We start from the raw sequence: 144,179 nt of genomic DNA, 5'->3' as shown, positions 1-144,179 counted from the left end.
TATACACATCTATCCCGCTCACAATTATCAGCTGCTCTCAGGCCACTAGGGACAGTTTAGCAACTCCAATCAGGAACATTTTCTCACTGCTGTTCAACTGTAAAGAAAAGGGCATCGCTGCTGTACCAGTGGTCTGTTTGAGCTGTCCTATAGCTATAATGTCCAAAACCAGTAAGAAAATAGAGTCAAACATTACTAGATGAGCATAATTATGGATGTGCAAAAAATGAGACAAATGTGAAGAACAGGATTAGGGGAAGGACTGTTTTTAGGCAGATGAGGTTAGATGGAATTTCACAGTCCAGATGTTTGACATCACCACAAATGAAGCCGTACAACAAGCAGCTAATGCTGAGTGCTATTTTAATAACCATTAGAAAAACAAATCAGTGGCCTTAACGTGAGTACGAGTATTAACACTCTGTGGCAAATAAAAATGCTGCAGTGACTACGTTACCTAATTAAAAGTATGAGATTAATACAACGTTTTGGCAGTCATATTCTAACATTTAAGAAGTTACAGTCGTGATGCTGTCAGTTAAAAATAGTGCAGTGAAAAGCATAATATTTGACCATGAAATGTAAAGTGGCATGGAAATACAGTACAGCACTGATGTTAACATACATAGTTACAGTCCACCACTGCCAATAAGTAACTGATTGTCAGTGCTCACTTTAGCCAGTCAGGCAGACAGACTCCTAACAAAATTTGTTTAACAACAGATAAATGCAGTCTAGGCTCCTTGACAAACAGAGAAAAGTATTGGTGTTTGTTGGCTGTACTGCTAGAATGAGCGGCAAAGCTCATCAAAGAGATTTCAAATGCAAGCCAAGCGTGACCACAAGAAATCCCCTCCCTGAGCTTCAAATCTTACACTGGGTTGGAAAAAAAATGATTACAAAAAACCCCCCAAACAGTTACAATGTAAAGTGCAACTTTAATAAACTCCTGTTTTTAACTTTCAGGAAAAAAAGCATAAACATTATTGTTGATATTCTTCAGAAAACTGACATTTTTATTTTCCTTATACACACATTCTGTAAATAAACACAACAGAAATTAACCACTTAGCTTTAAATTCAACTGAATCAAATGTTAACGTCATTACAGCTAAATTACACAATTACAGCTAAATGGAAAATGTGAAGAAACGTGAAGATGATTAAAACATACATTTCATTATAGTTCAAAAGTAGAACGTGATACTCCTGTCTTGCAAAATTACAAAATAGCAATGTGGTGTAAAACAATAACAGACGTGAGTGAATGCCTAAAACGTCTTTAAACACTTTTTTTGGTTGTTGTTTTTCTTTATGACTGTTTGGACATGTGCTTCAAACTCGTAATTGCTTTGTCTCCGAACTCCAGAACCTTTGAGTTTTAGTTGTTGAGTGCTTAACTTCCTCACAAGGGTCAAAATAATTGTCAATGTCACTATCAGATTTAGTAACTGAATCACTGGAGGATAAACCACTAGAGGGGACACAGCTATATTCTCTGGCTGGGAGGATTTACACTGTACTGCAAGCAAGGATAAGCCCATCATTAAATCATTATGATTGCAACCCTTGACTGCTAGGGTTCTTTTTTCCCCCCCTTTTTTTTTTATGTAACTCACCACAGCATGTGAAAAGAGTATACTGAACTTTAAAAATTGGATGTTGTCTAACAAGCCTCTTTCATTTGATGGGTTTAATTTAAACTATTATCTTGTGGTTTCCTGATCCTATTATAAATATTTGAAGGGAAGTATTTATCATTGAGATACTGTATATCAGCACAAATGGATTTCCTGTGCAAGCAAAGGTCAGTGATTTAGATGCATAAACATGCAAATGGGAAACCCTCAGTGCCTTGACCTGTGAATCAAAGCAGTAATAACAAACTGGTGATGTGGCAATATTAGTGGTAAAAAAAAAAAAAACCTTGTTAGATATACTTGCCCGTATGTTGTACAAATACGCTCTCAGCTGTACTCTTAACAGCAGCTGAGCGTATACAGGTATACACTCAGGTGCTGTTCTTGGAGATTTGTGAAAAGGCACATCATACTTCAGTCAAGCCCTTGCATGTTGCCTTGCCTTTTTTTTTCCTTTCCTTTTCTGCCAGCTCTCTACCCCACCAGCTCTGGGGAGGCCTAAACAGGCGTTGTGGTTCTGGAGCTGTTCAATGGTAACACCAAGTGTTTATCGCCCCGTGCAATGTGCAGGTGACAGTAATTATCAGCAGATGACAGTGGCAGTCCCCAATGTGGACCAGATGGTGATACAAGGGTCACGCAAGTATAGCCACAGGGGTGAGGGCGGGCAAGAAAAAAGGATAGAAAAGGCCAAGATAAAGGTGGAAGAATGCAAAAGCAAAGGCACATTAGGCAACATGCTCCCTGCGTGTCGGGATAATACCACGAAACGGAAGCCTGATTTTGAAGCTGTTGAAAGCAAAAGAACCTACAGGTGACTCTTGGATCAGTGTGACGCACTGAGAGAGGTTGCATTATAAAATAGCCAGCTTCCTGTTGAGGACATTTGCCCTGCATGCCACGTTAGCTTTCAAAGCCTGTGCATGCAGTGTGTAAACTTTATTCTTTGGGTAAACGCTTGCATATACAAACATATATCAAAGCCCAGTGCAGCCATAATCATAGACACTTAGGCAGATGTGTGATCAAAACTACAAAAAGCAGTGGTTGCTGTTTGAAGTCGGTGAGGGGTGCATGTAAAATGGAAGGAACATTAACAGATGCTGATAATATACTACCGCAGGTAGCTGAATGCGGACTGACTCTGCTTTTTGTGTGGAGATTGTCTGTTTGCTCTTGGCTGCGGGTTGACTCTTAATCTTCATAAATATAAACTTGAATGTTTGGTACATATTTGTTGGCATGGTGAACAACACTGTATTTTACTGAGCTAAAAGGTGCTGAAGCACGTTAAAGAATATTTGTACCCATACAGAGTAATAAAAGAAATATTTTTTTTTAGTGGAGATGCATCGATTGACTGGCCAGGGATTGGATTTTCCAGCATTCTTGACCCTGAGCGGTGACCGGTGACTTATGTACATGAGTGTTACTGTCCTATTACATGTCCGATTACATTACAGTTCTTCAATGTCCAGTTACAAGCCAGTTCACTTTATGCATGTACACTAACATACAGGCAAACAGACACGCTACCTTGTTGCTAGCAATGGAATGCTTCACTATAAGTAAAGACACAAAGTTCGTCAAAGTAAAACCATAGGCGGGACTACCACAAAGAAATGTGCATAACGACAAACCCAGTCAGACACTTGGGTCACACTTCCATCCAGCTGGATGCTTTAAAGAAGCTAACAAATACGAAGTGGCTAAAGCTAGCCATAGCCACAAGCTAGCCACCTAAATATGAGCAAAGGATCAAAGCAGGTACGAAGAAAGTTACAGAGATTGCTGAAAAAGAGAAAATGTTTGATGTTAACTGTTTAATTCATAAGCATAATAGAAAATGATGTAAGCACCTCACATTTGTTTCTTCTATAAATCTGCAAATGCATGTGTTTGGTAAGCTAACATACATTAGGTAAAGGTTGGTTTGTAGCAACTCATTTTTAGTTATATATTTGTATTTCATTCCAGTAGTAGAGCACTTTATTTTAAGTCGTATCATTGAGGGAAAACGTACTGCACTTTGTGAGAAAAATTTGACGTATCAGAATTTATTTTATTATGTATATAAAATTTTACATTTTGCAAGGTTAGGCATATGATATAAGATGATGAGATATCATATATCACAACACCAGTAACATAGTTGTGCTTGTTGGTCTCCTTCCCCAACATAAGTTAGTTAAACACCTAGCAACCATATAAATTAGAGCACCTGTAGATAGAGTGGAAGTCGTCACGTGTCTTAAGTGAAAATTGGTTATTTAACCAAGGCACTCAGGGCATATACCAAGCCCTAACTGAATGCCTAAAGCCAACCAAACAGTGAAGCAAAGTGAAAGCCTTGTAGGATCACTTGATAAAATAATAAAAATAGCAATTTTGTTATAGGGCTTCTTCACGTATCATGTTCTACTTTTCAAGAGTGTCAGTTTACCAAGGATAGGAGGCATAACAACACTCTGACCAAGTCTCACTTCGAACTAACCACACCACTGCTCACACCTTAACTTTGTGTCACACAGTGAAACTGATCAGATGGCACAACCTAGGCACTAATGACCAAGATATAATCTAGTGCCCGTTCTATACCATGAGTCGAACCCAGGACGCAATAGAGCTATTGTTATAACACTGGAGTGTTAATATTATTATACTGCCTAAAATTTTACCATCACAAATGTTCAACACCTGCATGTCTGCCATCACTGTGCATGAGAACTGTACACCAAATAAAAAATGTGATACTGTCCCTGTTCTTTCCAAGAGATTAGGTGTCTCGTTAAATGCCACTCGAAAACCCCCATTAGTTCATTTCCCTCTTGGTTAATTAACATCTACTCCTGACCTTTCCAATGGATAGGTGCAACTTTATCTTGAAAGTCAAGGTTACAAAACTATGTATCAAAGCAGATTGATTACTGATCACCAGTCTGAAGGAGAGAGACTTTGGCTAACTGCTCAGGCTCCAGTGACCCAGCTGAGGGTCAGATGTATATGACATAACTAATCAGGAAGATACAAAACAGAAATAACTATACTTGGCAAATATTTATGTCCATTTGAAAATGGAGTTTTTAAAAACCAAAAGACAAAATGTTCAAAATCAAACTGCGTGGATAAAAATTTCTGTGTTAGTCTCAATCTGGATTATATGCAGTTTTATTCACAGTATACAGAGGTACAAAATGGGCACATCATGAGGGAACACTGGTTGCACCCTGGGGTACTCTTTGTCGTGTAGAATGGACTTCTACTTTTGTGCCATTATACAACCATTACAATGTAGAAGGGCACTCATCAGACTTAATGAACACCAGCACATTACATTACATATCCATTTCCATGCTGAACGCTGACCAACATTTGGTTGCTCAAAGACGCACTCTACTGATTTTAGACACAGAGATCAGATTACTTGTTACGACAAGTGCCAGTGACATAATGCCTTCTGTAGCACTCCAAGAGCCTTTTTTCTCAAGTCTGCGAGGTTACCTCAGATCAGACGTGAAGCTTCATAGTTTTTGATAAAATCAGTGATATAGAAAGGTGTTTTAAGACAACATTAGCTATCCACACCCCACATTAATTTTCTGATCACAGATTTGGAGCAACTCCTTTAAATTTAAACAGTAAAAGAGGCCTCGCAGACATTTTATTAACATTTTGACAATATTTCAAGTTGTTCTTTTCACAAAGTGGAAAAAAAGTCAGAGCATGGATGACTCTCATGCTTGTAATTACAGTGTCATTCATTTAATGGGAATATGGTCAGCTAAAACATCCAATCAAATTGGAATAATAGAAAGTGTAGCATGGGAGAGCCATGGCCCATTCTGGGGATTAAGTTACAATATCTTTGCTTTTACTGGACAAGTTTTTGTTTACTTATTTCCAGCCATCATTTCTAGGAATTTCTAGAGTAACCCATTATTGTTGTTTCAGAAACTTACTTACTTTAAAAAGACTAAACTGTCTTTTTAAAGACTCACTTATATTGATTTAAACATATATATATATATATATATAATTTACCTCAGTAACAGGTTTTCTACCAGATGCCATGGTTCTCAGCAGTGTCGGAAATTTGCCCGTTCTATTTATTGTTTTGCCATGTTTCCCCCCCTTTAAAATTATGTTCATTTTATTTCATTTCACTACTATAGCAGTCAGCAAAACAGCTTCCTACATCTTTCTCTGTCCTGGACTAGCCCTCCCCACCGCACCCTCGACATGAGAATAACCAGTGATGTATGAAGCATGCCGTGTCTCCATCATCCACACAAGTCGTCCTTAAACCAAGACTCTGATCCCTATTCATTACGTCAAAGTGTGGAAGAGACATTTCTATTACCACACCAGATGTCCAAATCAACCATGTTGTTTCAGCGCTTACTGTGCTCAGCCTCCCTCGTCCCACCGTTTATTTACGTAGGGGAGCTCTGGCCGCCGGGGGGGAGTCCTGGCTAATTGTGAGCAGCTGTAATATCACAGGGCCATCATTAAGAGGGCAACGGCTTTGCACATGCATTCATAATCCACACTGAAATGGAATAGCAGCAGCGTCCGCCGACCGCTACTGAATTACCAGATTGTTCGTGTGGTCCAATTTTTACGCTGTGTTTATGAAGACTAAACCACTCGACATGATTAGCACCCACAACCGTGTGATATTTCTCTGGAGACGCAGTCGTGGGCAGGTTAGAGGCCCGATCTGCAACATACGAGGGATGCGCGAGCCATTTGTGTGCGGAGTGAAGAAGGGTTTGCAGCACTCAATCTGTGTAGAGACTGAATGTAATCGCTCGGTAGTGTTGATGGAGGTTTCAACAGGTGGATCTAAAAACAAACTTAATGACTATTTAATCTTCTTCCAAAATCCTGAAATCTTGCTCAATCCTAAAATGTCCATGTAGTAAAAAAGTAGAAATGTGATTCTGCTGCTGTGGGTGGTGTACTGTGCAGGATCACGAAGAGACTAGAATAACCCGAAATCCCCCACCTAGACTCACTCCCTGGAATTCCAGCTGTTTATAGAGCAAACCTGAAAATAGAATGATGAAATATAGACAGAAAGTGTCACAATAACCTTCAATTAATTTACTAATGCTGTTTACACGAACATTGGCAGAGTGCTTTTGGGTGCCCTTTTTTGTCATATCTCCTTGTTGATGTTTGAATTTGTCAGTGCATGTCAGGACTCCAAAATGTTTTCATAATCTGGTTTTATTATAAGCAACACTGGCCAATGTTGAAAAATGAAGTCAAAAAGACAACAACGCGGCCACCGTGGCCATCCGCTCGGCAGATCGGACCGAAGTGGACCACACACAGTGCTTCAGTAAAGCTTTGCATAAAAGAGTTATTAGAATGCAAGCAAACTGCAAACAAGCCCCGTCCCACCACTCGGTGCACTCTCTGTGCACGTTTTGATTTTTCTAAACAACGGCGTCATTGCAATAGCATGATTGCAAATGCTTCTTCTGATTTTTTTTTGTAACTTTTTGGTATTGCATGTAGACAAAAACAAACTTTGGCTATTAGAACATCAGAAGATTCACATCCTGTATTTCAGAGTGTGTTTTGTCAGTGCTGGCTGTTTGCTGCATCTATGTGTATGCGTGAGAGACAGAGGGAAAGAGAGAGTGAAGCAGGGACATAAAAGGGTTCAAATTCATATGATAAATATTTACAGACATCTATTTAAATTTGTTTGATACCTGGTAAACATTATATCAGTGCAGTTAATTCACTCTATTTTACTTTTAAATACATGCGAAAATCTGGGATGTTTTTTCGTATCCATATTTCCAGCAATGCCAAATCACCCTTGAGTTGGTGCGATACTGAAGAATCAACTCACCAGTGACATTTAAGATATCTGGCTGTTTCTGTTTAAGCGACCAGACATACAGGGTTATTTCAAGTGGGCCCTTCTCCATTTTCACGAGAGAGCGTATGCAGATTATCGTCTCTATCAGCATCCTGATCTCAAATCAGCCCTTTCATTACCCGAGCTTAGCTAAGAAGAGACAGCATCAATATTAGATGTCAATGATGGGAAGAGGTGGCAGGCAACTCATAAGGTTATAGGCACGTTGTTCACAACAGGGCCAAGATCCCCGCAACATGAGAACATATGAGTCGTGATGGATGACCTGTCATAGCAATACAGGGACGGATGTGTGTTCATTTCCCTTTATAATACGTTCAACCATGTCTCCTAACAACATAATGAGGCAACATTTATATTGAAGGTATTTGATAATATTCACTGGCACACAAAACATTCATAATGAAGTTCTTGGCAAAATATCTCCAAGACAGTGGTCTTGAGGGAACACAACAGTAACAGCTTGTACCTATCATTCATTTACACTTAGTTAAATGAATGATAGGTACAAGCTGTTTTTTAAAACTTTCTTCAGTAAGAAATCATTGAGTTTTTCCTCATATTTGCAATCATTTACCTTCTTTTATTTCCACTGAGCATCAGAGTGTTTTTTGTTCCTCCTATAGCCATCCACAGAATACATACAGGCATGTTTATGACTTTGACATCAATTTGTCCCCCTTCTTACTCTCATTTCATGAGAGTTGTTACGCTTCTGTCCGTGTGCTCGGAATGCAACTGCAAAGTGTTCCAGCTGGGCTCTCCAGAGGCAAAGCAAGGTCACGACAGGAGTTGCAGGGGCAGTGGGACAGTGCTATGTGTGTGTTTGTGTGTGCGCGAGTCGGGGCTGGGAGAGGTAGACGGTGAGAGGGATGCCTCAGGACCCTGACGGCTCCGGTTGCCTGAGCCATGACCGCCGGGGTGGAGGAGGCCAGCCGCAGATCGATCGTCGCGGAGCTGGATCCCTGCAATAGGGGAGCGATTGGATGCAGCGCGCTGGGACTGAATGACATAAACCCAGACGTCTAAGTGTCCCATTAGCAAGACAGCCGCCCATGTCATGGTCCCTCCCGCCCTCATGCTGCTGGCATCACATGGAAAACAGCTCAGGTGTTCCCCTCAATTGCTTGAGGACAACTGCAACACAGAGGACAGCGGTTGACACGGCTCTCTGCATGTGGCACTTCTCATCCTCCATATATAACCAAAGCAATTATATCTTTATGGCTTAAAAAGAAAAAAAAAATCAGCGGAGGAAGCGGCAAACCACAGTGCATGCGTGTGTGTGTGTGTTTACACACATGTGTATCTTTGTATTTGCGTGTTTGCATATGTTCAAATCTAAATGGAGCAGGAGGAACCTGGGTCACAAGTGTACTTTCTCCACATTCAGCTCACAAGATGACACACTGTGGTCAGATTGTTGTGGACAATTCCTAAACACATAAGAAATGATGACAAAACAAGGAGGCCACACACAGAGATGCTGCTGCGACACACCGCCTGCCGGGCCCAAACACAGAGGCACAGCCAAGCTTAACGAGGCTCTGGTGAAGGAACAGCCCGCATGTTTTATTACTCTTTCACCCTCGACAAATGAGCATATTTAGATGTCCTCAAAATGAGCTTCAGCTCTGGGATCGCCTACCCACAGTGTCCATCAAACTCTTTGGCAGACACTGATTATAACATAGTCAACAATACTGTGTCAAGTAAGGGATTTGTAAGTAGTAATATTCTCTGTCATAAACATAAAAAGCTGTGTAGCTTCATGAAAATAGAAGGATTTTAGCTGAGGAGCCCACGAAAACATAAGTTGCATGAAATGACTCTGAGCAGACCATGTAGGTGCTAAAATATAATCTTTTTTTGTGTGTACATTTCCACAGAATTATTAGAAAATTATAAATTAACAGCCTTTGACTTTTTTTGCTACTTTGATCACTTTTACAATTAATTTCATCTAGTTTTAAAATGCTTTACTTACAAGTACACATTATGAGTTCATCCCCCACACACAAACAGACACACACGTACACCCTCAAATAGGAGACCACACATTCAAAGTGTGGTCTAAAGTTCAACTTGTGCTGAATATTGAAAAATACTTCCAAACACAGTGAGATTTATAAATGGGTGCTATCTGATTTCACTGTAAACTAAGATAAGCTAAATGACTCAAATCTACATTTTGACGCAGGGCTCTTTTACAAGACGGAGCCCCAGCGTGATTTAGGTGATACTGTTGTTATGGGTATGTGTCACTGCTGCTCTTGGTGTACTGGTTTACAGGTCCATGATGATGCAAAGGTCTGCCTTAAGTTTTTTTTTCATAAGAGGGTGAATGTGAGGTTTTCTGCAGACCATTCACATGCTTTATAATTTTCTGTTTCCCTTGACTACAATAATATTAACTTTGCATGAGTCCTTAAGGTGGACTCCAAGTGGTTATGACAAAAGTGGTACAACTACTTATCCATGGTGCACATAGATGCCCACATCCACCTCCTCAAATAAGTACAATCCCAACAAAATTGTTACATTATATAGTGCATTTTATATTCTATAAGTGTATATAATAAGTGGTCCCTAAATGACATTAACCACCAAGCTCTCATCCTAATGATTGTGTCTTGAAATTTGCTCAAAATATGCTCTTCAGTTAAGAAGAAGCAATTGTTCAAATATGCTATACACTGATTATGTAACTAAGATGTCAGTCGTGTGTATTGCCGTTTGTATTTTAACTTGCCTGGGTCCAGGCCTTTCATTCTGTTCACTTGTTTGTCTGGCCTCTTTATAATGAAACAGCCATTTATTGATTAAAAAAATAATCGGTCCAATGAGCACAGTAGTAGGACTAGCGATTAGCCAGCGCTTATGGTTGGGAATAATTCCACAGACAAAAATGCTGACAAACCTTCATTATGCTAGAGATACAGTGCATCTGGAAAATATTCACAGCGCTTCACTTGTTCCACTTTTAACCTAAAATTTTCCACCATAATACCCCCAAAATGACAAAGTTAAAAAAGTTTGCTTAAAATGTTTTGCAAATTTATGAAAAATTTAAATACAAGAATACAACATTGTGAAGATTTGTGGGCTGCAGCTCGTGTGGAGCTGAGTGTGGATCCAAATGCAGATGACACGGAAAGACAGGAACAAGTTAACATAAAATGATTTAGGCTGAACATGAGAGTACAAAAAGAAATACCAAAATGGAACAATTAACTTAAACTGGGAAACATGGAACTAGCGAGAGATGAGGACAGATGAGAAGAGACTCTGACAAGGGACAAGGAGAGACTGTGACAATATATACACTAAGGAGTGATTAGGGAATTGGAAACACATGGGAAGACAGCAGGAACAGACATAACGAGACAAAAACTAAACACAATGCACACGAGACAAGGCCTAACAAAATAAAACAGGAAGTAGCATGGACACACCACACAGAGGGAGAGAGACAAACGGGCGAACGTTAAGGAACGAAACACAGAAGACTACGACTGGCGGGACATGACAACGAGACTGACTTAGTAAGAAAGATAATGAAACAAAGAAAGGGCTGAGGGACAAGAGGAAAACACAAGAGTAAACTAAACAACCTGAAGTAATCAGAATTACCCAAGAGGCAAATAAGAGAAAATTCCTAAACACAAGGAAACTAAACGATACCAACAGAGACTAGGAACCTAAATCACTTTGCAAAATCACAACAATGATAAGTAAACAAGGATTCAAAAGTCCAAAAACACAAAACACTGGGTGAAAGACAAAGAATCATGACAAACATGTACAAACACACAGCCTTTGCTCAATAGTTTGTTGAAGCACCTCTAGCAGCAATTACAGCCTCAAGTCTGTGCTATTCAAGGATATCCACAGAGTGGTCCTGAAGCCCCTCTCTTGGCTGTGTGTTTAGGATTGTTGCTTTGTTGGATGACGAACCTCCAGTTTGAAATCCAGAGCACTCAGGAGCAAGTTATCATCAAGAATGTCTCTGGGCATTCATCTTCATTCATTCATTCATCTTTCCCTCTACTCTGACTAATCTTCCAGTTACTGCGCCCAAAAACATCCCCCAGCATGATGATACCACCACCATGCTTTACTGTAGTGATGGTATTGGGTATGTGATGAGCCCTGCCTGATTTCTGACCATAGAGTTGAAACTTTGTTCCATCAGATTTTATTTCTCATGCTCTGAAAGTCCTTCACGTGACTTTTGGTAAACTCCAGGTGCCTTTTAATGAGAAGTGGCTTTCCTCTGGCAACTCTACCATAGAGACCTAATTAGTGGAGTGCTGCAGAAATGGTTGTCTTTCTGGAAGGTTGTTCTCTCTCTACAGAGCAACGCTGGAGCTCTGTCACACTGACCATCAAGTTCTCAGGGAGGTCACCTCCTTGACTGACGCCCTTCTACGCCAATCACTTAGTGACTTGGTGGCCAGCTCTAGGAAGAGTCCTGGTGGTTCCAAACTCTTCCATGTATGGGAGCTCACTGAGGGACATTCAGTGCTCTAAAATGTTTTGCTGTATCCTTTCCCAGATCTGTACTTTAATACAATCCTGTCTTTGAGGTCTTTGACTTAATGCCTTGCTTTGAAATCTGACATGAATGATCAAATATGGAACCTTATATACATACAGCTGTGTGCCTTTCTAAATCATGTCCAATCAAATTAATTTACCACAAGTGGATTTTAATCAAGCTGTAGGAACAACTGACAAATGATCAGTGGAAACAGGATATACCTGAGCTCAGTTGTGAGTCTCATTGCAAAGGCTGTGAATACTTATGTGCATGTTATATATTAGTTGCTGTTGTTGTTGTTTTTATTTAATATATTGGGAAGGATTTCAGACTTTTTTCACTTTATCATTATGGAATATTGTGAGTATTTTGGTGAGAAAAGTTAATCCATGTAATCTATTTTGGAATATGGCTGTAAAACGTTGAACAAGTGAACCACTCTGTGAATACTTTCCACATGCACTGTATTTCAAATTTCTATCGATTGCTTGTTTTAAACAATTTCAAGACACAGCTACTGAACGATAAATAGAGGAATGTGGTGAACTCTTTAAACTTCACTCGACTCCACTTTAAAATCCCTGGGAAAACCAGTGTGTTACCATGGCTACACATTGGTGTTGACTTTAAGCTCTCTAGTGATCAAATTCTCTCCCCCACAGAGGCAGTGTCAGCCTTCAGATGGAAACAAATTGTAACAGGTTGACAATACCGTCTAATATCAGGATACTTGGGGACAGGACCAGGTTTAGTTTTCAGAAAGTGTTCCGTGCTGCTTGGTACTCGTGATTAATACAGTAACTGGTGTGACTACATTAATGTGTGAACATGAGAATGCCGGTAAAAAATAATGGAAGCATGCAGCCACAGGCGTATTTGATTTCTTTTGTTAACAGAGATGTGACTTACACAAATGATGGAGTGGAGAATGAATCAGTACAGGAAATGCTCTCTTGCTAAGCCCTGCGTGTGGCCAAGAGAGACGACCATAAACAAAGCTCCTCTTTGTTTCTCCCCTCTACTCGCTCACTCTCTACTGCTCTCTCTCTCTCAAACACACGGACACATACATGCACATCTGACATCTGTCTGCTCTTAGAAGTTCCCTCACGTATCCTAACCATTTTACACCACTAAAATGTATAATTAATTTCATTAAAATAACTTGGGCAAAAAGTCCCCAAAAAGCCAATGGCATCAAGCAGTCACATTGAAGGGAACCACGTGCCTGCATAGATATGTGGGACATTTGAGAAAGCAAAGTGAAAATAAATACTGTCTGTATCTGAATTATGTAAATAATAAATACACCAAGGAGCATGAACTCCAAAATCTCTGAGCAACTGCAAACACCAAAATAGTCTGAGAGAGCTCTGATCTTGGGAGCAGATGTTCAGGAAGTTACTCTTTTAGCCTTTTGGAAATTACCTATTACTATACAGACAAATAGTTTTTGCAAAGCTGCATACAGTAGGGCCGACTGTATGCAGGCACATGAAAATCAAATGCATTTGAAAGTAAAATAAGAGACGTGTGCGTCCAAATAAAAGCAGCAATTCTGAAAGTAAAGCTGCAATAATTTGCTTGAAGAAAAATACATTTAATAAAAGTGAATGTATCCATAAAAGTATATAGTGAGGTTATGCGGTTATCCCACTATGAAACTGGGTTATAGGTAAAGTCATGTTTGAGCATTAGTTTAATTTCAACCTTGTAAAGGCTGGTGTCAGATAAATGCATCAGAATAGATATTAGTTAGTTAGGCAGTTAGGATATACAGCTCTACAGTATTTTTTAGAAAACTTTAATAGACTGATATTTTGCAGTTATTTCTTTATTTTGTTTGGCCCTATCATTTGCTTTCTTTCTAGTTTAATTTTGCATCTCAAGGAACTGCAGTGATCTTATCATGTTTTCTGCCCTGAATTTATTGATAAAAGGCTATGGAGCGTTGATTTAATGCAGGTATTCCTAAAAATCAAGGGCACGAGGAGAGAAAAAAGCAGTAAGTTGAGAGACAAATAGATAATATTGTCTTGATCCTCTTCCTCTAACACTGGCATAATGCATTCTCCCCCTCACTCACTGTAATTGCAATGCAGTGATGTCAGCATGACAGGTGAGACTGAACGCGAGACAGCGTTGAATAAGCTGCCACCACAGTATCAAGAGCACAAAACGTATCTGAGACACTCTATGGGGTGTCAATTTAATCATGCTTAAACCAGGTATCACCTTCCTCCATGAATCTGCCATTGACAAAGAATCCAGCATACTGCGTTGCACTGAGCAGAACTAGGGCCTCAAGCTTGATAAGGTATCTGTGACTGACACTCACACGAACACACAACACTTCCCAGCAAGCAATTGACAGATGGTGACATGGTGGATGCAGCCAAGCTCTACGTCAGCAAAATCATCCCATGAAAATACAAGAATAATTCATCCCAAAAAGTTGATTGTGTTACGTCCAGATCAAGAGAATCAAGTTTTTGGATTTTTCTTACTTGGATGGTTGAACATGCATAATTACAAGAATAATTAATGTTAAAAATCCTCTAAATTGTTAATCAGATGCAACTAAACAAATAAATAAATTAATAAAACCAACCAATACAGCTTTTAAATAATTCAGTGATGAGTGTAAAGTCACCAATGTGACTCATAAAAGTAATCTTAGCTATGCTTTGCGCTCCGCTGGCTCTATAATACCTGTAAAGTCACCTGAGTCATAGTCATAGCACCACCAATACACAAGTTACCTTCGACCCATCCCCAGCCCCCATAGACAGTAGACCAGGCAAACAAGAAATAATTCATACAGCTTCCCACACAGGAGTGGGTGTCCTGTATCTGCCTGTTCGCTCCACTGCCTGTCTGTTATCACCTGCAATTGAAGTAATCCACAGGACTATTATACTCCAGCTTATTGTACAGGGGAATATAGCTGCTGCACTACCTCCAGTGTCACCACCTCCCAAGTCACAGCTGAATCATACCTGTGGAAAGCTGACACCTACAAGACCAATACACTGCTGGCATGCATTGGCTCCGGGCTATTGCACATGTATTGTGTGCTTTATGCATATACAGATATATTTATAAGTATTAAAGAACCCATCACATAGCAGTGTGATTATTATTATTATTTCAGAGTCAGTCCTCCATTATTTCACATGTGCAAATAGGCACATGAAAAAGGAAAATACTATCAATAATTATAATTGTGATTAATTATGACATAAATATTATATTTATCCATCCATCCATCCATCTTCATCCGCTTTATCCGAGGCCAGGTGGCGGGGGCAGCAGCCTACGCAGAGAAGCCCAGACCTCCCTCTCCCCAGCCACCTCCTCCAGCTTATCCGGGGGAACACCAAGGCGTTCCCAGGCCAGCCGAGAGATATAATCTCTCCAGCGTGTCCTGGGCCTGCCCCGGGGCCTCCTCCCGGTGGGACATGCCCGGAACACCTCACCCAGGAGGCGCCCAGGAGGCATCCTTGTCAGATGCCCGAACCACCTCAACTGGCTCCTTTCGATGTGGAGGAGCAGCGGCTCTACTCTGAGCCCCTCCCGGATGGCCGAACTTCTCACCCTATCTCTAAGGGAGAGGCCAGCCACCCTTCGCAGGAAGCTCATTTCTGCCGCTTGTATCCGCGATCTCGTTCTTTCGGTCACTACCCACAGCTCGTGGCCATAGGTGAGGGTAGGGACGTAGATCGACCGGTAAATTGAGAGCTTCGCTTTTACACTCAGCTCCCTCTTCACCACGACGGACCGGTGCAGCGTCTGCATCACTGCAGCCGCAGCACCAATACGTCTGTCGATTATATTTATTATTATTATTATTATTATTATTATTATCAAACCTGGAAGTATTTTGGTATAAGGTGTCAAAAAACAACAACATATAGAACTTTTTTCCTTGCAAAACTTTGGTGTTGTAGAGACCCGTAAAAATGACAAATTAAAGTCAAAGAAGTTATGCTTTAACATTTTAACATTTGAGATTCAATACAGCACAAATTTACACAGTTTTTATTGCACTAGTACTTTTGACCATCCTGCAGTATTATTTTGTCTGTGATTTTAGTCCATCCTTAGGTGGTTGCTAGGCAACGCGATGTTAGATTATATCATGCATGACAAAAGTTTGGTGGATATAATTTACATGTTATTGCTGGGACGTTAAAATGTTTTTTTTATAAGGTGTTACAGGTGAATAAACACAACAAATGGGTCATTTGCTAGACAACGTGATAACATCACAATATCTGATATAGATAAGAAACTTCAGGTGCCTAAGATGTATCAGAATAAAAACAAACGTTTATAAGATATTATATATCCCATAAACTACAGACCTGACTGTGAAAAATATATTATTATCTCATGATCTCGTTAAGTTTTGTAGCTTTATGTAAAGTGTTAGAAATCACAAGGTTGTCATTTGAAATATAACCAGTACAGACAACAAGGTCCTAGAATATGTAGCACAGCATGTGACTCTGAGAGACTATGTAAAGTATGAGGATGTAATGTACAGATGTTATGTGTTATGTGTAAACAGCAGTCTAGTAAGGATGCATTTCTCTGTTACAATATAGAGTTAGATGAGTTAGATAACTATTTTTCTAATAGTTTCCTGTACATTCAGTCCCTTTAGCCTGGACACACAAAAAAATGACATGTTCTCACTCTCCAATAAAACAGCATTTGAGGAGTTTAATTATTCAACACACTAAGTTGCAAACTCACACATATCCATGCTCACACAGCCTCTCATGTTGCCACAGGGCCAGAAATGCATTGTACTGGGAATTGTCAACATTCCCATGATGAGCCTGTAGGCCCTGTGGTCCGGGGAGGTGTAGAGATGAGGTGGGGCCAGAATTGATTGTAAATGCTGAATTATTCAACCGAGCCCTTCGCCATTTGAGGGAGTTTCTTCGGTTACGTTCAGAAGAGCTTTCATAGCAAAACAGGAGAATATTATCTTCCCCAGGCCTCCGCGGAGGCCCTGAACGCCTCTCATTAATGAGACAAAGCATCTAGAGTCCAGACACTGACACAAATTTACAAACGCACACAGGGAGAAATTCTGACACACGCATGCTAACATGCATGCCGAAAGTGCTGCTGACACTGATACCTCACGGCTGTACTTCTATATTGGCCAACTTCCAAAGTATGCAAACCGACTGCATAGGATTATAATGGAGAGGGGAAAATAAATGAGCGTGAAACCGCTAAATTATCCAATTTTTTGAGCTGTTTATGAGCATTACAAGTCTCTCTACACTAATCCCTTGAAATACATAAAAAGCTCATCAAAGTGTCGCTACTTTGATATGCTCCATTCATTCAAGTGTAACTGAGAAGCCTCTTGCTCACTTGAACAGCAGATAAATTTTCAAAGAACAAAAAAAAAGAAGAAGAAAAAGGAAAAGCAGAGATGCCAGCTAATCCTTGGCCTTAAGCTGTTAAAATATCCTCAAAAACGTTGCTGTAATGTCTGTATTTACATATTTACAAGACTCCTGGAGCACTCTCGCCATCTCTTTTAATACAAAGATGTGAAAAAGAGATATCACAAACCCAATCTGTCAGTTCAAGGACAGCGTTTGTGGCTTTTATTTGAATACCATTATAATGTGCACTCAGTGACAGGAGTGTTTTATTACAAGTAAAATGAAGAGGGGCTCAATAAAAGTAATTAAATGTAAATGTTTCTGCTTTACAGTGTTGTAGGACCTGACTCCAGTTACAGAAAATCCCGTTGACCTCATGGCCCATAATAAATCTATCTGATCACATTAAATAGTGAAGCTTGCGAAGCATTCACGGGCGCTGTAATGTACTCGGCAAACAAAATGAGAGGGCTTTGGGTGCCAGAGATATGACTGCAGAACAGGAAACTCTAGCTTGGCTTTGCTTGCCTTTGGCCTGGGCTGTCATTAAATGACTCGCTGAAATTTTAATTCTCTGATCACATTAAGTGCTTGGGGAAGACAACAAACTCTGCGACACAGATCTTAGTGGTGTCATCTGTTCGCGAAGTGGAATATAAAGGTCCTTTGGTATATGGGCAGTCATTCTGGGGGTTTTTTTTCTTTTCTTTTTTTAGTGCTGGTGTCTTATGAAGGTTTTGGTTACACCTTTGCATAAGATGATGGGTGCGTCTGACAGCTTATTTCACCACCCAGACATCCTCACCGTCCTTGCCATCTTTCAGCAGCATGAAATCAAACAGACGACAGGTTACACACACACACACACACACACACACACACACACACACACACCCTTTTAGACACACATTATTCTACTTCTGAATCTGATTTTAAACCCAACCCAACATTAAATGTTATTGTGACCTGAAGGCAGATTCCTACAGTCTTGTACAGCAGCGGTCACCAACCCCCGGGTCACGGACCAGTACCAGTCTGTGAGCTGTTTGCTACCGGACCACGAGAGTTGAGGCTCAGGCGTGGAATTCACGGACATAAACCGGTCCGTGATGCAAAAAAGGTTGGGGACAGCTGTTGTAGTGTCTTTATGGTAGCAGACTGCTGCCCCTCTCTGAGCCTTCCTGAAAAAAGAGGGTTCATTGTTCCCACAGTTGCCAAGTACTGCTCATAGAGGATCATGCGACGGTGCATACAATTTAATAAATGTAAGTAATCTGTAGACTAATTCAAAGACATCATCATGTTTTATTGTAATTATAGGCTCTATTGTGCCACTTCATAAAACTTTGATGCTAACTCAGCTCTCAAGATGCAGCACTTTGTGATTGTAATAAACATATAAGCACAAAAAATATGAAGATCAGAAGAAAATTCCCAAATATAAGATTTATGAAGTACTTTAGTGATTTCTTTTTTGTTTGTTTGTTTTTGCTAAGTGTTTTAGTTTTACAACCCTCATCTTTTCAGTCTCACCTCTCCCATCAAATCAGCTTGCAGCTGCTTCAGGCACCAACAAGTGCATTTAAACCCACTTCAGTGAACTAGAAAAAACTGGATCCACACTCACCAGGTAGCTAGAAACCAGAAGCTGCTAGTGTGTGGTAGTGTTGTTGTAACTGGCATTTATTTGCTTACATATTTGGCATACAACTTTAGGAAATTATGTTAAGAGGTGTTGTTTCTTTTTTTTATAGCTTGTCCGAGTGATCCCCAAAAGTCAAACACATTAGTTCACATTGTTGTTATTCTTTGCGATACACTGAATTACTGGTCAGGGCACACTTTCCTTTTGCCGTCCGCACTGACCCCATCAGTAATTACAGGTCAAGCATTATTGAAACTGGTTTTGTGTGTGTTCGAAAAGGTCAATGTATCTGTCAATATTTTGTACGTTTTATCATTCAAGGTCTTTCAGTAGCTCTCCATCCTCATTCCAGCAAACTAGTTTAATAAAAAGGGAAGATAACTCGTCATTGTCCCCATATTCTCCTCACAACAAATGATGCTTGGCAACTGCTGCCAATTCAAACATAAACAAAGTAGAGACCTCTGTACCCTCTGGCAACCTGATGAAAGCGAGACCCACTGAGGTCTCAAGTTTTTTGGATACATCGCTTGTAGGGGGAGTTTTTTTTTGCTTTTAGTTTTATCCTGTTTCAACCCACTGGGAAGCCAAAGGTGATGTTTCCATAAGAAGATCATGTAAATAAAGCCTACACAAGGAGAGGACCCCTACCAGCAGAGCATCATGGGAAGGGGCTACAAGCAGAGCCCACACAAGATGCTGATCGTGCCACTAAAAGGTTAAATATGGACATTATGCTTCTGCTTGACTTCCCCCTGACCATCTTACTGTTTGTTAATTATGGAAAGCATGGTGCGCTAATGTCTTCTGACAAGCAATCAAATGAATTTGATATTACAGTATAAATGATCTATATATATTATTTTTGAATTTTCTTTGGTTACTCATTACATACTCTTTTGTATAGTGAGATAAAAGATGATTACATATTTTCAGAGCAGATGGAGAAAGAAGGCAGTCAGATGCAGGAATGGCATCGAGAATCCAATCAGTTTCCAATAAAAGACCTATTTCTGAAATACTCCAAGTGTGATCTGAAGCTGTGTAATGGACAAAACAAAACTGCATCAGAGACACACATGCAGTAGTCCTGGGGTTAGACAACACAACAGTGATTTAGGCTATAGGTTGTGTTCACCAAATTGAGTTTGCCAGTAGGTAACGTATTACAAATTAATAGATAAATAAATAAAAACAGGATGATGGGAGTGTGAAATCGGTGAAATACGAATGTCATCCATCCATCCTTCCCAGCTGTCATAATTCCTTCGAGAGGGTAACATCATGAGCAAACTAACTGAGAAAAACAGCCTTTCTGTCCAATCATCCATGCTTGTATTTAGAAAAAAGATAATAATAAGAAAAAGCATCTTCCAAGATTATAACACTCTATAAATGTGTGACAATGCACAATTTAAAACAAACTTTCTATTTTCAAAGTTGGAAAAGAAAATTTCAAAGTACACTTATGACTCTTTTGGTTGTTTTTTGTAAAAGGTGACAGAAATCTGAAGCTAAAGCTTGCAGTGCTTTTGACCTCTCAGTGGTATTATCTGATTACATTGCTGGCAGCCGAACAATACTACACCACAGAGGAGCCAGGACAGAAGCTAGACATACTGTACACACATTCACTAAGTTCAGCTGGTGAATGCCTCTCAGCTCAGTGGAAAACAGTATGGGCGGTAGAATACAAACTGGAAAACCCTGTGTGCAGAAACTGGTATACAAGTACTGTATAAAGAAACGATATGTGCTCTTAATTTATAATTACTTTCGAGGAGTGCAGTACATGACGCTCTAAATACATTTGCATGTTTACTTTGCTAGTTATTTCGTCAGTTCTTGGCAAGTCTGGCAGGTCTCATTGATTTGGAATGCGATGGCCCTCAGCACCTGGCTTCTGTTGTTTGAACTGTGACAAAATAGATTTTATTTGTTCATATATGAGGACATAATTAGCTTTTTTACAATTAATTTATTTCTTTCCAGGTCAAGTTTAGTTTCAAGTTTATTCATTTATATAGCACTTTTAAAAACAACAGTTGTTGACCAAAGTACTGTACAATAACAGTCAAAGCAGAAGACATACCAAATAAAATAGAATATAGATTAAGAGAAAATAGAATCATGGAAAGAACAAGAAACAGACTCATCTTGACTTTAAAGCTGAGTCTGAGCTGAGTCATATTCAAATGGGACTCAGGTGATGAGCAACATAGGAAACTGAGCTTTAATCTCTCAGCCTGTAGTCGTTTGACTTCTACCACATGCTTGCCTCCTGATGTAGACTGTGTTGTAAAGTGAAAGCATTACAATTTGTGTCCATATAACTAAGCAAAATATAGAGTTTTATAACCGTTTCATGACCTGCTGTCAGATGCTACTGCTTCTATTGTATGGATGCACCAACCAATAGAACAAAAATGAATGTCCATGAACAGATGTAGATATAATACTGAGACATTTCAACTACATAAAAGCAGTGGCTTTGGTTAACTTAAACAACTATCAGATGTTTTCCGAAATAACAAATTTCAGATGACTAAACGATGCACTCATAAACTTGATATGTGGGATTAGCTGAGCTTTTTTTCTAAACTGTTTGCACACTGGACTGCACATGCACTTAACTTTGTAGAAACAACTGAGTAATAGTTTTAAACTTTTTAACATGCAGTTACATTTGTGTAGTCACATGACTGATTCTCTTTTCAGCCATGAATAATTTAAATATACCTTATAGGACAAAAAAATTGTATTTCCCTCCATGTATTTCACTTTTTTTTCCCAAATCCCCCTTCATTCAAACATATAGTGTCGCTGGAATATTTGCTCACTTGAAAATAAGTAAATTTACATGCAAAATGCATATTCTTCTTTAGTTTTACCAACTCTGTATTACATTATTCTTAGAAATTTTCCCTGAACTGTGCTTGTACTTGTTCAGCACTACCAAAGCAACATATGATATTTAATGAACAATAAAAAATTTTGGGGGGAAATATAATTATTCAGATGTTTTTTGATTTATAGTTGTTATTGAGGGTCAACCTCAGTATGATATGTGCCTGCATCACCTGTCATAACTGTAATGATGACATTGCTCTGAAAAGAATACTGCTTTTGTCTCTCCTTTGCATCTTGCGAATAAGCTAATTGTCTCTGTTGGCAGCTGAATAACACCACTGAGTTCAATCGGACCACAGCGAGATGTTAGATTTGTCAGAACTCCACTGGGTGGGGGATAGCCCTCTCTTGTGGCATTGGAGAACAAACATAAATCTTCTTCAACAATCTATTTTCCATCATACTTATTCACAGGGGACATCTCAAAGTGGTCTTTACCCTTTCTGTCAATGGCTGCCCTCATCCATCAATTTCATAGAGAATTATACCTCAGATCGATGTAGTTCATGACCGCTGAGCATTTGTCGAGGGGTAGTGGGGGCGGCTGGGGCGGGGGATGGCCGTGTGCAGAGGGCCAGGCGTTTGCGCTGCAGCTTGCTCTCAGAGCTCTGATGGCTACTTCATGTCGGACGTATGCTCATGCCCAGATAATTCACACAGCGGAGTGCGAACAAAACAGTGTTTAAGCGCCTATTTTTCTCACAATTGAGAATTAGAAGTGATGCAAAGAGACCAAGCAAACGCAGAAACACTCTCAAATAAATGAAAATGACTGACTGAATGAATAGAGCCATTCTAGCAAAAATGTTTTAATTTTCGTCACAAGGAATTATGTGCAGGAGTTTATTTTTAATTAGATTAAAAACACTTTGGCTGCCATTATTCCATTATGTGCAAATTAAAACTCTATGTGAAATGGATGCATTCGCACTACAGCTCATACACCAGCAAACAGAAGCCACATCAAACAAGGCTTTTAGTTTGGCAAATGGCTTTTTTTTCTTAATATGAAACAACAGATCAGAAAAAAATACAAATTCAAGCTTTAAAAAAAAAAACCATCCCAGCTTTGGAGTGGAGACTAACCCCTGAAACTTTCCATGTTATCTGCTATTGTCATAAGCTATTATTCAAAAAAGCAGTTAAATTTGAGGAGAAGGACTCACTAATAATAGGTGTGAGGGACAAGGCCCCGTCTGGCTATTATGGAATATTTAGCAATACCATTACACACCCTCTGACAAAGATATTGAGGCTGGATAATGGAGCTATGAAGAGCTGTAGCACAATGCATAATTGCTCCTTCTGAAACATTGATGAATTAAATTAGAGGGTGGGTGGGATCAAATTCATAAATCAAATTACAGTACCTTTGCTTCTGCATGCTTAAACAGTTGAGGACTCTTCAGAACTCACTTTCAAATTTCAGGGGGGGAGGGCTAAAGTAAATCAAGTAGGCGTAATTATGTCCATCTTCTCACTCCGGCATTGTCTTCAATTAATTTTTTACAAAGGCAACCATTAGCTACAAACTAATACCAGTTAAGCCTGAACAAAGCTGAATTATTAAATCTGTCAGCCTATATCCTGTTACGGCCTACTTATGAATAGTTGATTTAATTGACAAGGCTTATCGTACAGTGAGGCCTTCTGTGGCAGCTTGGGTTTTGAGATGCAGCGATATGTATAGTCCTGTGGTACAAAAGACCTGCTCACATCAGGTTCATTTAATGCGGGTCGCTGATTTGCTTAAATGAGGGATCTCATGACTGTCATAACTACTTTATGGAAGAGTAGAATATCAGCCATCATGGGTGCATACTATGCTGCTGATCAGGATTGAATGCCCAAAAGAACAAATTAATCAAAATTCTTATGTGGAAAATATAAAATCAAAGAGTTCACAAATGTAGCAGAGCTGGAATATCAAAAACGTTTAACTTTAGTTGTTTACGCAGTTTTGGCAGATACGAACTATAAGCTTAGCTAAACGCAATAAAGTAAATAAGTTCACACAAATATGCAGCCCTATTTTAATTCCTTACATTCCTTTCCATTATGCAAATTCCTCTCTCTCGCTCTCTTACACACACACACACACACACACACACACACACACACACACACACACACTTAAGACATTAAGTCCTCAACCTGGACCAGGCTTGTGAAGGATATTGGCATGTACACGAGATTGATGAAAATTACTTCCAGAGCATTTATTTCTTCTAATACCACTGAAAGAAGAGTGTGCACTCAGGAGATATTTGATCTGAATTAGGGAAACTGATGAAGCAATTGATTAATTGGAATTTAAGCCATCAGTCACTGGAGCCATCAGCAGCATCATTTACATTCCAAACAATCAGCTGATGGCCCAATAGGACACTAAGTATTAATACGCAGCAGTCAATGTGATACTGCCACGCTGCCACCGGCCCTTATTGACAAGCACAATGACACTTTTAATCCCCACTTGATCAAGTTGCATACATTTTGGGATTTTCGCTCCAATTCAATATATTGTATTAATTTTTAATCTGGTAGGAGGAGAAGGGGTTTTAGGCAATCTTATCCATTCTGTGTGGCCAAAACCACTGAGACAGGGGAAGAGAGGAAGCATCTGTCTTCCTTTTATTTGATGTCAGATATTTTGCATCATTGACTGTTTTGACTTGCTTATGAAACGCAGCCAGGCCACATGAAGTACAAGTACAGCTTCAGACATTCTGACTTGAACTGAGCTGATATGCAGCACTAAAGCAACAATATTTTCATACAGATAGAATGTATTCATGTCAGTTTGTACATGGCAGTTAAATTCTTTTTCACTACAATACATTGCAATATCTGTAATGGCAGAAACTGGATATTTGAACCACGTACTGTGTCTACATAAAATCACTGCCATTTTCCATGACCTCTTTAACGGTTCACCTAAACAATTTTACTGTTTTGTGTGTTCCTATTTCAAATATTTATCTGTTACTTTTGGTCACAACTCCAACTGGTTAGTATGGCTGGCTATTTATGCTATTGGTAATCTCAAGAGTTTCACTTCCTGGTAAAATAAATGCTGTACCGCTGAGAGGTCAAACGCTGCAAAACACCAGCAAATAGGAAAATACTGCAAAAGCAGGGGAAACAATAACGTGACGGAAGTGACAAGCTAACAGTAAACAGCTAATAGCAAGAATGTATCTACAGTATTATATGAACCATGTGATTTAAAGCGCACACGTGAATCCTCCGCTTCCTATAAGCATGTCTCAGTGCAATCGTTTGCATGTTTTTGTTTCTGTCACTTCCGCAGCTGTTCTGTCAGATTAGCATCTCCTTAAAACGCTTCCGTTGTGTTTTGTGAGATTTGTGTTTTATTCAATTTCCTTTGTGTTTTGCATGCCTTTGCAGCATTTTCCTATTTGCTGGTGTTTTCTTAAGTTGCATTGCAATTGACCTCTCAGGGCGACCATAAAGAAAGGATTAAAAGAAATAAATCAATCAATAAACACCTACAATCTGCCAACAGCTGAAGCAGTTTTGTTGTTTATTTCCAAAATATGAACTTTTACCACAGAAAGAGTAAGATTAACACTTCATGTAACCTATGATGTTAGATCAGCACTGACCTATCATTATTTCCAGGCAAGCCTACAGGTGGTTATTTTTAATAGCCACCAGGACAGGCTCAAAATGTTCCCAATATAATATATTACAATACTGTAAATACACATGAAGTGCTTCCCAGGGTGGGCCTGCAACAACATATTTGACAGTAAAACAACAAAGTCATGTAACAGGAAATTCTTTGCATAAAAATAGAGAGTCTGAAAGGAAGCCAAAAAAAATGAAACATTAGTACCACAATACATGGAGATCTGCTGTGAGTCATGCTATGAGCCACGATGCTGCGACTCATAAAAGGACGTGCATAACCTTTAGCTTAGTTTCCTCAGACTACAAATAGTTTTTGTTCTCATGCTTTGGCACAAATTCACAGACGCAAACATGAATTACATGCCGGGCTATATGATTCACAGAAGGCACTGATTGTTCTTTCAAAGTGCCCATTACAGAGGCCTATCATTGCAACATCAAGCCCTCCTTCCCATTGACAGTGCTGACGTTTTCCCACTTGGCCTGAGCCCCCTACTGACAGCAACACCAGCAATGCTCCCTCCCTCCCTCACTTCTTTCTCCTTCCCTCTCTCCTTCCCTCTCTCTGCTGCTTCCACATCGTTAGATTTTGCTGAAGAAGTTAGTCATTAGTTGAAACAGCAGAGTGTTGTAATGAAATCTGCCGGCCACATCAATAGTGTTTACTGTTGCCAGTTTGCTTTGCTCCATGCTTTTTTTTTAATTTATTTGTTTGCTGTGCAGCAGTACAGCATCACTGTAATGACATCTACCCCCGTGGACGTGTGGGGCTGAGCGCGCTGCAGTATCTGGCTGCACGTGGATCACATGTAGGTAATATTTAATAAGGCACTTATCATGTACCCTTTTGGTTAATCATTTATCATCACTTCATCAGATCTCACTGATAGATTGTTTTCAATAAAAGCACCTCTCTGTGGTTGGTTAGCCACATGGCTGACTGACTAGCTGAAACACTCTTCTCTGACTGGATACTCTTTTTTTTTTTCTCCCCCTAACCTAAAGCGCTAATTAAGTAGCCAGGGTGCTAAGTTACAGGGAAACAGCCAGCGGGAACCACAGTAGACAGACTGCACTGCTACAGCAGCGGCAGCAGCAGGCCCACTCACTGCAATCGTTTCCTCAGACGGGTGTCAAAACACCCCCAGTCTGCCTCCCGTCAAGTCCCCTGCGCAGAAATAGGAAGTGAGCTTCTGAAAGGAGAGATTAAAGTTTTCTGGAAGCACTGCTGGCAGCTGCACATGCCCTAAAGATAAACTTTATCCGACCACATGTGCAAAACTTTGCCGGAGCCATTTGTCATCTTCCAAAGTAATACATTTCCAAGTGGCTTGGATTTTACACAAGAACATGAGACTGGCCACCGCAAAGTGGTCTGCTAGTGGTCCACTGTTTTGATACGGAGGGGAGAAATCTAAATTCTACCACATGTTTTCAAGAAATGAAATTGCCCTTCTGCACCTTGTTATGCTTTTCTGATTTTTAAGCTTTCTATCCCATCATTTCATTTTTAAATCGTAAACACGTCTTTTAATAAGAGTCTTGTTAATAAGAGTGCTCCACGATGGATTTATGAAACACGTTTTAACTCAGTTAACATCACAGGCACATAAGTTGGTGTGTGTTATAGCAAGTAGCTATTTAATGTTTCTCAATGTTAAAAAAATTAGTGAAGCTGAAATAACTGCCTTAATAAATATTAAGGCAATGAAAATAATGATTTGTCACAGAGCATCAGTATTCAGCGTGTCAATAATATCTGAAAATGTAAAAAAATTATACTGATGACAATTTTTTAACAATAAAAATCTGAGTAAATAAAAGGTAAACTTTATAAAACAATCTGTCTAGAACTGATAACTTGATTTGAGAACATAAATTGGGCCTGCTGTACCACTGCATAGCAGAGATCTATGGCTCTCCGTTACAACTGCCATCTGAAAATGCTTAGGAGACAGAGAAATAAAAAACTCACAAAAGTTCACTAATTCACTAATGAAATGCAGACTTACATTTTGAAGTTTGCAAAAAGGCTTTTCTTATTTTATTAAAATATATAAAGTTTTTATTTTCAAGTATTTTCTGTACACGAATGACAGATGCTGGTCCTGATTTTGGTTCCAGTGAATCTGCATTAGCAGAGAAATAGGCCTTGTTGATCCACCAGCTGTGGAAATCTGTCCAGTTTTAAAAGAGTGGCAGTGCCTACATTAGAGGCTGGATGGGTGACACTAGCAGTCACAAGTTTTCAGCCAGGACATCGTGACAATGTCCTCTTTAGAAGCTTTGTGTTTGTATATTCACTTGATTCTTTTTTCTTTTTTTCATTTCAATTATTTTCCTTTTTCGCTCCCTTTTTATTTTTACTTTTACTTGCCAGATGGGTTTGGGCACCAAAAACTACTTGGTTAAGTGAAAGAAAAATTGTGGCTTGGGATAAAATGCACTGCTGCAAACATTAAACCCGCATGTTAAAAAATGATGCCTACAGCACCCTACTGTGTTTACTTATACACCAAGAGGTCCTTAAGAAGTGCCCGTATGTGTTGAGTTGGAGGTTTTACTAATTTCATAAACTGGTACGCTACAGCATTACTGCCAAAGGACAGTCTGTCAGATTTCTTGTGTCAAATACTGAAAGCGTGGCAGCGTTTGACACAAAAACAGGCCGGTTCAGACTGAAAACTAAATTTTAGTTCAGAAAAACTGATGGAGTCGCCAAAATCTTAGAATCTGTTTTTAGGTGTTGCTTAAGAAAAAAAAAATCTTCATCCAACCTACTCTTGTGAGGCCTGGTGTGCGTGGCTTTATATAAGTAAAATTTAAAGATATGTATCAAAATGAGCAAACGCAATGATTTGCTGTTTTCACCCACTAAACCTTCCCCGGCACACACACACACAAATGAACGTACATATACACATCCTTCCAGTCTAAGCCCTTGTGCCAGCTAGCCATCTGGTCAGAACATGATCATCATATGCAATCTGCCCACCCAGGCTGGCACTGATTCACCAGACCAACACTCCAATTACCCTCATCATGCCAACAGTACAGCAGAAAACCAAACAGCACACACATGCCACAATGGGACCCACCTGTGCAGGGGTGGAGCGGTTGCCAGATAGACTTGTAAAGGAAGGTCAGTGTCAGAGAAATCGAAACGCTAAACTCTACAATTATATAGTGTAATATATTATATGGTACATGGCGCAATTAGCATTTGTATTGTGAAACTGAAAACTCAAATTATACTGTATGTCATAAAGATGGATTCACCTCGCTTTAAATCATTTGTCTATATCATCACAATGAATTAGAGCTGTAAGGTCGTGACCTTTCAGCGATCAATAGCAAAAACGTAGCCTGTGCCCACCCATGATGCATATGTGGTTGCTGATGCAAACATAAATGAAGAGAAAGCTCATTCATGCAGCCAAGCATAAGAAGCTGAGGAAGCTTTTAGTGCGAAATTGAGAGCAGAAGTTTCTAAACGATGGATTTTGCCTCATCGGTGAAGCCTGACCATTACCTCTGTGGCCGACATCAGCTGATAAGCCCAGTGGCTCAACAGTGATCCATCTCTCGGAGCGTCTCCCTTTTCTTAATTTTAATTTTCTCATTTCTAACCAATGCTAATTCACCCCCTCTGCTGTATGATCCATAGACCAGGGGCCTCAGCAGTGCAGAGTGCCAGGAAGGGTCACTGTCAATTATATCCATTTAATACCCACTTATGTCTCCAACGACGTCTTCTTCCCGAGGTCACGCAGACTTCGCCCTGCACTTTATCCAATAATCTCACAGAATATAGGCTTGGATATTCCAAAAGATCAATGTCATTAACAAGGAGCCACAGAACGCATTTGATTATGGATGTAATTAGTACAGGCTTGAGGGGGCTTGCTCCCATGCACAAAGAGGCAAAATCCATTTAGTATCAAAATTGCCTTAAAAATGGACACCACTCTGAGATCATTTTTGCAACTGATGACCACTATAATGCAATTAGTATCACTAATGACAGGGAATTAGGGCTCATATACATAATACTGAAATCTAACTTTGACAGATAGAACAGAGTATTAAGAGTGGCTGGGCGCAAGTCGTGTTCCTAGTTGCAGTGAGAGGCTTCGGTTTACAATCACTAGTCTCTGCCGGTAATGCTGAATTGGGTGCTTGTTTATTCAGTGCTATTTTACATGTGGAAAAAAAAAGGGCAGTCCTGTTGTGCGAGTGTCTCGGACCTGTGAAAGGTGACACTGTGGATGCTGCATTAAGAGGATGAGCTTTTAATAATTCTGTCACAGGGCCGGGAAATATCAGACCTGGATCACTTTACAGCCCCACTGAAGAGAACATCTAGCCTTTACTCCATTGAGAGGCAGGCTTCATTAAAACTCTGTCCCCTGCTGACTTTATCTCTGCGCATCAGATCACTCTCCTCCACTCCTTTTCTTTCTTTCTTTCTGTCTTTTTTTTGGCTCCAGCATGATCTCAGTCAGCTTTTTGACATCACAGACACACCTAGAGGTGTTGCTGTCCATCAGCAATGCACTGGTGTCAAGCAACTAGGTCAGCTGCAAACAAAGCAACCATCACTTATTGGTACCATATCATTTATAAAACATCCTTATTCTGTTTTTGAATTAACTCCAAAGTTAAGTTTCCCTTTAAAATACACATCCAGTTTAATATTTGAGTTCCTTTCAGTAACAATAATGGCTGCAGCTTTCTGCTAATGTAGGTAAAGCAGCAACACATACCTCTTTACTGAGAGCAATCTTGGCCTTCGGTGGAAACCTGTTGCAAGGGATGTGAAAGGGAACAGACAAAATGACAGCACTGAGGAGAGTTACCGTGGCATGTATAGGATTGCATTGCCCTGAAACTCAAGCCTGTGTGGTAACAGGGTCAGCCACTTAAGATGGCAAGATAACCATGATGATGGACAGTTTAATTTTTTATATAATATCATCAACGGGTCATACTTCTCAGAGGGAGAGAGGGGAGCGAGAGGAGAGACAGAGTTTGCGCTCTTATGTGTCAAACATTCTATAAAATGGAAAATAAATATACTCATTGATGTATTTTCTTTTTCTAGTTGAATTTAATGTCAGTCGCTAGGTAACTAACGATCTCTCCAGCACGCCGGGTATAAATGCCCGATGTAGTAACACACTGTAAAATGTTAATTATAGGCATTAACAACCGATAACATGTGTAAATGCCGTGCACACGTGTGCTTTGTATGTTAACAAAACCTCCCATACTTCATCAAACATTTCATGATGCTCAATTATAGGTCTGTATATTTTTTTCCTGGATTAGAGGACCTCTTCAAACAATGGTAAAGGCAGGAGGAAGACAGCTGTATAATGTCTAGCTGAATTTTCTTTATAGCCGACTACCGAACCACCGTAAACGCACACATGCTAAAACCCTTCTCTGTTTTCCATCAAGCTGCTGTGTAGTGGTTATGTTAAATGTAGGTGGTAAGCTCATATATCTAATTATACAATAGCCAAACATTTTTTGTTAATGAAATGGAAGGAGTGTAATTGAAAACTTCAGCATAATTATTGCTTGGCAAGTGGCTGGCTTCGGAAAATTGCACGTGTAGGAAGAGGTCTCAGCAGGGGTACTTATGAATCAAGCCATTTCAAAAATCCTTACAGAGGGCCACGTGCACACTCGCATGCACACGGCCTCACACTTTATTATCATTATTATAACTGTAAAAATTGCAGCCAAAAACAGCAACGTTACTTACAGCGTGCAAGAAAGAAAGAGACTATACAAACATTCATGCTTTTATAATATGTTAGTTGCACCTTACTTACTTAAAAAGACAAAAGTAATTCTCACAATTATATTTAAATGGTCCTTTAAACTGTAACTATTACGGGTTAAAGAGTGTAAGGATGTGAGTAGCTCAGGACATCACCTCATAGGTCCAGGGGAGCCAAGACATATATAGCCAGGTCTGGATGGTTTGGCAGTCGTGCTAACAATGTTTGTCACAACTGCCCTCTTTCCAGCTCAACCTCAAATGAGAGAAGTCAGAGAAATATGGGATTACCATGAGTTATTTATGATGCTGAAACCCAAGAGCCCTCTTTATGAAATCATCTCCGTTGATTGGGCTGCTCTGTCGGAGGGCAGCATCTGATATGATTTCAAATGGTTTAACATCAAAGTGGCTTGTGTAAAGTATGAGTAGTTTTGCACACGTTCAATCAAAATACAGATCTTTATCGGCATCACGCTGATTGACACGAGCGGACTGTTGTGAAACAGATACCGCGGCTGTCATAGTCATTATGGATTTTTCTGTCTAAAGATACAGCTAGTGGGGAAAAAAGCAAGCGGCCTCCAAACTAAAACGCTCGTCAGCCAGCCAACATGCGCTGGACTCCGAAACCTAAGTCAAACTTTAGTGAAGTCGTATCCTAGATCAAGGTCTAACTGGTGCAGTTTAATTTCAAGAAGGTATTTTAAATTTACATGTTATAGTAAAATATAAATAACAAATATAATAACAGAGAATATATATGTTAGAACTAACAGGCTATAGATGAGGAGAGTGGAAGTCTGTCCGTAAGTTGTGCCTACTCAGTGAAGGGGATAGAAAACCAAGAAGAGAAACACACAATGATACAATCAATGGCAGTCCATAGTTAATGAACTTTGTGACCTTTAGGAAAATGTACACTGCTCAACCAGATTCTGAGTATTTAATAATTCAGTTAGAGAGTAAGAGCCAAATAGAGGAGCATCTCTCACCCCATATAGTCAAGAATATCACTTTGTCCAGAGACAAAGCTTGACGTTTTATTGCTCTGACCAAGAGAACAAAAAAAATCATTATGGAGACATTTGTGGTGGTTTTAATAAAAAGGCAGAATGAATGGACTAATGGGATAATCTATGCTAAAAACTAAACCCCCAAATGAGAGTCCATGACATTTGAAGCCATTAGTGTGCAGATTGTGGTCAGTGGCATGAATTTACATGTATGGGCATTAAAGAAAGTATGTGCTAGAAGTGGAGAGTGAGGAGGAGGAGATACAAGAGTAGCTTGATCTGCCATTGAGATCTTCTGAATGGGAGATCATAGGTGCATTATTGATGAGTCTCAGTTTGAGTTTCAGCTCCAGAGGAAATGATAAGATGTAATGCAATGGTCTACTGTGATCATGGATGGCTTTGTCCTGCAGACTCCATTGCAGGCTGCTAAGTTTCCAACCTGCTGCCACAGCATATCTCGTTTTACTCAACACAGCCTAGCTTTTATCATGCACATGCGCTTCCCAAAGTGCTCCACGGAAAAAAAATAGATATTCATGCATATAATTTTGCAAAACATACCTCTTTTAAATTACTTTTAAAGTACTTGCTTAGGCCACTATATCTTTTACTACCTGGGTCTTGGCTGCGTGGATCTTTCACAAAAAGAGAAGCGTTATCTCTTCACTTAATTTGAGATACAGTAAACTAAAAGTGAACTTAAAGGATTAAATTTGCTATTTAGTCTACTAATCCTCTTGTCCAGGAGTTAAAAGTTTCTAAGTAACTCTGGTCAATAGTTTACATTCAACACATAGGCTAACTTCTTAGAATTAAATTGTCAGAACTACATGTTTTTTGGGGACAATGAACTAATGTTAATTTGACGTCAAATTTTGATTTAGTTTTAGTCACAGTCTTTTGACTAAAAAGTCATTTCGTTATCATTTAGGCATCTAAATTCTTTTATTTTAAGTTGACTAACTATCAAAAGGTTATACTGGACTAAATCTATAAGTTGACTAAAATATAAAGTGTATAAGTTTGATGTGATTTTATTGATGAGAGTTGCTCCACATGGTTTACAAAGAGTCTTATTTTCGTTGACATCAAATGTGAAATGTGTCCATATGTCTGCTCCACTATTCCTCCCAAGCGTTGACATTTTGTTGTGTTTTCATGAGTAACATGGAACTAGTTGTACTGTTTCCTGGTGCAGATCAAAAGTGTGTGTCTAACGTTACAGCACAAGGAGATTACTTCTAATTGGATAATCTATTGGAAAATCGATGTTAAAGTACATTTCATTAAAGTTTCATCATAGTTTTTGTCCTTGGGTGTTAGTTTTTATTTAGTTATTGTCTTGTTTTTGTCAGAAAAAAAAATGTTGACAAAAACTATGATAAAAAATTATTGGTCAACAAATTTAACACTGCATTGAACACCATCACTATCGTATGTTTTGGGACGGCTTTGAGACTATCTGTAAACATGACCGCAGTAACACATAAGTACTTATTTAAAATAATCTTGGATGCAAGCAAAAAGCTATGACAATATTATAGCCTGAACCTGATTTATTGAAAATATGAAGGGCATCTATGTAACACAGATTTTTTTAATGATAACTCATGGTTAGCACTGTCACCTCACACCAAGTATGTCCTGAGTTCGTATCCACTGGCCACCTGGGGTCTTTCTGTATGGTGTTTGCAAGTTTTTCCATGCATGCATGGAAAAACATGCAACCTATGCATGCATGGGTTTTCACCAGGTGTTTCGGCTTCCTTCCACAATCCAAAGACAGGTATACTGGCCACTTGCAGATTGCTACAGTTTGCATGGTAAACATTGACTTGTCTGCAAACATCCACAAACTACTCTGGTTTTTCACTTACAAGTTTTGCATCTTCCATTAAAGAGTACAATCTGCTAACAACCAAAATAATCTCACCAATTTTACCTAGCCACTGTCAGCAATCTCCTGGAATACTACAAATAATAATACCAACTGGTTGCTGCACACATTTTTTCCTTCACAACCTGTGGCTGTGTGACTGAGAACTAAAATAGTGTGAATGTGAGGATGAATAGTTGTCTGTTTCTATGATTTAGCCCTTTGATAGACCTCCAACCTGTCCAGGTTGTACCTCAGCTTTCCCCCTGTGAGAGCTGAGACTGTGTTCAATCTCCCGTTGACCTTGAATTGGATAAGTGTGCAAACATAGATGGATGGATTGTTATAAAATAGAAAATGAACTATGTTTTTGAGCAGAGCTTAGGTTTTTCTTATACTTCTTAGTGCACCATCGATTTCTTTTGCAAATGTCCTTACAATAATGCAAGATTACATTTTTTAAAAATTCCACTAAACTTACATCACTGTTATAGTTTCATAAGGTTGGTAGTTCTTCAAATTTAAAAGCATTCTGGATGCTAAAGTGGTACTAATTTGGTCAAGTGACTAACTATGGACTGTAAATGCAATGGAAATTTAAAACAAATGCCAAAGACAAAAACAAGGGGAAGAAATCTGACCCCTCAGCTAACTTGATTATTATTGCAGTGCTTACAGTGTTTTCTGTGCCTGCACATATAATCAATACCACTAGGCAATTTTAAGCGTGATCAGTTTGGATGGATTATTGCTTGGCAGGAAGGCTTTAACATTGATCCTCTCATCATGTCAATCACCAACAGAGACAACTCTGAAATCTTCAAGTTCCATACATCAGCAAGAACTGTTCACGATCAGGATACATCAAAAACACTCTGAGTCATGACGGTTTTAAAGGATCTGCTGAGGCTGGGATTTTTATTGCCCATATTGTAAGGTATTTTAGGGACTTGTGCAGTTTCAATGCTCTGCATCAATTTGTTTTCTGTATAGATCCACTATCACTTTTTTAGGAGACAATTTCCAGCAAAGGTGTGAAAAGACAGACTATGCAGCAATGTACTACCAAGAGAAAATGCAGTTAAATTGGAAATGGTCGAGTAACCTGTAAAGAGAATGTTCTGTAATTCTGTGAAGTCAGGATGTGTTTATTGCATCCTTAAAGGGTTAGCAGTGTCATGAGCTGTTGACTAACATGCATGTCCCCCTTTTGGTAGTGACAGTAATTACACAAAGGATGTTGACTGGTACTTAGTATTAGCCTTGCAATGAAAACAAGTGCTATCATTTCAGTTTTGTAATTCAGATTTATTTATTTTTATCTTTATTCTCAATATAGGACTTTTTTGTGTCCCAGAAACTTTTTTTTTTTGGCTACATTGTTGTTGTTGTTGTTGTTGTTGTTGCTTCCTTAGTCTGAGCAGATGTAGCTTTCGGTTGCTCTCTTTAGCTCTAGCCAACCAATTGGGCCCAGTTGACCTAGAACACATCACTACAGGTGGGCCAGCCTGGAAATGTTGGAACTGACATCAGATTTATAACACAGATTTACCCAGCGCTGATAGTTGTAAGGGCTAGAATGTGATTGTTGTTTGATTTCAGTTGGAATCAAACAAGTGCCCTCTCTTCTATATTTGTCCAACTGCTGGAGCTAGTTCCTTCATTCATTCCTGCTGCTACGGGGGCTGAAATCCCATCTAATGAACAGCAGATAGCAGAGACTGGCTCAAATCAGTGTTGGGAAACTGGGACTGGCTGGTGAAACACAGAGTGAGTTGTAATATCCTAATTTTCTCCCAGCTGGAGCAGGCTTGAAGCATGTAACTGATAGTGTCTGCATGCATATTTTACACTACAGCTCAGGTGTAGTGTTTCAGCACTTGCAAAGAACTGAACAGATTTGATAAATTTAGACTACAAGACCCATAAGAAAATAAACATATATGGACCAAGCCTGCTACTGTTTTTGCTTCATCATTTAAGGAAACAGTATGATTGCGTTATACTGTACTTGCCAGTTATTCTTTTAATGGATCATACTTTTGCCATTCATAACCCTAATGCTACAACACAGTATGTCCTGCAGCTATCACAGGTCGCCCTATAAAAGCCCTTATTTCCACAAATTTACCTTTTCTTACTTTCTGTTTGATTCCCTTTTACATCTTTAGCGGGTTTTTTGCAGGTAAAAGCTGAAACACTCAGTACTACACTTTTGCAAGTGGGATTGTCAGCTGTGTATATACTGCATAACAGGCAATAAACATAAGATGTCAACTCTATATACACACTACATCAAAATCTTACCCAACATTTTCTGTTTTAAAAAGCAATAATTCATATGTCAAACATTACATCAGAGTTTGTGTATGCCTCATTTGGCTTCACAAAAGAATGAGCGATTAGGTCAGAGGAGTGGATCACGATGCACATACTAACAACATTACTGTGGCGGGGTGTGGTTTGTGGCTCAGCTGCAGGGTAGGTGAGAAGCAGCGGGTTCAGGGTGTGGTGTCAGGGGAGGCTGACCCACTCAGCTGTCCTCCATCACCTGGTCATGCCTTCCCTATTTCAGTAGGATGCCGGGACCTGACGGGAGAGTGGTGTTCTGTAAGGGGACAAGGCAACTGGAAAGCTGCACAAGAAAAGAAAATATTGTAAATGAAAGCATCCACATGCCTACAGCGCTGTGGGTCTTGAGTCCTTCATACCACAACTACAATTACTGGCAACTCTATAGGCCCCATACACCAATAACACAGTTAAACCAGCCGATTAAAGCCGAAATAAGTCAATATTTATCATTGCATAACTCAATTGCAAAACTCCATTTTCTCATAATGGCCTCTGATAATGAGGAAGCTCTTCTTTGTCATGTGACTGAAATGGAGCCGAATCATTGGATTGTTACAGTAAGTCATGACAGTTTATTGGCATGGAATTCCATAATGGCACAAATCAATAGGAACCCTGGAGGCTTTCCCCTCAGCCGGATTTGACACATTTGAATAAGTGCCGCTGAGGGGGAGCAGGCTTGTATTGAGAGGATTCAATCGCTCAGCAAACAGTGTCATGTTAACCAGAGTGATCTTCATCTTCCAAGGAATAATCCCCAGATGAGGCAAACTGCGGCAGCAGGTACAAAAACAAAAACCTAACAGAAACCATCAAAACTTTCCCGCTGGAGGACAAAGCTGGTCATCAAAAGCCATGAAAATCGTTTGAACAAATAATGCTTATGCGTTCTGAGAATAAAAGATACAATCAGGCCCGCGCCCTTCTCACCCCTCCTCCTCCTTTGAGATCTCTGTGTTGGGAATAATATAAGGCTTGAGGGAGCGGGTTGTGAGATAAAAGGCCACATCACAATGATGATCTCTATCGATCGGCAACCTTGGGCACACAGAGGAGGTCCGGCATTTGTCACGTCGAAGCTGAGCCCAATAGCTGATCCACACCGCACTCTGATGAATTGGCCCTGTTCACCAAGTTTGTTTAATTGATGACGTGTTCTCTTTCAGGTGCACCACCACTATGTTCCGCGCACTCATTGATTTTCCAAAAAACACCCCCACCGTTCCTCGTACTTCTTTTCCTTGTTTTCTGTAAGCACCTTACTGCACACTATAATCGCACCTTGGCTAGCCCTCAATAGCATTACAAGGGGGATATCCTTTAGCCTGCATTTCACCGCTCACGTAGTTTTTAAGAAATGGATATGTAAAAGTGAAGTTTGCCCACTCTGGAGCCGTTTTGCAAAATTACACCCACACAAAGATCCACAAAACCGTTTTTTGGGGGTTTACACGCTTGACCGTGAATGTCGAACCTATTAGTGCAATAATTCCCATTAAAAGTCCTTTTTTTAAACTGAAATTAATCGTGATGTTTCTGACTTTTCTGAAACTTTCTGTTGCACTCTGTGGTAGGTGAAGCTAAATGGAGGGTATAATAACCACTGACTACAGTCAGTAGAGTGCATTAAAAATAATTCTGATGTTAATTTAGGACTACAAGCATCTATGTTGGTGAAATAGCCAATCCTTCATTGCAGCAAACTGTTAATGTTACAAATGCCCACCAGGCTAAAGTGCACCATGCTTCATCAGCTCTTAACAATCCATACAGGAAAGAATTTGAAGTAACCACAAAGTCCTATTCCGGGGGATCTGGGCTGCGTAACTTTGTCATCTTGAGAGCCTGCATGAAAACTAACACTTGCTGGAGCAGCCAAGCAACCAGTCAAGCGCTTGGTAGGCAGCTTTTGGCCATCAAAGGGAAATTCCAGCCTAATGGGGGTTTCTGAGTTTCCAGTGTGTCCCTCTGCCATCCACAGAAAACACTGATTACCTGAGGTGTGCTATCACACACACACACCACACACACACACACATGCATGCACACACACCACACACACACACATGCACGCATACACACGCACACACACACACACACAGCTTTCACACTCTCTTAACTTTGGAGTTTTTACTTCAGGTGGATACACATGCTTTAGACGAGCAAAACCAGGAGGAGAAGTGTGGGCGTGAATTTGACACTGAAATGAGCACAAAGCTAAATTTGTGGCATCATTATAGGACTTGGAACTTAAGCAAATATAAAGGATAGGAGATGAAGCGCCTCAGCAGGTCACCGACCGACTCTCGAGCTGAGATATGGAAGTTTAAAAAAAAAACACAAAAGACACAGCATCAACACAGGCAGAGAAATTGTGCAAAAAGGCACACTTTTGGATTTAAAGCACCTATCTCAGATCCCAGAGCCTTGAGAATGGGATTGGATTACTGTCGGCTAGATTTACTCCTGTGGCTCTTCGCCACTACATCATCGTAGGGCCCCCTGCCTCTGGATCAATGGGGATATTTACTGCGCCTGTTTCAGGGAGACTTTCACAGTAGGCAGGGCATTAAACAAACAGCCGACAGCCCCGTCCCAATGATGGCCTGTCTGTTCACACTGTGCCATGCCCAAATGTCACACATTTTCACTTCAAACAGGTAGCACACAAACATGAGTCAAGTGTAGATGAAACAAAAGGGGCCAAGCAATTTGCTCTGTGTGCTGAACAAAGAGGGGAAAGTGCCACATTTCACGAAAAGAAAACAAACTAAAGAAATAGAAAGGCAAGTCATGTTTACTTAGATAATTAGCCTTGTAACCCGCTCTAAAATTATACTTGTTAAAAATCTCTTAAATGGACACACCTCAAATAATGCCTTGTCTGCATTCCCCTGGTTTCTCATAAATGTTCTCTTTTTAACAGTAAAATAAAATTGCACTTCACATGTTGAGCATTCCATTGTATTGTATTGCTTAATGGAAAAAAAAGGACAGAACTGCAACAAAATATCTAATTCTCAGGGGGGGTGGGAAAGCAATCCTACAGTGTGGTAATTTATAACCTCATATAACCCTCTAACTGCCCTCCTTTACAGCGCATCACTGTGAGCAGCAGCAGCCTGTTGAGCTATACACTTGAGAAGAAGAATCCCCGTTCAGGGCCTGAAACAAGCGTCTTTACATGCATCTATTCTGGTTCTTCGCAAAACGCGAGCGCATGATTGCAGGCACGAGCGGAATGTCATTCGTTTTCATTCAGATATGGGCAAAATGAGCGCGTTCACAGAGGGAAACAGTCAGTATGAAATTTTTTTCATTACTCCACAATTCCACTGACTAAGCCTGTGCGATCAGCTGACACTGAAATGTCAAACAATGGGCTCGCAAACGGCAGCACGCATTACCGAAACGTAGCTAGAGAGCCCCCCGAGGGCGGCCTCTGCTCACGTCCATCAACGTGAAAAGTAATATGCGTGTAAAAGTCAAGGAGGAAAAAATAACAGAAAAATAAACACTTATGGCTCAGCGGTGAAAGCTCACCAGATGAGTTGTCACTTAGCCGCAGTGGATAATGTGTTGGCTCCCTTACTGATTTTGCTAAAGGACCAAAATAATACAATTCTCTGCATATCTGTTATTAAATATTAACTGTTTTGAGTTTCCAGGCATAATAATTATATCTATGAGATCTATGGTTGTAGCTTAAATGTATCTGCTGCTCATTTGGTAGAAACTTTTCATGTAGCCTTTCAGTCTAAGTGAATGTGTCCACACAGCAAATTGTAAAGTCTTTAGATTTGCTGATTTTGAGTGACTTTATTTGTTTTTTGTTTTGTTTTTTTCCCTTCGAGAATGATTTATTGTCCTGCTCTCCAGACCGATATGAGAGTGCCTTTAAAGCTATGGTTATCTTACTTTATATAGGGAGGAATTCAAGATCAAGGTTATAGTCACATCTGCCAGCCAAGTTGCCACAGATAAGCATTAAGAAAAAAGTCTTTTGTTCCAAGTGATTAAAGTTAGCCTTAACTTTCATCTTGCACCTGATGCGGCTTCATGTTGTTCACAGCAGGAATATTTTCTTTTCTCCCCCATCGCTAAGAATATTTGGTGTAATTCCGTCTTGTCTTTTTTATGTTGGAGAAAGTGAGAACATAGGTTTTTATGTGGGAGTGTGAAGCTGTGTGAAGCTTGGTGTGTGTGTGGGTTCGCACACATGTGGACCATGTGTCAAATGTCCTGCAGCAAGGAGGCTGCCATCGTTTTACGGCTCTCACACAAACACACACGCGCACACACACACACACACACACACACACACACACACACACACACAATAAGTTCGCTGATTCCCTCTCAGACGCAGCACTGTCTCCTGGCAGACTGCAGCAGGAAGAGAAGAGGTTTTTAGGTATAAAGTGAACATTGTTTTACACATTAACACGTGATTCTTTCATTTATATTACACAACAGTTATGGTTTGTTTATCTCTATTATGTTATGGTTCATCATGGGTTTTTGCATGTGCTTAGCTAAAGTCTTGACCCATAGTCACAAATTATTTGTAGTGTTCTGATATAACAATTCAAACTGAGATGATCTAAAATATACAAATACTAATACAAGGACATTTGCTTAACTGTGTGTGCGTGCGTGCGTGCGTGCGTGTTTACATTCAAAAGACAAAGGAAAACAAGGATTGCAGCTTTAAAAACCTTCTCTTTGCATTACAGACAACTATGCACATGAGATCATTTTAAAATTGTGTGTATTATTACAAATTGCTGCATCTTTTTTCCTTATTGTGTTTATAAATAATTATAAATGTGCCTTTTTCTGCACGTGCAGAATAGTGGATCTCCATCAGCTGCATGCGTGTGTTTAAACTGGACAGAAGAGCATGCACATGCACACACATAAGTAATGTAAAAATATGCAGACAATTCAGTAATATTTTTTCTTGTAAATTGAAAAGCTCATTGCTAAGTAAAAACATAAACAAAATATTAATGAATGAATTTTTTTCTTGAAGAGCCTCTTTGAAGAAAATGCTTCCCAGACCATTATAAAGCATCTGGAAATGATTCCTTGTTTTTTTTTTCCACCCATTTTTTTATGACCTAAAAGAGGAAACATTTCTTTGCTGAAGATCATTTTGGGCTCATCCAAAAAGCACCAGTTTGTTTTGGCAGATAAGATAATAAGTCATTTCTTACTAATATATCTGCTATATGTGTGGTGGAATTTCAAAAGCAAAGTTGTTGTTTTTGCAGATGTTTAAATAGGAATGGATTTAAAAGCTGTTTTCAAATTTTCCACACTCACGTGGTGGCTCACACTGCAAGACCAAATTTCAATGGTAATAATTAGGATGACTAAAAAAAAAAAACAAAGAGAAGGAGAAAATGTATTAAAGATAAGGAGACCACTGCAACACACACACCTGTTTTCTTTTTATTTTATTTAAGAAGGTTGATTGAGTGATGAGTTTGTACTCTGACGAGTAGCACAGATGCAATAACAGAGAACTGACTCTGCCAATTGTAGGAGTGGTATGCTGAAAACAATGAAAACAGCACGTGATAGATAGCTCAGTCAAAAGGTTAACGGTAACTCACAGACAAAACGTCTTGTTTTTAAAAAGTGCATTCACAAACATGACAAATACTCTCAACTCATGATGTCTATTTTTTTTTAAGTGATACAAAATATGCATACCTGTTTTAGATTTGTCTGTATTTCTATACATAGATATTTATTCAAAAGGATCACTTTTTTTTTCTTTTTTACAAAGGTTAAAAGCAGGGTTGTGGTCATAGCAGCTTCGGATATCTCTAGCTTCTTCACTGTGTAATGAGATAATCATAGTCTCAACCGATATCCAAATAAAACCTACTGTTTTTCTCTGTTGTTCAACTCAAATGACATATTGTCTTCATTGAAAGAGATTTTCATGAGTGAAGCCTGCAGTTTAGAAAAAAAGATCAATAAAATGCTTGGGCCATTAAATATATTTTTGTATACCCGCTTTTTTTTGTCAATATCATAAATACTAAAGACACACGACAATAATATAAGACAATGCTGGGAGACTAAATGTAAAGATTAAAATAGTTCAAACATTATTTTTTTCAAGTTTTCTAGATCATGAAAAAAAAAATCAGGCGAACACAGAACGCTATACTTCAGTCTTTTCTTCAGTCTATCCATGGCCCTTTATATTTAAAATAGCAACCATAAACGAGGTTGGCAGACAACGTTCAGACTGACTTTGAGCAAAAACGCTGCCCTTTTTGTGTTTTAGTCCTGTCCAGATAAGATGCTTGCCAATCATAACTGAGGCAGGATCCTGGTTTTCAAAGGAATTCATAAAAGCAGTCAAACGTACTGATAAAAACCAATAAGTACCATGCAAATCTTGCAAGACGACATATTCTCAAACAAGAGACAAAGTATTCTTCGTATAGGCGAAATATCAAGTGAGCAGGGAATGGGTGAAAGGCAAAAACCTCTAATCAATACTAAATACTATGTTTCCAAAAACAAACAAAAAATATTTAATCTGTACATAATATAGTACGCATGAGTTCAGACTGGATCAGCAGTTTCCTCATAAACAGCCTTGTAGTCTTTGCCTACCTGGAATTATACAGAAAAGTCTCTTTAATTGATCCCAATTTCTTTGTTCTCCTCCATAAATCTGGAGAAGGGACGGTTAGCTGTGACCTCCAGACCAGTCTTTTCCATACCCGTCATGGGAGGGCTGCTGCCGGTGTGAACGCGGTCCATCCCTCCAGGCATTGCTCCCAATGAAGTGATTCCTGCGCCACCAAGGCTGACGGGCAGCTGGGGGATGCCTCCATTCTGGATCACAGAGATTTCATTGTTCTTCATGGCCAGGCCATTGGTGATGGCGGCTGCGTACTGGTTCCAAAAGCCCGGGTCAACGTTCATGGCCCGAGCCGCAAGATCTTTCTGAAACATCTCGCTGAACTTCATGGCGTCCCCACCCAGCAGGGCCATGGGATTCTCCACAGACAGTCGTCGACCCCTTCGGGCCGGGGCATTGTTCCACATGTGCGTTCCCATGTGAACCTAAAATTATCGACAAAATGACAAACAAATGAAAAAAATAATGACCCTGTAATTGTAAATGGAAAATACTCAAAATAGAAATTGTGTGGGATGTACTGGAAAGGAAAACTAAATGTAAAAACATATAAGGCCACATTTTTGGAAGGCTCTCTTTTTTGTGCTTCTTTTTCCTTTTTTTAATTGATACATAATTTTAAGTAAATAAAATGTATTAATGTGGTACTTTGCAAGAGCAAAAAGCTGTTTGTTGGCGAAATCTGTAAATATTACAGAGCTATGAAGATAGTAACTACTTTAAATTTCTAAATTTCATGTGATGTTTAAATAATGCAAAGCAACATTGCACTCACAACTAATTTTTTTATATAAATTGCCATAACTTTTAAAATCAGAAATCTTTGTGGTATAAATCTGAAGTTGTCACTTTGTGGAGCAAATATTTAGAAGTGACAATATGAGTGGTTTGAGGGCTACTTGCACTTCAAATGCCGTGCATCTTTGATAGCAGAATGAACCTATGTAAAACTCAACTGATGCAATGTACTTTTATACTGGCTCATACCTTGAGATTGCCCTTTGTGGTGAAAGCCCTTCCACAAATAGAGCAGGCGAAAGGTTTCTCCCCAGTGTGTGTACGCTCATGGATTTGCAGAGCACTGGCTGAGGAAAAATTCTTCCCACACGACTGGCAGTTGTGCTGCTTAGGAGTGCGTCGTGGAGGCGGGGGAGCCAACATGGGGTTGATGCTAGGGCTCATGGTGGTTGGGGGCACTGCAGCTGGAACCTGAATGCCCACGGGCAGGTGAGGGTTGTCGCTCAGAGACATTGACTTCCCATGGCCGTTCATTTCCATTTTAATCATGTTTGATGCGGTGCTGGCCAAATTGGGAGTGCTCAGCCCTGAACAAACAAAAGTAAAAAAACCAGAACAATTCGATTTATATTCTATTAGTAAAACACCAAAAGCCTTTGAACAGTCAGAATTTGACTTGAAAATCTACAAATCACTGCTGAAAACTTATAGTTATTTGGTCAAGGTCCTTATTATTCATAAACAACTCTTTTCTATTTGTTCATTCTCTTACTGTCAACAATTTTTCATCTTTAAATTATCATGATATTGAGATGTAGTTATTAATTCATTATTATGAACTCCCAAATGTGCCCAGATAATGAATTCACTTTAGATTTGTGTTTTTGCACATACACACCTCGATCTCTGTTTAGAAACAGCACGTTGAAGTGGCTCTCCTCTTTGATAAAGTGCCTGCCTGGCTGAGTGGCAGTCAGGTCAAGGGCCCCAGTGCCTTCAGTTGCAGGAAGCGGAGATGGCGTCTCGGATTTTTCCGACTTTACTGTTGCCAGGCCAGCTGTATTGTTGTCTTGGACCTCCTCTGCTGTCATGGCACTGCTGATGTTATTATTGTTGAGTGCAGCAGGGGACTTGGATCGCTGGCTCTCAGAATGACTGTGTGCTGGGGACAAATGCTGGATAGAGCCAGAGGACTCAGACAAAGCGGGGCTCCCCAAGCTTTGACCCTCAACATCCCCAACTGCAGACAGAGAATCAGTGGTAAAGCAATCAGTCTCCCCTCCAAAGCTACTGCCATTCTGCGAAGGCTTCAGACCAAATGTACGAGTCATGTTGACGGTCGAGTCAATCATCTTCATCTGGTTCTCCATTGCAGCAATGCTGGAGATTACGGAAGTTGGTGGAGAGCTCCCAGGTGAAAAAGGTTTGGATGAGTCCATATCTCCCTCTTTTAAATCAGCTTCATCATCTATGGCCTGCTCCATTTCATCTAGAAGGTCATCATCATAATTGCTCATGGCATCTAAGCTCTTGTCATCAAAGGAGGGGTCAGTTTCCATTTCTTGCAGGCTTTCGGGGATGGGTGTGTTGGGAATTTGCCCGCCCATGTGCATACGGATGTGCTGCTGCAGTACAACTGCATTGGTGAATTTCTTTTGACATATAGGACAAGAGTGCTGAACCCGAAGTGGAGGTTTGGACCTGTGGACACCAAAGTGTGTTTTCAGGTTTCCCTTGGTTGTGAATGCCCGCCCACATATCTTACATTTAAAAGGCCTTTCACCAGTGTGGATGCGATAGTGCATCTTCAGAGCACTCTGGCAACTCAGAACACGGTGACAGATGACACACTGGTTGGGGTCAGTCATCTTCTTGTCAATATTCTCAACAAGCTGCTGCAACTTGGATGTCTCTGATGTTTGCATAGAGTCTAAGAGGCCTCCAAAGGGAAACTTGGCCTTAAAATGGTCTGAGAGCATGGGAAGGACAGGATGGGAGACAGAATTAGAGGCCGAGTTGGGGCTACTGATGGGTTCAGAGACCTGTCCACTGCTGGACGATGATGTGGAGGTGACAGTAGTGGAAAGAAGCACTTGAGTTATGGTGGTTGTGCTAGTCGTGTTCTCTCCTGGTCTAGTAGAGCAGCTTGCGGGCAAAAGAATGCCTTCGGGTTTCAGTAAAGGAGGTGCCTCACACCCTAGGCTTGGTTTTGGGGATGGTGAAGTAGTGGTCATGCATGAGTCAGTGATGATATTTGGGGACAAAGATGCACAGTCACTTGAGGGTGGGGATGGCCTCTGAGGAGACCTGTTGAGAGGAGTGAGGCTTGGAGACTCACCAAATCCCCCCATCATACTCGGTAATGTTGGAGGCAGCTGGAGTCCGACAGAGGTGGGAACTGTGGGAAGAACTGGCTTACTGTCTAGCCATGTGGTAACAGGTTTTTCTGGGGGCAATGACATGCCATATGGGATGCCTGAGCTTGTGGGAACATTGTCCAGGTACTCTGGCACAGGGTAGGGGTTCATCTGTATATGTGGGTATTTCTCTTTGTGCCTCTGGAAGTGGACTTTCAGATTCCCCTTGGTGGAGAAGCGGTTGCCACATATGTTGCATTTGTAGGGCCTTTCTCCAGTGTGGGAACGCAGGTGGATCTGTAGGGCACTGTCACTGCCAAACACCTTGGCACAGAACCGACACTTATGCTTGAAGAAGGGGTCCTCAGAGCTGGGCTTAGTGTCAAATACAGACACGTTTGGGGGCTTCCCCTTGCGGTGCTTCATTAGAGCAGAGAGAGGATCGAGTGCATTGGCTGTGGCTGCTATACTGGCCAGTGGATTAGGGAAGATAACACTGCTCGAAGAGCTGTGAGGTATCAGCGGTAGACTGGAAGCAGAGCTCAGGAGGGTGCTGTGAGTGAGGGAAGGAGGGGTGGTAGAGTTCCTGGAAAGAGTTGAGCTGCTGCTAATGCCACTACCTCCTGTTACACTACTACTAGTGCTAATGCTGTTGTTTGTGACAGAGGATGAGCAGGGGGGAAGTAGAGATGACAATCCAGTACCACTCGGTGGAGGAAAAGCTGAGTTATTTGAGGATGTGATCGGAGCTGAAGAGTTAGATTGCTGACTGCTGCTTTGTGGTGTTTGAGAGAGAGGCCCTTCTATTGCTGAGGTCAGAGGTGAAGGTCCTTGACCATTGAGAGTGGCCGGCAGTCTAACAGGCAGCTGATGGACTGGGGGAGTGATAAAGTTATGTAGCTGAAGCTGACTTGCAACAGGGGGGACACAGGAGGAGACGGGCCCCTGGCTTCCAGTAGCGGTACTGTGATGGTGGTTAAGAGCAGGCTGTGGGGCAGACTGTCTGTTCATGAGAGCCACTTGACTGCGAATTTGTTCTATTAGCTGCAGCTGATGAATTTGCTGCTGTTGGAGGGCCATCAGCTGGTCCAAGATCATGGGAATAGCCATGGTGGAAACCCCACTGCCCGCTGCTGCCCTTACACTCTGTGAAAACTGGGCAACTGCAACACGGGTGCCATGAAGGGTCTCTAAGGTAACATTGGTGCTTGGCATGGCGTAACTTGTAACAGCAGAGGGAACGACATCATTGAGCTGAGGTAGGGAGCCATCTGGCTCAGGGGATGTCACATCTCTTTCTTCAGGATCCACATTTTTTTCGGGAGAAAGCTCCAGCTCCATCTGCTCGTCCTCCTTTTCCAGGACACTGACCCCATTTAAGGTTGCTGTCTCTGGGATGTCATCCCCCTCACCAGCAGGGCTGTGGCTGCCCTCCCTGGGGTCCTCACTGTCAGCCTGCTCACTAGCGCAGCTGGGTGCAGGGGAGGGCTCTGTAGGGTACTCCTGTGAGGGGTTAGGTGTGTCCTCATTGTCATTCACTATAAGCACCAGGGGGTTCTTAGTGCAGCTCTGTAAATGTTCACAGAAGTCTGACCATTTGAAGAACTCAGCACAACACTTCTCACATACATGGGTCTCCTCACTGCCGCTGCGGCTCTCATTCCCGCTGTCGGCATCATCCAGCACATCACCTCGGGCTACAAAAAGCGCAGGGAGGGGGGTCAGAGGAGTGAAAAGGGACAGAAAGAAACCAAAGGGAGGAGGGAGGGAAGAAAGAAGAATTAATGAATAAATAATCAATAAAGAATCCACACATATTTTCCAGTGCAGTGCTGCAAAGATTTAACCTTTGATTTTTTTTCTCTCTTTTAACATAACCAAAATCAATATTCTTTTTTTTTTCACTCTGAACAAATTGCCCTAGTTCACCAATTCTCAAGACCCAGATTTGTGCATTCACACACTCTCCATAGGGCCAGGTAATAATTTTCTTTGTGCAATCCATCAAATTATGAGGGCCTATCAGTTGTGGATACTGCCACTTAATGAAATTCCATAGAACATATTGATTTCCAATATTTCATACAATTCACAGCTGCCTCATCTGTTGGGTACAAATCAGGACTTTGATGGCCCCATTAGGATTCCCCTCTGCTATCAAGCTCAGTCATTTCCACTTGAATTTCAAATGCCTGGCTTTCCATTTAGCATCGCAAAGGTAATGTTAGAGCCCTGGATCTAAGCAAACAACTATACTGAACTTTTGCCACATTGTCACAAAAATGTATTATCATATGTAAGTGATGATATCTGTTGACTTTTTTTTGTACACTATCTACAAATAGAAAAAAAAACATAAATCTTGACCTTTTAAAATGTGCGTAACAAATTACTATAATTTAAAAGTTTTCACAATTTCGTGTCTTTTTCAAAATGTTCCAAATAGAAAACATTCCCTCTAAGTTAGGCAACACTCGGCGTGTTACTCCTCTCTCTCCACCGGCCATGCTCTCTGACATAAGACTCAACAAATTACATGCTAGTGCCATGGCAGCAAAGTCACTGATTAGTTACACATGTTTAATCACAGTTGTAGGAAGCCACTTCCTCTTCGACATGCAACCATCAACAGTCAAACAAACCCGTGCGAGCTCTGAGCGTGGACCAAATTCACACCTGTAAAAATGGCCTCCTCTTATTAATTTTCCCCCCCTTAGTTATAGTGTGCGGGTCTCTCTGTCGGGGGACGTCTGCATAAATAAAAATGTCTGAGTAGGAAGCACACTCAGTCACCACAAGACATCTAGCACGTACTTTATTTCAGAGTCGTCTCCTGTTCAGTTTACATTTGACGACCAGCGAATATCTGGTAAACTATTTATCCACAAATTAAACCACTGTGTATACACATTTAAAATGTTAAGACAATTTCATGGGCAATTGCTGGAAATAAAACAGATTTACTTCATGCGAAGGCTGCTATAAAACAAGGTTATGTTCTTCAGTGATCCTATATTCTTTAAAAGTAGTTAATAACTAAGAAAAAAGTTAAATTCAGGTTAATTATTACTGTATGTGTATGACAAAAAAAATCCCAAAGCATAAAAGTTGCATGTCTGAATTTAGCTGCTTTCACTTGTGCATATTTTCTGTGCACCCAGTGGGCTAAACCAGCTTGTTCACTAAATTTTAAAAAAAGAAATCAGAATAAGAAAATTTCTTGGAACATATAGTGCACATTTCCTTATCATTAAAAGACCCGTTATGCTTTTCAAGTGAGTAATAGAGAGATTCATACATTGCTTGTGCTAACTTCAAAGGTTAAAGTGGAGTAAGCCATAGCAAAGCAGAAATGAAGCATTTTTGCCAATTACAGTGACTCATTAGGAAAGAAATTCATCACTCCTCCTGTAATTTGTGGCCAAAGGGGCCAATGCGCCATCGTGGTCTGGTGTCTGTGACTTAATTAATTATCAGCAGAACGGTTTTGGACAGACTCCGTGCTCTCATCCTCATTGGGTTTAGAGCTAACAAAGTAAGATATTATTTTACTAAATCATGGGTGCTGCCAGTTCAAAAAAACCAAAAAAACAATTAAGGAATTAAAGGAAAAGAAAATGTAAAATCCTTATGGTTTTATCCCAAGACATACATTGTACGTTGAGACCTCGGTATTAAAAAAAAATCCATTGAAAAACAAATTAGTCATTTAAGCTCAAATACAAAACAGAAATTGACAAGTGAAAAGGAGCAAGTGACTGGAAACGTCAGCGACACGTGACGGCAGGCTAAAAAGCTCCTTAGCCCAGCAGCGGACAGCAGAACTCATTTCCATAATTGAGGGTTGAAAGGTCAACACAAATGAGTAGGCATTGTGTTGAGCTGATTAGTTATTAGAATGGTATTACTGTCAATCTCTTTTATTCATTCATACAATTACAAGTGGGGGTCTTTGTATGCCTCTGACCTCTCTCGCTCTCTCACACACACACACACACACACACACACACACTGACACGTTTCCTAAGACGGACAAAGAGAATTCACAGATTATGTGCATATGTACGAGGACAAACACCTAAAAAAATTACGACACGTAGACCTGCAAAAATATGCTTTTTTGCCATTAGTAGAGTGTACCAATCACTTCTACACATACACAGACCTCTCCTCCTAAATTTACTCATTTTCAAAAAAAACCCCCCCAAAAAACCAAAAAGGAAAGAAAAGACTCTATAAATTACATTTTGTCCATCAAAACAATCCTTCCTGTCTGATAACTTTAGTAACTTTAGAGCGCTAATTATTATTATAAAATAAAAAAATCTTATGTCTGATGCTTTTTTTAAATTCAAATCTAAACGCTGTGTAGTTGTGTAAAATACACTGTCTCTTTAAAAATGTGCACGCCACTAAAAAACAAGGAAAACACACGAAATTGCCGTTTTCAGGTTTACTTTGACTAATGCTACAGTTAGTCAGCATTAATCATAGAAACACAAATTACAGCTGCGTACATTACAGATTATTGTCATACTTCCCGAGGAAAAAACAAACAAACAAACAAACAAACGAGCATTAGGAAAGCTCATAATCTCAAAACAACTGTGTTGCTTTAACCTGTACAGTGCTATTGTGCTGTGGAGCTAAGAGGCGACATTTTGTGGCTGCTTTGGGTTTGCAATGCAACACAGTGGAAAGGGATGCATGCGTACGTGTGTGTGTTTCTATATGATTTTATGCGTGTGTTTGTGTTGGGGACGGGGCTAATATTGATTTTCCTACAGTATGAAAAAGAAGGGGATGGAAAAAAAAATCCAGTCCTTTTTTCATTGCTTTAAGAGTCTTCATTTACCCGGATACAAATATTAAGTTGAAGGTAGTCAATAGGGGGATTGTAGACATTGAATCTGTGTGTCCGCTATCTTGCTCAGCAATCTCTGGCATGCCAACTGAAACTGCTAATCTGACATATTATATCAGATGAGGTATTCGTGCTTACCACGGATTCTGTGAAAGTCACAGAGCCGGGCATTGAGAGAAGCACCGAAGCCTTGGCCAATTACAAATTTTCCCATTCTTAACAATTTCCAGATTCACATAATGAAAACAAACAGCAATGACAGTGGGAGCATTTAGCCTACGTTGAGGTATTTCAATCTCAGTAAGTGCAGGGTATTGTAATTTAAATGCCCAATTAAAAAGTCTTCATCATACGCCGAGAACTTAGATGTCATTTACACCAACACCAGTCTGTGAGAGCAGTATATCGTGACCAGCCTCTGTGATTGCGCTCTTCCTAAAAAGGCCCCTCCTTCTGCCCCCTTAAAATGCATTCTTCTCAAGAATGTGAGGATAGCTTAGGACCCTTAAAGAGAGATGCATCCCTGTTGGTCCTGCTCAAGCTGCAAGTTGAGGGGGGAAAAAAACAGAAAGAGGCCTGCTGCGTCCAACAATGTTGGAATTTGTGGCCTGATTAAATTTTTCCATTACACTTTTTGACACACTTCCGCAACTCTAATCGTGAGTACAAAAAAAATAAATAAATAAAAAATAAAGACGTTTCAAGTTATTTGAAGTTGTTTGACGAGACATTTTAACTGAGATACAGCGTGCACTCTGCTTCGTTCTACATGGGACATTATCTGCACCGGACAAAGACAAATGTCACTTAAATTCTGAACATTTGTAGTTCATTTTCGTTTAAAAGAATGACTCTTTATCATACTGGTCAAGCCTCATAGCAAAGTTAATAATAATTGCATGTTTGCATGATTTTTAAAAAATAATCAAGATTCAATAAAAAAAAGGAAATCTAAATAACTATGCTGTCCTTTTGTACCCATGAAGCATATCCACGAATGACCCAGTGCATCCTCGGAGTTGCAGAGGCTCAGTCGTCCTCAGCACAGCGCTGTGAGTGTGTGTCATCGGCCTGGTCAGCCCTACTGCAGAGTGGTACAGTCATATCTGCCCCAACAGAGAGGCCTTTGTCATTGCCTGCAGATGTGGAGCAGCCAAAACATTAACGATTTGTTTGTGTAAGCATTTGCAATACAGTATTCAATGACGGCACTCTGTCCAGATGACACTTGCCAAGATGCCTCTCTGTCTCCGGATTTACAAAAAGAGTCCGAGACGAGGCTACAGGATCTAATGCGCTCTCGTTCTCTACCGTCAAAAAAGATTTTTAATTCATCTTTGCGTGGGGTTTGTTTCAATCAAATTGTACTCAAAGCTATATGTTTCCTGTTTTACACAGAAAGCAAAGCTGCACATCTCTGCTCACACGTTGCTCCTCCGCGTCCCCACTTTCTGGACAAACTAGTGTTTAAAATCATCTGAATAAACCAAAACTAAACCATCAAAACCAAACCATTTAAAGGGGAAATTTACCCCTTCAGCTGACTACATGTTAGCTTTTTTCCTAAATCCTCCAAATCTGCTGTCTTGTCTAACGTTAAATAGTCCTTCCCTTCCCTGTCTAGTCCTTCCTCTCAATCAGGATCTCACTTGTTCGTGTGCTGAGTGGTAATTAAGACACAGCCATATTTGAGTGCCTTCTTGAAGACATCTTTGGCACAACTATGTGGGTGGTCCACAGGCCTGCACCCAATGGTGAGAGTGGATTAAAACAAAAGGCAAACAAAGCCCCGCTGCAGGGGAAGTGGTAACAACCATGTTGTCACTACCAGCAGGGATTTTCTCACTTTATTACATTTTTTTGGATTCATAACCATACACGCCCGTGCCTCTGCTGCTATGACGAAAAGAAAGGAAAAGGGCTCAGCCTGAACATTTGAACTGTGAGAAGATTTTGACTTCAAATAATTGCGACTGTGACCTGAGTCAGTGTTGTTACCTGTTCCTCAAGTGTCTCATGTTTTTCCAGAGTAATAATTTTAGAAAAAGAAATCTTTCTTGCTTAAATGATGCTGTGCGTGTCCACTGACAACTGAGGAAATTTACCTTTGAAAATTCTTCTAAATCTTCGTGTGACAGCGCAGAGTTTGGCCACCATCGCTGCACATTCACACCTTGAAAGACACTGGATGCCGAGAAAGCGGTGGCGTGGTGAAAAGCCCGCTGCTGCTAACGCTTTCTAGGACACGAGGAAGCTGCGCTGCCAAGGTCAACGGCACACATGTTCTAATTGTACAAGGAGCTTGACATCTAGCGGCAGGATCTGGCTGCCCGGGGCTACACAAAGGTTAAGTCAGCAAGCTTTATAAAAGCACTCCTAAGCAGACCACCCCCTCCTCTTGCCTTTCCCCATCGTAGCACACACACACACACACACACACACACACACACACACACACACACACACACACACACACACAAACACACACACACACACACACACAAACACACACACACACAAAAAAAACCCTCCCATGCCCCCAAGAGGAAAGTGTCCGGAAAGCCTGAGGGGGAGATGATATGCCAGACAAGGGCTTGTTGGCACTTGATTTTAGTTTTTCATGTTTTCATGGATGCGGCACATTAAAGAGTACTCAGTAAGCTGCAGAGGGACAGCAGTCATAAATACCACATACAAAGGAGACAAAATAATATTGGGAATATTTAGGGAAAATGAAGGTGTAAGCTGAAGCTTCCCAGGCACAGGGTTCGATTTGGCTGATTCTTTCCTTGTTTTCTTATTTGTAAGAAAGGGTGAAGATCCCTGAGCACAATTTGAACACCACATTCTTCTTGATGTTCTCTTCAGCACTGAGCTGAGCAAAAATGGATTTTAAGTCTCAGTCGAGCAGCGGCTGACGACTGGAACTTTTGAATCCCGTCGACGTTAATACGCGGTGGTTATGTCAAGGCCGACAATCGATAGTGTTCGTCGCAAGCTGCACCACACAGCAATAGGGAGAGGAGAATCCGATCATGCTGCAACGACACACTGACAGGGTGACATTCGTAGCTCATCATGTAAGGTAGTGTTGGTTGAGGCATGGTATTATTAGGTTTATTTAAGTATGTATGGGCTCACTGTGCTCTGCCAAAGGCTTGAGATTGTTTCACTGCTACGTCTTTCCTGAAAACAAGCGAGCCAGTATAGTTGCTTCAGCAAGGAAAGAACATTCCACGGACACTTCCAGTCTTGAGCACAATGGCACTGACAGCATACAGTATGTTACCGATAACGCTGTCTGAGTCTGTGTGTATTTTAATTATGCCAGGAGGTGTGTGTTAATCTGTGGAATAAAATTCAGAATAAGTGTGTAGAGATTTTTTTCTTTTTAAATTCCACTCTTCTTTTTTTCCCCCTCTCTCTGTGGATCTGACTGTTTTCTGTTTTATAAATTGCAATCAACATTTCGAATCAAATATTTGTAACCTAACCTCGAAATCATCCAAACGTGAGATTTGACAGGAGCAAAAACAAGTTTGATTTTCATTCCACAATCCTACAGGAGTGCAACCTGATGGATGATTATCTCTGTACAGAATCTGAGCAGGGTCATCCGAAACACCGAAACAGGAAAAGTGTCTGTGTTTGTCAATTAGTCAGAAATTATATTTTTAAAAAAGGAGAGATCCAAAGAGTAAACTGAACAAAAGAGTCAGGAATCATCAGTGTGATCCCCCACCCACCCACCCCTCACACCAGCATTTCCCCATGCAAAGAGAGCTTCTCCCCAGAGATTACATCACACATTTCTATTCTAAAGAAACCCTGGAAAATGTGTGTGTGTGTGTGTGTTCGCGTGTGTAAGTGTGTGTGTGCATGTGTGGGTGTCTGCGTCTGGGTGTGAGTGTTGGCCAACATGGGCCAAGATAGAAAGGTATAAATAATAGCAGTGATTTGTTGAGAGCTCTGAGCTTCACTGATACCCAAAACACACACACAAACATAAACACGCACACACACAGCTTTCGAAGTTTAAATAAGAGAAATGAAATTGACATCAGCTGAAGTAGGGAGACAAATTGTGATTTTTTTTTTTAAGTTTTCAAGTAAATTACAGTATTGTTGTTAAGATATGCTGCAGTAAATTTACATATTTTGTCTTATCCTCATATTTCCAATACATAAAATGATTTTTTAAATGTTAGATTTGCCACAATTTCAATAATAATCTGCCAAATAATGGAGGATTTGTGCTCTTTACAATTATTTTTTAATAGAAATTCAGTCATATTATTCCTGCAGCACTTCAACTGGCTTCGGACCTGACTTTAGCCCTATAATGATAGTGTTGCTGCGCAAAAGCGCAGTATAAAGGACAAATAATCCCTTTTTTCCCCACATGGCGAAGACGAGCTTTGTCAACCGATCTTGTCGATACTGTGCGCAAAAAGGAACAAATCAAGTGTGCTAAATTTATGTGTGGTGGGGGGGTGGGGGTAAACAAAAAGCATTTCCATAACAAAACAAGCCTTCGACCTGCAACAGATTCCGCAGGCGCTCAGGGACAAGAGACACACATGCAAAAAAAAACCAACAAAAAAACAAGATAAAAAATAAAAAATAGAAACGTATAAATTAAACGTTTTTTTAAATGAATTTTTTTTTAAAAACTATTACGACCTATTGCTTTCACATCTGCGGAATAAATAATTCTAAACCTCTGGGAGAAAAAAAAACCCAAATAATTTTCCAACTTGTTTCGTGTGTTTGTTACAGTTGTGCTTGCATTTCGGCGTGTGCGCGTGCACGTCCAAAACCAACTGCAAAAGTGTTGAAATACAGTATTTGAGAAGAACACAGCTCCGAGATTTTTGTTTTTTAAACAGGCCTTTAAAATGGGCCTCCGGCACCTAATGTAGACGCTGTAACCAAAGTGTAAACTCTTAACTATTATTAAAATTAACCTGCCTGACAAAAGACGATCATATGATGCAGGTTTAACAGTTTTTTGGGGGAAGGGAGGGAAGGAGGATAAAACAGACACAAAACTTCTAAATCGTCAGACTTCCTCTTCGACTAAGATGACACCTTTGACTTAATATTCGCATCGTTTTTTGATTTATTGCAAATGATTCCCCCTGTGCCTATGAAATAAATCCACTGCACTCCACTACAAAAAACATAAGAACAATAATAATAATAATAATCCAAATGACTTTAAACCTCTTTAATTTAAAAGAATGGGTTAAAACGTTTGTCAAACAAAGTAAAGAAACAAAAGTAAATTGAAGAGCAGAGCTGTGAGGGGGAGCTCTGAAAGCAGATCAGGCTAAAGGAACTTCAGCTGATCAAATCCACTCACCGTGCTCGGAAATCACCCCGGCTAGTGCGGGATCCTCGTCCGACTTGAGGTGCTGCGGTTTGGCTTGCTTGCGTCGGGACATGCTGCTGGCTTTAGTGGTGGCGATGCTGCTGCGTTTGCGCTCCGAGATGTGTCTGCGTTTTGCAGATACATCAGCGAAGAGCGAATGAATCAACACACAAAAAGTTCGCAAACAGTCTGGTGGCGGAGAGAGAGAGAGGGGGAGAGAAAAAAAATATAAATCTGAAATTAGCCGGTGTTGCTGCTGCCGCTGCTGTTGCTGTGCGTTGGATTGCGCATGTCGGTATAATAATTATGATAGTGAATAATGCCTCGCGATTAATGGCAGTGTGTGAAGGTGGGGAGGATTGGCTGGAGGCCAATGGACGCGCATTGGATATGGTAATGAGGGACGGACTAAGCAATTAGCCGCTTCACTCTCAGACTTTATCCGTCTCTTTTGTCTTTACTATGCAACCTCCACCTCCCCAACAACACAACACAACACAACACACCAAAATCTCTTGTTATACCCAGTTCACATGGGGTCTCCAACAAGGGGAACGCCGGGCTCCTTTGCCCCCTACTCCTTTGAGTAAGCGCACTGACTCACAAGTACTAAGGATTCACCAGCGCGTTCTTCTTTTTTTCTTCTTTTCTTTGACGAAGTGTCTCTCCCTGGCCTCAACGATCCCTCGTTTACCGCAGAACTTCAGAAAACGTTTTCTCGTTAAGTCTGTCCCGAGATACTGGCTCAGTTCTCGCAGCGCCTCTCTCTCTAACTTCTTTTATTTATTTATTTATTTTTCTTGTTCTGTGCGTGTGGCGAGGTGAACACGCAACTCCTTGAATCGGACTCAAAGGAAGCGACGTTTAGAGTCGAGATGTGTCAGATTTCTCTCGGTGGATATCTTCCCGGTGAAGCAGCCGCAGTTTGAGTTGCTACACGGGCACCGGCAGCAAGGAGAAGTGGACGGGACGAGTTAAGTTATTTGCAATAGAGCGATAAACTGCCACCAGCTTTTGCTTTTCTAAAGGCGCAGCTCCGCTCTCCAAACTTTGACGCGCGTCTTCCGAGAGAGCGGCGCCAAGATTAGCAACAGTGCTCCTCTCAGTAACAACAAGAACGTCTGTGTGATCAAACACTCGTGTGTCCGACAAAGAGAAGTCGCTTCGGTGCGTGTCTGACCGCGACGAAGTTCCTCCTGTGTACCTCCTCTCGCCGTGTATGCGCCCTCGGCTCGGTGCGCTCTCCAAAAGCGTCTTTTCTGGATATTTGCTGATCAAAAAAAAAAACCCAAGCACCACTTGATTTCCGAAAAAAAAGAAAAGCCCAAAACAAAACAAACAAACAAAAAGAAAAAAACTAAAGCTTTACTCGGTGTCTTTCCTTCGCTCGGCTCTCGGGTTCATATCGAAACCAACTTTGAAGTTATCTTCTGGCAGCCCTCTAGCAGCGTCGGTCGGTCTCTCGCTGTTGGGCATGGCTCTGTGTGTGGGGGACTGCGCTGTGTGTGAGAGTCAACCCCCAAGCAGGGGTTCAGCCCATTGCTTTCAGCCACCACTAGGATGTACCACCACGTTACTGTTCAATGGATCGTCCTCAGACTTCTGTGTGAACACCCAGATTTGACCTCCCATCATATAATATCTCACCCGTCACCGCCCGTATCCGCCAGAAGGCTGGGTCATCATATTAATCCGGCAGAGTATTTTTAATTTATGACATCGGCGATATTCTGATTACACGGTAGGCTTTCAATCACAACACCCCGGCTTTATTCCAACTTTAATTCTGGAATGTGGACATTTTACGCACGGTGGCGGTTTTTGAACATGTGGGCTGCTTTGTTTTATGTATCGACACTAATATTGGGAAATTATTGCAAAACAACACAATAATAATAATAATATGAATATGAATAAGTAAAGTGTGTCAGAGTACACATCATACAGCATATAATTAAAACCTCTTTTCCTCAACACACGGTTAAAATAAATACATAAATGAATAATCATTTTGCACTAAAATGTACGCATGCACGGTGGGGAGAAAGGAACCAAATGAGCTCGTGCTTGAGTGTCATGCGAACACTGCGTTTTATTTATTTATTTATTTATTTGACAGAAGTAACGGTTTCATGTTTATTTCTGTATTGCTAACTTTAGGAAAATGTATTTTCATATTGCATCGTTAAAAGTGGATGTGGAAAATGGGCACATCATAATCGCGCTTGTTTCCGACTTCAGGCGCACAAATGCTGCCAATTCCTGACTAAATTAGAAACCTTTTTACTGTAATGATAGATCTTCAGCTTTTTTCAGTTCAGGGGTGAGCTCAGTTAGAGCTTCCCCGCTCCCTCCCCCTCCCTCTCCCTCCCTCTTCTCTGTTTGACTTGTCTATTCCCCCGCGTCCACCTCATATGAGAGACAAATCTGTTGACAACAAGGTCGTCCTGTGAGCAAACTTTCGGTGCCCCCCTCCCCCCCCCTTTTTTTTCTTCCTCTCCATCTCTTTCCATCATCCCCTTTGAAGTTATGTCCAAAAGGCTGTTATTATCTGGTATTAATAGATGCAGCCCCAGGAAGACAAAATCAGCTATTGATAATTGCAAGGAGTATACGGCAGCTACTGTATCGATCGGCGTGTCCTCCACTCCCCTGGTACTGAGAGATAAGGAGACACACTCTTTAGAGCAATATAATTTCTTTTGACCTATCTGCTTGCTACAGACTTATGATGAATAGCCAGAGTGGCTGAAGTCCTTTATCACCAAAGTTACCCCCTTGATATAATATTGATTCTTTATAACTAGCTCGCCACACAAAAATCAAACTGTCCACTTGGCCATCATCATCATCAATATCATCACAAAGGCGGAGGAATGAAGATCCCCCGCGCGTCTAAAGGCGAGCCGTTACAATCTCCTCTGTAGGCCTAATCTTTATTTTGCTGATGATGAAAGGAGAGGGGAAACGAGGCAAGGTGCCATTTAAGACGCGGTGCCATTTAATCCGGTATAGACTACACATACACACACGCGCGCGCACACTTATAGAGAGAGAGGGAAAGAGAGGGGGTGTCCAGACAGGGCTGCCGAACAGCTTTGGAATTCACATGAAAAGTTTGATTTCCTCTAAGCTTCACGTAACCCCAAGAGCCCCTGTGATTTTATATAGCCTGATATGACTTCATAAAAAAATAAATTACCAAGTCAAATATTATTGTTCTCCAATTTACTGCAGTGGACGAGCAAATAAATAAATAAATACGTTTTTAAAAAGCCATTTTTTTTGTTTTATGGCACTGCGGATACCGGATGCGCCTCGGAGGTATCCTTTAACCTCAAAGGCTGCTTCGCTGCAGAGCTGGAGCCCCACCGAGGCTATTACAACGGGGGCCACTCTCTCTATTCTCCGAGAGAGGAGTGAGAGTGCTGCTGGTGCTGCTGGTGGAAGAGGAGGAGGAGGAGGGGGGCATGGTGGCGGAGGAGGGTGGGAGAGGAGGGAGAGCAGAAACGTGTAATCACCCAAACAACCGTTTTTACCCGTTTCACCCCCTCTGGATCTGTGTCGCAAGGTGAGAAAAGGGCTGCTTGGGCTTCCACGCTGGCCCTCGCTGCATCACAAAGTGCACAGGCAGACTTCGGTAACAACTCCTCTCCTCTATTCTTACACCCTGCAGTCCGCCGTGAGCCTGTCTGCCTTTCACTGCGGATATCGTGGAGGGAGGCCGGAGCGTGAAGAAGACACCAGAGAGGTAAAAAAAAAAGAAGAAAATAAGACTCCCAGAGTTTGAATTTACTGCTTCGCTTTGGTCGCTGTGCATCACTGTATAATAATAGCTTTAAAGTTATCCGTTACATATCTTTAAATAGGAGGATCTAAGAAATTGAATTTTTATATGTGTGGTTCAGGTTGTAAAGCATGTGATTAGACCGCTAAAGTGGCGCAGTATGAAAAAAAAAATATGCGTGCGTTGCGTCGGTGTCCAATCAGACGTCTTTGCGCCGCCGCAACTGGTGCCAAGACGCATTTACACACACCGCAGGCTACTGTAGCAGCCTATAGCAGCCTATGGCATAATCCCAGGGCTTCATCTGCACCAATCAGAGATGAGATGGAACTTTTTCTGCCACTCAATTACAGCGTCTCTGAAGGCAAACCCAAACAATATTTATATTGTTTCATTGTCTGCGTACGCTTTTGAAACAATCTATACTTACATTCTGTCTGTTGCTAAACTTGTACTTTATTCCTTGTAATTAGTCCACGAATAATTTACAATTTAGCAATGATTTCTTTCCAGTCTTACAGCTAATAAATACAATTATTACGTTTTGGCAAATGCATTATTAATAGTAGAATTTAGCGTATTTGAAGTATAATAATACTACACATATACAGCATCATTATGATGATTGTATTTTTTGGAGTATGGTCACTATAGAGGTTTTAATAATCTTGTGTCCTAGAGTTAATTTCTGCAAATATACTTGTAAATGTATAAAGTAAACACATGGTTATCCCCACCACCCTTTATCCTTATACTACTTATACTGCATTTAAAAATTAATTATTTTAAAATGAAAAAATAGGAGCACAAGTTGTGTTCTAAAGTTTATTGTGGCATGCAGAGCTGTTTGTATGGGGTTTTTTTAAATTAAGTTTTTTTTGAGGGGGGGGGTGTTCAGAGAGAGACACTTCATGTGCAGCTTTAGCAGACATAGTTTTTGCTATGTGCTACACATCTTTTAGTCGGATATGTAAACGCACACATACTTGCACACGATTTGATACATAATTGTGGACATCATGCATAAGTAATGGCTGTTGTAGCCGGGACTCTAACTAAGTGGTAACTGTCTGTGATCCTGCTCTGAAAATTGAGTCTTGTGCTCTCACACTGATCGCACAATCAGAGATCAGGCGGCACATGAGTCTGCTTGATAGAACCCAACCATATATTTCCAGTTATCATCAGGACCTGCTCATCGTGCTTCATTTGAGCCAAGCTGAGATAAAATGTGACAGGCAGCTTGTACCTGAGATGAGTAAAATTTGATCTGACTGGTCCAATCAGGTTTAATTGAAATGAATTGAATCAGCCCATTTCTTCTGCTACTGTAATTAAATTAGTAGCTGGGCCGCAATTGGACGTCGAGTTGGCACTTGAGAGGAGATGACAAAATGCTCATTGCTGCCGCCAAAGGACTATGTGTCAAATTTGGTGTGAAAATGCTGTTTGACACACTGGCATAAGCTGTCGCTTTGCTCGAAGTGTGTACAAACAAACACGCTGGGATTATCTCCCGGACTGAGCCACTTCCTCGTGTGAATGAAAAAGTGTGGAGATATGCATGCAAGTCATCAGAACAAATTAAGTGTGAAAGCACATTTACTGCATATAGAGTGCAGCAACATTTCTGTTATTGCTTTATAGCCCCCAAAACACCTACATGAATGCCAAAAACACTGACACTGGCTTGCCACTGCAGGTCTTACAAGGTCTGAAATGAAAAAGGAGTCACAGACTCAGAGTCTGAAACCTATGGATCTCTTGAAAATTAAAAATTAAGAATTAACACGAGAAAAAGTTGAATAAAATTCTGCAGCATGCAGAAATAATAACACTGTCGGCGTGCAATAAAACTGCAGTGCTCGTAGATCGGTTTATATTGGTGTAAGCTTCCTCAATAAAGATACATGTGAGAACATTATTGCACTTTGATGTTTGAATTGGAGGCCTTGTGTCAAATATCTCCTGTATCAACCGGGCCCACCACTCAGGAGGGGAAGAGGTTTTACTGCTCCAAGGCCTTGGTCATCTGTGGCTCTAATGCCATTTCCAAGAACAATGAGCAGAAAAAGGCTAAAGCCGCACTGATGACACTTAATCTCATTGGAATTCCTTGTCAGGTTTGACCTTGGAAAGATATTAGCCACTCGACAAGTGACTGTGGGCGAGGGGAGGGGCTGCGTGTGTGTCTGTCTGCAGTTACTGTGCGATTGTAAGTTTCTATTTAAGTATACAAATATCCTTCCCTGTGCTTTATCGCATATCATAGTGGCAAAATCATTTTCACTGAACTTGAAATCCATTTCAGGTTTACAAGTGCAGCGTGAGCTTTTCTACCGAGTGTGTCTGCGCAGCGGTGTAGCGGTCGTGATGCGACTGTGGGGTTGTTTAGAAAGAGATTATCCATATGCATGTGAGCAGCCAGAAACCAGACCATTGGGCTGCAGGGATCTGTGGTCCAGTGATGTGTGTGCCACATTGTCTGTTCAATACAGGCCTCTAAATTTTTAAACAGCATCAGTTACTTCATACTGCCATTGTTTTGGCACCATTTGCCTTGCTTAATCCTGGCACATATCTGTGCTATCTTACAGTGCAGAGGTATGTGTCTGTGAGAGTGCGTGTCGGTGTGGGACGCTGAGAGATTTTGTGTCATTATGAGTAGTTTGCGATTAGAAGTGTGTGTGTGTGTGTGTGTGTGTGTGTGTGTGTGTGTGTGTGTGTGTGTGTGTGTGTGTAAATATCTGTACAAATTTGTGGAGCGAGATAAAACTTAAACGCACTCATTTTTACACTGTGCCTCTGATATTCCACATTCTCACAAGTGTGTGTTTCTGTATTTTACTCCCAAAGTGACTGCTTTCATTCAGTCCACAGTGTTGCATCAGTTTGTTTCAGCTGTTCCCACTACAAAGATGCATACAAGGTGAGGTTGCTTGCAAACAGCCTGCAAGCATTAAAAGCAGCATTTAGAATCAAAATGATATCCATCACCAGAAAGCAGAGGTAAAGCTGAAGAGGTCCCGTGTTGCCACTTTTTGCAAAAAAAACCAACCATTCCTGACTTTTTCCTTTTAAGTACTGGTATCTAAATAGATGCGCATTTGTGCATGAATGTGTTTCACAGACTGTTTTCAACTTAAGACGTAGAATAAATTGGAAGTAAATATGTTGCAGCGTTTGTCTCAGTGATATCAGACTCCAACACACGCACGTCCCAGAGACATAAAAAAAGCAAAGCGCTGGTAGAACATTACTGCTGTAAAGGAGTTGCATGTTGTGGGGAAGATTCCTCAGTTTACCGTTCTGGATGCACCGTTATGTCAACAGACCTTCAGTCTTTCTCTTTCTGTCTCCAGGGAGAAATATTTGCACAGGGAACCCTTCTCTGTATAGTGTCTATAGTATTCACTTCTTTGTCCCCAACGCTGACTTATTTATGGCAACCCGCTAATGAGCTATACGGTCTTTTGTAGTGAGAGACAGCATGTGTAAACATTTAGATTTTTTTTTCTCCCTCTTCAAGTACAAGGCGAGATCCACCAAATTAAAAGGCACAAAGTGAAATGAAATCGCGGAGCAACCTAACACCTGATCAAATACAAGGTTACCCATGCAGTGTTTTGTGTTTTGCCGTGTTAATGCCCTATGTTGCTATCAGTCTGGCGTGTGTTTTGGAGGACTGCCAGCCAGAGGAGGAAGAGCACCTATTTTGTGGAGAGGTAATTGCTACACAGTAGCCTCTGATTGCCAGGAACTTTCACTGGGAACGGCCCCGGCTCCCTTTTCACTCGCACCGACAGCCTGATTACAAATCATCTTATTGATTTGATGAGTGCAAGATGTTTGCTAATAACTGTTCTCATACCATCTGTTAATCTTTGTTGTGATTAAAGAGGTAATCCCAATACCCATTATTCCCAATGACAAGAGCGGGGGGATCGTTCTCTTACACAAGCTTTAGTCCCTGGCAGGCCAGGCTGGGCTGAAAGGGAAGCTCGGGAGAGGGGGATGGGGGTGCAGTACCTAGGATATCAGCGATCTCCGAATGCAACTGAGAAGTCTGCGCCACCTTCCACATAACAAACACGATACGAAAATAAAAGGGGGGGAAAGAATTACATCCCTGCTAAAAATCCATTACCTCGTGTAATCACGCAAAATGATTTTTCTTAAATATGATAATAAATCACAGGCTGGATCAATAGCCTGCAGACCAACTGCTATGCCCTGATAACGTATCAATCAATATTTAGTATTTAGTATTTAGATTTTAATTAATACCTTGGTGGGGCTCGGAGCCCGTTAGCACACGAGAGAAATATAATCTGTGATAAAAATAGACCAGAATAAATACATTTCCAAAAGCAAATGTGCTCCTGTTAGCATTTGCACAGTAGCCCCTCGTATCTGTCATCGATCAGTCAGTTTCTCGGTTGTGATTAAGGACCCTTCAAAATCAAGCTTTGTGTGTGTGGAGGTGTGCGTGTGTGCATGCATTGCATAGAGGAGGGATGGACGTGTGCGTGGGTTCACGTGGAAACATTTTCATCGATCGTTCTTGGTAAGGCTGAGCTTCTGAAGCACCTGATCCAAACTGTTCATACACAGAAGATCAAGCGTGAATGATGTGTTGTGTTACATGTGAAAACATAAGCAGAAATCTGAATGTGAATATGCTACCAGAGGCCTTCTGGTTTATCAGTAGTCTGAGATATGTTATATATTGACCAATCATGTTTATGTATGCTACGTTTACATTGTTTGGATTTGCTAACATGCATATCTCAAAGAGTTTGCTATTGCCTGATGATTAAAATATATATTTGTTTGCTTTTCACAAAAAATGACCAGCAGACAGAGAAGTAAGTTTACAGCTAGTTGATTAGGGCAAATACTTGAGTTAAAAAAAAGTTATCATTCTTGGAAAAGACTCCAAAGATAATTGCGATTTCATTGGGAGCCTGAGCTGTTAAAACGTGTCTGTGTGGGAACGATGTCTGCAAAGAAAAAGCTCCTCAAAAACTTCTGCTAGAAAAACCGCGGTTAGTCTGTGTAACTCACAATCTATTAGTATGTGTGAAGTTCCCGTTTGAGTTCACCAGTGTTGTTGTGGGGTGCAGTGATGGACAAACTTTAGTTTGCGATGGCTGCGGGTTTGCTCACCCATACCTTGGCTCTGTCCATTCCCAAACCGTGATCTTTTCCTGAAATCTACAAAGGAATTTTGTTGCATAAAGAGAACAAAACAGCCAATGATTAGGAAAGCAGTTAACAATAAGAAAGAAAAAACCCACACTGATTTAAAATAAAGCAGCACTAAGAGAGACAGAAAAAACCCCACATTTCCCACATAACATGAGACACAATCTTTGGTCTCCTGGTTGGCAGTTTTATAATTTATTCCACTTCCACTCATCCTGCCTCCTTGTGTGGCCTTTGGCACTCTTTAGGGAGATCTTTGTTTCTCTTTTAGCAGAGTTTGCTCTGGATGTTGAGTGTCGCCATGCTAGTGAATCACAGCACCTAAAGACACTTTGGTGTGTACAACACAGACACACCAGCAGCTTCAGCAGAATGGCAATATTTAAATGGGGATAAGAACAGGTGGAAATACCATGCAGACTATTTTTTCCCCAGCACTAAAACTAGTAATCCTAATCTTAATACTCCTGCATCCTTACAGATATCCTGCATGCAGTAGCTTTAAACACTTTAATTGATGCTTCCTTGAATTACTCTGGAGCATACAGTAAGGAAGTGCAATTAATCAAACGATGTCCTGTTCTTACAGAAACACTTAAGCAAATAGTTTCAAACTGATGCATTTAAGTCATTGCTTCTCGAATTTGCACGCGGCGGCCCTTTTGTAATCTTTCCTTAAGGTTTTAAGTGTTGAACACAGGACTGCCAACCGTTTTTCAATTGGATTGACTCTTGTGGCATTTGTAATTGGAATCCTTTTGCTTTATAAAGAGATTAAAATAGTTAAATATAGAAGCAGAAGGGCAGAGTTTGACCATCAGGATGTGCATGGCTAACACAAGATTAATAAGACACATAGATAAACAGGATTCAGCGCTAATCCTCCTTCGAACTAGTGCATTTAACTTGACTGGTTTGACTTGTAATCTGATGACGCGTGTCTTTCCTTACTATGTATTTTCTTAGTTAAAAATGCACAAATTATGATTCATGTATCAGGTATGTATTTACAACTAACTAACTATATGATGTCAAATTGAGTTTATCAGCATGACATTTTGTCTTGTTTGAAGATCAGCATTTAGTTGTGCCTTACAGATCATATGAAGAGGAGACTGAAGGGCTCTACAGATTTTTGGCTGGAGGCTGTGGTAGTTCTCAGGTCCCTGGAAAGTCAGTCGGGGATGTGAGCTAACAGGACATGTGCGTGTTGCTCTGGGCTACGGCTGGATTTAAGTGTCTCAAGGCTGTCTGCTGTCTAACCCAGGTTAACAGGATATTAGGCCACAGCAAGTGATGGCCCAAGTGGCTGGTCTCTCATTTAAGCTGATCCCTGACACACACGTCCAGTGTCACTTTGGCACATACTGTAGGACACGCGCATAAGTCAAGGTCACACCTTTGCCTGAATCTTTTTCATGTTTTAATATCTATTCAATGATCATTTCTTATCAAAATGATGAACCCCCAGACACAGATAAGTTCCTCTGACGTGATAAGTCTGATTCAGTATTTTCCCACACTCCACAGCCATCAAACTGCAGTTATCACTGTTGAGCTTGAATATCAGATCAGCTCCGTGCTAAAGCTCACACACCATGAGACTGGACTGCATGGGCCAATCCCCATTAATCCCTTCTTACTGTTAGGTGGACAAGGTGCCAAGGAGGCCCTGTGTGGGCTGGCAGTGGGTGTATGTTAGCAGAGTGAGTCAGCTGCTGCCGGAATTACTGTAATTGAATTAGTGTATGTGTGGTAGTACACATTTATAACAGTTAAAGTGATGGCATGTAAAAACACTGTAAAATTCACAAACTGTGTATCATCAGACTACATATTTAAGACTTTCTCGGCATCACCAGCATGTGGATGAGGATTTACACGGACCAATCATTAGTAATACTGTGAGAGTTTGTTGATTCATTGTAATGACTGTAAGGTTATCATTTCCCTCCTTTACATGCAACCTGATTAAAGATGGGCTTATTAATGTTTACTTAAAAATAAATGAAGAAGTATTAGTATAAATATTTTTACCATTATACATAGTTAAACAATCTTAGGGTTACCATAAGCTCTGCATAGTATTATATTTTTTTCTTTTTGGATTTTTAAGCTGGCTGTGACTTTACAGTTTGCTGAAGTGTCACTGCCATCAATCAGCCCCATTTTCAACCATTTATACAAATGCATTTACCAACTATATATATATTTTTTTTTAATTAAAAAAGCTCTTATATTTTGTTTTATGCTTCCAAAGATTAATCACCCAGTAAAGTGAGTAAGAGTCTAGCCCTAAAAAATAAGATATAGCTGTTAATGAACTTTATATCAGTGTTGTTGCAGACCAAAGAAAAATATACAGAATTTATACAAAGTGGAAAATAAAATGTGTCATAACTTTTTGTTTATGTGAGGAAACCTGTAAATCATTAGGATGTATTTGTGTAAATGTAAATACACAGATTCTCTGCTACACCAATGAAAGTTCAGAGTCCTGGTCTGCAGGATTTGTGTTGATCAGGTGCCTCTGGCATCACATTTGGGGCACTGGATATGATTATGGGTTTGCTTTTTCAGCATGCAGGATTAATGTTGGAAAAAAATATATTTCAACCCAAACCCAAAAGGAAAAGCAACTCCCAGAGTAGCTTTGTTTAAGTCTTGGATAGCATTGGCGCACGTTAGATGCGTTCAGCTGGTGGGAAAAAAATTGTTTAAGGAGTGTTTTGCTTGAGCTTAGTACCTTTGCAAAGATATCGTGGCAATAGAAAATATTTACAGAAAATTGCGAGAACAATATTTTGCCTCTGATTGTTGAGTCGGTGTTTTGTTAGAGAACAGTTCACAAGCCTAAGCAGAAGGGTCCTAGTTTAATTCAAACTCATTTCTCTCTCTCCCCCCATTTGCTTTTTTACATTTTTATTAGAAAACAAGAATGAAAAATTATGTTTCATTAATTTACATGTGAGATTTCTGAAAAAAAGTCTACAGCTGAAAACTAAATTAAGAGAAAAGAAAAGCAGAGAAACTGAAAAATTGAAATAATGCTGAAGCAGAGGATGAAGATGGTGGAGGGGGATGACGGACAGTTGTGGAGACAGGGTTGTTAGTTTATGTAGGCTGCGGGCTGACTCGACTGGAAAATTTTGATCACTTTAATTTACTATATCCAGGGTTGCCTCTCTCCCTGTCCAGCACTTTTATCAAGCCCTGTGAGCCCGTATTGATTTTTTTATTTTCTGCCCAGGATAAGAAGACAGAGAGTTAGGGAGCTCTGGTGAATGGAGAACTTTCCTCAGATTGCTGCTATTCTCCAGCTTATTGCATCCTGTCGTTTGTAGTTTCAGATGATGTCCAGTACGCCACGGCTGCTCCAGCCAATAAACAAGGTGACTAACAATGGAAGAGGGCCAGGAATGAAGAGAGGGAGACAAGCTAACCACCACACCACACACAGCTAGAATACAAGGGCGGAAGAGGACATTTTATAGCTAGAATTTGCCTTTTTTTCTTTTTTTTTACAGCTATGTTGAGAGGCTGTTTTTAAAACGTACCATTATGACTATACTGAGGTATAGAAAGCTCATGTCATGTGTTTTATTTTTATTTCAGTCGTTTTAAAATCATTTTTTTTGGCATAAAATTTTGTCATCATATTAAGCTAAGCTCTGTGAGGCAGGGGCATGATTTCTTAGGGATTTCTTAGCTAGGACTACAGCTGTAAAACATTCAGCTTAAATGTAGTTTCGCTAAATCGTGGTCATTTAGGATCTAAAATAGCAAACCTGTTTTTCCTTGGACAGCTGAGTATTATAATCCTCCCCGACCCCTGAAGACAAGATACAATTTAACATTTTTTAATATATTTATATATATCTATATTCTTGTTACTGTGTTTCTCCCAGAGCAAAATTAATTATCACCTTTGCCCCAAAGAAAAGGCAATTAAAAAGGAGAGCTAATGGTTTTTCCTCTAAAAATGAAACGGGACAAAGGTTTTGTTCCCATTTCATTTTTTTAATAACGTGTGTATCAGACAAATTGTTGCATAAAATCTTCTGATTTTCTTTTAATTTTTTTGCTTCTTTCTTTCTAGTGGCTCTATTTTTGCATTTTCATATGTTAGCGTGTGTGTGTGTGTGTGTGTGTGTGTGTGTGTGTGTGTGTGTGTGTGTAACTGAGAGAAGAGAAAGTGGGTGGGAGAGAGAGTAAGAGAGAGATTAGTGACAGTCTGATAAAAGATGTCTCCAAAACCCTAATTAAAATTGAATACCCCTGCGAATGCAAAGCAACATGCAATCTGCAGGTATTTCATTTAGAGCAACTATCTCAGCGCAAAGCTGCTTTTTTATGTCTTTCTTCATTGCACACAAATAGCTATACCCAGTTCATTTTATTTTTCACACTTCCACATCTGTCGCCGTCTTTGTCAGACCACACAAGCTTGCCCTTCTGTCCCTCCCTTGATGTAAGACAACACTGATAAAACAAAATCAAGCTGAGGAACCTGCAGTTTGTCCCCTTTTCCCCCCCGAAAAGGCTTTCAAGGTTCAGCTCATTAAGATACTTAAAAAACAGAGAGCTTTCTAATGAAACTGTGAGCAGTGATATTTTGATAATGCAGGCAGCGCTTCTAAAAAGGATCTTCCTCGCCTTTATTTCTTAACAAATACCTACGCTGATAATACTTTGATATCTATGGCGCATCTATTTGTCAGCAGCAGATTTTAGAAACTGATTGGAAAGAAAGTCAAAGCATTAAACTTTGACCCGACTCGTTTCGGAAATAAAAAATATGTAGACAGTTACAGTGAGCTTGATTGGTTGATGGAGATGTGCGCTTATGGTAACCATGTGAAATAACGAGCGGGATTGATTTAATTTACAGATTATATCTGGTTGTTTCTCCTGTTCTGTCTTCAATGAAAAGTGCGTGTTCACAGTTCCTAAATCCTCACATTGCCTGCTTGTTGCATCATTTAAACTGAGCCTCTTCCTCTGTCTTTTTTTTTTGTGAGTAAGTTTTGTGTGTAAAACGAGAAGACCTATTGCACTGTACAGCTGAAAACCGCCTTTGAGATATGACCTGTGTTGTGGCTGCAGTAGCACTTTCACTTCCTACTGTCTGGACTCAGACTGCCGGCCATGTGATCTCAGTTTAGAGGAATCCACACACACTTGCCAGTGTCATCAGCAACTGGTGGCATATGGTTTACCCAGCGGTCAGACTCTTCAACTAGTTATTAGCTAGTTATTATTATTATTATAATCCGCTAGCTATTTCATTTGTTTGTTTTGGTTTTTTGACAGGACATTTTTTATTTTGGGTTTATTTGTATGTTTTCTCCAGGTTCTTGGGAAACCACCTTCACTTATGAAACAATTCTAATGTTATAGTAGCAAAAAAGAACTAATCAAAAAGAGAGTTCAGTCTCAATAACTAGAAGCAATGCAAATATAGGTCATAAAAAAGTAAATATTTAGCTGAAAATAGGGGAAAACGTTGAATGGGAAATGAAAAATGATCTTTAACCAGGCCAGGTTTTATATGTTTTGTCATGAAAAAGCACGAGCTGCACAAACAACAACTAGGCTGCAACAGCCTTAGTGCAAAAACATACCAGTATCCAGGATCTCTGGGTTTTCAAAAACCAGGAGTGCTTAAACATTGCTCAAAGCTCACACCTATAATCATTTTTACTTGGCTGCCTGCCCATAATGCAGAGGAAATTGCTCTGGCTTAAGCCGCCGTTTAGTCACAAGGATATGGTCAATTTGGTACTCTGCCAAAGCCATACCCCTGAGTCATTTTACTGTATGTATTTTTTGTTATCCATTCCCAGAACAGCAGTTGAATCATACAGCACATAAATAATCCCCAGCACAGAGTTGAAAGTGCTGAACAATAAATGTGTCTTCGACAAGTGCTTGTTTTCCCCTAACCCCACAGAGCAGGCTTTTTTAACCTCCTCATTTTCCATGTAGACAGTTATTAACTTCTCAGATGATATCTTGTCATTGTTAACTATTGATTCCCGTCATCATTAGAGCGTCTAATAACGAGGCTCTTGCCTGGACAATTTTCGTATATCTGCCAGGAGTGACAGTCCCGCGTGTTAAAGACATGTTTACTTCACTCCGGGATCAATAAATGCTGTGAGCCAGCATGAGACAGTATAGGCCCTTACCAGTGTTATCGATGCACAGTGTATCACATTATGAAATATACGTAGGTGGAAGCTGCCCACAAGATTAAGGAGTCCTCATAGATCAATGAAGAGTATGAGCATTAATATGTGCTGCTACTTCCATCCCCTGGACACCATAGGTTATTTTTGCTCTCAGGCTGAACACCGATGCACGTGCTTTTGCGTGAACTGGGAGAATTAGATTTGCTTACCGGTGTTACAATCCAATATCTATCATTGAAAGGATTCTTTTCACACACGGCCAAAGGTCTCTCATTTTAGGCCCGGGCAGTGGCGCTGCAACTGAGTTCTTATGTAAGATTTTAAACTTATTAAGATGGGAGAAAATCTACTTTTGCAATGTGTTTGCATGAAGGTGTGTGCGTGTCTGTGTGCGTGTGAGACAGCAGTGTTGAACTTGAGAATGAGGGTGGGAAAACTTCACGATGTCAGGAAATGCTCTTTCTTCAAGCGATTTCACTGTTTAATCCCATGCTGAAATTTCGTCACCTTATATTAACCCTTTCATGATCTCGCTGAATTTTTTTCACCCTTTAATCTGTGGAAGAAACCTCTTAGTTATCTGCATGTACCCTGAAAATGACCATATTACTCAGCACCATAAATATGACATTTTCCCCTAGTAATCATCTTGACCACAACCAGTTGTCCTCATATAGAAAATGAACTCATAAACCTCACTTCCTATGATGCACGTCAGCCCTAAGAGCTTCTCATCTGAACATATCCCCACTGTGGAGGACAACAGAGGCGTGTTGTCATCCAGCTGACCCTTGAAGTGGCTAGATGAAGGGCATTGAGGAGGAGGGGTGAAGGGTGGAAGGGAAACTTGGGCCAAGGTCAAGAAAGCTAATTTGTTTCCTGTGTCCCCCTGCCGTCCCTGAGAGGCAGACCACACACTGCCCATTCAAAGGGGGGGCTTTAATGTGGTCAAGGGTGCATAACATGGGGTTGAGCTCATCAGCTACTGGGTCCTGTATCATGTTAGAAAGAAATCATTTGTATTTTTTTCTTATTAAGAAAACTATTGTATAAAAGATATAATATTAGTGCTGTACAAGATTATATTTTTGAGGCATTGGATATCAGAATGACAACCTGTGCAAACTATGTAGGGTGAAAGGAATTAGTCAGATCTGAATAAAGTAAAAGTGCACACACTAACAAAAAAGTACACAAACGCGGTTAACATGGTTATTCTATGTTGGGGTTGAATGAGATTTCACTAAATGTGGCCAAATATTTTACTAAATATCTTCAAATGCCACTAATTACTGATTATATCACCTTTCTCTAACTGTGTCAGCTGCTCAGGGGAGCATAAGGAATGTGAAATAACAGAAACTACAATTGACAATCACTACAGTCATCAGCTGTGTCACCACGAAAACATATTTCACACACACACACGATTATCATTAATTTATCATTATCTGCTTCTCAAGTAAAGTTTTGCGTTAGTTATTACCCTTTGTTAAAGAAAAAAAGTATAAAACAAAGAATTTACAAGTACTTTAGGAACTAGTGACTCCTCTGCCATCATAAATATGTTACTAACAGTAGAATCCTGAGTTGCCTAATAAGTAGCTGCTATTTGCACCACCTTAAAAACTGTGATATCCATCAGTATGCACTGTAAACTGCAGTGGAACTACAGGTTAACAGCACTGCTCTTCATAGGAGTTTGAAAACAAACTTTTCTTTTTTAACTAAAGCTGAGGGGGAATTTGGTGAGTGTAGTCATGCATGAACCTTCTCACCTATAAACTGAAAGGTAGCTGTGGTGTGTGGACTCATAGAGAGCTTTGATGTAAACTTTCCAGTTAAAGCAGTCTCCAACAAAGCTGTAAATATTAATTATAATTTTTCTGTTTGCTCGTGCTATTTTAGTTATAATAAAGTTGGCTCCCTCTGTGTCGTCCGTTGAACGCAAACCGGGTTGTTTAAGCGGAGCAGCCGAGTGTTGTGTTATTTTAACAGACAAAGTCAAAGAGGAAGCGAATACGTTTGCCACCTCGGGGGCACACATGGTACCTCTGTTGATCCTGTAAAGCAGTATTTAATCAGTGTCTGCATAAGGATGCAGCCTTCAGTGGGGGGAAAGCCGTCAGCCGTACAGAGAAAAGGCTTCAATTACTCAGCTACCGCATTTGACAAAGGCCAGACCCCGTAATTCACGGCGCATAGGTGTGTATATGTTTGAGGAACAAACGCTGATTCATTTACTGTACAAACACTGGGATATAATACGGGCGCTATTATCCGGCTTTAAAAACAGTGAACATCTAATCGCAGATAAGTTGGCTAAGTTTTTAATGGATGAATATATAGATTGATGGACTCAAAGTTACCAAAGAGATCAGTATTTTTTTTTCTTTTTAATTAGCACCTGTGAGCTGTTTCCCATTAACACTGTGCACATTAAAAATCCCTCTGCTTTTTCTAATTAAGTAAAGTGGAAACAGATTAGATGGCTTCTTTGAACAAAGGTCAGTGATTGCACTTTGTCTCGCCCCACTGTTTGTTTGTTTGGCCGGCACCAAGAGAGAGTCTGCCACTTCTTCGCAGAATGTCACTTCACAATCACTGTTTGTTTTAGGGAACAGCCTTTTCTTACCCTTTCTGTTCATCTCCTCGCAGTGTTTTTTTGTGTCTTCTTCAAAATGTGATCAATAGATAAAGACGTGCCTCGCACTCCTTTTTTCCCCCCCTTGCTTCCATAGAGGCGAACGTATATTCTGCTCTACAGGTGCGAAAGAACGGCTGATGCGATATAGATTTTTTTGCTGATATGATTATGAAGCACGTGGAATGTCAGATTAAAGCCAAACTGATGAAAGATAGGCATCAATCGGGGACATCTCCGGAGAGGCTGCGAGGCATGACGTGGTTGTCAAGAAGGAGGAATATAGTGACTCATCCCTCCCTAATCTCCCCTTTCCTGGACAATTGATCTGCCTTTCATATCCATTAGCGTGGCTTTCATAGGCGCTGTAATGAATGGCCAGACAACAGACATACTTCAAGATCAAACTCGTCTCTTAGACGGAGAGAAAAAAAAATAGCCGAAAAAACCCACAGATAGCAGAGCAGCTGTGATTCACACAGGTATCTCAAACGTCTCCAAGTAGGACCTTCATCTTAGTGTTACTAAGAATAATGGTGTAACTTACAACCATGGTGTTATTCAGTTGTTAGTACTTACATCGGTGTTTGCCATTCATAATGTACTTTTTCTGGTAAAAGATGGAAAGAAGAAACAAAGTAGTAGTGTTGCACTGGTATAAAATTACTCCATCTGTTATTTTAGGGATTTTTCTAATAAACTAGTGGTTAATGTCACATAAATAACTAATACCTTTGAGGCTGGTAGCTAACAGCGGATGTCACTTTAATTTGCAAATGTTTAAAATACTTGAAAGCACTGAAGTCAATGTCTGAATTCACTCCGATTATGATAACACAATAAAAATGATTTAGGCTTTAAGCAATCTCTTCTAAACTATGAGCAGCTACTCATAACCACCCAGTGAGCACGGCCCCAATCAGACCACTGAGAAACTGATTAGGTGGACATTTTCTCTCGCAATAAGCGGTCAGCACGCATTCCAGACTTTTTGATTCATCTCGGTGTGATTTATTTAGGTGGAGCTATGATTACCACCATCACATTCTTTCAGTCTGAATGTCCTCAACAACACTTCTGCGAAAAGTAAAAAAAAAAAAACAATAAAAGGAAAAAAACATCAGAGTTACGCATGAGAGGAAGCTGACAATGGGAGTCAGACAGGAAGGAGAGAATGACAGAATTTAATAAAGTTCAACAAGGCAGAAAGGATTGCAGAAGCAGTGAATAGCGATTCTGCTTTCTTTTTTTCCCCCCACCTCCTTCTTTACAACTTCTGGCTACTTAAACACTTTTACACCCTGTCCTTTTATCTGTGTCTGCATTCGCTGACAGAGGAGTAGCCGGACACAGAGGGAGACGCTCATTCCATTTTTATTTGAATGTTGACCGAGGATGGCCACCATCTGTGCAAACTGTCTGACTCTATGACTCTCCTGCATTTCCAGCCATAAATATCAGACGGGGCTTCGCTCCTCAGATAATCCGCACATGGCAATTTGTCGTCCCCGCTCTGATTTGCCACTATTTAGGCTTCGATCACTATTCTCTTAAGTTGACACAAACAGAAGCACTATATCATTTTCAGCAAACAGCGATTTCTGTCTAACATCATCTCACACCCTTTTGTCCCATTTACTGTGGCATCTGGTGCCTTTGTTTTTCTTATTCCTCATCATAAAGAAAACCTCTTCAGTCTTCCCAGAAACCCAGCCTACACTTATGTCTTGCTGGGTGCGTTTTTTTTCTTCTTCGCCCCAGTCACAGAGAAGCCTTCCACTAAGCTCAAACACACAAGGGGGAGTGGTGAAAATGGGGTAGATGACATTGTTTTCAGTGATATGGATGCACGGCTTAAAGACAAAAGTGTTGGTTGAATGTTGTCATGTCAATAAGCCATCAGTCGCGCCGCTAACAATAAGTTAATGATTCCCCAGCAGTAATACATTTATGAATAGAGAAGTGTCTTCTTCAGCCCAGCGGGTGTGCCCATTAAAACAGAGCATGAACAAAATAATTGTGATTTGCAGATAAAATCCACTTTAGAATGGGATTCCGACTGAGGAATTGTTGAAAGAGCTGTAATTTTCCACTAAAACGTGACACACACTCACAGGAGCCCTGCTAATCAACTGTGTGTGTTTGTGTGTGTACGTGTGTGTGTGTGTGCCTGTTTTGAAGTTTGCATCTTTGCACTATATTCAAATTAAATAACAAATGCATTTAGTAGGAAAAGGTTTTCTTATTTTTTCCCAATATAAATGTTTTTTTGTACGTCCTTCGCTGTAACTCAAGTTTGATTTAGCTCATAGCAAGTACAAATAGTTTTCCTGCTGTAAGTACTGATGGAAAAAAAAGAGACAGAATCTATTCTCAAAGTGTGAAATCCATGCAGATGGAAACACATTAGACTAAGAGTACTCTTAATTAACAAAGGAATAGAAAGTTATAAAGTAATGATACTTTTTGAATAATGAACTAAAATAATCTTAATCTATACAATTTCCTTTCACTTCAAAAGCAATTTGGAGATGGACTTTTAGAATTAACTGTGGTTTGCAAAATGAATCTAAGATCACAATTTAAGCACTGGGAAAAAATACAATTTATAAACCTGCTGTATGGAAATATGCTGACGTTTTATCCCTTTTGGTCTCTGAAAACAAACGTCTCTCTTTCCCTTTTATGGGTTTAAAATTGCCGTTCTTTAACTGAATTGATTGCGAGTCATATAAAACGTGTGGCAATTATTTTTACATTGTTGAAAAATTAGAAGAGAAGAAAAACAAAAGATCAGTTCACATTTATTTTGCGTTTAAGAAATCTGAAAATGCTTCAAAAAGTGTTCCAATTCTTTTGGCTCTGGTGGAAAAAGTGAAGTGTAAAATTTGACATTTAATAAAATAAAACATCAGATGGTAAATATTCCCGGGCGTGCTCAAGATTACGATTCACTCACAAGATTAAAGCTTGCAGCTGATGAAAATATCAGAGGTGTGTGTGTGTTTATGGAGACTGTATGCTTCTGTGAAATATTCTGTTTCTGTCCCGTGCCGTCTCCTTCAGCAGTGCTTTAACGGCACCTGACTGGAGAATTACTTCCTCTGTTTCCCATTATTTCACGTTTTAATACTCGGATAAAAGTGGCAAAAACATGAGAAATGAACGCCGGTTTGTTCGTTAACTAACAACAAAATCACAACTAAGGAACAGTTTTTGTCATAAAACTTAAAAAATGCTAATAAATACTGTGTAGTGTATCTATAAAGATTATTTGGAAGGTGGATACAAAGTTGTAACTGATTTTTAAAGCACACAATAAGCAGGTTGGGTTGTGTGACAGTTGTGTGACTAACAGGAGTGTGAACTTAGAGCACGCAGGTTGTCTTGTGTTTCAGTCACTGTTCAGTTTTGTCTTCATTTTTTTCACTTTTTCTAAATATTCGGTTAGGATTAGCCAACAAACCTGCTTATTTAGATTTAAGCAAATGAGGTTTGAATTTAGATACAGTGAGTTCGGAGTGAGATTGCTCTTATTATCGCAGCGCTTCGATGGGAGTCACATGGCTACAGCCAAAGGGCTTGTGGGGTACCTCTGAGACCCCAGCAGCTTTTACTAAATGGCGGTGTTTAAAGCCCTCAGTTTTAGGACTGAATAATAATACTTAGCAAGTATATATATATATGTATATATCTATCTATCTATATCTATATATCTATCTATCTATATCTATCTATCTATATATATATATATATGTGTGTGTGTGTGTGTGTGTGTGTGTGTGTGTGTGTGTGTGTGTGTGTGTAGTATTTAAAATGTGCTGCAGCATTTTCCAGAATTTTGGCTAAAGCCCGACCTGTGTCGCTCTGATGTGAGCGACTGACTGTTTTAATATTTGCTTAGTGTTGTGTTAGATATTTTGGAGGCAGCCCCCCTTTTTTTCCGCCCAGCTTTCCTCTTTGCTTTTTTGAGTTTGTGCAATGACACACTCAAAAAAGTGAGCAAGTTTGATTGAGAAATGTGAACGCACATTGTTGTTGGCTTTGTAGCAGACTCAAAAAATTGCCCTCAGCTTTAGCTCAGACAAGTTCACTGTGTAAAGTCACAAACTGATCAGCAGGTAAGTCCACAGGCCGGCCTGTTAGCTAATAATTAATGTACAGTAGCATTAATTATAGCATGCTGTTAACGAATACCTGTGATTATCAGTAAACTAATAAACTGAACTTCACGTCTTGAAGTGTCACTGAAAATGATCTGTTTCGTACTTAGTTGAGTCTTGAAAATGAGAAGCTAGCTTTCCTGTGGTGCCCTGGTCAAGTAATAAAACGTCTAGACACCAACTAACATGAATTTCCCTTAAGAATTAGTGTCATCAGTGTGAGAGACCTGCCCTGCACTCTGGGGTGCAGTTTGAAATACTGTCTTTAAATCAATGCTCACCTCTTCACTCTCCCTTTAATTGAACTTTGTTGCCTCTTGTTAAGACCTTTAGTCAAAGAAAACAGTCCTTAACTGTAATGAAAGCAAAACAAACTTTCTTCAAACAAGTGTCTGGCTACATGTTGCTATGTTGCTACGAGAAAAAAAAAGAAAGAAAACGGCTCGTCTGTAGCTTCTCCACCAAAATTCACTAAACAAGGAAACTTAGAAGATTAAACAGTTAAGTAGGTAAAGCGGAAACTAAACAGCGTTTACATCCACTGGTGACTAGAGGAGATTAAAGAAGGAAAAAAAGGCAGCAGCTACAAAGAGCAAAGGCGTGTGCGAGGTGGTTTAGATAATGGCACTTTTTCTTTTTATTTTATACTGTCAACAATTGGCACTTTGGAGGGAAGTCCACGCAAACCGTCTCCATGTATCATGCTGCTCGTGTTTCCAGAGCAGTGTTATTGACACAGTAAATTAGAGGAGGCACACATCAGGTAGCTGACAGATCCGAGGCATCAACAGCAAACTTATAATCGCAGCTCTGTCACAGTGGGTGAGTTTCTCTCCCTTTCTCCTCTTTTTTAATGTTCACACTTCGCATTTGCCCGTGCCTCTATAAGTCCATTCAGCATTTTATTTTATGGACATCTAAAAAAGAATGCTCTGCTTTATTGCGAGCATATAAAAGCTCCTCTTACCTGAAAGCATATTTTTCCTTCTTTTGTTTTGGCTCCTATATATTATTTTGTGTAGTTTGTACACAAGACAACAATGTAACTCTTTTTAATCTTTTTAAAATTTTCCAAACAAGAGATTAAATGTGTTTATTTATACTTTTTATTGCGTGAAAATCAATTATAAGGTATTTTACACAATTGTTGTTCCTTTATAGTTACCAGAAAAATGACTGATCATGTTCGGGAATTTCCTTCAGTTGTTTTTTTACACAAGCTTGTATGTATGCATTATTGAGTCCTGTGGTTGGAAAACAAACAAACAAAAAAACAAAAACTGTCCTTCTTTATGACGAGTTGACTTTCCCGGGTCTCACAATAGCATTTTCCTACAGTGAAAAGCCTCTTTAGTCTTTCCACTTCTATAAATTCCCCTTAAAACCTCAGCTTGGGAATGCCACGTGAAGACATCTGTTTCGGTCGTGTCTGTTTCCGTATGTGATTATTAAGTGGAATTACTGCTGTTTAATCCAATAGCCCTGTACTTCTCTTATGATTTATGTGTCCTGACTGTAGCATGACACAAGGGCCTTTCTTCTCACATATTCTATATAACATTTTCAAGCATCTGAGGGAAGAGAGACAGTGGAATCACTGTCAGCATGTTTACTGTTTATTGTGTTAGCATGTTATGTAACAGCATTTAGCAGAAGCAGAATATTCTGTGTGGTTTTTTCCCCAGCTTTAAAAATCTAGTATGTAAAGTGTTTGGCGATGAGGAGATACCAGTGAGAGACTTGGGGGGGAAAAAACACAACTTTTACTCTCTAAACGGCGTGGCATACTGCCCTGGTTACCATGGCTATGAGAAGGGTTTGAGAGCACATTAATCATGAGGATGTAGGTTTGGTTCTCTTATTCATAATAGAAGCACAGAAACTCCAGCCGTTCTTTCTGAAGCTAATTTATGATGTTTAAGACACTGGTCTGTAGATCATGTGGAATAACTCTGAGAAGTAGGAGAAGAAGGAGAGATTCCAGCAATTAGTCTGTAGCAACAGACTTTTTTGTAAGAAAAAAAAAGTGTTAAGATAAAGACGCTTCTAAATGTTTTCTTATCAAGTAAAATTCAGGCCAAATTTTTTTCATATTTAAAAGTTGTGTTGAGTCATTAGTGGATGTCAGTGTGTTCCTGTGCTGGAGGTTTTATAGCTTAATGAAGATTAAACGTCTTGAAAAAGTTTGGCATGAGAAGATGTGTTCATTTGCCGCAAAGGCCACATTTGGCACTCAACCAGCCAGTTCTTAATTGCTCAATCTGGAAATAGTAGATGATGCCTCATGTCGTTGCACCTATACATGTCTTGAGTAAATGGAGCTCTTTGTGCCCACGCATTTTACCTAGGACGGAGAGGGAGCTGATAAAAATTAGATCATGCATAAAGAAGTATCGCTCACGCTGTTGTGCCACTTTTCTGAGCGGCTATTTTTTCCCTCTTTGTCTTTGGTCAGAGACAGCAGATTGATGACGGCGTGACAGAGTGACATTGCATTCTGGGAACTCAGGACTATGGCCATAAATCCATGGCGATTCAGCTTTACAATGGCCCACTGTCTAGCCATCAGAGGGGTAGGAGGTTGTTACTGCAACACCCTAGTGAGCTGCTAGGGCACGACTATTATGCTTTCTCGAGGAGGAAAAAAGGGGTAAAATGAAGACACCAGGGGGAAATACGCAGGATGGTAATGAATTATGAAAAACTAATAGAACTGAAAAAAGAGGAAGGGGAGACAGAAAAACCTCTATGGTGAGTGGAAATTTCCCACACTCTTTAGACACTGTGATTCTTTTCAAGTAGATCTTTCAAATCTGAACCTCTGCTGTATTAGAAAGCAAATAAAACACATGGACAAATAAACACTCCGAGTTCTTTATTGACCTTGGACAACCAGCTGTGTTGTGAGTGCAGCTCAACTTGGCTCTCTACACCCTCCCTCAATTGTGTGTGTGAGCAGAACACAACTCTCGAGTATGAGTGCGTGTTTTGTTCAAACTGCATAAATGTGGTACCGTGTTCATTGAACAGCTGCCATTTTACAGTTTGTTTGGTTTTTAAAAAGTTGGAATCCTACTAATTATACCTATTAAAAAAATAATTAATTTGCAATGCATGCTATAGTTGCAGTGACACATTCTATTAATTGGCCTTGTAATATTGAGGACTTTACACAATTATATTTACACACAGTGGAGAGGATATGATTTAAATACTAAAGTTTTCCTGTGACAATCCTATGCAACAGTATTTTAAGGCTACAACCCATAAACACTTAAAGCGTCCCAGCAAGAGTGACAAAAGACTGAAGCAGATCCAATAAAAGCTGGAAGGGAGTGTGATGCATTATCCAGAGTAGGTGGGACACATCTTCTGGAGGTGATGTAGGTGATGTGCGAGTGCTGGGAGGAACAATATCTGTGACTACAGCCAGAAAGCATCTGAACTGCGTCTGTATCTGTCTGCTGCTGTGATCTGGGTTAACCCCCTCCCTCAAATAACACAACTGAAACTAACGCACTGTAAAGCAGTGAATTCCAAGCAAGCTGATAGCTAACCAACATTTTTTTTTCTCTTCCTGAATAAATGGGCACAATCACTGAGTGGAAAATATTTCACTCCTCTATTTGATCACCACAAAGACTCTTGGTGATTTTGGCTCAGTAATGGGAGCCATACCTCAGCTACTAGCATTCCTGGAGCGCTTTCCTTCTTCAGTCCCCAAGCCAAATGGAGTTCTAAGCGGCTTTACTGTATGTCCTTCCTCCTCCTGCGTGATCGGGCCTGCACCACTTGTCATCTCCCTGGTGGCAGCTTAGATTCTCCAATTTTTAGGTTAATTAATCAAAAATGATTTCTTTTCTCATTAGCCATGCAGTTGGTTTGCAATCTGCAAAATCGATGTTTTACAGATGTTTCCCTGGGTTTTGTTTTTCGAGACGGTGCTGATTTTTATTGGGTATAGATTTAAGAGGGTGCTGAGGGATTGTGAGTTAACTGAGCTGCACACAATCACACACACACACACGCAGCCACAGACTCACTAAATGCATATTATAAACAGTCACAAGCCCAAACAAACACCTGCATGAATACAGGACAAAAAAACAATCGCATTCAAACTCACAGCTCGGCTCGCGCTTGCTTACTTTCAGTTCCCCCAAATCTTAAGAAAATACAGTGTTGAATGTAATCTGCTCATCTAACTGATAGAAACAGCAGCTCTCTCTTTCTCCATTTTGGTTCGCCTGTATTGAGTCGATTGTTGCCAAACCCAGGGGGTTGAGCCACACACACTCTCTCGCTGGGAAGCACTCTTTAATCACGTAACAGCTTCTGGTTCTAGTTCCTGTTGGTTGTAAACAAATGTAATGTTGCATTTCCTGCAGTCTAGACATAACAACAAACCTGGCAAAACCAGAGAGAGGACCGATGGCGGTTGCTAAGGAGTGGCTGGCACAAGTCGCCAATCCAGGGTCTGTGGTCTGATGGAAGGAACACAGAGGTGAAGACAGCTGAGGTGTTGGGCATCGTCTTTGGTGTTATTTTGAGCTGTGCATCTCTGAGGAAGGTCAGAAGTGTGTACAGTACTTTACTTTGTAAACATTTACCCTTTTTTACCATGTTTCCACTCATATATTTCTGTGTGTACTGGTTATAAAAACTTTCTGAGTCCTCTGTGTGCCCATTGTGCCATCTGCTATGCAGTTGTTCTGCCGTGCACGTGTGTGTGTGTTTGTGCCTACATTTGTACTTGTGTACACCAGTCCCCACCCACCGTTCCACTCAACTACACAGGAAAAAGAAGATGAAGCAGAGGAGCAAAGGAGCCCAAAGAGAAATTATTATTGATTTAATCACATAATCAGCCGCAAACACTTCAGGCCAAGATAGCAAATCCATAATAGCCTCCCCACATAACCACCTTTACAAATTTACCATCAAAGCCCTCCGCGCACACACCGCAAACACAGGAACCAGGGGTCACCTTCAGTCGCTGGCAAAATATTGACTTTCCTAATGCTTCTATATGTTTTTGAGTTAAGCGTTATCAATCACCGATAAGGGCTTGATGTCTCTGAAACATAACTCCTGGTTGAGGGATTACAGCATCGCTTCTCTCGTCATAATCTAAGCATATCTTTTCAGACAAAAGGCGAGGACGGTAAAATCAATTTTGTCAGAAGCAGACATTTCCCACTGTGCCTGGTCCGGCCTGTCTTTAGATAAAGTACACAAACTCTGCAGTAACCTTTGAGACATCATGAGTTGTTTTTGTAAAAGCTTCGCTGTTAGCGCCTCAAGGAAAAAGAATTTTAATTAACACTGTAAAAAAACACATATTTTCTTTATTCTACTGAAAATGAACACTTACTAACTTTAAATCTGATTTCCGGGTTTTACTGAAATTATCGTAAAACTCTGATGATCCTTTAAAGTACCGTAATAAATTATAAATTAGTTTTGTTGAATGAATGAATTTCACTCAAAAACAAAAGCACAAATACAAAAGCCGTTGTGTCTTTTTTGTTTCTATTAATTGTGCATAAGACAAAAAAAAAAAACTTCTTCTAAAAAAGTTTTGTTTGAGTCAATAAAGACCCAACAAATGATAATTTGACGTCAGTAGGCTGAGCTCTGTCTTCATGAAATAAACATAAAAACACTTCCAAATTCTCTCCCTGTTTTCAGTTTGTTGCCAAAAAGTAATTTAAAGCACCCAATGAGTGTGCGTTTTGTTACCTTGAGAGCAGCTGCAAGGCTGCTGTGAGGAGCTCAGGAAATCTCTCGCAGTCTGTGATGATGCTGATATTTGTTTTCCATAGTATGTTTTTCAGAGCATGTACAATAGACGGACAGCCTTGCATTGACATGGTCCAGGTCCAGGGTTGTTTATGAAACTACCTCTGAAGGTTTTGGTGCTTAATATTTCAATGAAATCTCACTGTCATTTGAAATCATGCTGCCTGATTTAGGACACAATCGAGGTACAAGATACAGTAGACAAGTATTTGCTTGGATTATCGAAAGTTCTACATTTATAATAATTGCAGTCTACCTTTTTATTATTAGTATTATTATTATTATAGTAACGAAACAGCTGGATTTGTACTAAAAGCAGGGAAAAAAAGTTTAACTCCAACTGCTAATACTTTACTTCTGTATGACATAGAAAGCTATTACAGTCTATACAATAGTTTAGACTGTTTGAAATCCATTGTTAATTTCACCCTTAGCAGCTGCTCACTGTTCAGCAATCTAACTGTTTAATAATAAGACCCAGACGCTAAATTTTCCACAATTACACATACGAGGGGAGAAAAATAATCTAAACCGCAATCTTAACGTGTATTATGTATATATGTGTTACTTCAGATGGAAATGAACATTTAAAACCCTGAAATATCTGCCCCACTCTGTTGTTCGGTACACTAAGGCACACAATTTGTCTGATTTTGTGTGGAAAGCTAACAATGAATCTGATTCAGATTTCAACACTCCATCAACATCCATCTCTCCAGTGATCTATCCATTCAGTCGCCTATCCCTGTCCATCTAGCCCAGGGCTATGGAAGCCTAATTGTTTACCAAAGGGTTGCGGCTCATTTGCTCCTGGAGATTGGGCCTAATTAACACTAACTTATCTGAACACCGAGGAGCGCTGTCCACTCCACTTTAATCTAATCTGTACTCTTTCAAAAAATAATGAGATCATTTACACCTCATTAACGAGCAATGTAATGTCTGGGCATTAATCATAATGATTGCTTATCATTTCACTTTGCAATATTATCTCCTCTAATGAAACTGTTCACACAACTGCCAAGAGGGCCTTAATTGGTCGTGTGAAATCACAGAGCACCCAGCAGCTTGCCGCACCGTGTGTGAAGTTCTAATTTGCATGGGTGGGTGGGGTGTGGGGATTTGAGGGGTGGGCACGAGGGGATGGCATCACTTAAGAACACACAGAGAAATGCACACACAGGCATGGACGTGATGGAGTGAATAGAAACGTGGTGGGATCATTTAATAAAGTGTTATTATTGCGTGGTGCTGTAAGCAGACAACAATGCAAGGAAATTTGCAAACAGTCCAACGAGGTCAAATAAAAACCTTAAACTTGAGATCGTTTAGACTTTTTCCTATTTTTTAATGTTAGGTCTCAAAACTAAATATATGCTTCTGATGTTTGCTGTTCCTCTCTCTGGCATAAGATCCATGCCAGTGGTGGGTGTGATTATCCAGGCGACATGGCATCCTGACTGATCCCAGCTTTGTGCCACCACCATGAAGCCCAAACAAGAAAAACACCCATCCAATATCCCCGTTTTTGCATTGTAGCCTCTTACTGTATATCCACCCAGCTGGCCATCCCTGGCAGCCCGGCCTCCTGGAGGATATTTTAATACCAGTTAGAATATATCATCCCCTCCAGTGTGTGTGTGCGGACCACCTAAAGAGGCCACGCTTGACTGGAAGGAGGAGAGCACTGAGGCTCCTCGGTGCCCCGGCTCCCTAGGCTTAGGAGGGCTTAGGTGCGGATGTCATTAACTCTTTCTCCCTGGTCAGAATGGCTAGCTGCTAATTGTGGCCCCTGGTCTGTGAGCTGAGCTTGTGTAGCTGAGGAGAAAAGGCTTGCCGTAAATTGAAATCTGAGCAGCGTGTCTGAGAATCGGGGTGACTTCCATCCCGTGCAGTTTTAAGACACAGTCATAATTCCTTCTGGGCTAATTTTATCATCCATAGAAACATTATTTTTTCTGTTCACTGCACCAAAATCTGTCACCCTTTTCATATTTTATTACACCGGATCACAATTCCAAGTAGCCAGTAACCACAGTCACTGAGTTTAAGTCTGCCAGTCTTACTAAAAAGCCTAGACTGAAGTCAGGTTGGACATTTCTTGTTATGTTAGATTTGGTAGCTTAAACTTTTTTCTTACTTTAAAAAGCAGTTTTACTTTTTTAAAACCTGCAGGCATTTTTTTTATTTTGTTGGAACTGGTACTTGTTGACACACGCAGCATTCATGCTTTGCACTATCATGACAGGCTGACTCTCCTCAGTAAATCCAGCCACGATTTCTGATAGTTTGAATAGAACTGTGCACGCTGTGTGTCTGCTGTTCACTGAGCTTTACAGAAACTAGCTGTGTGGAGTAGCTAATCACTCAGGAGAGGTATTCACTCATTTTTTCGCTAAAACTTGGCTTAATAGAAAAAGTTAAACAAATAGTTTAGCCTTTAGTATAATTAGTTTAGTATATATATATTTTTAAAGCAAAGATTCAACAACAATCTGGGCAGTAGTTAGATACCAAGTAAATATAGGGTCAGTATTGCCAAATATCAGTCCTGATACTTTTGACCTATAAAGGCAGATTGTGTTGTGAAAGGCAGTGTGTAATGATTTATAATATGAATCATTAATTTGATTCTGAACACATTTAAATGACAACTTTACTACGAACAAATTAACACAACAAAACTCCTTTAAGCACACTGAACTTAGAAGATAGTATCAAAGTATCGATCCCATACCAATAGCAGCATTTGTATCGGTACTATCAATATCTGGATCGATCCGCCCACCTCTACTGGGCAGGTGAGAGTACTGTTTTTCAGATGCCAACTGATGAGTGCAGATGAAGCTTCAGTAGTTTGTTTAGTCATTTGCTCGTCTTTGATAAAAACACTAATGCTAATTCTATTTTTTTTAAATATAAAATGGTACCTTTTGTTTCATTTCACTTATATTTTTTGTAATGAAAAAAGGCCTCTGGTATGTGAGTCCCACATGTAATTGGTAATCATGCAGAACTTTAAGGTTCATTGTAAGATTAATTGTAATGCTGAGGACATAATGAACCCAAGCATGCAGCTGGCATGCAGATTTAAAAGTGTCCAGGATGAAGTCAGGTCCAAACACTCAGGAGGCCAGCACAAGTGTAAGGGGTCAGAAAAGTGGTCCAGAGATTAGTTTCATGTACCACAGTTCTGCCTCTCAGTGTACTTCCCTCCTACTATCAATCCTCCCTATCGTTGCCCCTCGTCTCCTCTGCTGTTCATCAGTCTGAAGCTAACTGTCAGCTCCTCTCCAGCTTATTAAAGGCTCTGGTTAACATCCGCTGTGTGGCGGAGTCAAACGCCTGGGCTGGTATAACCACGTGCTGATATGATTTATTCTCTCCCCGAGGAGCCTTCTAATGAACAGAGATGTATGCTCAGCAGCCCCGTACATGTAACCTCCGTGTGCTCAGAGGACGGCTGCGCTGTAATATGATAAGTACCATGTCGATAGCCTGTATGATATGCTAATCATACTAAAACACGGTGCCTCAGGCTCTCCCTGTGTTTATTTATGAAGGCTTGACCTGAGGGAGAGCAATAATCGGCTTTTCTCTGAACTCTCTAACCCTGGGAGCCAAGGGAACCGCCAATCACACACATCTGAGTCCTATAATTCCCTCACCTCTCTCTCGCGCTCTCTCACTCTCTCCTGTCCTTCTGTTTCCCCCTCAGCTCGAGCTGAAACGGTAGATTTATGCAAACGGCACCGAGTGTGCATTTTCCTGCCCACATTTGTCGAGGGCCACATGTCAAGGGCTCAAATCATTAAACTAATTATTAATTGGGACTGACGTAAACATGCTGTCAGCAGCCTCACCGACTTGACCGTGTTCTCAGCTCAAATATAACACATTGATTTGATGTGGCAAACATTGAGTCAAGGTATCGCCACTCCTCTGATGCAGGATACATTGCAAGCATTGCACAAATATACAATTTCTTTTTGTAAACAACATTTGGTGAAAGTAGAAGAAATTAAGCCAAACTGATATTTTATGATGACATGTGATATAAGTGTTTGCACAGCCTTGTTACATTTCCTGTGCTCTTTATAAACCGTTTGCTTTAGTAAAACCCAAACATGAATATTCACATCGAGTCAGTGTCGAACTTTTCAACACTTCGGTGCCCCTTAGCTTCAGCTTTTCGTGCCTTTGACTTTGACTGCCTGTGTCTTGTCTTCTCATGAGTACAGCTCTCCCGTCACTGCAAACATAAGGCTGTGCAAATATTTTGAGGGAGAAGACAGGCTGGTTTGAATGGCTAGTGGATACACAGTGTGGAATGGATATTGCTAACAGTGTGATTTCCTCATGCATTACCATTTTATTTATTTATTTATTTATTTTTTGAGATGTGACCACAAATGACATTGAGTGTTCAATAAGCCTATTTTTCATAAAGTCTTAGTCGCAAAGTATTAACAATAAGTACAAATGTGTCTTGGGGTAGGGTGTAAATCAGAGCTCGGGCCTTGCATCTGCGAGCTAGGAAACAAAGGTTTGTTTGTGCGCCTCAATCACTCTTGCTCATGAAAGCAGACACTTACTTGAAAAAAAAAAATCCTTCTCCTTTTTTTTTTTCAGGGAAACACTCTAAACCAACATCCTGGGTATAAATTTGCAAAACGCAATACAGGCCTGATTGTGTGTTGAGTGGATGTGGGGTGCATACGAATGGACCCTGTACCCCTGCCTCTCTCCTCCTCCAAATAGTCCCCCCACCACCACCACCTTCCCCCTCACCTCTTTCTGTTCTCATGCAGCCAAGTAATGTACAACAAAAAAGGCCCAGCTGAAAGTTGTTTTTTTTTAATTTCCCCTTTGTTTTCTCGTAACAGTTTTGAATTCAGAGTTCTTGTTTGTGTTTTAACCAATCGGCATGAACCAGAAGCAGCAGGTGTTTGCAAAAGTAAAATAATAATGATGATTTTCAAAGGTTCATAAGCAAAAATGTAGTTAATATATAGCTGTACGACAGATCACAGCACTGAAAACACTACTTCAGAAATAAAATAAATTCTCAGCTGCTGCGTGGCAATATTGGATAATTCCACTTTAAGAGTTTCAAACTTTTTGAGCTCATACTGTTCACGCTTCCAACTTCGAATGTAGCAGCCTTCATCGCACCATGTCTTTGCCATTTATAAGACAGGAGAATAACTTTAAATGTGCACTCTACAGTATCATAGCGATGGCCGAGTCTGGGAGAATCTGAATGCAAACTCTGGGAACAAGTGAAGCTTTGGCACTGTCACCAGGTCAGCTCAAAACCCCCTCCAAGCCCAGCCCCTCAGCACCAGGTGTTCCCTTGCATTCAAATGATACTCTTATTCATAGACTGTCCCAACTGGAGTATTAAAAACTCAGAATTTGCAACTGAATGCTGATATAATCCTGGAAATATATGTCTCCATTAAAAAGTAGCCCATTTGAAGGAACAAGGCGGTCTTTGTGTGGGGCTTTATGTATATTTATCAAGGCGCTAAAAGGGAACCAGAGGTGGGGGTTAAGGAGAAGGGGATAGGGAGTAGCAGGGCAGACTTTCCAACTGTTTACATGTTAATTTCAAACTTAACAGCCCTTGTCCTGGAACTATTTATACACTGAATGCAAATTAATTTCGTCTCCCTCTGTTATCGTCCTTTTTCCCCTTTTTTTTTTAGCAAACACTTGACTGTTGATGGAAAAATGCTAATTAATGTGTGCTTGGAAAGTTTTTTTTCTGACTAACTGTGCCCCTGGATTTGAATGACAGGTTGCATTTTGTTAATATGAATGCTGGACTGCGACTCAGTTCCATTTTCGGGTTTAGCTACAACAGGTGTCGATAATGACCTTCCTCCTGAAGGATTTTTGCATACAGGGGTTATGTTCCTCACTTTTTGTTTCATTGGTTATTAGATTGAATCCGGCACAAGTGTTACGGCTGTATTGGTGGCAGTTTATTTGACTCAGGATGTTGACTCACCAAAATATGCAAATGATGAGAAAGAAAGCTCCCTGCCTGGATGTTGTGTTAAAGCAAAGTTTAATAGAAAAGTGCTCCCTACAAGATATTTTTTCAAACCGCTTGTTTCATTTTCAGTATTGTTTTTCACTGTAATGTAACATAAAGCTGTTTTTATTATTACTTTCTTTCTTATTATTAAATTGTGAATACTATGCTCCAAAATAAAGTTTACATTTTGCTTTACCCCACAGGTAGCGCTTCTGCTATGCATGTGGAAAAGTGCAGACACGATCAGCATGTGACTTATCCTATAAACGCTCTTGAACAATTGCCTTGCTAATCACATTATGGATACAGTAAGCTCAACAAATTGGTAAGTACGCTTGCCTACATCTTTGGGGTGCTCTCAAGCAGATGAAGCTACTGCAGATTTGAAACTGTTGCATCAGTGCAGCACCATTGTCATAGCTGTTTCCTGGTTCTGCTGTTCATTTTTGGCTGATTCTTTGAAAGTAGCTGCAGAACAACCGAGATCTTTAAGTGTCATCTCTCTGCCGATGACACTTAACTATAGGCAACTAAAGGTTTTCACCTACCAGTAAGCAGAATGTCATAATATATCATTTTGGCTGTTTGCTGAATACTGGAGATATAAATATTCCCACAGATCTGCAAATCTTATTTGCATTTATATTAAGCAGAACTACAAATATTTCAGCTGTTCAGCTTTAATCAAAATGGCTTAGTCCCTAGAGTAGAAACCAACAAACAACCTCCTGGCAACCTCAGTTCACTGACAGGTTGGCAAATGGTGTCTGGACTTTTCTAGCTCTTACAAGGTGAAATTGGTCACAAAGAGCGTAGCTACCCCAAAAAACCTCCAAAAATCTATGATTTATTTGGTTGCAGATTGGCATGGTCATTCGCAATTTGCATGGAAGATGAGGAATTTCCTTTAAACCTTAACCATCTAATCTCCAAGCTGTACAGAAATTTGAAGAAGGGTAATGCCAAGTGGAAGTGAGAATATTCACCTTCAAAGTAAAAGTTGTGTCTTACTGATGCAAACAATCTATTTTATTGCAACGGTAAGGCACAACATTTATTTTGAAAGCAAATATTCTCCATTTCCTCTCTGCCTAGCACTTTTCACTACCCCTTGGCAAGTAGTTTATTAGTGTTTGCAGACAAGTTGGCCTCTTCCATGCAAACTGGTGGCAACCACAGCAACCTGCTAGTGACCAAAACAATCCCAAGGAGGCTTTAATGCTGCACCATATATCTCTTTGCAACCAATTTCATACTGGCAACTGCCAGCCACCTCCAGCAACCACTCATCAACTAGTTGTAATAAACTCTTTTCCTTCAAGACCAGTAACCCATCTGGTAACTATAGGTCATCTGAATGGGGCTTTAGCAATTGATTTCATAGCGACTGCCAACAGCCTCCAGCAGCCACCCACACCTGGCTGGGGAAGACATATTTTCCCCCCACATTTGCTGATTGGACTCTAGGTCTGTGTGACTGGCCCTTAACGACTAAACGAGTCAAACCTTGTTGGCATTTTAATATTTATTGAATTGAAGTTTTTCTAGATGCTAGTTAAACCCGTTATGCCTCAAAAACAAAGTTTTAAAAAGCTTTTTCTGTTCCTCTGAAAGTTATATTTCTACCACTATCTTTGCTGTTGCAATGGAGTCTTGAGTGCCAAATCTATCTCTTATAATGTCCGGAATATACTGTTGTATTGAAGAGAGCAGTGTCATTAAAATCATTTGCTTTAAAACCGAAATAAAACAAAGAACAAAGGAAGAAAGACTTAGAGACCGAGAGAAAGAGAAGTTGATATGAAATGTGGTCAGCTGAACTGCCATGGCAACTGGTCAAGAGTCCACAGAGAAGGAATGTGTCTAATGAAATGTAACAATACCATCCCCCCCGCTCCCCCTCCTCGCTGCCCTCCCTCTCTCACTTTGAGTGAATGACTGAGTATGTTTTATGGTTGGAGTGCACAGGCTCGACTGCCGCTTTGTTTAGACGGGTTTCAGATGTTTGGCTCATTGTGTTTAGGTTGTGCTGATTGTTTTTTAGGCAGATTTGAGTGAATAAACAAATGTCATCACTTCAGCGCCATCCTTCAAGAGCTTTTTATGTCACTGTCAGTAAGTGATAAAACATCTTTTCACGAGCGCATATTTTTGTCCTTCGTCCTCACTTGATATATATTTTTTTGTTTTCTTGATACGCGGGAAATGACAAGGTCTCTTAGAGTGAATAGGACATCAATTAATTATACAGTTGTCAGAGTCACAAACCAAAGTGCAATACTTTAAGGGTATAGAAATTTGGATGAAGGGTAAAAACTTGTAAGAGCAGTTTGAGCGCTTCTTGTCATTCCAATATAAATAGTTAAAAAAAGAGGCCTATTACTGAAAGCACCCAAGTTTGAAAATAAAGCAGTGCAATGAAAAGAGATCAGTTAGTAAAGTACTATATGTTGAAATTACTCAGTTATAACATGAACATCTAAACCTAAACATGTTGGAAAATTCATAGCAGATGCTGACTGGTTTAGCTGGTCTCTCCTCATAAACCATGCATAAATCAACCATCACTGCCGCCTCTTTCTTTCTGTCTGATTATGATGCTAATATCACCACTCTAAACAAAGAAACAAGCCCAGTGACAGAAATGAGAGACATAACGCTTTTGTTTACAAAAGAGGGAAAGTATAGAGGTATTATGCGGACTACAAGACTGTGGGGCAGAGGGTGATGTCTACAGAGAGGTTGGATCGGCCTGCTAACGTGATCACCTGAATTATGCACAAACCATTGTGTCCAAATATCATAAACTGAAGCACGAACATCCCACCCCTCCCTCAAACACGGGTCGAAATTATTATTTATGTGGCTTCAGAGCTGCAGAGAGACAATTAGTCATATTCGTATGCTGAAATTAATTGAGAGAGATGCGGGAGATAAAGACAGAGAACAAAGACAGCTTTTTGTCACTTCTTTCTATCTGACAGGGATAATTAGATATATGAAATTGAAATTCCTCACTGGGGGGTCCTATTGACAACACTGTTTTCTGTTTCGCTCTTATCCCCTGTTTCTTTTGTGCTCCTGTTTATGCTAATTTGGACCCAGTGTTTTTCCCTGACCGCTAAAAGCTGCATCCTCCCCAGCCTTCAGATTCAATTCAATGCAGAGCAGAGAGTAGCCTGTCAGCTATTCACAGCCCTTTACCTGTAACACAAGGACTCGGGGAATCAGTTTCTAATTATGATCAGCAGAATTTAGATAGCTGATATATATACATGTGTACATGTCACACTGTGTGGAGCTGCAACAGTATTAATTAAATGACATAAATATAAAAAAAGATTTTATTTTACTGGATATGAGGGATTCTAATATTTCAATTCACCTTTTTTAAATTCAGCTTTAATTTTATGTCTCATTCTATTTTAAAATTTGTTGTTTCCTTGGTTTGGAGTTGTCACCACCCGATAAATTACAAGTCATAGGCTTTGTGACGCCAGAGATATTTAACTCCAGTTCTATAACTTCCAATTTTCTAGGGGGCACTCATGAGATGAGTGAATGGAGCTTGTTTTGTTGTCATTAGGGGTGGGTGTCTCAAAGCTATATCAGGAAATTTCAATAAAATTTGCAATAATATTATTTCTGATGAAACAGGGAAAAAAAAAATACTGAATAAGGTTTTATTGATGCGTGCGGGCAGTAGCATTTATAAGGGTGAGTGAATGCAGGGCATTTCCATCCTTCTTTTCCAATGAGCTGCTGTCAGTGATGACACACAACCTAATTCAAAGTGTGATTCTATTGAAACAAGGTGCCAACAGCAGAAGCAGCAGCATGATAATGCAATAGTAGTGACACAGCAATATAGCCAGTGACACCGCATAAGTCAGATGTAAGCACAAACGTAGCCTAGGTAATGTTTTGGGGGGGATTTTTAAATGAAAGTAGACGATAACACTTTAAATTTGTAGTTTCACGGTACATAAAGTAGCTTAAGCTTGTGAGGAGCCTGCACAGTATGTTTTGCCTGGGATGTTGTATCTTGGGTCAAGCCCCTGCTTGTCTCTACCTGCGGACATGATAACCAGCTGCTTCATTTACACTGATGTAAGCTACTGCCCTGTTATAACAAGGCTTCTCACATTTTTTGTAGTTATCTTTTGATAATGGATGCCATTGAGGGAGGCTGTCCTTTCGTATATACTTAAACGAATATTCAGTATAAAAGTGCTAGCACAATGCTAGCATTTAATAGCCTAAATCGATTAAATCAGTTTTACTGTAAGATAACAGATAACACAATGATTTAAAAATGACACGGACACACATTCACTCTTTTTGTGAAAAATAGTGTAATATAAAATCTTTTTGTTCAGAGGGAGTCAAAGTATCCTTTGACTGCTAGCTGTTTCAGTAGCTAGCCATTGTTAGCAGGCAACAGTGTGTGCTTTTGAACTTCAGCGTTATCTTTTATTCTGTTAAACTATTTGCAAAAAAACAGATAAATCTAATATAACAAATTAACTGCTGCCTTTATAGAGTAAGTTAATAATTCACACTCACAAACTGTATTAGCTACACTGGCCAACCACTTAAAGCTTGAGAAATAAAGCGAACAGGCTTGTTGAATAACTTGCTTAAAATTTTATGATTTCATCTATATATTATACTTTACCTGCTAGGTTGCCTATTTTCTAATGCCCCATGTAATGACTTGAACATATGTACCTTTGTGCATTTTCTGCAGTTCAGTCCTTTGGTTAGCATCATGTGAACCACCCTCACAGTATCAGAGAGGAACATCTGATAAAAGAACATTGTGGTTTTAGTGGAATTATGGGTTATGTCACCTTTCACCGCAAAACTAGAAGGGGCCTCTCGACAGATTTCCTCTCACATGAGAAAGAACCTCTGTCATGTTTCTCACAAGTGAAGGAAACTGCTAAATGCCACAAAAAAGACCCACATAAAAATGGATTACGTTGACAGCGTGAATTAAAAGTGTTCTTGAATCTGTGGCGATGAAAGAAAATCTATGATGTAATGTATGTGTGTATGTATCTACCCTTTTTTAAAATTTGTTGTCTGGTTTTGTGCTTTTTTACTTATTTATTTATTTATTGAGAATGTTTTTTGAGAAGGTTGGTACTTCAGCTACACTTCTGCTTTTATTATTGAACAAGTCTGTACTGGTTTCATTTTTAAGCATAAAGATCTCATTCCCAGAAAGGACCTAAAAAGTGCACAGACATTTAAGATGTTTCACAATAGATTCTCCATGTAATTCAAATATTTAGTAGAGTTTAAGCAATTAAAACTCAAAATTCAAGTGACGTTAGACTATTGCTTTGAATTTTCCCTTTGTCCCACATGTTCCTTTCTTTTCAAAATGATTGTCTTAGATATTTATATAAAAAAATATATACTTACCTCATTCTGATTATTTGCTGACCTCTTGCTGATCTTTTTTTCCTGCTCTAACATACATTAAAATACCGGCCTGCCATTATGGATTGTGTAAGACCGGAAAAAGAAAAAAAAAGAGGATGGTGGATGGTTGTTAGAAGGGAAAGGAAGGCAGGATGGAGATATGAATTGAACCGGAAAGAGCCTTGTGTCTAATGCTTGCCACATTCGCTCTCGAATGAAGGTCTAATTACCCATCGGTATTTGGTGCCAGCGTTCCCAGGTCCCAGCAGCCCCTGGCCCTATGCAGGCACTGAGCGTCCAAAGCCAGCTGCCTTCCAAACACTTGCAGGTAAACAGGCCGAGCTAATAGTCCTACCACAAGGGAGCCAGATGAAAGAGCAGGAAACTGCTGCCAGAAGCCCTGAAAGGATTTATGTAAAGACGTAAAGACAGGAGATGCAGGGATGTAGTAGCAGCTAACCCTATCTAAACTTACCTACCTGTTTGCTTAGATAATTCTTTATGACTCGAATCGCAGGCCTAGCGTAGAGGTAAAATTATAAAGATAACATAAACATTATAAAGGCGTGTTCAGACAAACATATGTAAATGCTTTGTGTATACAGTGTATCTATCATGCTGGCAGTTATTGCTTTGTGAAGGTCACAGTGTAGACTTGCAGTAGTGTGGAAAGAGAGTGCAGTTTTGATTAGCTTTACTGAAAGATGATTTTTGAAGGGGTGAAGCTAAGGAATCACTTGAGGATGTGGAATTATAGATCTGTAAAAGAAAGTAAAGGGCAAAAGCAGCAGAGACTTTTGCTGACTTTAAGTCTTGCCGGTTCACTTGCATGCAAAGCTACGACAGTCTGATGTGTCACATATGTTCACTCTGAATAACTGCATGTGCAGATGTGAATGTGTTTGTCAGGGATCATATGCATTTTCTTTTCTAGTGTAAACACAGTAGCAATATCTCCTGCTGCCAGTCTAAAAGTGTAATATCTGTGAGCTGGGGAAAAGTGAGCAGTCTTCTGTGTGGGATACGGTTTTCATGAAAGAGCCAGCCGGGGTGGGACGGGAACATCGCCAATCATGACTACTCCAGATCCATCCTGAGGAACAGGAATTCCCACAAGCTGGATAAACATGCACTTTGGTCGAGGGAGCTGGGTGCTTGATAGTCGCTCTCTCATCTTTGAACACGGACATTCTCTAGATATTGATTTATTTTCAGAGCCAAAATAAAATACGGTGAGTTTGTTTGTTTTTGTTTTTTTCAAGTGAGAGAGACAAAGAGATGATTAATGGAGTCCAAAATTTTACAGCCTTTAGCATTACTTGAGCTTTTATTTCCTAGATGGCATGTGCCACTATCTGATGGCTCAGGAAGGACAGAAATAATATGGCTGCCACATGTGAGAGGACAACATGCAACTGCGGTTGTCCAGAGAATGTAAACTGTGTTTATCCTAATGGATTCCGACAGAAGCAATAATGGACACCGGGGCTAACTCGACTGACCACACATTTGAATTTTGTTTCCCTTCTGGGAATTTGTGTGTTTTTGTTCGACTTGAGGGTGTAAGTCTTTGTGTCTGGCACAAATGGCGCTGACTATATTTCTCTCAGTATTTGAATATATAGTGTGTGTACTTTTGCGGTTGTCACTTACATACACACACGGGCATTTGTGTTTTCATAAGTGATTACTGTGAATCAACTCTTTGTGCGTGGCTCAAGTCATAAAACAAGAGAGAAAGAACATCGTTATGGTAGTGGGGCACCTCACTAAAACGCTCCAGTGACAGAAAATGAAAAGCTGTAATTCCTCCTGTGAAGTGAAGTCTGACTTGTCAGAGTAAAGCACTTCCTATCCTTTTGTTCAGATCTCAAAGGGAATTATAGAGGAGAGCGTTAGATATGGCTGTTAATAAGACCAGCGAGCCCTGACCAGATGAATGTCTGAGTGATTTAGACCATGACAGTTGTATTAAACTAATGAAACTAGATTAGTTTAACCTGGAGACTCATATATTCACAGAAAACATGAGAGAAAAATAACATATATTGAACCTTTTATGGACAAGTCAATCAATTAAGCACTTACAGAGAGTAAATACAGTCAACAACAAAAAAAAAACCTCACACAAATCTACATATTTGTTTCCAGAAAGCGTCATCGTCATGATGAAGGAAGCACTTTTTTTCCCCAGAAGTGATGCAATCAGCTCTCATATTGATAAGTAAAGAAGAAGCAGAGGGTTGGGGCTGGGTTAGGTGGGGAGGAGGTGCTTGGAGATCAATGGGCTAATAAAACAAATCGATGGAATGAAACCACAGAAAAAAGTGAAGTCATTAATTTGCAGAGACAGGATGATCCCACCAACCACATGCATTGATTAGAAATGAGGTCTGTGGAGAACCTTCAGGGGGTATCATATTAGGGAAGGGAAACAATGGCCCAGGTGGAGTGGTGGTGGTGGAGGTGGTGGCGAGGGGGGTGCTTTCCTCCTAGGGTTTGCTGCTGAACTGCTGCAGGAGAATAGGTTAACTGGCAGATCAATGGCCTCTTCGGGGTAACTCCAAGAAAACAGCAGTTCTGCATATGCTCTCCGATGTACTGTCAACACATTATCATGACACTTCTCTTTTTAAAAGTGTACTCAAGCATGATTATGATATTCAATACATCATATAGTACAAAGAGGTCTGCAAATAAGGTCAGAGGTGAGGGCTAATGTACCATTTTTATCAATATTGTTATTGTTAATCATGATTTGTCATCAATAATATTGGACTGAGTTATATACACTGCAGCCTGTTCCACGGGACCGTGACTGCAGTGGAGCTTGCATGATCTGCAGTGTAGAAAAGGACTGCTTCAATACTGGGAGTGGTACTCTCTCCATATTGTGACTGTGTGAGTGCGTGGCGGATAGGTTGCAACAAATGTTACAGCTCAGCGCAGTCTCTTTGCAAACTATTAAGTTTGTCCAAATTTTGGCCTCGCCACCGGTCCTTTTATGGGTTGTTTTTTTTTTTTTTTGAAATTCAGAGAAACCCTTGACGCTTTCCATTGGTCAGGGTTCATCCGATCTGCAGACACAGCATAGCTTTTCTGAAGCCGTTTGGCTGAACGAGAGAAAAGAAAAGCAGGTGATGTGAGATTGACGACTTAAATACTTCATCAATCAATGCTGCAGCCAATGTGTTGTTTGGTGATTGGTGGAGAATTCAGGCAATCCATCTTTCCTACCAGCAACTGACATTCAAGATTCTCCTCAGGTTCTCCATGTATTGCCTTTATTTCTTTATTTCCAGGGTTAACCTAGGCTGCAGAATATGTGTGTTTGTGCGTGTTGAGGTGGAGGGGGTCCACGCTCTCCCTTCATCTGTTATTAGAGTCTGTTAGACATGTATGCTGCAGCAAATTCTGGCACCCACACCCACACACACACGCAGGAGTACAACACTCAAGTCAGTTCATGAGCAGCCCTCCCATGCTAACGAGATCGTTTCACAGAAATTTGAAGGCATTAGTGTAATTACTGTAATTATATTTAAATGAGATTATACGCAAGACGACGGGCAACATCATCTTTGAAAATGTGTTTTAAATCGCGTGTCGTCTGGTCGATTTTTTCATGCAGGAAATTAGCTGAAGCGCTTCATATCTGAGTTTTGAACAGTTCACAAAATTCAGAGCGCAAATGCTAATCTGGTGCGAAAAAACGGCGCCGGAACGTTCACGTGTGGAAAAGAAAGAGAAGATATACTGTCTCACAAAAATTGCAGGTTTATATTTTTTTTAATGTGGATAAACCATTTTCTAAAACGAGTGTTTTAGACTCAAAACGTGTCAAATCAAAGTGGATAATGTAAGAATTCCTCCTGCCACCCACCCCCTGGATTTCTGCACCTTTAAACCTTACAGTTTATTTCCTGACACATTATTCTTTCTTTTTTTCATCTCACTGTCTTCACCCCAGTGTGGCCATAGTAATACTGAAGCCCCTGGGTTTTGCTTAATTAAAATACATCCTTTTTCTTTTCCCCTCGGAGTCCAGCGGTAGAATAACTATGCAACAGGGTTAGCTGTATTTAGCTCCTTGAGGACTTACCCAGTGTTGTGTCAGGCAGCCACTCACAGCTAAATCAACAACAGAGAGCGAGGGAGAGAGAGAGAGAGAGAGAGGGTATAATATAGGAGGAAAAAACAGGGGGGGACTGGAGGGCTCCCACATCGTGTAAACTCCTAGCTTTTCACACTGAGCGGCATTTTCATGCTAAGCTCCCAGCTTGAACTGAAATCCTCTCACTTATCCTCAAATCCGAGATGAAATACTGTCAGATGTACTGTGATCCAGGGAATTTAGTAGGAGACTGACAGGCCGGGTGGAGAAACATATGAGTGACTGATACCGAGAGGCACAAGTGCGCTTGTCCGTGTGGAGGAGGAGCAGGGAGAGAGGGGTGACGACTGTGAGGGGAGGAGATTTTTATCCGATGATTTGTCAGAGGCACAAAGTGTGACTCGTGTCAGTTAGGTGCCTAGTAAAAAAACAAAACAAAGTAGCACTTAAGTCACATGATCCAATCATTTTGCGCTACATACTTTGTTAATGTATAATGTATTCTTTTATATTGAAATTTAAATGATTTTTTTTATCCAAAAAAATGTCTGTATTTGATTTGTGGAAGTGTGCTGTACACGGAAACACTCTCCTCACGCTATTATTGCTCTCATTCGTCAGTCGGATGTTTTATGTGGGGTATTGGGGCTGATATTTGGAGGGTGTGTACATCCCTCATCTCTGAATAGCTCTAAGGCACAAGCAGGAAATGGAGTCCTGGCATTTTGTTTTGCATCAGTGCTCCTCTTTATTAGAGAGGAACAGAATCGACATAGAATTATAATTGGAAAATTGTAAGCTTGCTTTCATTACAATTAGCCAGATCACAGGATGCAATAAACCAATTATTTTACTTAAAAGCAAGTTTCCTCATCACTCTGCAGTGCGTCGCAGGATGTGTAACCTCATCCCACATGGACGTGCCAGTGAAACAGCAAACTCTCTGTCTCCTACTCTGTCGCTCCCCGCTTACATGTAAACACCAGCATGCTTGAGTGTGTTCAGACAGCTGAACATACACTGACATATGAACGCCATTTAGCGGCACCACACGGGCGCACAAACACACACACACACACCTCAACAACATACAAATAATTGAGTAAGATTTGCTGGTACATTAAGTTTAATGTGTTTGACATTTGGCGGGAGGAAATGGTGGGCCCAAAGTGGAGTAGCCGGGTCTTTCTTCAATCAGCGCACTGCAGGGCTTCATTTTACAACCCCGACGCAAACCCAGACCCGTCAAAGCTAATTAGCGCCGTTGCAAATGGATGCAGGTCATGGCTCTCAGCGGATTGGTCCACAGAAGGGTCGCCAAAGGTCAAACCTCCAGTATGGAATGATATAAACAATCATCTATAGACCGCAAACCAATCAATCCCTTTTAACACTATCCACTTCCTGGTCGGCTGCTCTCAGATGTCAGAGGTCAGTGTACAAAAAGACAACTGAGCCAGTGAGTTTGGGAGTGGGAAGCATATCCAACTTATTATCTATTTATTTGTATTTTACCAGCAAAATATCAAATGCATTTAAATCTGTTCTCTGATAGCTTCTGTTATGTATGTATGTTTTTTTATGTGCATGCCCATTCATTTATTATTTTCCACTGCCTGCATTACAAAGCTTCAGATCTTGGAGAGGCAAATCCTGTATATTAAGTTAGTCTTTCATGAACTCTATACTACATAAAAAGCAATAAGAGTGGATTGAATAAAAAAATGATCTAAAACCATGTTCTCTCTTTGCAGCTAAAGCACACTGTGTGTGTGTTTTCATCCGCACTGAATAAAGCCACTTCAACATCAACATGAAGTTCCGCAATTAGCCGGGCAGAGAAAAAAAGGACAGAAAGACAGCGAGAAAGGAAGAGAGGAGGGGTGGGGGAGGAAAAAGGATGGAAACCAACGCTTGAGGAATTGAATTACCAGAGCCTTTTCTCATTATCATTTAGCCGTCTTTTATGGCCCACCAGTAAGAGATGATGTTCCCATGACCCCGCACAATACACAGACATATTATTCAATCCTGCCTCGATGAAATTCCTGCAAATAAAACCTTTGTGCCGGGCAACAGCTAATTATTTGACAGATTGGCCCCCTTCTGGCTCAGGTTACAGTGTGGAGTGGCCATGTTTTAGTCCCCCCCCCCACCCCACTCCCCACCTCCCATCCAAGCAAGAACACCACCAGCACTCCCTCCCCGCTCTCTTCCAATCCTGGTGCAGAGAGGGGCCACTTTGACAAAATCCCAGAGGGCCTCATTCTTTTCAGGAGATTATATATTTCTGCCCCCCCCCTCCCTTCCCAACCATCTATCCATCCAAAATCAGAGGAGCGTGATGTGTGTGTGTGTGTGTACAGATGGGGGTTCTGTGTGTCAGTGACAGCAGTCATTTCATAGTTTAAAGGGTTTTCTCAAGCAGAAATATTTAATCTTCCCACGAAAACAAAGTTTGGTGGTGAAAGACCATGATGGAAAGACAGAAAGAGAGATGTAAAAAAAAAACGAAGAAAAAAACCCACCAAACCATGTCAAATATGTGTTTTGTTACACTCTATTTATACTTACTTTGAAGAAATGCTGTACCTATGAATCGAGCATAATTTTTTGTAATACCAAATTAGAGAGTGGGGAACATTAAGGGATTAAAGTTTTGGGTGGGCATGCCTTTGGCTTTGATTCAGTCCACTAATAACAAGAGTTTGTCATTAGTGTTCGGACATGGACCACCAAGATAAATGCCAACACATGTTTAAATTATCTGGAGAGTAATGGCATTTTCCTTCAGCCCTTTCCCTTCCCATAAAGGTCCCTTGTTGACTCAACTATGCCGACATTTTGAGTTATCAGCCCAGGTTTAATCTGTTGCTTACTTTTCACCCATGCAGATGGAATAATTCAAGAGGTTGTACGTGTTAAAGAGGTTAAAACATAGCAATGCGTAGAAATGATGTAAGGGAAGGCCACTGGGGAACAATGACATTTAATTACCGTGGATTTTAAGCATACATGAAATGTATAAACATGTTATATATAGAAGGATGAGAAACTGTGATAAACACTTTCTCAGTTACACATATAAAAAGCCTGAAATGTTGGATGGACTATGTGTAAAACAAGCCATTTATTTTCTGTATGATCTCGGTTGTTAATATTGTTCTGACATTTCTTATTAAATCAATTGAACTAGATACAGTCATTTAAAAACTGCCATATAATTGTAATAGTGAAAATGCCACAACTGAAAGAAAAAGTCACAGATTATTTTTATAATCTTGACGCATTGCTTGTAAAACCACAACACTTTTGCCTGGCACCCAAGAGAACTAAAACAGGGAACTACTGCTACTGTGTGAGGCATTTCTGCCACAGCGTAAATGGAAATTGCCAGAGATGAATATTTCTAAACGGGGAATTGATATCAAATAATGAAACAACCTGAAAAATGGAAGTTGGTGTTGGACTTAGAGGAAATCAAAAGGATTGTTGAAATGCCAAATTCTGAGGCCATGCCAAGCAAATGCTGTACTGTGACCAGTTTCTCTGCAGTTTCCGTGCTATTATTGGTGTCGTGACATATCAGGACAGGCTGTCCTCTGAATTTGGCAAAGTCTTAACAATCCAACCCTTTATATATTGTTGGAGGAAATCTCCCAAATAGAAGGCTGCCAAAGTAAAACAGAGACACAGTGAGACAATATAATCAATCACATGTACATGGGGTGAACGTCTCTAATGAGAGTCACACCAGTACTCTTCTTTATTGCAGGTTATTTAGGCATGTAGGTTACTCAACAGGGCGGAGGCAGTCTCCGCCTGTTCCCAGAATATAGATTACAAATGTATATCTTGCTAAAGAACATAGATTGCTTAACAGACAAATGCATATCTTGCTAAAAAGTTCAGTTCATACTATACTAAACATCTGCTTAAGTGGAACTTTCCGTTCTTCTTTAGACAGGAACTTGTCTTCACAGGCATTTGATAAGCATAGGCAAGGCTTCATGTTTATCAGGGTGAATCGTCATTCAGAGTTTACACAATCACAGCATATCATTCAGAGGTTTACACAGTTACAAGCAAAGCATATTTGAATAATAAACAAAATCTTTTCACATATATGAACTAACTATATGCAAACATCTTTAAAAAAAAAACAATTTTGCCTTTTTTTAATGTATATCACCCCGTAAACACCACTTTGAGCTTCTGCTTCTAACAGTTCCCAACAGTTACACCCTTTTGTTTTTCCACCTCTTGAGTGGTGAAATTCTTGCTGGGATCCAGTTGCATGTCTGGGATGCTCGACTACTGTGTTCACCTGGCATGAACCCAAGTGAGCAGAGCCTAGAGTATTCATTGCTCAACCTGGGTGAAGGTCATACAGTCCAGCTCTTCCCCACTTCGCTCCCCAGTGAGCAAACATATGGCCATGGAGCACCTTGAACATGTTTGGGTGACCAGAGCTACTTGGCCTGTGTTACCACGGCAAAGAGAAAAAGTGGCACTAAGGGAGGTTTAGGCCTAACTTGCTAAAGCAGATCAAGGATAAGGAGGGAATCGGAGGCTGCCAACAACTGAGATCATCAATAACTAGTTGCTTGCAAACACTGAAAGCCGTGTAAAGTCACCCAGCCGTGCGTGCACATGGAAATCTACAGAGTTTCTCGCCTGTCTTGTTTCTCCTCCCCTGTTTCTGTTGATATAAATGCTTGTAATCATAAGGTACAATATCATCACCCCATTGTTCAAACAGCCAAGCCTCATCTAATCGCTTCCACGTTTCCTCAGTGTTAAGCTCATTAGTGGGTGACCTAAAGGCATGTAGGAAAAAAAAGAAAAGACAAGCAAGAGAGACAAAAAAAAAATCTTTGGATAATGGATGCTTGCTGTTTTGAGACAGTAAAAATAAACAGGTCTGCAGCTTTGATAATGAATATGCTGCAAACGCTGGCCTAGAGTGCGAGTTTATCACAAACGTCCAACTAATAAGCCCGACTGGTGCGTATGTGCATGCATTTTTTAATATACAGTTGGAGCAGTGTGTATGAGCATGTCCAAAATTGAGCCCTTCTATGTGTCGCTGCATGTGCGTGTATTTACCTTCCGGCTGGGTGAGGGTTGGGGGTAGGGGTGGAGAGGGTGTCGGAGATGACGATTCGCTGCTAGACTTTGTGAATGGGGATGTGAAACTGTCTCTGGTGTCTGAACGTCCGGCCCAGGTGGCGACTGGAAGGCTGACTTCATTAGCCTTAAAGAGGAAACAAAGGAAGATGCATCGTAAAAAAGTGCCATCCCTCATCTGCAAGGCCACCACCTGACACATTAGGAATCTGTATGCTCAATTAACCACTGGCAGGCTCATTTTTCCTCTCTCTCTCGCTCTCTATACCACTCTCTCTCTTCCCCTTGCTCTTGATCAAACAGAGCGAGCGGGAGCGATCACACTAGATAGAAGCGAAACTCGGTACATAGCGTGTTTGTGAAGTTTGATGCATTTTACTTGCACACTAACTGCAGTAGGTTAAAGGGAAAAAAATAACTTTCCTGTCAAAGTTTTAAAAAAAGAGTACATTTTTTTGTAAGCTTAATGGTTGCAGTTGAACACATTCAAAACCCCTCCCTATGAATTCTACAGCTGTGTAATTTTATTCTTATTATCATTTATGTATGTATTTTTTGTTACAGGAGGAGAAATGCAAAGCCTTGGAATAGAAGAAATCAGCTTTAAGTGGTAGGTAGTTTATTTGGGACTTTTTTTACTTGTGCACAAACATATGATCCCCACTTATATATTCTTATATATTCTATCAGAACTCGTAAGCATAATTATACGCACAGGTGACAAATGAAAGGAAAAGACAACATCAAGTGTCGCACATGCTGTTGAACAATGGGTTGAAGCTGTAATGAAGGGTTTTCTAAATCGATATAGTAACGTCACACAAGAATGTAAAAGAGTTATGTCCATCAATATTGAAATAATGATTTTATTAAGCCTTTTCAACTTCTTAACTTTTTTGTTCAAACCCATGTTACTTGGTGTGCTTCATGTGTTCTGCATATCATATAACCAGGAGCTGCCAGCCTTAAGAGATGAGAAATGGGCCACAGAGTTTTCAGTTTGTTCTAACTATGCACCTCCTAGATTTTCTGATCCTTTCACACTTGCAGCCCCAACCAGTGCTCACACAAGTGAGGAAATTTATCAGACTTTGCACAGCTCCCTCTGGAGGGAGTAGTATATGTAGTAATAAACAGAGTTTAATGTGTCTGATCATATAAGATAAACACAGGGGCGACAAAGGTTCCTCCTCATGTTTTGTTGATGGAAATGCACACATGATCACACACACACACACACACACACACACACACACACACACACACACACATAAATCCGACTTAAATCATATCAACAGTTCTCTTGAGCTGGGTGTCAACCTGAGGATCTTTATCTCTCTGAGTTTGAAAAATGACACCTGGCTAAGGTGAGGCTTTGCTGTGTGTGTGTGTGGAGGAGGTCACCCTGATACGCATCAACCTTTGATTAACGATTTGAGCACAACGCTCTTTAAAAATCACAGGCATCATAGCTCAGGAGGCCTCCATCAAACACTTCGCTGCACTTCACAAGCCCGACTTCTTTTTATGATCTGACCCACCCATTTTCTTTCTCCCGCTCTCATGCCACCTCACTCCCACCCACATCCCCTTCGCTACCACCTTTCTTTTGAGGTCTATCCAGAGAGATGAAAAATAGCAAGCAGCTGGCCGAGCACTTCCTTCCCCGTGTCAGGGTCAACAGTTCAGCATGCTGATAGAGACCCTTACACCTTTTTTTTTAATAAGAGCTCCCCTATACTCACACAGGTCACTTTGCTGCATCGCTGGACAGCCGTACTCCTGTCATCGTCTGCGCTCCCTTTCATTATATTTCTTTTTCATCACTTTGTGAGTCGCTGATTGATTGATAGCTGCTGCTTTTAGGTTAGTAAAACACCCCAAATGTGCTTCAGTTGATACAAAATAAATATTTACATATTAATAATTAATGGATGCTATCTATTGACTGGGGTTTGGGTATAAAGAACAGCCTCAGCCTGTCAGAATTTGGCTTCTCTGTGTGAGTAATATTTAGATTGATATATCATGAGGCTAAGCTAATAAACTTGTTGTTGCAGTTCCAATGTAGCTCCGTGTGGATTGACAGCAGAGGCCACCCTGGTCAGATTTTGAGTGGGCTCAGAAAGAAGTGCTAATCATAATGCTGAGCTAGCCTTGTTGAGCTGCTAATTACCTCCATTATGAAGATGCAGAGGCCTGATCAGAGGCGCCTCTGTGTGTACATGTGTGTGTTTTACATATGTGTGTGTGCGTACTTTCCTGTGCCGATTAAAAAGGAGGATTAGCCGTCTGTCCAAGACAGAGGAAGCCGGAGGGGGGGGGGGCTGCTGGTGGTGATGGTGGTGGGAGGAGGGTGTCCCCCCCTCCTGGAGACGAGCCCTGACCTTCTCATTTCATCCTCATTAGTATCTCATGTCAACAGAGCAGCCACTCCTTAATCATCTGCTATCATCCCAGGCCTACACACACACACAGACACACACACACAAATAAAGACACAGAAAAACACAAACGGGCAAATAGGGCTACTTTTACTACCAGCACATCCTGAATACCCATTTATACTGAATATGAATGTATAAAGATCATTTTACAAGAAGAGTATGTATTGCATGTATGTATGTATGCAATGCATAATTTGTTACTTCAGTTTTCTGTGAAAAATATTCAAACTTCTGGGAACTCTGATTACAGTAACTCTGCATTCTCAGGGTGGAGTGTTAAATATTATTTGTGATCATGTAAAATGCCCTCTCAGCCACAATTAGGGAAGTGGTACCAAATGTCAAACTGTTTTTACTTTTTTTCCACTTATTTATCTGCTTCTATTTTCTTTTTTTCAACAAATCCAAATTGTATTTGTTGGATTCGGTGTATGGGACGTGTTGTTGGACAGCAGCGTAGCTGTGTGGTACAGGGCGGGCTCGTCTGTCTGTGTCGGCCTCGGTGCCACGGAGGCCCCAGCAGGGTCGAGGGGAGCTGGGGCTCAGGGTGCCAGCACAAATGAGCTCCATTCATTTCCCCACTTCGGCATATGGTGGCCCATTGTCCTCGGCCACAGAGGCAGAAGTGATGCAATTTGTTGGCATGTCCTGTCATTTTCACAAACTGTCCATCCCACTGAGGCCCCGACCAGCAGAAGACAAGCAAGGGCAGCTTGTTGTTTTACCAGATAACATGTGTAGTTGTGCGTATGTGTTTACTGTATTCAATCCAGAGCTGATGGCAACACTCCAAAAACAGGATAGAGACATATGTTGTCAGCTGCGCAAATATTTTGATGAAGCAGAAGCGTAAGGCAGAAACAACAGGATCAATCAGAGGAAATTACTCTGATTAAATCTCCCTGAAGATTATGACATGCAGTATGTATGTCAATCCCTGTTGTTTTCCAATACTGTTGTCTTACAATACTTTATCCTTATTTACAGAATAAGATCTAATCTGATCTGGGCTTTAAGACATGCGAGCTTCCTTATTTGCTTAATGGTAGATTAAAAAAAACCAGCAGCGTTGAAAGGAAATCAAAACCAATGTAAAAAGAATACACACTGAAACCTCAGATTCATGAGTGAGAGTGAACTGAGCAGCTCACCCTTGCCTGTTCCTGGTTTCACTATGTCAACCATGAAGTTGCTGTCTGCGAGGAGAGGGGAAGGAGTCTTGTTTAACTTCCTGAAAAAGCAAACTTTTGACATGAGGTACACAATATTAGCAATGCAGCAGCAGAAAGAAAGAAGTGTCTAGACATAACTACATTTAGGTCAGACAGAGGAAAACATATGATCGCACAGTCATGCACAAAACGATTGGAGTACATGGTGTTGACAGGCAATTGAATGACCAGGGTCAAATGTCACTGAACCCATTCCATGCTAACATTTGTGAGTGTGCATGTGTGTGCACCACATCCCTGCCTCATGTTGTGGTGTCACTCACTCTTGGCTGCGTTTTGGTCAGAGGTTTTCTTCTCATTGTCTGCACAGGGTGCAACCGCACCCGACTCTCCCACGCATGCACACTCTCACATGTGATGGGAACGTGGGCTTTCCACTGAGCTCACGTGAAGAAATCAGCGGGAGCACCTTCAGACAGAAGTTGACTTCACTTTAGCCTCTTTGAAGACTGATGACGTTGGTGCTTGTTTCACTGGATGTAAGGAACAAGTGGCCCCTCAGAGACTCATTACACCTCAGCAAGATTTGGAGAATAGAGTGACACTGCTCCCAATTACCAGATTCATCATTTGTATTGGATTGAGTTCCTGCTTCACAAATGCTGGATGGCGAACTAAACCAAAACTACTGACGTGGTTTTATGCCCTTTGCTGCAAAAGAGCTAAAGAAAGAAAAAATAGTGGCAATTGTGATGTGAGCTGCATTTGTTTATTTTCCCTCACATGAGACATGCATAAACAGTCAGATAATCCATCTTTGTCCCCCCACGCAAACATTTAACCAGGCTCATCTTATACCCCAATCATACATCCCTGACCTCAATCCTGGCCACACTTCTCTCCATTTGCTCCCCCCTTCAACCCCGCCTTCGTTCTTCCAGCCACCATGCTGTGGTAGCACGGATCCTTCTCCGGCCCTATCCTTAACCCCATTTTCACCCTCCACCCCCGCCTATCCTCCAAACCTGTCAGGGACTGGCTTCCCATGTCCATCAGCGAGTGATGGATGAGGTGGAAGGTCGTCACCCCACTCTCCAGAGTTCACTGATCCTATCAGCCATGCAGACACCTCCAAATCAAAGCGGGAGAGACGTTACTGAAATCATGCAATTAGGGTAAGAAACTTGGCTTTGCAGAATTTGCTTTTAGACGGATGTGCAATCAGCCATGAGTCATATCTTGTATTTTCAGTGTCATTTTTGATGCTTTGTACAAAGAAAACTGCAACAAGGAAAATTAAAAGTATCAGTTCAACCATGTTTTATGTGTTTACTTATAAAGCGCACACAAGCTCGATCTGTTGCATTGCATCTTGCTTCCACGGGGGAAGATTGAGTGGAAGAAGAGAGTATATATAGTGTTATTTCAACAGGCTACACAAGAAAAAAAGATTGCTTGTTGTGTTAGGCAAAGTGCGAAGATTTATTGGATTTTCTTACAATAACAAGACTGCTTCTCATTAAATAGATATCCAACATTCCCTTGAAAAATAGGAATTATTTGCCCAAAGTGATTTCCCATAAAATGCAACGAAATTTGATTGCACCCTGGTATAAACTAGAGAAGAGTATCACCCCTGACTGACCTTAAATTGCCTCTTGATGCCTATGGCGCTGTAGGAAAAACAGTAGCCCTATTGGTTCATTTCACATATGTCGTGGTAAACAAAGCTACAGGATATGATTGGTGATTCAATTGCTGAGGAAATCAAAGAAGGCAACCTCAGAACCTGGATAAGTCTGCCCCCAGTTTTCCAGCAACAGAGAACAAGGCAGCCGAAGGATGCAGGATATTCTCTCACTGATATCATTCTGTCGGAGGGAGATTGATAAACTATAAACACACGGGAAGAATAGACAATGCACAATGGTGTCAAGCGTCTTCGCTGACAGGAGCGTAGATCAATGTTATTTCCCGCTTTTGCAAAAATACCTAATTCCCCTTATTTAATCAAGCGTCTCCTTTCTCGGGCCCTCCTGGCTGATTTATTGCACCCACTGCCTTTATGAGTACCTGTTTCATTTTCTTGTCTCTGCTCTGACATCTAAAGTGATAGAAATTTTATGCTTTTGATAACAATATGAGTTTCACTTTGCCCCAGAATTCATAGGCCTGTCAGCAGCCAATAAATAACAACTGCGTGGCACAAAAAAAAAAAAAAAAAAATCGCTTCCACGACAAAATATCCACCTAATGGGATTTACCTTGGGATGAAGAGGATGAAGCCTTGAATAGAAGAAACAGAGAGAAACAGAGGGCTGCACGGGGGGGATGTCGATGGGAAGAACGCAGAATCTCGGTAAAAAGGTCATGTCAGCAAGAGCGCGAGTGCAAGATGTTTTCCGGTGTCTTCTCGTCAGGATTCATAATTGGTGGGCTGTCATATGAGCATTTTGATAATGTCACATGAACATAAATGCCACGTTGTGACACACTGTTCTTCAGTTTGTACAGCAGGGGAGCTCGAACAGTGTCACGGCATGGATCTTCAATAAAAGACATTAGAGGTCACAGACATCTGTCTGACTTTACCCCAAAGCCCGAGAAGTGTGAAGATGTTGACAGTTATGCTTTTTATGTCACAACTTGTTTCAAGATATAATCTTCACCATTTTATGTGCATTACATTCCTGAATTATATATAAACACATCACACTTCTATTTTATAAAATTAATGCATTCTGTTACTTAGAGACTAACCTAGAGAATTCAATTCATCACACTACCACTATTCATTACGTTACTTTTGTGTTACTGTGTAACATACCCTGAGAGCCACTCTTATATATAAACTTTAGGCTACAGTTTCACACACTAACACAAATCCTAACCCGTATGAGGACACAGAATCTTTCTTTTAGTGTTTAAGTATAAACACAAAGCTGACAGCAACATTGAAAACCAGCCAAGCACTACTGACCAATCGCCACAGAGATTCTACAGTAGAAACAGGTACAGGTAGAACTGGAGGTTGCACTGACTTCTCTTCTCAGTTTTTGTTACCTGCTGAAGATCAGATTCTATCTTCTTGGCTGGTGTCAGGAAACAACCAGCTTTAACATGGCTCTGGGTTCTTTGCTGCTAGCTTTGCGTTTGCACGGTGCTCTTATTGTCCTTTTGTTTGTCCTTGCATGCAATGAAAATAAAATGTAATTCCAAATATCCACATCTCAAAAGGTCTATACCACTCCATCATTTGCTCCTCCCTGCACATGAATTGAAGGCAGCTGATTGTACTTGAGGGGCACAAGAGAAAAAATAAAAATAAAGACATGTTGGGTGAGCTATTGTACAGACAATTGAAGACGCCGTATAACACAAGTAAATGTCAGTATTGAATTTAATAGTAATACTATGAGTAACAGTACCGTGTAAAAGAGAAATGCAATTTGATTACAGTAACACGCAATGCTAAAAATGAGACAAGCATGACTCAGATCCTTCACCAACAATAATATATTTGACAAGAGCAGTGTCAGCATTGTTTAGCAGGAACAAAGTCTGCAAAGGGAGGAGGTTGGGGTGCATGCATAGGTCAACAAAACACGAACTATATATATATATTTATAAACCTGAAACATACTTAATATTGCTGAATTAGCTCAAAAGAATGACTAGCAGTCAATCATAGCTGCATTAAGTTACCGCCTTTTCTCTGACTGTGTTAGTACATTTCACCACAGTCCACATTAAAAGTTCACTAAAGTTCAGTTGATGTTTAACAGTGAAAGTAAGAATTATTTTGTGAAAGGTCTAATCAGCACCCCTACACTCTACTGTAAATATGTATGCTGCAAATGTCTGCTGTAAGAACTGCTGTCCCCTTTAAAAAAGCTCCCTGCCCTCACTTCGTTATCCTTCTCCCCCTCTGTTGGACCAATCGCTTCCATCTGTGGTCAGCTGTAAAAAAAAAAGAAAAGTGTGAGAAAGTAATACAAAAAATATTCTCATATGCATATGAAAAATCATGTCCTGATTGTAGCCCTGAGAGATTAAATAGATTTATATTGACACTTCCCCACATTCCACTGACAAATTGGCCGTTTCTGCGTCGTTGCCAAAAACCTGCGGGTTACCTAGGCAATGACATTAAACGGCTCTTTACGTGTGATAAAGTCAAACAAAGATGACGCACTGTATCCGGCAACTATAGCTAAGGAATAGGAAGTAAAATGTCAAGCATTTCAAAAGGAAGCTGCTGTAAACTGTGGTTATGGAGACTATAACAAATCATTGCCCAGACCTAAAAGTCTCTTTGTTCTAGCCACTCCTGGTCCTCACTAAGTGAATATTATGGCTCTGAGTGAAAGGAGGGAGGGAGAGTTCGATGTTTTTTGTATATCCCTACTTGAGCCTTGTGTGTGCTTGGCACAGGGGCCTCAAAAGAGCGCAAAGAATAGAAGAGGCAGGGTCACAACAAGTATTCGGTGCTATAAGGGCTTGAACTGGCACAGGCTCTTGGCATGTGCACAATGCATGTTGGGATGGCAGTGTCCAAGAGCCTCCTGACAGAGACACAAGCAGCTTGGGGTGGAACCAGCATCTCAGTGGGGACACAGAAAACGAAGGGAGGGAGACAAGATCAGAAGCAGAGGGGAAAATTGAGACAGATTTTCTTGCAGGTGTTGAGATAATAGACGAACAAATGATCTAATTGTTGGAGCACGAATCAAGGATTGGAGTCCCTCGGATGGTTCGGGGGGGAGGGGTTCAGAGATCACAGAGAAAGCAGGATTTGAATTACAAAGACAGTCTAGATGACATATGCTAACCTAAAAACCATGACTCAGACGTTCTTTCATATTCACAACTGTGAAATAGTTTAAAGTGCACACATTTTACATCAACAGGCCAAAGTTTTCATTTATCCAGCTTTTTTCTGCATTTATGGTTAATGGACAACAGGCACTTCATAAGGTTGACATTTATTCCCTGAACAAATTACTGTAATGTCAGTAAAGAAATGTATGCACTTATCCATTAACCTCCTTAGTAGGATAAAGTTAGTAGTACTGTAACTTGCCATCATTTGTCCAAAATTTGTTGTTTTCCCAGCTTTTTGATTTTTTGTGAGCATGTTAGCCCAGTGACGTCAAAGCATCATTGCACTCGTTTTATGTGGTCGTGCTGGGAATATTAGGGGGACTATCTGAGGGACTTTTATGGTTAGATGACTGAGCGCCACAGCTGGTCTCCTTGAGTGTTCAGTGGTTATACCTACCCAAACTGGTCCAGGGAAGGAGAACCAATAAAGCAGGATCCAACAGGCTCAATGATGCACATGCAAAACCAAGTCTGCGCAATGTGCTGTTACACCACAGAAGAGCTACTGTAGCACAATGCTTGATATAGGAGAGGTGTCAGGATACATTTCATTGTAGCTTGGTGTGCACAGGGCAGGAGCAGTGAGGGGTCCACTACTCTGTTTAGTCATGATCATTTTTTAAATTCACATGCACACTTGAACTTTTGATGATGTCAAGATTTGCAGGTCTTTTTTTCTACTGTAATTCTTTCTTTATTGTGTTTTATTAATTTCCCATCCTGGCAGATGGTTTCTCTGTCCCCTCCTGGAGGTTGAGCCGTACCACTACATCACTGACTATTCACAAAATGCTTATTCGGTGCAGCATATTAGCACGTACGGTTTTACATTAAAGTTACAGTCCCATAACATAGAAACACATTTATGCACAATCTAATCAACAAGCTCCTGTTTTAAATTATTCAGAAACACCCCTCACCTCTATCCATATTCTCCGGTGAGAGAAGCAACGATATATTTGGAACATCACACTTTTAAGAGCGTGAGCTTCAACTCCCCTGGGTCATTTTCTGTTCTGGTCTTAATTGAGAGTGTTCTGGAAAAATCATTACTATATTAATGATTTAACACAAAGTAACTACCTGCTTTTTTCCAGGAGGAAAGGGAGATTTGCTTCGAATCAATACCCATGCACGCTCATTATAAGGGGGGTAAAGTTATAGTAATTAGGCAGACACCAATAACTTTTTAATGATCTTTGTTTTTAATTGCATATTATCGGGTTGCACAGTCTGTGTGTTTATACCCAAATATAAGATAATGGTGAAAGGAGAAGTAGATTAAAGAGAGGAGGCACCTGCAATTTTTTTCTTTTTTTTTACTTCAGCAGCAAGAAAAGATAGTCTGCAGAAAAAAAGGAGGACAAATGTGACCATCCCTTTGTGTCTTTTCTTTTGTGCATCAGTTTACAAGTAATGTGCCCATACTGGCAGTCTGGGGTTTTGAAATATTTGTGAAATAACACTTCCCTTTCTGCTGTCTATTAGGCTGAGGAAGTGAAAGGACTGTGGGCAAAAAAAAGGGCACAAGGACCTTTAAGAGAAATCATTAATATTTCAGTTATGTCATAGAGTGTTTCAATTAAACACTTACTGGTTAAGTAAAAAAATATTAATACAGTAACTGTTTATTCAGTCTGTTTTCAGCTGACTGCAGGCAGTCGTGTGTCCCGCCGTTGATTAAAGGTATCATTTCGCCACTACAAAATAAAAGGCAATGAAAATATAAATTAAAATGAGGATAAAATGCAACTGCAATGGGCAGCCATCTGTTAGCTCTTAAAGGGGAAGTGGTATACTCGAAGCAGCGGAGGGCTGTGTGTCTCAGGGAGAATAAGAGAGGGAGTGGGATAAATGTGGTGATAGAAAGAGCCCAGGAATGCCAGGCAGGCAATCCAGGACTGCTCTGAATAAGCGAGTAAGCCAAGAGACGTTTTTCTTCTACTTCTTCTTCTTTTTCCGCCCTTTGCCCCGCTCTGCCTCCCTTCTCCCTCCCTTCCTCGGCCTGTTCGCTCTGGCCGGTTCCCCGAAACACCGCAGCAGATTGTCGATCCAACGACTCCCTTGTCAAGTGATTATCTAGGAGCTTTAATGTAATCTTCCGCTCTCACGTACCATATTTCAATTACGAGTGCCATTGCGAAACAAGCTGCATATTCACTTCACCAATCGCCCCGCTGCTGCCTCAACAATGTCAACTGTAAAAGAACGCCAGCTGAAGGCAATTACGCATGTTTTCAGAGCCAATTATGATCGCTCTCACGGCGGCGGTTATGCCACAAGCAAGGGAGTGTTAGGAAATTTTTAATTTAATGACAATATGCTCATGGTAGGATTCAGCATGCGGCCCCCACTCCCAGGCCTGCCATTTCAGAATCCACAGAGGGAACCATTAGGCAGATAGGAAAAGATTATGGCCTCTCTCAAGGGCCACACTGGGAGCACAGGGATGGCCTCAGTAGTGCCGGGTAGATGGCATCCACTCATCCTCTCTGCAAGATCACAGCTGGCAGGGCCGAGTCCAAAGCGGAGAGGCAGGCTGGTTAGCTCGTCATCCAGTTTGGACTATGCCTGCAGAGGGAGCATAAACTCACACATTCTCACAGCAGACCGCAGGCTGAGAGATGCTGCGGAGAGAGATCAAAGTCTGCTCTGCGGGGCTTCCTTCTTCGACATTGCTGAGACACGGACTTGACACCATTGAGGCTTCTGGTAAATGGTCTTGAATTTGACATGAGAGGTTTGGGGTTGTTTTTTTCTCAAAATTGTGGAAACAAGTTTACAGCTGTGTTCCAAAATAAGAGCTTGGAGGAGTAAAAAGGTGTAAAATGACACACGTCACAGTAAAATATACATTTTTTAAAATTAATCTGTCAGTTACTGATTATGAAACAAATGACATTGTCATAGGTCATAATACATTTTTTAAAAGATCTATATTTTATGTTCATGTATTTTACGAAAGCAGTTTTGCGTGCACTACAAGCAAGAGGTTACAGAACAGTCAGGTTTGTATTCACCGTCACAGCAGCAAAATAGGTTTTACAGAAAGAAAGTATATTGTTCGCAAATTTGGGTTTTAACCGTTTTAAAGGCTCAATTTTTCAAAAACCAAAATGCAGGTTAGATCTGAGCCTCCCCTCCCTCTCCCAGTGGGATGTTTGTATAAAACCCAGTCAGTTCTCGGGGGTAGGGGTTGACAGGAGAAGACATCGCCCCAGTCCCTGGGAGATTGGTGAACACAACACATATATTAATGCATTAAATGTGTTGACTGTGTTCTGCCCAGAGATGTAGGAGTGAGAGAGAGCGAGAGAAAGGTTTGGGGGAAGAGGAGAAAAAAAAAGCTGTTGTTATGTATGGTGTTGTCTTGTATACCGCGCCTGGCAGTGTGTGTAAGTGTGTGTGTGTGTGAGGTGGGGGTGTTGGAGAAGTGTTGGCCAGATTATAAGGCCTGTGTTGAGAGATGAGGGATGGCCAACTTGTAAACAAGTGACAAGCGTCCTGGATGACAATTCCTAATCCATCATAGTGCTGTCAGCGGTGACCAGCGAGGTGACGGACAGGACCCAGGAGAGGGGACAGCTGGTGCACGTCAGTCCACATCATAATTCGATTTTGCACATGAGCCGAAACAGAAGAAGAGTCGGAAAGAAGAAAGAACCTTCTATCAGTTGCCTTCTTCTCAGTCAGTCGTCTCCATTTTCTCACCTCCGGCTCATTCTTCATCGTTTTAAGGGTCTGAAATGATGTGATGTTCAATTATGGGGAGGAAAAAAGTCATGCCATCATTTTTGTAAAAGTTCCTTGTGAGTTCAGTTGAAAATGTAATCTTCTTACATATTTGTCAGCATTTACTAAGTGCAAAAAAACAGACAATAAAGAATAAATAAGTTTATATAAAAACATAATATGCTTGAGTGTTTTTTTTTTAAGTCAATAGAGACAGAAATGTTATCCTACTTAGTGACATTATCTTGCAATGCAACTCCAGTGAACTGTTTTGTTTGTTTGTTTTTCAGTGATAACAGGAATCTGTATAAAGAGGTTGGCTTTACTCCCAACTCATGACATGATAACACGGAGCCAGCCGAAGGAGCAAGTGGACTAGGCATCTGCCCCTACCCTCCACACACACACACACACACACACACACACACACACACACACACACACAAACCAGCAGGGGGACCCAAGAGTGTTCAAACATCTCAAAATAGACTGATTAAAAAAAAAATCTGCAGTAATCACACAAAACAAAATCAAAACATCTTGATGAATCTGTTCAGCTTGCATCAGAGCTGGTGTCATGTAACTATTTACAAGTAGATTACAACAAATATGTCCCCACAAAGTATTTATTCATCTGAGGTTGCAAAGTGAAAGATATGATGAAGCTATGTTTCCACGACTAATTACAGCATTACATTAAGTGTCAAATGAGCCCTGAGTTCAGTCAAGGTTTGGTGAGCTAATGTCAGCTGGCAGGTAGTTAGCTTTAATTTAATGTTAAATATGAAAATAGCTACATTTGCCCCCTTTAAGATAGAAATCTCTATTAGTTTTACAAAGCTACATAGATTTAAGTCGTTAACAATACACAAACTTCCCTGCATGTTAGCTAGGTTATGCTGTATGTAAACCATAGCAGCCAAGTTTAATGGCAAAACGTGTAATAGACACGCCGGTCCACCGTGTCCATTTCATGTTTTGAAAAGGCAAAGGATGCAGAATGCAGAAGTTGCATTACTAGCAGGGGGGAAGTAATATATTTAAAGTCAAGAAGTTGATAGTGAGCAGAAAACATATGAAGAACATTCCATCAGAAACCATTAAGCTAGGTGGCTAAAATGTATTTACATGTAAATGTGTTAATAAAGTCTTTTTAAATGTTTTTCAGTGATTATTTTAGTTTTAGATTGAAATAAAATATCGCTTGGGCACCGGTTTATCTCACTGGGATGAGCAGGCGACCATTTGCCTTATGGGTGAGAGCCGCATGTTTTCCCTTCTCTCTCTCGCTGTTCTTTCCTGTCATTCTTCACTGCACTATCTGAAAAAGGCCCAAAAAAATGTTTAAAAGAAATAAAATATCTGGATTGGCAAAGCGTAAAAGGGACATGGTGGACCGGCCTGTCTATTACTCGCTTTGTCGTGATATGACCATGGGTGTGATGTCTGGTAACCGACAGTGAAGTTGTTTTGCCACTGTTATTTTGCTTATTATCAGCTCTGAGCGGGTAGTGGGTGATGAGTTTAGCTGGTGGCAGGGATCCCATAAAACACTGCAATGACTCTGCACTGATAGAGACCCCTGTAGGATCCCCTTTTAGCATGCAAGGTAGCAGAGGTGCCTCAGTGTTTGAAATCAATAACTTTCCTTGTAACTAGGTTTGCTTCTGCAAATATCACAAAAACAGATTAAAAAAAATATGAATATGAATCCTCTGCTGATTCAAATTTATATGATTCAGAGTCAACATGTTGATATAGTCATAATGAAGGTCAGAAGTGAACACTTTTTGGGATATTGAGTAACACAATCACTGGGACAAATTATCAGCAAAACTGTGTAATATTGGTGTTGTGTTCAACTTGCTTCCTATGACTATAAGTCTCTGAAAGCAGCAAAATGTTATTCATGGCATTTTCTCTAGTCAACTAATTTATTCAGAACAAAATAAAATAAGGAGTCCTAATCTATGTGTAATAAAATTACCAACCAACTAACTTATAAAAAGAGGCACAGGATAAGATCTTAAATAGACTGTAAGTGTTACAAATAAATCTGCATATCATACTACTTTTAAAATAATCCATAATTGAATTTATAGCTGAAAATAGGACAGTACGTTCCCCAACATTTTTTTTTTACAATTCTCATGTCTTTTAAGAAAAAATAGATTTTTAATTTTTACATTTTCAAAACTTGTTAAGATCAGGTGTAAACCAAACCTAGACCAAATATGAGAGATATTTGAGCACAGGTGTAAACAGGCCTATGAGTATTAATCTTTCTTTTTGGCTGCTGGTGCGTTGATTTAGTTGCCCATGTTATGTCAAGGCCGTCATTCTTTTCTTAAAGACCTTGCTTCCCTGCCAAACCAGGATTTCCGATTGAGGGGCCTCAATAACAACTTTGATGTGGACGGCGTTCTGGAGGGTGAAGTGAAAGGCGCTAGGGAGGGGGGCCACACAATGGCCTGACCTTCCTACTGCATCTGCACAGATCGGACTCTAAATGGTCACATTGATGCTGCTTCTTAGGCCTTTTCTGGGAGCCCTGATGGAGCCAACACTGGTGGACTGGGACACAGCAAAGCCTGGGCACCTGCCAAAAGACAGGGACAAATTGATTGAGACCAAGCTAGCTCTTACTGCATTTAACCCCTGCTCTCACCAGTTGGTCCTTTTAAATCACCACATAAGAAAACAGAAAAAAGAAGCCTAGATGGAGCTGCTGCTGCTAAAACATATCCCTCTTTAAATTTACTTTTCATTCTTTTTAATTTTTCTTTGTTATTATTGTTGCCTACTGATTGTATTCACTTCTGTTTTTACTCTATTTGTTAATTTCTATTTGGTTACATTTTCACTCAATTACTGAAAAAGTTGGCCTTCAGTCTTTTTGGCTCAGTTTGCAGGGGCACTTGTGAATAAATACAAAGTTGGAAGAGACTGCTTGCATTGTGCCAGAGGCATTGTCACTCGTAATGATGAAGGTGAAATTAAAAATCCCTATAAACCATGCTGTCTTTTACTTGAAAAACCAATTAAAACAACTGAGTTGATTTGCCATCCACTAAAACTACAAAAGCCTCCATCCTGTTAGTGTAGTGGGGTAATACAACAAAGTCCGCTACATGCTTTACCACTATTTTCAGTAATGCTACACTGGAGAACAAAAGGGGGCGGTTATGTGTTTAAATTCTTAAATGCAAGCAAAGTTCTGGTCATATGCTTTCGTTTTATATCAGTATCAATAAATGCACTGCTTTCTTTCCACAGAGGGACACAGTTTTCCACCCTCAGATGTCTCGCTAGTACACATAAGGTCATGGCAAGACAAGAGTGGGAAGAATCTGGGAGCAAAAGGCAAAATGGTTTGTGTCGATTTAAGCAAGAGGGTAATAGGAGGAGTGGGAAAAAAATCAATAACAACATAAAATTGATTTAGTGCGTGTCATAAAACATAAGTAAGTGCTCTGAGATGGAGAAAACTGGAGTCTCAATTTAATCTGCGCAAAAGCTGCACTGTACAGATGAAGCGATGTCAAGAGGGAGAAAGATAGGAAGAGGCTAAAGGAGAGTGGGTGGGAAGAAAGAAGAAAAGCAGGAGGGAGGACAGAGTAGCTCACAAGATAGAGCGAGGAAGATACAATAAAATCTAAAAGACAGACACTTAATTGTCATATTAAAGACTCTTTCCAGTGCTTGGCAGAGTGGAAGGTTAGCTCCCATTCATCATCTCGCTAACAGCCGCCTGAATGAAATCACAATTAAAATCTGCTCAGTATTGTCCCTGGGACGTTTCGCGAGCATTAATTTTTTCCCATTGATTCTCTACCCCCCATAAATCAGAAATGTTGCAGCGCATGTAATGGTTTATGGAGAAGGGATTATGGTGTTATGAAGCTAATGTAGCAGAACCGTCTCATTTACACACAGCCTCCCTGGCCAGCTTACAGGGGACGGAGTTATTACACTATTACACAGCCTATCACAAACACAACACACTGACGCTGTTTAAACGATAGGTTTAATTGGCCAGTACTGTAGATTTACGGCTTTTATGATCATAACAGCATTGTGTTTTGAGGATTCTGTTCATTTGCAGCACAAAAGTGCAGTAGGAGAAGATTACAGCATTTGTCGCAGAAACCAATGATTCTCTAAACATCTCAGAAAGATTATCCAAAGCCCAGATCAGTTCCTATATATAATTTTCCAGTATATGGTTCTATGGCGTAGACTTTTACATCATTAAAAGACAAATCAAAGCTTTGAAGTTTAGTTTAGTCTGAAAAAGTTTTGCTCAGCCATTCCTAAGTTGCCCACTTGAGGCTATTAAAAAAATAATAAATTAAAGGAGATTATTAAATGCCATAATATAAAATAAAAGGTAGAAGAAGACACAATAAAATAAACAGATAGCTTTAAAGTAAGTAAATAATAATGATTAAATATAATTCTTAACAGAAATCCCCCTCACAAGTAAGAACCAGTGAGGCTGCTAGCTAACCTAGCTAGCTAGCTGCCTGCTAGGCGTTATCTCAGCTTCTTTTAATCATTCAGCAGGACCTCGTCACCATGTTTGCGGTGGGGTTTTGTTATAAACTTCAATTATGTGATTTGTAATTAATCTGTCTCCACTCTTGGTTAGTGGTACTCTGGTATTTTTTTATGAACATGTTAGACAGTGCTTTTGCGCTCCCTGCTAACCATGCTTGCTGGTTAGCTAATAACATAGCACACCCCCGCCTTCTGTGTAAATGTAATCAATTCAGTCTAAATGCTAAAATAAAGGCTTCAATACAAGGTGACAAGATGACTGGTGAAAGCACAGTGGCTACATCCATCTTTTAGATATAGTTTAGATATAGACAGAGTGCCGTCGTTAGTGAGAATAATGCACAGCATTATTATTATTTGCAAGCATCTGGTCTTTGTCTGAAATCATTTTCTTGTCCAGTCATTTGCTGCCGTACCTATTTTGCATAATAATTTAATCTGCTCTGAGCAGCAAACTGTCATTATGAAGGTGTATGTGATTTTTTTTGTCATTACTGACAGGTGTCATGTCATGCAAAGCTAATTTGGTTCTACAAATTACACTGCATTGTATCGTAGAACTTTTAGTTTGTGTTAATTGCATGCATAAATGTCCCACTCATTTTGGACACTCAATAAATACTATACCATCTTTATCGTCTACAGCTGTGCCTTCCTAAGTAATATGAGCCTTGTAAAAGAACATGTGTAAATGCAACAGATTTGTCACTGTGTTCCCATAGCACATTGTTGTATTGTTGTTTTTTTTTAATGGCTTGAGCCAATCAGCAATCCAAAATCCATAACTATCATAGTTCATTCTGAGGGAGTTAGATGGAGAACGGTACCCAAACATCACATCATCGTCACATAAACTAGTCCTGACACCAGCTAAAAAGGGAGATGGATCATGTGCTGTAGCTTTTTGATGCTGAAGAAGTTTATCCTTTGATGAAGCCCTTAACTCATAGCTAGAAAACCACCACCACCAGACATCTCTATAAAGTGAACACACATATACACACACACACACGCACACATAGAAACACACGCACTGCTTTTCCAACAGTGGTCATTGTATCTTCAGCGTCAACGGCTTAACAGGACCAAATCATAGCAAGTACCTCTTGGCTCAAGCAAACCACTTCTACTAGATGAAGTGCATATGTCTGCCTGTGTGCAAAGATGGCCTAACTGCAGTTTAACTTTATCCTATAACAATGAAATGTTATATACAATGAAGTACAATGATCTCCTTTGGAATTTCAATATGAAGATGAGAAGCAGCAAGTCTCTTTGACAGGCTGCCTCACAGCCAGTGACTACATGTAAAAATGATGTATGTAAAGAGAAATATCCATAAGTGCCATGGCCTGCAGTCTTTCCCATACATGGCTTTTACTGAGCCTGGCGACATGTTGAGGGCACTGTATGCAACGACATGAATGACAGCTTTACAGTGTGCATAAAACTTCTCTGCAGAGAGAGGCACACGGTTATACTGCCTGGTGTCTCCAGCTCTTAAGAAAACAGCAACAGGAAGCTTCTGGTATTAATGTGCAGACTGGAGTTGGACACTTAAACAGGGAATCAGTGCCATCTCTGCACAGCTCACGCATTCGTTCATTTACAAATTAGTGCTTTTACCGAGGATTTTAATGACTGAAATGATGTTTATTTTACTTGTTTTTTCACTTATTAATGTAAACAGCCCTTAGTATAACACGATTTCCTCAGTATTTATGTAATCACAAGAACGATAGATCTTCATAGGGAATTTAGCACTCTTAAACTTGTGCAGAGTTAGTTGAACTGGCCAGAAAGTCCAGCAGGTGGGGAACTGGATCCTGCACCAACATGGTAAGTTCTGCAAGGCTGTAGAGAAGAACGGGGACTACTGCTGCATTTAGGCTGCAGTTTTTGGACTCACTGGAGAAGCAACTGTAAGACACGGTCTGCCACAGGATATGATAACACAAATTCAACAAAAGAATAAAGCAAAAAATTCCAAACCATACAAAAATTATTTCTAAGATGGCAAAGAACACAATATGTGTAGTGGTAGTGCTTCTTTCATCACTGCAATTAAGTTAAAGGACTTTTTCTATACAGAACAAATCTTGTTTAGCTTGAAACATCAGCTCTAACAATATCTAATGTAATGATGTAAATGATTAAAAAAATCTTGCTTGGTAAATGTAAAAAGGCAATGGTAAGTGGAATATAATTAAAGCCCTTGAATTAACTCAATCACATATGGTGACTTTTAAGTCTGTCGGATTTATAAAAAGATGATTGAATTGCCTTCTAAGGAGGGGAAATAAAGATGTCACACTTTGAAAGACACTACGTGCATAATTACTAATCAAAGCTGTCGAGCAAAGGAACAGAGAATTCGATTGCCTCGAACTTTAACGGAATCAAACTGGTTTAAAATCATAAGCTATAATTCTTCACATCTAACAAGGTATTCATTTCATAAATGGCATTGAAAAGTAACATGTTGTACCCCACTAGACCCATCAAACATCTACATTTTCACTTTGTACTGACTGATCCCAGGACTACAGAATAATGAGGAGCCTAGAGAAATCTCAGGAGTAATGTAGAACTTGTACAGCAGATAAACAAATCATTTGCTCTAATGCGTACGTTATCTAAGTAATGATACGGCCGTGAATAATGTTATTTGACAACAATAAATGGCTACTTGATAAGAGGACCGGGGATTTACAGTGTCTGTGGGGACAAACATGATAGCAGTGAAATAAATGCATTCTAAAGCACAACGCTGTAATTCAATCTTTAGTGAAGATCTTTACGGTGCAGCCGGGGCTTCCACCGTCAGCTGCAGTCTGCCATAGAGCATCACATCTCCTAGATAAATTCTCAAGACAGTCTGTGAAACGCTCCCATAACCAGTGACACGAGATGATTTCCCGCCTCTGACAAGCCCCAGTATTGAGTATGATAACACTTACTTTGTCTTCATCCTTGGCTGGAGTATAATATCAATCCGTTTGATGATCCAGCAAACCGAGTCGAGCACTTGTGTATCAATCTTCATACATCGCTGCCTAGTGTCTAACAAAGAGGCCAGAATGGGATCATTCAATCACTCCTGGGTTGCGCTCTGTTTGGTACACTTGGCCTTCTTTACAGCTCAAGTTTTTCACTCTCTGTGAGCATCTGTCCTATTTTTCTATTTCAGTTTCCCTCAATTTCCCTTTCCTTGCCAGGGATAAAGACACTTATATGTCCGCACGCTTGTCATAACTAAGCACACTGTTGTTCCTATCGTCCAGATGTTGCTATGTCTTCCAATAAACTGTCTTACCTTTGATTTTAACAACCGTAAAGCATCACTCCATAATCTTAACCACTTACCCCTACAGCAGGTTGAATCCGTCCTCGTTACCCTTCTCTTTTGATATCAAAAGGAATCCGTGTACGACATGTTTTTAAGATTTTGACTTTACTTTTGTATTTGACTTTTTATTTTTAGTTGCTGTTTATGCAGCAAAACGACTTAGTTAGGTTTAACATACACCCGTCCAGGTTTTCCACATTAAGAGAAACGTTGATGAGTCCTGCAATAGTCTAAAACCAACAAAGAAGATTTTTTTTCCCTGTCTTATTGAGTCTCTTTTAGACGTTGTTGGAGTTTGACAGAAGTCTGTCAAACCATTCATCCACTGATCCAAAACAAAACTGGTTTCAATTCAGGATTGCAGAGACGCTGAAGCCTATCGAAGCTGTCAAAGGGCGAAAGACGGGGTACATCGTGCCCACTGCGGGGGCCTTCGAGGGACAGCAATTTTGGGTCCAAAGACAAATTTTCATGGAGTCTTAAAGGTTCATTTCTGGCAATTGTGGATGCCATACGATGCCAACAATTCTCTGTATCCCCCCAAAAAAGAAATAAAAAATTGTAAATAATATTTAACAGCTACGGCAAACTGACTATTTCCTATTCTCCAGCCAATAAATGGGGTTTTGCAGCCAATGTTTGGTAGCAGGATTTGGTTCATTGTGAAGACAACCATGAGGCTATAGTCTTCCACTGAAATATAGCTCAATCAATAGACACGCAGCAATCAACTTTTACTTGTCAGTTTTGATATATCCAGTCATAGCTTAGGGTTGTTTTGCGATGTCTAATGTTCTGTGAAGATGGGCTTTTCATATTCTTTATTGTTTCTCTCTCTCACTCCTTTTTTCACCCCATCAACAAAAAAATGTGTTCACACTTTTGTGAAATAAAACCTCTAAGGGAGAGAAGGAGGGGAGAAATGAGGAGAAGGGGGGGGGACAGACAATGAAATTTAACCCGTTTAAAACTGTATCATTTTCCGACCGTACCTCAGGGCTCTGGGTGTTTATCGGTGGGACTGGAGAAGCAGAGATCACCGGACTGGTAATTGTTTCCTCTAAATCTGCTGAGCTCTGAGGAACACCAAGTGCAGTTTTTCATCAGACAGAGAATGAGAGGGTAAAAGGACAATACTAGGAAAAGCAAAAATGCTTTAGTCCATCATGTTGGTTTTTATCACTTCATCTAGCAAGTTAGGAAGGCCACTAGCCTTCCACACAAAATAATTATGAACACAGCTTTTGCCACTGACGGAGAGTTGGCGTTGCTTTCTGCAGTCAGTGGAGCACATACAGTGTTTTCTTAGAATAAAGCTATTAAAAAGAAATAAATTACTTTTGTTTTAATTGATAAAAAAGAGAATATTTTCAAATATTCCTTAATGCTAACTCGATTTGACATTTTGTCACAGAGTCAAAGCTCAGCAATAGGCCTGATATCTCATTTAGCTGTAAAGTGATGTGCTCTGCACGCAGCCACAAAAAGACATCAGAAAAGCAAAGTACTGCCACACTCCACTCGGACCAATTTGTCTCCATCACTCCATTTATATAAACACTGAATGATTTAGCTAAAATTGTGCTGAGAATCTTATGGGGATTTTTTCCCCCTTCTGCTTTATTTTCATTATACTTGTGAGTATGTTCGAGGTTTCGATTCTGCGTGTGCATTTGGCTTTGAAAGTCTCAGATTTAGAGCGGTGGTATTGGCTCATTTTTCATATCCATTGTTGGCTTGTCAGGGTGTCATAGCTGTTCCACAGAGCTGTTAGATCAGTCCAAATGTATAAATCATCCAGGATCTGACACACTCATTTAATTTGGGGGGCCGTGGTGCAACAGCGGGACTATTAATGAAAAATCCCTGCCCTGTTTGCTGAGTGGGAACATTCAGTCTATTTTATTTTATTTTTACGTGGATATTCCGCATTATTTCGCCGAGTAGGCTGTTGGCGACCAACCTGGCACTTTGTCATTTATCATCATATGCCGTGTTTGTCAATCTGCTGAATTCTTTTGGTCGGCAGTTCCATGCAAAGATCACTCTGCATATTAAGAAAACTGGGACACCTCCGAGGGCGCTAGGTGAGCCAAACCTCTCACATTCCACAGTGGTTCCAACCCTAGAGCCTGTGTTATTGTTTTCCATCTGTGAAATAAAGTAACAGGTACTTAATGTACCAAAAACAATTTGTACAGCAGTTCTTTTTCCCCATTGAAGGCGTGCATGGCTCGCTGAGGGCTCCCCTTATCTCAGCGAGGCTAATCCATTTTCACACTGCGCTCCGGCGCTCTCATTTTACAGCTGAGGAGCTCTCCGGCTCCACGCTGGGCCTGAAATGGGACCCCAGTCACTGTGGCCCCTTGGAGTTTGCGTAGGTAAGTGTGCAGAACAAATGCTGAAAAGTCTTTAGAAAGTTAAAGGGACTAGTTTGGCTTTTCTCTCTCCCTCGCTCTCTCCCTCCCTGGGCTCCAGCACCTGCATTTTTTTGTGCATTTCACAGTGTGAGCTGCCGTGCTTGAGCGCTGTCGCAGGAGAGTTTTTAATTGGAGAAGCATTAAAAAAAAGTGAGAAATGGTGTATTCTGCGCTGGCGTGTACCTGATGAAACTGTTTTATTTTGTTTTATTTTGTTTAGGCAATTCTATCTGATGAAAATGCTTTTGACAGGTGAGTATGAGCCATCAAACATTTATGTCACAGCATAAAACTAATGGAGCAGGTCATTGTCAAGGTGCCTCACTGGTGTAGACTCACACAAAGGCCCTGTTTACAAAGCATGTATTGATACCACATGTGCAAGCTGCAGTACGAGCTGAATAGTAGCAAGTGGGACTGATTGTGGTTTAAAATGAATACCGCAAAACTTGATGGATCAGTGTTGCACATCAAAAAAGCCATGATTAGGATGTTAGGGATCAGGAAAATAAATTACTCCTAAAATTGCTTAAGCTGGTTGGTTTTGTGTGTGTGTGTGTGTGTGTGTGTGTGTGTGTGTGTGTGTGTGTTTTTTTTCTTTTTCATCTTTTATACACTGCAACCATATTTAATGTTATTGGGATATTTCACTGTTTTTGAACTTATCGCAGAATGAAAAACACTTTTATCTTTTCCTCAGTTAAAGTGGAAGTATGTGCATTAAAGCAGGCTGTGGCACAGGAAAAAGCTGGCAGCTCTGTTACTTGATAATGATATTTGGGTCCCACAGCTTCCACATGAATTGCTATCTAATGGCGGCCCTTCTGTCGGTCTCGTGTCACGAGTGTTTTAAGTGCAGGTTGGAAGGAAAGGGGTGTCTTTGTTTGGGACAGTCAGCCAAGACTAACTGGGATCATCCTGGTTCACAGATACAAGGTAAGAAAGTTCCCCAGAATAAAATAACAACAATGCAAATGCTTAAATTAAAGGAGGAAACAAAGCAAAGTTACAAATGTAACAAATGCACAGTCTTGTATTTGGTAAACTCTTAAACTGATGGAGACTTGCTTCTTACGTGTAGCACTAGACATCATTTCACTCACTAAAGTGTGACTTTAACAAATTGTCTATGTTTATATGACTGTTTTTTTTTCTATTCTTTTTCTAGATCCTGACAACGTTCAGACATTCGCTCACATATCACTGAAAAACTGTTTTGTTTCACTTGCGAGTCGTGCTCCTAACCCTTCACCATCCCATCATGCCAAGTCATTTAAGGCATCTGTGGCCTCTCTGGCCCAGCCTCTGCAGCCCCATCAACCCCTGCCGCGGCTCATAACAGCGCATGCCCACTTGGCTGGGCCAGCCGGGAGGGCAGCCGGGCCAGGACTCCCAGGACTCCCAAGCATCCAGAGCAGCTGGAAGCCCCATCTTCCCATCCTGCTTCTCAGCAAAACAATCAAAACAGAAAATCTATAATAAATCAGTCTCAGGCTCTATATGGGAAAAGAAAAAAAAAAAAGAGGAGGGATTCAGTCAAGGAAATCGCTGTTTGAAAACTGAAAGCAATGAATTTTCTTCAGCTATCTAAAATAAAAAAGTTGCCAGGTCCAACCTGGAGTATGTGAATGTAATAGAGAGCTGCGAGTCCATTAGCAGGAGCTGTCATGTTTCCCTTTTCAACCAATAAGCTTTAATGATGACAATTATTTAAAAGAAGAAGAAAAAAACACACAAAAACAAAAGGTGTTAGGAATCTTTTAATGTGACTAACTCTGGGTTGTGCATTAGCAGTTATACTATATACATATAAGTGTATGTACAAGCCTGCTGATTTCAAACTAACTTAGACTCATTGAGTTAATACCTCTAACCTAAACAACTGTAATGGAGAGCATGAAAAATCTCCCCTCCCCCTTACTTCTCACACCCTCCAAGAGGACACAAATACACACACACAGAGTCTGACCACCCCAAAGCTAATGCAGTTGACTCAGAGGGTCATCTGTAGTTCACCACAGGGCGATTAAAAAAAACAAATCAAACATATTCCCTTTTAGTTTGTATCTCCATGCGATGATATGAGGGAAAATAAAAGGAGAGGAAAAATAGGGTGTTCTCATTTTTTTTAATATATACAATTAATATTTTGTAGAAAACTTGATGCTTTAATTTATGTTGTATGGGCGTCTACAGGTAAAATCAGATGACAAGATTTTTCCAATGAAAAAAGAAACAGCGGTTTCTATCTTGGTGGGCTCGCCACTCGGCCTGATTGTTTACATTAAGATGAGCTGGATTCTTTTCTCTCTCCCTCGAGTGGAGTGATTTGAAGTTTGCTCTCTCATCCATGTAACTAATGCTGAGCGAGGCTAAGCTAGAATGCATCTGAATGGGCCTCCGAGCTGCAGGAGGAAGAGATTCATAATCACAGGCGAGATGACAGGTGGATCAAATTTCTAAACTTTTTTTGTGCGCGCGGTGACAGGCTATCAGTCAGCAGGCAAAGACGGTGTTTTCTTAACCTTAGAGTCGCATTAAGTTGACATCCTGCTGTAGCGGAACTAGGTGACATATTGATGTGGAGGAAATATAACAGGCGGGAAGCTTTAAGGCTTTAGGACAGAGAGGGGGGAAAAAAAATTACAAGCAAGAGAGGTTTGGGGAGGGGGTTTATGGGTAACAGTCAAACAAAGTGACCATCTTTATGACCTGTCTGTGAATATGCCTGCTTCAGCTCTGCAGAAGCAATGATTTAAAAAAAAAAGGTTTAATACGTGAGAGTAAAAGAGCAACACAATAACAGAAGGATTAGTTAAAAAAAAAAAAAAGCAACAGCCATTTAGTTATACGGGTTTTAAAATAAATACATAACTAAATAAACATCACTTTTATTGATTAATACGCAGCAAACAGCAAAATGGACACCCTACAGCAATTTTTCAATTTAGGACTCGAATGGCGATACCCCCTTCGCCATTAGCCGAGAGAGCGTATTGGTGAGGCGGACTAAAGCCCGTGCATCAAATCAAAAGTGCAGAGTGTTACCATAAGCATGAAGACAAACTGCTCTCACGTTTCTAAGTACAGAAGTCTATGTTCAGTTACTTTGTCACAAATCACTGCAAGGCTTCCCTCCCAATCCGTCATTTCGGGATTACCGGGAGTTCGCGTAGGCGCTGCCGTCGTCACACAAGCCTGTCACCTGCTCAGTGGGGGTAATAATTGGTATGAAATAGCGTTATGGACAGCTGAAAAGTAAGTGCTCTGATTGACTGGGAAGCCACTCTGAGGATTCCTGTTTTACACTTTGTTAAGGTTCTCAGTTCTCCTTAACTCTCTGCTCTTTTTTTCCTTCTCTTTCCCTCTCCTTTCATTTCAGCCTTATGGATTTGTTATCACAGAGGTTTAACAATTTCATTGGCACCTCTGTCAGAAAATAATTTTTTTTAAATTTAATGTAATTTTTTTTCAGCCAGCTCTTGACTGACTCCATTTGTGGGGGTGTAACTCTATCACAAAGCGCCTACCTGCTCATTCGGTCATCCTTTTTCTGACTAGTCGAGCGGAGAAACACAGGGACTAGACAGAGATGGGAAAGGCGAGATGGAAAAACGACAAATCTCACAGGTGGATGTGGTTTTAGCCTCCACATTCATTTTTATAACTTTCTGACAAGTACCCTTTTGTAATTCATGCCAAGAATTATCTGCGGTGACAAGTGGACAGAATGACGGAGGCAGAGATTGAGCAGTGGTGCAGCGCAGAGACTTGCTGCACGCCTGTACAGAACAAACAGCCGTGGAAATCTGTACAAGGTGGTGGTGGGGGGGGGGGGGGGGTGTATAGCAAATCACACATTACACGACATGCACTTGACAGTGAACAAGAAGAATTTGTTTCGCTCTAACACTTGAGACAAAGGTGGGAAAGAAATGGGAGGAGGAGATCAGAAGACTGTCACTTACAACAAATAAAACAGATCTAAAAGAAAAATGACACTGCCTTTATTGTGAGATGTCTATGCAGGTTGACTTTTAAGTGAGTAAAGTAATAAAATAATTAATGCAGTGAGAACGTATGGGCAGAGCTCCAAAAGCCACCATTTGAATTTGTCAAACTGTGAGAGGCAAAAACGACGGAAAAAAACCATCACAACCCTTCTTCAGATCACCCAGTTGTTATTTGTGCCTTAATTCAGCTGCTGGTATTAGTCTCTGAAAAGGCAGAAGCGGCTGCTGTGATGCTCCAAGCCTCACATATTCTTTTCTATGGCTTATCAGTCGGAAAGCCAGAGGAGCTGTCCGGTCTCATTCTCTCATTGGAGAGCACATGTCAGGACCTATTTGCCACTGGTTACTTTGAGAGTGACATCAGTGATGACCCCTTGACCCGCGCTGACGGAGAAATGCTTCTGCAATAGTTTTCCATTACAGAGGCGAGAGAGCGCGGACACCAGACAGATATGTTGAAATGGGAAAATAGGAAAACTGGAAAAGGCATTTAGACCTGTGTTTGACCTATCATGTTTCAGTTTTCTGCAGGAGCCTTTTATGAAATGACTATTTGACCCGTGAACAAAGCCCTTGTCATCACCCGCTTGTTTTCTATGCACTAACTGGCCACCAAAGAATATTACAGCTGAGGAAACGGGGTCTTTACACCAACACACGAGCTTCTTTTCTTTTCCTTTCAGTTTTTCCTCATTCTTTTCATGTTACTCTGTATCTCCTTGTCAGTCTCATTATGTGTGAATCAACCCGGAATGTATCTGTAGATTTCTGAAATAGAGTACAAATTGCTATCATGGAGCTTTTGACATGCCTCTCAACAGGTTGGAAGCCAATGTTTCATAAAGATTTGAGCCGAGCTAAGCCGATGTTTGTTCATCCGAAAGCACTCTGGTTGAGACTGGGCTTGGATTTTTTCCAACACGATAAATAAGAAAAACATCAATTGCTTTAATGTTGGTTATTATAATGCATAAGTTAAATTTCATTAAATGGAAATTTGAATTGACATTTTAACCAAGAAAGCATAAAAAAAAACAATATTAATATGTAATACATGTGTTTTTTTTTTATATTTAGTTACATCAGATGTCAAATGAACAGTGTTGTTTTTCTTCAAATGTGACGAGACATGTTGAGTTTCACCTGCTAAATTTAGTGTGAAATTTTGGAATATGCATATATTTGTTCTCTTTACAAAACTTTGATGTGAACATTTAAGTGCTCCAGCTACACTGAGCATCTACTGGCAGACTTTTCCTTCAACTGGTAAAGGGTCAACAGCTGGCTTGGCTCAGTCCACGGAAGAAAAAAAAAAAGTACAAAGAGTAGAACCTCTAAAGCACACTACTTTAATTACTTCATTGTAGTACATGTTGCCATATACTGCAATTGCCAGGCAACCAGCTGAGACTTCAGAGAGTTACTGAGCCTAATTGAGATAACCATAGAAGCACAGCAAAACAATGGAAAGGATTAATTAGTGTATTTGAGTACAGTAATGCACTTATGTATGTTTTCTAGGCATCTAACATTAAGTGGTTATTTCTATTTTATTCCATTTGACTTTTGCAGCATCAATAAATTTCAAAAGCAAATGTCAAGATTTGTCTGAAAAATTTGGTTAAATTAAATTTAAGGAAATAAACTTATGACAAGTTTGTTAAATACTTGAAAAAGTTTAAATGAGCGTTTCACATTTATTTTGTTGACTTAAAAAAACAAAAATTCAGTGAGCAGTTTAAACTAGGGTTGCGTGCGACTAAATGATACTTGGTGCTTGTATAATGTTTTTCTACTCAGAAACAAGTATACCATAAGCCTCATTTACCCATTCACATAGCACTTTTTTGTTATTTACAGACCAATAGATGCTTGAAACTTAAGAGCAACTAACTTGTCCAAAGACATTTTCACATGTTGACTGGAGGAGCCAAGGATTGATTCACTGACTTTCTGACTGGTAGACAACCTGCTCTTCAACCTGTGCCACAGCCCCCCCAGTCAGCCACCTCTTTAAAAGTTGCTGGTCTTGCTAGTCGACCCCAGAAATACTAGCTGGTTAAACTTATATTTATTTTTTTAAATTACCAGTTTAAAGATGACAAACAGCTACATTTCCCTCTCCCTCTAAATGTGTCAGTGGAAGTCATAAATGAGCAAGGGGGGGAGTAAACAGATGACAGTCATGCTAATAGGTGTGGTTCTGTATCATCCCGATGTAAAATATATATAAATAAATAATGGCTGGCTGTTTGCTGGCTCTTTTACAACAAACTTGAATATGATCACGTAAATGAAACCAGGGTGAGCACCTTCTGCAGCAGCAGTTAACACGAGCATGACAGAAAACAATGTTACTGAAGCTAGCACTGTTAAGGCTAGCTAAACCAGCAAGCTAATCTGACACATTTGTTTGCAAGGTCAACGATTTTAAAACATGACTTGATTAAAAAGAAATGCAACTTATGGTTTCATATATCTTCTAAAATATGCAGAAACTCTGGCTAATTTTTAACTACATACATTAGATTATGCTATATATATTCGATTAGATTACGTTTACGTTTTAAATGGTTTTAGTGTTTTCTGTCATTTATACTCTAGTGGTCTAATTTTTTTTTCTCTTGTTTAAACGAGTAGTAAATTGGCACCGGGATGATCTATAGTTTCGATTGCTTGTTCAATATTTAGTCATTAAAATAGAGTTCAGTATTTAAAATACTGCTTAAATACCAACAATGACAATATCAAAATATCATGAATCCATATCAGCAGAACAAATGCTTTTGGTGGTGTTTCATATGATCAGATCCTTTAACAAAATCTGTTACTCATTCAAACACTTTAACCTCAGTTACAATATGTTCCCTACCAGTTCTGATTATGTACTGTACATTTTACATAACACACCAACTCGTCCATCAGATTCCCATTTGTGACACTACAGTATGGTCTTTGACTCTTGTAAATCTGTTATGTGAATATCATTAATAGCAACTGTGCTCTTCCATCAAAGTATGATTGACAAATTACCCGCAGTAAACCATGAGGAGGAAGGCAAACTGTATGGGAAGATGTCCACTTTGAGCACTGATTTATGTAATATGGCAGGGATGCTTTCCTACTTTATCACCCATTACGCTTCCCTACAGCTCATAAAGACATATGTCACCACATGAAAGCTTGGCAGGTCAGTCTGTAGAGACAGCGACTGCGCTAGCTAGTCAGCTATCACTCCTGGCCTTCGCCTTCCTGATGAATTACATTTATGAAAGCTGTAATTACCTGATTGCCTCGTCGCTTTGACTCCCACTCACGAGCAGGATTCATCACAGCCCTTTAATTTCATTCAAATTAGCCATGAACCTTAGTCCACAGTGTCAACAGTAAATGCCATGGTGACCCTACCGAGTGTAAGTAATGTCCTCTTTGGTCAGCACAATAGTAAATGAAATAAGCGGCTCCTAGAAATGAACATCAGAAGATATGAAGGTGGAAGAAGGTGACATCACAATCACTACAGACCCAGTGGAAGATATGAAAGGTGCTGGTTAGATGCTAGTCTATCCTGAGATCGGCATGCAGTAGCTGACAACATGGCATAGCCCCCGGGATCATCACCATAAGCCCCACAGGAAGCTAGTAGCAGATTGTTATTTTCTATACCTCCCTTTCCCCAAGCAAACTGACCTTCTCAGACCTCCCAACACAGAAGCTTCTCTATCCTCAGACCAGCTACACCCTGAGGATTCGCAAAACAAACTAACTGCTGGGCTGGTATGGGCCCTCCCACAGACCACCATCTCTCTCTCGGCATGGAGGCAACACTTCTGATTCTGTTTTTCACACACAGAATCAAACAGAGCTATGAAATTTATATAGCACTAAACTCTCACTCGCACAATGAAGGTGATCAAGTTTGAGTGCAGGAACAAAGTTTTGTTTTGTTTTTTTTTCTCCAGGAGGTGCCGCACAACGTGAAAGTTGGAACAAGCATTTCCTCACACATTCATAAATTCATTAGTCTAAACTTTTCAGTGTATCAGTTACATTAAGCCTCATTAACTTCTTTTTTCCTGCTTTATATCAGCTAATTAGCTCAGGGGTGGCCACAAATTAATTACCATCTTCTACACCCTCATGCAATTGCATTGTGTTTATTTAGTCTCTCCTATTAACTTTTAATCTTTTCCTTCTCGTAAAAACAGGCAATTAACATTTTTTGATAAACAAAAATGATGCTAGCTCAGGGATAATCAGCAGCTCTGCATGTCGCCCTTACAAAATTACCCTGTCAGCTAATTTGACCCTCAAACCACCCTTAGTCCAGGGCTTTTTGGTCTGTTAGACTGGCTCGGTGTGTAGCAGAAGAAAAGTGTGTGACAGCAGTGTGACCCTTGTTGCTTTTTCATTTGTTGTCTGGCTTTTTTTTGTCTGCACTTCAGGCAGTAAGTTTGTGTGACTCTACAACTTCCTATGTTTTTTTTAAATATCCTTTTTCTTTTCTTTGCTGTAGCTGAGTTTGGCAATCAGGCAATATGACAGCAAAGCTTTGAGCATTAAGCAAAGAGATGCTGGAGAAGTCTTCAATTTTCCACAGTGTATTTCAATAAGCCAACACAATGGCTGCTTCATTAGCTCATTGATTCATTAATGTAGCCATCATTCTTCCTCATATTCACCGAGCACAAACACCGATGATACAAAACGTAACAGTAATGATAACTCCGGCTCCGGTCGAATTCCTGTTAAGGCACCAGGCGGCAATCCGCTTTGATAAAGAGGCCCATTTATTCGCTGTCTCCCAGCACAGGGTCATCCTTCTCCATATTCGGTGTATTGACCCAGGTTGTTCCTTTTATTACAAGCAGGTTTTTTATTGAAGGATGATTACATTGAATGATGTCAAGCGAGGGGCGAAAGAATCGACCAGAATAATGACGTTCCGGTGAGGGAGAAAGTGATGGGAAGAGGGGTGGAGGGGGTCGATGGCTGCACTTGCCCTGTCTTTCTGCGCAGCCTCACAAATTGAGACGCATCCGTGCTCATCCATTATTTAAGGCCGATTGGAATCTCTTGGCAACTATGGATTTGATAATCATTGCCATGTCCATATTAAATATGTGACATAAATATCACAGTAGGGGCTTGTCAATAAGAGAGCAGCTTGGGACATGAAAGAGAAACAAATATATGGATATGAGGCAGAGCCACGATTAGAAACTCGTGCAGACGTCTCGCTGCTTCTTTGACTAGAAGCTGTTAAAGATATTAGAATGGACCCTGAATAAACAAGGAGTGCACTGCACCTTTCCTTATACTGGCACATGGATATGTTGCTACAGCAAATCAGCAGCTCCGCTTGTGACATGTCTTAGGTTCGGCCAAAAAATTAAAACCACCAGCCTAATATTGTGTAGGTCACCCTTGCGAGGCAAAAACAGCTTAGGCTTGTTAGGATTTGGTGACAGGATATCTGGTGGTGTCCTGTGATGCTCAGCACCAAGACTCTGATCCAGTCCACTGGACGGTTGTAGAAAATGTGAAGAAGTGCATACATTGGTGCACAGAGGCCACCCTGATAAACAGTTAAATGACAAAAATGTTCCTTTTTTCCCCACTACCTACTAGAGAAACATTTTTACAGTGAGTTGACCGTTTTAAAAACAGGACATTTTCTAGCAGAACTTTTTCTACATTTTTACACATTTATCTCTTAGTTTCACTGGTCCTACCCACTAAGATCAAAGTGGGCTGTGTGTGTGCCCACGATGTAAAATGACTTTAGCATCCCTGATCTAGAAGAATGCCAGTATCCAAGGCTCCCCAGCGGATCACGTCACCCGTCAGTGGTTTTAATGTTGTTACTGATTGGTGTAACTGTGTGTTTACTTCAAATTAAGCTAGACCTAGATAGCAATGGCAGACTTTACCCATTTAAATCATCAGCATGTAAACATTTACAGTGTGAGCATGTTAGCGTGCTGATGTTAACACTTCACTCAGTGTGCGTGTTACTGAAGCTGCATGCTTTCCTTTCGTTTTCTATAAAAATTGCTTATTATTTTCCCTCGCTGAAAGTGTGGCTAAGCCCCTTAGCTTAACTCTTCCAAAATACCTGTTTAAATTTTCTCAAATAACCTTAAAGGAGGCTGGATTGTATTTTATCTTTATTTTTAGCAACAAACCCACATGCTTTCTCATTTTGCAACAGGTCTTTAGTACTACCGTTGCTTATTATAGGGATTTTGCTCCTCTATTTAAGGATGACCAAAATTGCCTGAAAGTCTCAGTCCAAGGTTGTTTACGTTAAAGCGCCAGAATGTGTTATATCTTTGGTAAACGAAACCAGCAACAAAAAACAGGCATTCATTCCTATGAAAATGTGTCTGTGTGGGCAAAGTAGCAGTGCGCAAAAGGAAAAAAGAGGGTGTCGGGTTGTAAGTCACCACATAAATAAGGTGGAGAGAGAGTTGATAACAAGAACCAGCATCTGCCAGGCAGGCAGGCAGGCAGGCAGTATGTCTCCTCTCTCCACGGTGGACTCTTCGTCTCCTGTGATTTTCTCCAGCTGCTGGCCATGAATACTGGCCTATGCACTCTAGATTAAAGCAGAACACATGTTTCTCTGCAGGCTAGACTATATATCATCCCCTGATAGCCAATGACACACGCTTCTACAAATTGTCTCAGAGAAAAGACAGAGCATGGAAAAATACGGATATGAGATATGTGTTACTCAGCAGTTTGACTGTTGTTCCATTTATGTTTGTATTAATCTAAATGTGATTTTTCACCAAATATTGAAATCATTAGCAGCAGCATAACTCTATTCAGTTTTCCCTGAGCTTCTGCTCTTCAATGGAAATATCCATATCATCGTTCACCCAGCAATGGTGAACAAGCTTTCATAGATTCTGAAGTCTGCTTACAACGACTCTTGCTCTTGGTGTCTTGGTTGAGCCACGTAAACAGTGGTTTATGTCTTTTGGCACTGAACATGTTGCTTTGCCCGTGCACAACCCGACTGAGTTTGCTGATCGAGTTGTGCTTTTAACTGTGAGCACCACAGGTGGGTTTCAAAAGCATCCACTAGATATAATCTCAGTAAAACTGAGCGATTGAATAGGACCTCTTAATTTGTTTGTGATGTTGGTGCCTTTTGGATTACTTTCAGTGGATTTCATTTTTTTCTTCAAATAATAGGTGTGGTGACTAGTAATTGTAGCCCATACCAGTATTTTTACAGTGATGTTTATATATTTTTTCTAATTAGCAGGTATCTCTGACTGTGTGATATATCTATACAGACTATGGATGCTCATTGCTACTTAAGGCAGCTTGTCACACAGGCCTAGAGAACAAATGGCAACCATCTGGCAACCACTTGTTACTAAGTAAAGATTGGTATGTTCTGACTGGCTAACGAGTGATTGCTGGAGGTTTCTGCTAGTCATTGTGAAATTAATAGCTGAAGCCTCATTCAATCAGGCCTAAAGTCCAGTCAGTGTCCCCCTGGCAACCACCAGCCAATGGGAAAAAGTGTTTTGCAACCAGCTGGTGAGCATTGCAGGATGTTTCTAGTGCAAAATTGTTAGCAAAGAGTTATAGAGTGCTGCACTGATTTGCAGATTATTGCTTTTTTGATTGCTTGATTGCATGTAGTGTTTGTGGAAAATGCTGAATTATCTGTAAATATGTGCAAGCTACTCATAGAGCAGCAGTGAAACTGTAAAAAGCGTGACACAAACTGGAAATGCAGCCAACATGTTTCAACAGGTTCCCTGTTTCCGGTTTGTGTTGCTTTTTCCCCATTTTTATTGCAGCTCAGTGAATAAATGGTTACAGACAAGTCAGTGTCGTTCATGCAAACTACAGGCACCAAACAGCAATCTGCTAGTGACCAAAGAAATGGAGTCCATCCTTTTTATACAGTTAGTGCATATTACTGAGCTGTGCCAATTTTGCCATTACTGGGGGAGGTGGAGGGTTGTTTCACAGCTATATTTTAAAGATATTATGATTATAATAAATGAATTAAAAATCATACTATCAAAAATATTACAATGATATTCACACACACAAAATCCTGCAGTTTTCACTGGTTGGTTACAGGAATTTTTGCATGTGAGATAAAAGTGTATTCAGATGAAATTTTCTTTTCTTGCAAAATAAACCAGTTGTTCCACTTTAACAGTCAATGCATGCGATGCCTTGTGTTTTATCTGTTTTGCATTAAATCATAACAGGAGAAGTTTATTTCTCTGTGATTAAGATTTATGCCATGTCTCTTTTGTAGACAGAACTGAAAGAAAGTATGCCCCTAAACCTTAAAGCAATTATGTTATAATACATGTCTTACCGTCTAATTTGAAGATTATGTATTTGATTGGAGTAAATTGTTTTGATTTTCACTCATTCATTATATCCCGCTTGGTTATCCTGCTTGTTAATTTACAAGCACTTCAAAATAAAAATAGATTCATACAATGACTAATTTGACTGTTTCACTTTGAAGAATTTCCATGAACAATATTAAGATTTTTCATTGTGTAAATGACGTGATAATTTATAAAGAATTTGACGCTAGCCACAACAGAAAACGACACTTAACAGACACTGATAGCAGAAAACATATTCCTTCCTTCCTGACAAGCTACTTTCCTTGCTTTAATAAAAGTACCCACTGTCACTATTGCATCAGGGTAGAGGTAAGTATCAGTGGAGCAGGGAAAACAAATTCAGTAATAATTAACTTGGGTCATCTACTCATCTGCTATGGCTCATAAACCTTAGAGAAAATTTCTCCCAGAACTTTTCCAACGCTTTTAAGTCTCCCACATAAGAGATGTTTTACACAAACCAAATCCGCTCTTGCTTCAGTTCATCACCCACGTTGGCAAAGCCAGATCTCTGTCCCTTTCCCTGATACGTGACTTCTTATGCGCTGTAGTGAAGATCCTGGAAAAAACATTACAAATCATGGTTTCTCTGCTGTCAGTACTTTTTTATGAGCTATTACACTTTCTGATCTCTCATTTTATAACAGAGAAGACTAACGGTTCTATGATGGATAAAAAGGAAGCAAAAGGTGAATCTGTAAAATCAAAAGTAGTTAGCCATGAAGTCTATATTTACATGGATAATAAGAGTGTGAAAAGAGACATCAAGAGCTATAAATTTAACAATTATGCGTGTTATGGAGTTTTGACCTGGTCTCAAAGTGATCTGCATTATTTTGAATAGACATTCCCAGAGTTTTGCATCCCTCGTTTTCAAATATGAAAGTTGGAAGAAACTTAGAAGCACATTTCAGTATAATCAAGTCCAATATAAAAACATCTCCTTTCTAGACTTAACTCATTAAAGCGCTCAGATTACTGTTGAAGCTTCTTTTTTTTTTAATAGGTAAAATGAGTGTCAGTTTTGCAATATAATTCATCTTTATTCTTTTCAGTGTAGGTTTCTTTTGTTGCTACAAACTATTTAAAAAAAAGTAAATTAAAGAGTATTTTCTGCTGTTTCTGTTTCACTCCAGCAGAGCTACCTTCTATGTAATAGTAGTCCATAGTTTTGTGCATTGTTCAGCTTAACTGGAGAGCTAGTAGACAGGACAGCCTTTAAGTCTTCAAGATTCTTATTGTTATTTTGTCCCAGGTTGATACGTGTCAGTTTCAAAAAGTTTTCATTCAAATTTTGAAGAGGCACCTGCGAATTTGCATTACAATGCACCAACTACAGGCAGGTCCAGGCAACGGACTTCAGTGTAAGTATTACAGGAATGGCTGCTCGGCTCTAAGGTCTTTATACGGTGGCCCTGAGAGTCCAGGCGGACTGCAACTTAAGAAAACACCAGCAATATGAAAAACGCTGCAAAAGCACACAAAACACAAGGAAAAAGCACGAGGGAAGTGTTTCTGGGGAGACAATAGCCCAACGGACCAGTTGCAGGAACCAAAATATGCTAAGAATTGTGCTGGGAGACACTTAAAAGAATTGGAGGATCTATCGGTTTAGTGAGGAAAGAAAAGATGAGAGGTAAGTGTGTTAGCCTAACTATAAGCCTAAAATCCCGTCATCAGTATTATATGAATCATGATAAAACACGCCTATCATGTTTTGGGTTCCTGCAACTGGTCCGTCGGGTTATTGTCTCCCCAGAAACACTTCCCTTGTGTTTTTTTTCCTATTTCTGTTTTCTTTTTTTCTATTTCCGTTGTCGTTTTTCCTATTTCTGTTGTGTTTTGTGTGCTTTTGCAGCGTTTTTCCTATTGCTGGTGTTTTCTTAAGTTGCAGTCCATTTGGCCTCTCAGGGCCACCGTATCTTCATCCGTTTTTGTCAGAAACTTTATATTATCTTGGGTCTAATAGTCACAGCTTTCTAAAAGCTAGTATAATCAAGTGTAATAAACAAGTATAATATAAAGTTCTCTCACCTGGGAAGCTTGCATAGTTGGTGCATGGTAATATAAATTCTTTGTGGATGAGTCTGAGTAACAGAAAACAGCCGGACATGAGAATGTCAGCAGAGAGCTTCATGCTAACCGGCGTCTAATGACACAATTGACATCACCTTGCAGATTCCCAGAAAGCATCATCCCTGCTTAACATGCTTGCTGCTGGCAATGTGGTGGAGAAGAAGCTGCCATTATCAACTCACTATGATGATGCAACGTCAGTGCATTCAGTGGTTGATGGACAGACGGTTACATGCCATATATAACCAAGATGTGAAAGCTAATTCCATTACTTTTGAAAGTAGTAATACCCATCACAGCACAGCACATTTTTTGTGAGTTATACTGATGTATGTGGATTGTGTCTACACATTACGGCTGTTTGGCGTGAAGACAGTGAATAGCCTGCTAAATGTTTTTCTCTGGTCGGTCTTTCTCTCCTAAAACCTCTTTCTCCTGTTTTACATTTCTTCTACTATCTTTTACACTCGCCCAGACAAAGTGTGGCCCTCGAGTGCGCCAGCTTTGTTGCTATGTGTCGTATAAGCTGCCCTCTATGCTGGCTGTCAGCTGGCTGTGGAGCTAATATCAGGGCTGCTTCTCTGGCTGGCAGACCCAATCAGACTCTGGAAGCTGGGCTGATTGGGCTGACATACTCCATCAAACCCAGCATCAAACCTCCTCTGACCATACACTGGGGTCTGACTGCTTCGGACATCAAGGAGTAGGCCGGTGCAGGCCTTTTTAAACAATCCTAATATAGACCACCTTTTTCTTTCTTTCTCACTGCTTCTCTCAGTAGAAGTTCGGGATGTTTCGATGCATTTTCTCTTGTCATACTTGCAGTTTCAGAGGAAACATCGTGAAGGTGTGAGTGATTTAATTTAACAAGTATTTTAGATGCATTTTTATGTTTCCTTGCCTCTGTCTCTAATGTGCCTGCTGTTTGTGCTTTTTATGTAATATTTCTATTTCTTGTGTGTAGTAAATGAGCTTCAAAGGATCCAGTCAAATGTTCCAGACTTCTGTACTGTGTTGTATTTAATATCAAAACATGTGGCATCAAGACTCGCACGCTTTGAACTGCTTTTAATCCGAGCATCTCAACTAACCATACCGCACTTCCCAAATAAAACTGTTACTAGTTTGACATAATTAAGTATTTCATATAATTGCGTTGACTTTAATCATCTTTAATCACCCAAATATATTCTAAAATTGAAATGTTTATGAGAACATGGGATTTTGCGGGAATGATCGCAACCCCGAAAGCCTTTGGACAAACATGTCGAACCTTCTAATTATCTAGTATAGTTAAGGAAGTACACTCGGCATATGTGCGTGTGTGTTTTATTCATTTCCGCCTGGAGGGGAAAATAAAATGTTGTGAAAATTTGTCAGCCTCCGTTTGAGGAACTTTACAATGTCAACAACATTGCGAGCGTCCTTAGAAAAGAAACTTAAAAGGAACTATTAGAGGCCTTGCTGCTTGTTTTTAAATTCCTAATAAGAATTGATTGCTTTTTAGACAGAGAAGGGGGAAAAATACAATTTTCATGCTCATTGCTGGTTATTACAGAAACCTTAATGGAGCATTTGTAAATTATTTAATTGACTGCTTCCACTAAAGGATCTCTAGAGCCACTCACACACCATTCTCTCCAAGGCTGAAGAGGTGTGCCAATCACAGCGCCATTGTTTCCAAAATGACAGCAATATAGATTGAGTGCTGCCTCGAAAACATTTAGCCCTCCGCTCGGCATCAGTTCTGTAGGAATTTAAAACGCAGGGTCTGACTGGGAAACTCTAGCGAGAAATGATGGCCCGTCTTTACAAAGCTGGAACCAAAGAAGCATCGGGCTGTCTTCT

The 144,179-nt window shown here is 40.3% G+C and overlaps 1 protein-coding gene and 2 long non-coding RNA genes across 5 annotated transcripts; 2 read left to right on the top strand and 1 right to left on the bottom strand.

Moving 5' to 3' along the window:
- Positions 1-42,198: 42,198 nt before the first annotated feature.
- Positions 42,199-58,417, bottom strand: sall3a (spalt-like transcription factor 3a). Of its 2 annotated transcripts, XM_025911238.1 has the most exons (5): positions 57,280-58,417; positions 56,747-56,944; positions 45,059-48,214; positions 44,410-44,747; positions 42,199-43,847 (listed from the first exon to the last, which is right to left on the bottom strand). In XM_025911238.1, exons 2-5 carry the CDS (start codon positions 56,826-56,828, stop codon positions 43,416-43,418), a joined length of 4,008 nt encoding a protein of 1,335 aa, XP_025767023.1. In that variant the 5' UTR covers positions 56,829-56,944; positions 57,280-58,417; the 3' UTR covers positions 42,199-43,415. The 2 variants fall into 2 exon arrangements, with proteins under 2 accessions (XP_025767023.1, XP_005450722.1); XM_005450665.4 differs by having other exon boundaries at positions 56,747-58,417.
- A 1,297-nt stretch (positions 58,418-59,714) lies between these two features.
- On the top strand, positions 59,715-118,673 carry LOC102082467 (uncharacterized). 2 transcript variants are annotated; one of them, XR_001224222.3, is made up of 5 exons: positions 59,715-60,326; positions 60,432-60,506; positions 90,803-90,924; positions 105,841-105,886; positions 117,802-118,673. It is a non-coding gene; the product is annotated as an uncharacterized LOC102082467 (long non-coding RNA). The 2 variants fall into 2 exon arrangements; XR_003222087.1 differs by lacking the exons at positions 59,715-60,326; positions 60,432-60,506 and adding an exon at positions 81,060-81,502.
- A 9,108-nt stretch (positions 118,674-127,781) lies between these two features.
- Positions 127,782-129,853, top strand: LOC112848142 (uncharacterized). The gene is made up of 4 exons (XR_003222088.1): positions 127,782-127,801; positions 128,061-128,092; positions 128,631-128,776; positions 129,009-129,853. It is a non-coding gene; the product is annotated as an uncharacterized LOC112848142 (long non-coding RNA).
- Positions 129,854-144,179: the final 14,326 nt, after the last annotated feature.

This window comes from Oreochromis niloticus, linkage group LG11, assembly GCF_001858045.2.
Source record: "Oreochromis niloticus isolate F11D_XX linkage group LG11, O_niloticus_UMD_NMBU, whole genome shotgun sequence".
Taxonomy (NCBI): Eukaryota; Metazoa; Chordata; class Actinopteri; order Cichliformes; family Cichlidae; genus Oreochromis; species Oreochromis niloticus.
This window is presented reverse-complemented; position numbering and strand designations above follow the sequence as displayed.

Coding starts and splice junctions, on each gene's coding strand:
- sall3a (XM_005450665.4), bottom strand. CDS start 56,828: ATGTCCCGACGCAAGCAAGCCAAACCGCAGCACCTCAAGTCGGACGAG. Junction 44,748..45,058: donor GTTTCTAAACAGAGATCGAG/GTGTGTATGTGC, acceptor TTGTTTGTTCAG/GGCTGAGCACTCCCAATTTG. Junction 43,848..44,409: donor CCACAAAGGGCAATCTCAAG/GTATGAGCCAGT, acceptor CGATAATTTTAG/GTTCACATGGGAACGCACAT.